Here is a 144,179-nt window from a genome sequence, read left to right as displayed (position 1 = left end):
CCATGATTCTATGAACTACTGAAGCCGCCTGGCCTGCAGTGGCAAAGATGTATCCAGGCCTTAGTGTAAGAGTGGCAGAGCATCAGTGCTGTCTGTGGACACCCAGAGACTCTGGCTGCTATTAAATGCAGCCTCTGTTTTACACAAAGCCAGTCCTCTCCTCTCTCCACCGGTCTCTCCTGAAAAGCAGCGAGTCAAGGAAACGCAGCTATGGGAGGCCCATGATTCCAGCGGCCGATTCATTTCCGATTCATAAAAAATAAACAGATAGCAAGACATATGTCTAAGCTGAGCTGCATTTACACTGTGGGAACACGGAGATGCAATAACACGCTTCAACAAGGTCAAACAACATTAGCCCCTTGATTTGTCATTATTAGTGTCACTAATTCTAGTTTCACGACGAGCAAAATATATGGAAAGAAAGGGAAAAAACAGGGGGAGAAGGGAATAAAAGTATCCAACTGGCATTATGTGAAAATGGCCATCTGTCTTTCCAGAAGTAAAAAAACAGCCTTTGCAAGAATTACTGGAGATCAGAGCACGCACACACACACAGGTTTTTTGTTTTTGTTTTTCATTTTTTCAAAAAACTTTTTATTCATTAAAAGCTGGTTATGGTTTGAAAATGGGCTTGGGAATAAATGACCGTTCATTAGAGTTGCACTTATCTGCTCCCATTTGTCTTCTACCAGGACACATCAGAGAATTACTGGCAATTACAATGATTTGATGATGCTCTTATTAATACATTTCCCTGCCGGCTGCAGTGCGGAGGAGATGTTGGCCCTGCACTTTAAGGGGAAGTGGAGCAACTGGGGGGGGGGGCAAAAAAGAGAAGGAGGTTGTGCCAGCTGGGAGACAGGAGGGCATCTTCTTTGAAGGCAGGCTACGAGCTGGTGCTAATGCCAGTTAAGTCTGCCACGAGTGTTGGAAAAGAAATGTTGGGCCACCATATTCCCAAAGCTTGGGGATTGCCCACTGACGGCAGTGATGCCTAATAGAAAATAGCTTGTGGGGAGATTTGTTTCTTTGTGAAAAGTATTGCTATCTTACTCTTCAGCCGGAAAGACTCCTAGAGTGACTAACATATCAATAATAATATCAATACTACTAATAAAAAGTAGCACAGTCCCTGCCCTCAAGCTTACAAGCAAAGACATAACACAAAAGGAAAAAAGGGATGAGGAGGGGAGAGCACAAAATTCTTAATGCTGCAAGGTTCTTGAAATAACCTGTTGACCTAGAAACAGGCTGCTTGTGTGTGTGTGTGTGTGTGTGTGTGTGTGTGTGTGTGTTATAAGCAGGCCTTGTTGGGCTCCTGAGAAATAGCTTGGCAACCAGACCTTCCTAGGATTTCCTAACCTTACAGTGTGCATCTTAGGACTTCTGGAGACTAGCTAGAATCTGCCAGCTTCTTGTCCATAGTGGCAGGCAGGTTCACCGGAAATAGTGAAAGCCACACTCGGCTCAGTTTCTATGAATTCTGATGTGAACAAGGTGGCCTTGCGTCATACCTCACAGAGGGAAGTCACCTATTTGAAAGGTCCCTCTATTTTGAGGTATGTCTCTAAATACCAGTAGCTGGGAATCACAAGTGAGAAGAGCGCTGTTGCACTCAGATATGGCTTTCTTGTTATGTACTGAAGTTCTCACCCTGGTCCAGCAGGGGGATACTGTAGATAGTTTTCACTCAGGTCCACATATGCAAATAAGGGATTGAAAGTGACATTCAGTGATTGAAAAGTTGCGGAAAGTTGTTACAGTTGCGTTGTAGTGGAGCTCTATATAAGCAGGCTGGCTGAACCCTTCAGTTCAGTTCTGTTCTGGCCTGTGAATAAACAAGAGCTGTTGAAGAATCGCTGTGTTGTCTGATATGTTCACCCACAACTTAGCATTTCTGGCTGGGGCCACTGTGAGAACCAAATGCTGGACTAAATGTTCCATCAGCCAGTTCTTCTTACATACATATGTATTTGTATGCAGATAGTAATCAGGCTAAGGCTGATGCCCCAAACAGAACTTGACTGCAACCAAGGACATACCCTCCAACATTTCTTTGGTGAAAATAGGGACATCTGATTCAACAATAAACAATAACAATTTTATTATTTATACCTGCACCCATATGACTGGGTTGCCCCCGCCACTCTGTGAGACTTCCAACATATATAAAAACATAATTAAACATTAAAACTTCCCCATACAGAGTTGCTTTCAGATGTCTTCTACAGCTTGCATAGTTTCTTATCTCCTTAGCTCGAGGGTTGCATAACTCCATACCCTCCAACATTTCTCCGATGAAAATAGGGACGCCCTAAGGAAAAGCTAGGGATGCGGGTGGCGCTGTGGGTTAAACCACAGAGCCTAGGACTTGCTGGTCGGCGGTTCGAATCCCCGTGACGGGGTGAGCTCCCATTGCTCAGTCCCTGCTCCTGCCAACCTAGCAGTTTGAAAGCACGCCAGTGCAAGTAGATAAACAGGTACTGCTCCGGCGGGAAGGTAAACGGCGTTTCCGTGCGCTACTCTAGTTCACCAGAAGCGGCTTAGTCATGCTGGCCACATGACCCGGAAGCTGTACGCCGGCTCCCTCGGCCAGTAAAGCGAGATGAGCGCCGCAACCCCAGAGTCGGCCACGACTGGACCTAATGGTCAGGGGTCCCTTTACCTTTACCTTTAAGGAAAAGCTTGCGCAGTCTGTGCCTTTACGGGATCAGATAAAAAACCAGGACAGCTTCTGTAAATCTGGGACTGTCCGTGGAAAACAGGGACACTTGGAGGTTCTGCAAGGATTGTAAGAATTTTAAGTTAAAAAAATTAGCACCAGCCACCATTTGAACAGATGCAAGTCCTCAGTAAATGACCCTCACAGACTGCCATGCTAGAAAAAGGTAGACTGGAGAAGACACTTAGAGATGCTCTTGTTAATGTTCCATGAAAAAAGGTATCAGCCAGGACACTTAAGATGCACAGAGACTATCTGTACAGCACATACATTTGCAGATTAGTGAAGAACAGTCTCTTCTGATTTCACAAGAACTAGGTTTTGCTTTTGTTTTTGTGGGTGGCGTGGGATGGAGTGCAAACCCTGGCCCCAAAGAGGAACTCACATTTATTTGTTAAACCTGTGCATCGACCCTTATGTTAATTCTTCTGCAGACTGGATTTAGGCTGGCTTTTCCTGTAACTCTTTGACTGTATTAGTAGGACAGTTTGTAGACACCATCTGCATCCCCTCCTGTTTTCTCAGATAAGATTTCACCTTTGGATGTCTGATTGGAGTCCAACCGGCTGTCTGGATACGCTTGGTGCTTATGGCTCTGTGCCTAGTGAAATCAAAGGGAGCTGATAGGAGATCTCAGTCTGAAATTCAGAATTCAAACAGATTCGGATGAGGGGCTGGGGGCGGGGTGGAATCAGCAAGAGTTGTGTGTCAATCAGTCAGTTTCCTGGATTGGTTTTGGGGATGGGGAAGAGAGAAAAGTTACCATAATTTGCATATGTGCAAGTTTTTATAAGTTTGTCAAGGAAGGAACTATAGAAGGGAAGGAAAGATAAGAGGGAAGGCCATAGAGAGCTTCTCTCAGTGGAAATCTGAAATGGCACTGGATATTTATTTCAGCCACACTATGACGTGGAAGCAATAGGACAATAAGGGACGTGGGTGGAGCTGTGGGCCTAGGGCTTGCTGATCAGAAGGTCGGTGGTTCAAATCCCCACGACAGGGTGAGCTCCTGTTGTTCGGTCCCTGCTCCTGCCAACCTAGCACTTCGAAAGCACATCACAGTGCAAGTAGATAAATAGGTACCGCTCCGGTGGGAAGGAAAACGGCATTTCCGTGCACTGCTCTGGTTCACCAGAAGCAGCTTATTCATGCTGGCCACATGACCTAGAAGCTGTCTGCGGACAAAACACCAGCTCCCTCAGCCAGTAAAGCGAGATGAGCGCCGCAACCCCAGAGTCGTCCACGACTGGATCTAATGGCCAGGGGTCCCTTTACCTTTTAGATCCACATGCCAGCCTAAGACTGCCCATGCTCTGTGCATAGACCTTAAAGGACACGGCAAAACACAAACCATGACCAGGTCAGCTCAGAGAGAAAAGAAGCTGAAAACAGAAAAAAGAAAAAAACTTGTTTATTGCAGCTGAATCCCATTTTCTCCAAAGAACTCATGAGGTTATATTATTATTATTATTATTATTATTATTATTATTATTATTATTAATACCCTACCCATCTGGCTGGGTTTCCCCAGCCACTCTGGGCCGCTCCCAACAGAACATTAAAAACACGATAAAAGATCAAACATTAAAAGCTTCCCTAAACAGGGCTGCTTTCAGATGTCTTCTAAAAGTCAGATAGTTGTTTATTTCCTTGACATCTGATGGGGGGGGGTGCGTTCCACAGGGCAGACACCACTTCCGAGAAGGCCCTTTACATTTGACGGGAGGGTGATCCCCAGGGCTGGCGCTACTACCAAGAAGGCCCTCCTGCCTGATTTCCTGTAACTTTGCTTCTCGCAGTGAGGGAACTGCCAGAAGGCCTTTGTAGCTGTACCTTAGTGTCTGGGCTGGATGATGGGGGTGGAGACGTTCCTTCAGGTATCCTTCAGAGGACTGAGGCTGTTTAGGGCTTTAAAGGTCAGCACCAACACTTTGAATTGTGCTCGGAAACATACTGGGAGCCAATGTCGGTCTTTCAGGAGCGGTGCTATATAGTCTCGGCGGCCATTCCCAGTCACCAGTTATATCCTATATCTTCCCAATTACCACTGGTTCGCAAGCTAGGTGATACACAGGAAGCCCACAAACAGGATCTCCTATGGGTTTAACTGTTAATGGCTAGCAATAAATTAAGACACTTAGGACTGCAGTGCAACTGGATGGTCGGCTGAAATCTACCTATAGGGTGAGGGAGGGTGTGAAACCAGCCTGCCCAGTCTGAACTGGGGTGTCTGTCAGGACTCAGGGCCCCTCCAGACTGGTGGGCTTTCCCTCCATGGTGTATCCTGCACCGTATCATTGATTCACTCATACTGCATTAGTGGTAGATTTATACTGATCTGTCCACACATCATTCTGTTTGTTGTTCTGTGATGTTTCCTCACCATTATCTTGGCTGTGAGTCCTGGAAGATCTGCTCCCTACCTTGCAGACCATTTTTCACCTGGCCTGGGTGGGTGGGGCCTGGACTGACTCCAGCTACAAAAGCTGCTGCTGCTGAACAGACTCTTAGGGTGAAGTATTGCTGCTGGGTTTTTTGTATCTTCATTTTAGATCTTCTTGTGATTTATGTGGAAATTGTTGAGATGGTTGCGTATCGTTTAATGTTTTCCTTATTACTACTTTTGTTATGTTGTAGTTGCATATGGTTTGAACTGCGAAAAAGGCACATGCAAGCTACATACAAATAAAATGACGTCTATTGTGTATGCAGGGATAACATGCATGCAACATTTCAGCAGGAGGTTATGAGACCTGCACTGATTAGAAATTGAATACAGTGGACGCTCAGGTTGAGAACGTGATCCATGCGGGATGCACGTTCGCAACCCACAGCATTCGCAACCCGCGTCTGCGCACATGCGGGTTGCGATTCGGCGCTTCTGCGCATGCACAAAGCGCGATTTAGCACTTCTGCGTATGCGCGGCCGCCAAAACCTGGAAGTAACTGTTGGGATACTGCCAGGGAGTCCAAGCCATCAGGCAGGCTTCCATGTCGTCTCCGGACGATCTCCCGGTCTCCCGTTGGAACAGTATCAGTCAATTAGCAACGCAAGCCTCAGACACATTCTAAGACTCATGCACACCCTTTTCGCAGAGTTTCCACAACGGAAGATTCACCCAGGAGAGCATATTTACAGCTTTATTTAACGTTGGTCAGAACAAAGGAAAAACATGACTGCTTGCATCCATGTCGAGGAAAACTGCCGGAACAAAAGCTATATACAAAACGGAAACTCCCAGTGAGCAGGAAGTACACAGACATGTGACACACAACAGCCTGTTCCCTTTTTAAGGAGGAACGGAAATATCCTAACAGTAACCCATTCCGGTACTTCCTGGTTTCGGGGGTCTGCAACCCGGAAAAATGCAACCTGAAGTGGCTGTAACCCGAGGTAGGACTGTAGTATGTAGCAGGGATGGCTGGGATAGCTCCGTTAGTAAAGCATAAGACTCTTAATCTCAAGGTTGTGGGTTTGAGCCCCACGCTGGCCAAAAGTTTCCTGCATTGCAGGGGATTGGACCCAATGACCTTCATGGTCCCTTCCAGCTCTCCTATGTTTCCATCTCCACCCCAAAGCCTTTGCAGGGACAAATGGTATTGTAAGTGGGATGGCGTGTAACTCCCCCAATATCATCATGAGCACAAACCATCATGAATGCGTGATAAAGAGGACATCTGAAGGGGCCACTAGAAAGTTCTGCATTTGAGGGCTGGCTGAAAAGTTGTCGAGAGGTTTCTGGCAGACAGAAGGCAGCTTTTGTGAATTCTGAGATGCTGATGTTGCTTCACGTTAAGCATTGTCTGCTGAGGGCCTGCTTCTATTCCCGTCAGTATTTGCTCAATTGTACTCGTGTGAATAAAAAGAATATTACAGAGCTCAACAAGACTCCAGTAGCAAAAAGAGATTTGACCCTGTGAGAGTACTCAAAACATCCCACTGCTCAGGGGACAGGAGAGCACAAAACAATACAGTCTGGAACTGCTGACTCATTCTTCTGAGATGACTGCATAGGAGTTTGGTGTGTTTTTTGCAGGAGATGGGCAATTTCTGCGGCGAAATAAGTAGAAAGTAAGCATCCCAAAGTTATGTTAAACATCGCTGTTGGTGGTGTTTAATCCCACCAGATTTACTTAGCTCTGCTGTTTTCTCAGTTTCTCTCCCACCTTTTGCCTCCTCGATGATTCGGCACCGTTGGCAGTTTCTGCTCAGGCAAGAGGGTCACGTCTATGCTAGTCAGCAGACTGTCTGAATCACAATTTCAGCCCTCAAAAGAATGGTCTTTCTAGGTCACAGCTAAATATACCAACCTTAAGGATGAGGATGGGAAACGGTGTGGTTTTTTCCCCCCTTCGAAAATTGCCCACAGGATGCTTGTCTTGAATTTTTAGAGAGAACAATGGTTCTCCCTCCCTTTTTTTAAAAGATGTATTAAGTGGATACTCCAGGTGCCCTGCTCTGCCAGCATGGAATATTGAAGAGATGGGGAGAGTTTCAAAAGTATATACTCATTATTTAACCAGAAGAAGGATGATCAAACTTCTGCCCAAGGTCTTGTGTCTGAAAATGGTCCCATATTCTTTAACTCAGCACTGCCTTTCATGGTTATGGCTGGATTAAAATATATATCAAAACTGAGCCCCCATACTGAGCGAGATCTCAGATCCCATGAGCAGAATAATTGATCACATGCCACGGGGCATGCACACCAGTTGAATGGCAATGCCCATCAAATATTTTATTGGGGGGCAATAACCCCACAGCCACTAGGAGTTGGCTCCTATGGATGAGACGGAGTGTGTTGGGTCAAGCCAGAAGATCAAAAGCTGAGACAGAGTGGGACTGCTAAACTGAAGAATAGGTCAGGGTCCATCCAAGTGCTAAGCAAACCAGGTGTAAAATTTGGACAACAATTTGCAGCATGGGCAGAGAGAAATTCCATTGAACAAACAGTGGGTAGTATTCAAGGTTTACTCCAAGTAAACACATTGAAATCAATAAACATGACTAAGTTAGGTCCACTGATTTCAATAGCTCCATTCTGACTAAAACTTGGTTGACTGCAACCCAATATCCCCAGGAGTCTGGTCAACGGGATCAAACGCTGGAGGTGGGGTTTGCTTGGGACCAGAAAGGATGTGAATCTGCAGAGCATCATGTTCCAGATCTCTACCACAGGGAAAACACTGAAACCCAGAGGCCAGCAATTAAGGTCTGCCACGGCCTCAACCCTACATAAATGTCTATCTCGTTGAGAATCCAGGAAAGGTTTAAAAAAAAAAAACAACCTTCTACCAGTTTTTCTTTAGTCCTTTGCAAATACAGTGGTACCTCGGGTTACATACGCTTCAGGTTACATACGCTTCAGGTTACAGATTCCGCTAACCCAGAAATAGTACCTTGGGTTAAGAACTTTGCTTCAAGATGAGAACAGAAATTGTGCTCTGGCGGCGCGGCAGCAGCAGGAGGCCCCATTAGCTAAAGTGGTGCTTCAAGTTAAGAACAGTTTCAGGTTAAGAACGGATCTCCGGAACGAATTAAGTACTTAACCCGAGGTACCACTGTACCCCAATGCTTTCTATGCTAGCTGACTATAACTCCTGACAACTACGGGCCATTCTCCACCCTGCAGTAGCAGTGTACAATATGTGTGTCAGGCTTCCCAGTATGTGTGCACCCTTTCAGGTTCCTTCTGAATGTGTGCCTACCAGGTGTGCAACCAGCAGACATGGTGCAAGGTATGATCCTGCACCTTCTCACCCATTCTCAGGACTAATCTGAGGTGAGTTGGGAGCCAGGAGGCAGGGACCATGGGAAGAGGCCAGTGGTCAGGACTGAAGAGAAGGTCAGAACCAAACGCCAAACCAGGAGGTGGGATCAACAAGCATGCCAAAGGTCACGTGACCAAGAACAACCAAGAATACAGCAACACACCAGTCCAGAATTCAGGAAGGCCTTATTGGTCCAACAAGACTTAAGTGGAACAGGAAGCCCTCTTATTGTCCTTCCTGTTCAGAAGGAGCCAACAAACATCCTAGGTGGGCCTGGTCATTCCAGAGATTGAGAACACAAACTTGTTCCAAAATGTAGTTCAGCGGTGCCCCACAAGGGGCAGGCACACCCAGGCCCCAAAGTGCCCACTTTCAGCCTCAGCACCTCTGCCCTGACCTGCATTCACTAAACCTGTAGAGAAGGTTGCCTGCGTACAAGTTCAGTCTAGGAATTCCGACAACCTCACTGATCAAATACAGTCCTCCACCAAGCTTCAGCTCCTGCATAGTGGAAGCGAATGATGAGAGGTTGGCCAGGGGAATTATTCAGCACTGGGTGGCCCCTGCCCTTACAGAAAATAAGTGTGGCCAAGTTAAGCGGGGCAGAAACAGGGAGCAACTGGGAAAGTGACATGGCTCCCTCCTGCCCTGCTACTAGCCACAATAGCCTCTGCTGGGGGAGGAAGAATGCTTCTGGAACCTACAGCAAGGACTGGGAACGTGTGGCCCTGTATGTGTTGTGGGACACCAGGTCCCATCAGCCCCATCCAGCATGGCCAATGGTCAGGGATGATGGGTCATGTAGTCCAACCACATCTGGGAAGCACTAGGTCCCTCGCCTCTGGTGTAGACGCTACTGAGTGTGATAATCTAATGATCTGACTCAGTGTAAAGCACTTTCCACTTCTGATGTTTGCTGAGCTAGTTTCTAGCATGGCTTCGCTTTTTTAAAAAATAAATAAATCACAAGGCTCTAGGTTCTGTTTAGAACATTCCCAAAGAAACGAAAGGCTGAGCCAAGCTAGAAGACAGGAGTTGCTTCTAATGGAGTCAGTCAACACAAGCAACGGGAGCAGAACAGCCTTACTTCCCTGACATTTCCCAGGGAAACAAACCTGTCGAGGAGAGAACAATTTTTAATTAAAGTCCATATATCTCATGTGTCAAGGAACGTGAGCAAACTTCTTGGTGGCTCCACGTCAGACTCCAAAGTACACACCGGTTTCACTCTCCACAAATAGACTGGAACCAGGAGGTGAGCGGCACAGACGGGTGGGTTGCTAAAAATGTGCCTGAAGTGGGAAAAAAAGTGGTTTTGCCAGTCCTCTATTGATATATGTCTCTTTCGGTGCCAAGCACAACAAACGCAGCAGAAGCAGCCGAACAGTGTGGCAAAAAACTCTTGGCATTGGCATGAGCATGTATGGAGCTTTTGAGAGTTGGGGTGGCCAGTGGCTAAGAGCACAAGGCATTCTGGGAAGTCATAGCACGGGGGGGGGGACTTATTTCAACCTGGGGCAACCTACCCAGGGGGCACACGCCATTGGTGGGCACAGCCAGAGACAAAACTGGGCAGAGCAGTGAATTCTACCTTTTTACAGCAGGCTAGTTTCTGTATGCATGCATGCAGCCAACTCTGTCTTCCATCCAAACAAGAGGCATTATCACGTTTTCTAGGAGATATTATTCCAGCCTGGTAAAAGCACCTGGGGAGGCTGCAAAGCTGAAGCAGTGAGGGGTGTGGCCTAGGGGGAGGGTAGTGGCTTGGGCAGCTGCGGAGCTAGCCGCTCACGCACCTGGAGCGGCGCACATGCTGTGCACCCGGGGGTGGGCCAATTCACCCATGGGGGTGGGGTGACCTGCCCAGGGGGGATTTTGTCACCCCCCTCTGGGATGACACCCAGGGCTGACCGCCCGAACCGCGCCCCCGCTTCCTCTGCCACTGGGCTTGGGGAGAGTGTCAAGGGCCACAGAGAGAGTGTCAAGGGCCACAGAGAAAGAGGCCTGGGTTTGAGGTTCCCCACCCCGGTGTAGTGGTAGCGCTCATCCAATTTGCAGATGACAAACTGGGAGGGGTAGCTAGCAGAATAGGGATTCAAGATGACCTTAACAGATTGGAGAACTGGGTCAAAACTAACAAAATGAATTTCAAAAGGGACAAATTTAAGAGTCTACACTTAGGCAGGAATAACCTACTGCATAAATATAAGATGGGGAACACCTGCCTTGTCCATAGCATGTGTGAACATGCTAGGGGTCTTGGTGGGCCATAAGCTTAACATGAATCAACTGTGTGGTACAGATGGGCAAGCTTGTTTTCTCCTGCTCTGGAAGGTAGGGCCCAAACCAATGGCTTCAAGTTACAAGCAATGAGATTCTGGCTACATATCCGGGAGAACTTTCTGACAGTAAGAGCTGTTCGACAGTGGAATGGAATTCCCATGGGAGATGGTGGATTCTCCTTCCCTGGATGGAGGTAAAGGTAAAGGACCCTTCAACGGTTAAGTCCAGTCAAAGGTGACCATCTGGCTTTCAGGCCGAGGGAGCCAGCATTTGTCCACAGACAGCTTTCTGGGTCACGTAGCCAGCATGACTAAACTGCTACTGGCACAACGGGACACTGTGACAGAAGCCAGAGTGCATGGAAACGCCGTTTACCTTCCCACCGCAGTGGTACCTATTTATCTCCTTGCAGTGGTGTGCTTTCAAACTACTACGTTGGCAGGAGCTGGGACAGAGCAATGGGAGCTCACCCCATTGTGCGGATTTGAACCACTGACCTTCTGATCAGCAAGCAGCGGCGGAGAGTGACTCCAACACGCCTGGGCGGGCACCCACCCTTGGAAGGGGGCAGGGCAAGCGGCATCACGCAGCCAACCCCCACCATTGCTGGAGCAACCCCAGCCCCTAGCGGAGGCTGCTGCACCCTTCTGGCAACCCCTCCCCAGATCTGAGCCTTGCAAGGCTGCTCGGTGTGGGGACACGGCGTAAACAAAAGTCACCTGGCTCGGTCGCTTTACTTGTGTTTTGAAAGACACTCGCCTGTTTGTGCATGTTGTGTTTTCCTGTGGCAGGTTCCGCTTCCAAGTTCGCCCCGCCCCACATCTCCAGTGGGATGGAGTCAGGCTTCGCGCCCCCCCTTCCCCCGGCTCCCCAAGCCGGTGCCAACCGCCCCCCAGTTCAGGATGGTAGTGCAAGGAGCACACAGCACACTCGGAGCCGAGTACTAGCACCGGGGAAGCAGCCCGCTCGCCTCCCAGCTGGTTGGCCATTTTGTCACCCCCCTCACTGATGACACCCGGGGCGGTCTGCACCCCCAGCACCCCGCTTCCTACACCACTGTCAGCAAGCCCAAGAGGCTCAGTGGTTTGGATGCTTTACTGGAGATTCCTGGAATGGACAAGATGATTCTCTGCGTCTCTTCCAACTCTACAGTTCTATGATTCTATGAATCTTCATTGGGGCCACACCAGGGGAGAAAAATGTTAAACCTCCCCTTCCTGGACACTGCAGACATGACAAAAACCCATGTCCATTATCCTCCCCACCACACTTTTAAGAGGTGTGTTTTGTGTCACTCCTGTCAGAGGGTGAATGTATACAGCAGATGGCCTTCTTTGCTTGTGGAGGTTCCTGGCATCTTGTTTGAACCCTGCAAAAGTACAGGAAGTCCTCCAGCTCATATCTGCAGCTCACGGAAAGCAATGCCCAAGGCGACAAGGGGAGAGGAGTGAGTATGCTCACCCACCAGCCCTTGCCTATTAAGCGAACTTGCGCTGAGAAAACCTGAAGAGTATTTAAGTCACGAGCGGAGAGCCTTTTACTTGGGTCACTTCCACTTATGGCGCTTCTATACCCATTTACAACACAGGCCTTCACCCAAAGAATCGTGGGAGCTGTAGTTTGTTAAGCCGGTGCGGCGAAACGGTGAGTGTTGGACTATAACCTGGGAGTCCAGGGTTTGAATCCTCACTCAAGCCGTGGAGCTCACTGGGTTACCTTGGGCCAGTCGCCGTCTCTTTGCCTAGCCTACCTCACAGGGTAGTGTGCAACACCACCTTGAGCTCCTTACAAGGAAAATGTTGTATATAAATATAATAAATAGTAAATAAATAAGAGTGCTGGGACTTGTAACTCTGTCAGGGGTAAACAGCAGTCTCCAGGTTTCTCTGGGAGGAAGCTGTGAGCTTCTAAAGTGCTTTAAATGTATTGTACAGATGGGAGACCTGCAACATTTGAAGGGCCACTGGATTGTAGCCTTTGCCTTTTGAGCTGAGCTTTTGTATCCCTCTTGAATCAAACAGTGCCATGTTTCAAGATCATATTCGTTCCTCCTTGCCCTTCCTCCTATTTAATTTTTTTTTAATTCCCAGTTGCTTGGCTGTTTGGTTAGAGATTTCCTCTCTCTCTCTCTCTCCACCCCCCCCCCCTTCATTTCTTTATGGCAGATGAAAGTTAAAGAGTCCCAATTACTAACATTTTATGATAGCCTAGATTATTATGAAAGCTCTTAAGAGGTTATTAACACCTTCTCTGAACCTCATTATTTAAAAGCCTGACATGCTTAATCATTTTAACACCATTAAATTGGCATTAACAACAACCCCACGACTTGCCTCCCCCCCACAAAAACCCCTGCCCAAAATGCCACACATTCGACAACAAGGTGGTGGTAATAAAATATCTCAGAGAAAACCTGCAGGCACCAGGTGAATTGTAAAGCTTCCCCTTGCTCTCAGAATGGCAATTTCTGACTGCCTTCCAATAGAGAACTTTATAAACAGGGTTAAAGAAAAACTCGTATGCCCTTTTAAAAATAATTCCCCCGTCACAGTTCTTTTTCAAGAGCTATGGGGCCCGAGTAAGCAGGCAGGTATCTGACTTCAAGGATGGAGGCACAGCTTAGTGGTGGAACATATGCTTGGACTGTAAAAGGTCCCTGGTTCTTCCCCAAACATATCCCACTGCAATCAGTGAGTGGGGTGATTCTAATTGGGACCACAGCATCCTTAAAGAGTAAAAGCCCACCCCCCTCTCCCCACAAACCATGGTTCTGATCTGAACCCCACCAGCACCATCCCATTCTTGATGGCTCTTTGTTGGGGTTGGGTCCACAGCTTCCTTGACCAACTACATTCTTTCTGCGGCACCCTTGTGGGGCTCAGGAGCCCAGTTATGTCGCCCCTTTGCCTGCTGAGCTGGCAGCCTCTCCCCCTTTTCTAAACACCCTCCCTTGTGGGGAGTTCCCGCAGTCTGTCACGGTCCAGTCTATGGGCGATCAAAGTCCCAGCTGATGATGTTATGACCGGGGGCAAGATGGTGGGGTGGGAGCAGGAGCGAGAGTCCAGAAGCCAGGGGTCCAAGGGTCAGGAAGCAGGGAGTCATGAAGTCAAGGGTCCGAGGGTCAAGAAGCAAGAAGACAAGGATCCGAGGTCCGAGGATCAGGAAGCAAGGAGCCAAAAGCAGCAAGGCAGGAAAAGTGTTGCTGTGGCAAGGAGGCGAAGGGAAATGCTGACCTTATATCCCTTCCTGGCTCTTGCCACCAGGTGCTGTGTGTTACCAGTCGGCATCACCTGTGCGGCCACGTCTCGCCTCTCCAGAACAAATTTAGGAAGGCCCCAGTCCTGCGAAGCCCTACTGGTCACAGGGCCTGGCTCCTGCATGCACTCCTGACACAGTCTCCTCTGCTCTTCTCTCTCCTTGGGAGTCCTCTAGGCACCCGCCACAGCCACCCCTGGTCTCCGAGTCACCTCAGCTCCTGTCAACCAGCACCCCCTGGGAATGGTCCCAGAGGCACCATTTGCTTGGGGAGCTTGTAGCCTGGGCTGCTGCGACAAACAGCTAGCCACGCAAGCCTTTGGGAGGCAGAGACGCAAGAGGGCATCAGAGGAGGAAGGGAAGGGAAGAGGGACAGAGGCCAGTGTTGCCCATGGCACCCCTGACCATCATTCAAGGCACCCCAGGGTGCTACGGCACACTGGTTGAAAACCACTGTCCTATACTTTTCCTGATGAAAATCCCCACCCCCTTCGGGAGGAAAGCTGCCTTTAGTTGTATTTTTACACACATGCCGTGGACCACTTGAACGAAATGCGTAGGCCACCACTGGTGTGCAGAACCACAGTGTGCTTGAAATGTATGCTATGGGTGTGGCCCATGCCACTGTGCAGAATTGTTCCAGTGTGCAATTTTTGTTTTGCCAAAATAAAGATGGCAGCCAGCAGCAACTAAGGATCGCCTATGAACATTACTCCACCCCCCCTACAAAAAGGACTCCCACCCCAAAAGGTAAAAATACACACACACACATACACAAAAACTGGGCCAAACCTTCAGCATAATCTGGGCTATGCAGCTATTAATCAAGCCTTCTTCCAGTAAATTTCATTCTTTTCTTGCTTGCAATGGCTCTCAATGTGCATGGCTTCCTTTTGGCTTACAGGAGTGCTCAGTTGGCAGGGGACGCTGTGAATCACTCGGGCTCCTACTTCAGGGTAGAACAAGACATTCCTCAAAACGCAGACTTTGCTACTGAAAAATAGCATTTGCATGTACCTTTTTTTCCTGGGACGCTTGCAAGTAGAATGTGACAAGGCGGTACCTTGTCCAGACCAGACATCAGCAGGTGGCATCCTTGGGCAGTTGCAAAGGGTCCCAGGACCCTGGCAGGGCCAGCTAGGATCAGCAGTGTGTGAGTGACGAACTCAGAGAACCTCGCTTAAAAGTCTGACACACGATTTCGCCAGGGAGATGACACGGTAATGGAAGCAGCTCCAGGACCCCCAGCTGGTAGCCACAAATAAATTGGCTGTTATATGTAAAGACAGAAGAGCTTGATTCCAAAAAACAGGTAATCAAACATGCCTGATTGGCCCTTCATCCCCACTTAATTCTGCATCATGTCACTTTTCGAAAGAGAAAGGCTTGGTAAAAAGCTCAGAGAGTTCACAAAGGAGGCGGCCAGATTGTTATGAAATATTCACAAGACATTTAGTTTAACTCAGTGCTAATTGAAGAACGCTGAGAGCATAAGTTACTCCCACCTGCAGCAATTGTCTATCATGTCTGGGCGAGTGCCAGTCCCCACCCCCCCATCCCGGCCATAAGTTTCCATACTTTCAAAGGAGTAGCTTGAAAACTAAATACTGCTAAGGATCTGGGCAGAGATTATGGAGAAATGGACACGGTTTTAGTGATGATAGATATTGTTACAAGCACTGCTCTTTGGGCCTCACTAGAATCTAGACCTATTCACACATTACTCATGTGTAGTGGATTCCTAGGGTGCAGCAGGAGTGGGGGCCATGTTACTGGATGAGGCCTGATGCCACATGCCAAGGCAAACACTACCTTCCATCACCCACACATTGAGTGTAAAGGTAAAGGTAAAGGGACCCCTGACCATTAGGTCCAGTCGTGACCGACTCTGGGGTTGCGGCGCTCATCTCGCTTTATTGGCCGAGGGAGCCGGCGTACAGCTTCCGGGTCATGTGGCCAGCATGACTAAGCCTCTTCTGGCGAACCAGAGCAGCGCACGGAAACGCCGTTTACCTTCCCGCCAGAGCGGTACCTATTTATCTACTTGCACTTTGACGTGCTTTCGAACTGCTAGGTTGGCAGGAGTAGGGACTGAGCGACGGGAGCTCACCCCGTCGCGGGGATTCGAACAGCCGACCCTCTGATCGGCAAATCCTAGGCTCTGTGGTTTAACCCACAGTGCCACCCATGTCCCTACATTGAGTGTAGTCGTCTGCAAAGAAACAAGAGCCATTGCTTGTACACCTGGGTTTCTTTATAGATGACTATGCCAACATGCTCACCGCCAGAGATGGGATGCTGAAGATCAAAAGCAGGCAGGAGGTTCCCAGCTTCAATTTCCAGGTAGGACTTGCAGAGGCACTCTGTCTGGAATCCAGAAGAGCTTCTGCCACTCACTGTAGACACTCCTGAGTGAGGGGGGCTCCGTACAAGGCAAGTCCCTGTGTTCCCATGAGTGCAGCTGCTATCTCCCAGTTTTTATGCAGTTCTGTAGCTGAAGGTGCGTGCAAAACGACATTAGAAAGCTAGGCAAGGTCAAACAGCATCCTTCTGTGTGAGCACCGTCTTTCCATGTCCCCCTGCCCTCTGCAATAAGATGGATGGTGGCCAGAGCAGGAGCCTTTTCAGTTGTGGCCCCTCCATCTCTCTCCAGCAATGTTCACCAGCTCTGATGTAATTTCACTGCCCAGCTGGAAAAAAAGTTATATATATGCCCAGCCATTTTTTTAATATGCCCAGACATTTCAATGGTTTTTATCCATTCTGTGGAATTGCCTGAGTGCCTTTAAGCTGCCACTGCTGCTGTTTTATTATTATGGTGTCTTATACATTTGCTGATTTTTATTGCTTTATTGTATGCCACTTAGAGCACTCAAAGGGTTGGGTGGGTCCAGGCTTAGTCATGCTCAAAGAAGAAATCAGTGGCATTTAAGTTAGTCATGTCCAATTTAAGTCCCCATTGATTTCAATGGTTCTTCTTTAAGCATGGCTAAGCCTGAGGACCAAGTTTTTTTAAACCGCTTTGAGGTGGCTGTTGTTCTTACAATCAAGCAGCATATACATTTTATGAAATACAAATAATAAATAAATGTCGTTAGCAGCTATGAGGACTCCTGTTGAAAAGCAGGATATAAATGTTATAAATTTAAAAAACTGCTCCTTTTCCCTTATGGGGTACCCAAGAGCCCATATAGAGTCCTTTTGTAGGTTCTCTGTCAGTAGGAGAAAATAACAGAGACCAACCAGAGAATATTGTGAAGCAAAGCAGCTAGTAAGCCTGATCTATATTAAAGCTGTTGCAACAGGGTGCTCCCCCACACACACAGGAGGGGGTGGAACCCAGAACAAAGGTGTGCCCGCCCTTATACAGACATTTTAAATTGCCCGCCCTGGAGTCCAAGACCACCCCCAGAAACATCATACATACATCACAGAAGGGGTATAGCCCAAGACCACCCCCCAGATACATCATACCTACATCACAGAAAAGGCGGTCTACAACAGAAATCTGAATGCATTGTTTATCTCCTGTCTGGCAAGTTACCTGATTGCATTATCTGGGTTTTGGCCACTCTTTTGTTAGTATAAGTACTTAATTCCTGAATCTAGGTCACAGGTCACAGGCTCACACCCTGTTCATATCTTGAATGTGCCCTTAAGCCAGGATTTGTGAGGACAGGGTTTGTGAGGAAAGAGACAATGGGGAGGTTTCCCACTTTGACCTTGCAGGGAAATATTTGAGGTCAATTTGTTCAGGACCTAATCTGTGGGGTTTTATATATACAGCTATGAACATTATATATATAGCACACGACTCTTAATCTCACGGTTGTGGGTTCAAGCCCCATGCCGGGCAAAAGTTTCCTGCATTGAAGGGGGTTGGACTAGATGGCCCTCGTGGTCCCTTCCGACTTTGTGATTCTATTATTCTACTCACGGGCCCAGCAATACTCTCCACATCATCACAAACCGTAGGAAAGAGACACTGAAATAAGGAGGATGGAAGAAAAGAGATCTCTGGAATTGTGGGAATCTCCTCCTTGTCAAGAAGGCGGGCTCCCAGAGGCTGTGGCGCTTGCAAGCATCCACCATTGTGCATGGGATTCACGCCACAGAAGCCACAATGGCCACGACTGTGCAGCAGAGCTAAGTATGCTGGATGAAAGCCAATGCCTTGAAGAGATTTATAAATATGCTTCTTAAACTGGGGTTTCAAGAACCAGCTATATAAATTGCCCTCTTAACAAAATTCCAGTTCAGCCGTATTCATCTGTGGAAGTTTCCTGGCTTCCTTACCACCTGTGATTACAGGATAGCGAGGAACAGAAATTTAACCTTGGACACGCCGCCCTGGATGCTCCTTAATGAGCCTCAGGAATTGTTCAGGTTCCTCTCTCTTTATTGGGCCTGGAGGCAAACAAAAAGAGGAATTAGAAGGGATTCCACTGGCAGAGTGGTCCCCCAGAGCCCAACAAAAGGAGAACGTACCAGAAGATAACACACTAGGAAATTGTGGCATATTTCAAAATCTTTGTAGCTAAACATTCTGCTTTGGGTATCTTGCCAGGTATCTTGTGGTGCCAATGCAAATGTGATACAGATGTTTGCTTGATGGGATGGCAGGCACGCTGTAATTCACGTCTGCAGCAAATTATAGGACACCTCGACTTGTGTGTATTCTCTCTCTCTCTCTCTCTCTCTCTCTCTCTCTCACACTCACCCCACCTCTAACATTTATCAGTAATAACAGCATTGAGCCTCACACTCTGCTTGAACAAGGTCAGAAATATGGGACGGCAAGGGAAAAACAGCCCTATCGTAGTTTAAAGTAGAGGCAGGAATTGAAACAGCGCTGGCTCCCTGATATAAGAGGCTAAGGTATAATAATAAAATCACAGAAACATAGAAGAATTGTAGAATTGGAAGGGATCCCAAGGGTCATCAAGTCCAACCTTCTGCAATGCAGGAATCTCAGCTACAGCATCCAGGACAGATGGCCGTCCAACCTCTGCTTAAACTTCCAAGAGAGACTGTTCCAGTGGAACAAATGTTTAATTGTTTTTTAATTGTTTTTTCCCCTATGTCTTTAGCTGTTCTTATTTTTATCTGTAAGCTGTCTTTAGTCCCTGTCGGGGGGAGTTGATAACAACCACCACCACCACCACCTTTGAGAAGAAGCCATAGTGGAAGATTCCCTAAACCAAATGGATGGGAGGCAGCCTGCTTTTGATGTGGTTATTCTCCCTCTGAAGGAGTGGATACGCAGATTGGGAAGACTTCTGGACCATTTGCTGCTGCTTGAAGCTCAGGTGGCCTCTGTGGCACGGTGTGTCTTCCATCAGTTTCAGCTGGTGGCCCAGCTGCATCGCTATCTGAAGAGGAATAGCCTAACATCTGCTGTCTATGCTCTGGTAACCTCTAGGTTAGATTACTCTCTGAAGACGGTTCAGAAACTTCAGCTGGTGCAGAATTCAGTGACCAGGTTGCTCACTGGGGAAATATGAAAAAAAAAATTTCTTTCCAGTAGCACCTTAAAGACCAACTAAGTTAGTTCTTGGTATGAGCTTTCGTGTGCATGCACACTTCGTCAGATACACACGGCTACCTATCTGTAACTGGGGAAATATGGTTTGAGCACATTACACTGATCCTGACCTGACTCCACTGGCTGTCAATTACGGTAGTTTCCAGATCCAATAGTGGAGGTAAAACACAGGCATCATCAGTAGCCATTGTCCATATCCTTTCATGGAGTGCAGTGTCCAGAACTGGACATAGTACTCCAGATGGAGTTTGATTGGGGCAGGAGAAGGTGGAACTGTCACTCCTGGAAGACCAGGATTCAAGACTCACTCAGTCATGAAGATCACTGGGTGAATTTAGGCTAATCACTGACTCTCAAACTAACCTACCTCATAGGGTTGTTGTTGTGAGGATAAACTGGGGAGAAGAACTCAGTTGAACTTCATTTCGTCATGCCTAGAAGCATTCTCTCTTCCCAGGGAAAACCATCAAAATTCTTTTAGTTTGGAGAATCTAGTAGGCACCTTGTCAAGCATGGTCATTCACCCCTTTGATATGCAAAGCTTCCTTAAACTGCTTTGCAAAATAGCCGCTTGAATCCAGAAGCAGAGCAGATCAGGATGTAACCATTAACAAGGTTTCTTCTGCACTCACTTTTGTATGTGCAGTTGTAACTATTGTGTCATTCATTTGCAAATTGATAGCAACAGGATACGCCAGCCAGACAAAAGAATATATTCTATATGATTAATAACCTTCAGAATGGCAAAGAGTGATTGTACAGACTAAATTTCTGTAACCATGAAGACTAATACAACCTGTTTAGGATCGCATAATCTAATCCATCAAATGCCACAATATACTCCACAGGTCTGCCTTCTTGCAAGCACTGCCAAGTTTGATGATCTGCTGGAACCTCTATACTTGGCCCAAGTTGCATTGCTCAATAGGATGCTCCGAAGCTGGTCCAGTCACCCATTTGTACAGTGAAACCACCTTCCTTTCCATCACAATGCATAATTGTAAATTTGCCATCTTGCTGAAGACATGAGCAAGACTTCACAGACACTGCACATCAACGATATATAGTGTGATAGAGCTTTCATGTGTTGTATTCTCAAGGCTACAGGAAGCATGACTGTTTTCGTTGTTGTTGTTAATAATACAAACAGCACTCGGTGATATAGGTGCAAAAAAGAATCTCTGTGAACTCTAAAGAACATCAAGAGAATAGATAATACTTGTAAAAGCTCCTGTTGGGAAAAGCAACCTGCTCCATTGAGTGTGGTTCATTGCCATCAAACAGGGAAAGGGAATCTCCAGTAATCCCTGGCCATTGGCCAAGGTGTGGGACTGATAAGAGCTGGAGCCCAGCAACATCTGAAGGGCCACAAATTCCCCATTCCTGCCAGAGTCTAGCAATGGCCAATGCCTTTTCAGACATGATTTAGACCTATAACAAGTCCAGGACCTGGAGGCAGGGATCCCACAGAGCTCTGGAACTGCAATCCACACTCCCTCCTGAGCACCAAACCAGGTTCAGGATTAGAATAACATGTACATGTTCATATAAAATATGACTGATACTTGTGTAAATATAGGTAAAAAGAAGATTGATGGAAGGGCTAACACAAAATCACAGCGAGAAGAAGTCAGAAGCCACAAAATAAGCAGAAGTGATGTTTGGCACATATTTAGAAGCAAACATACTTAGGTCAGACCATTAAATAAAGAAGTGATGGAGACAGGAGGTTGGGTTTTGTTTTTGTTTTTTTCAAACATCGCAGTCTGACAAATGTCTAAGTTAAAGTGCTGGGAATATGATGTCCTGTGTTCTTGCTGGGGAAATAAAGCAACAGCAAGGCAAGAGGTATCAACAGGAGAAGGCAAGATTTATAGAGTCAGTCAGAAAAGACACTCCAGTGGATAAAAGGTTGTGATCCAAATTGGGTAGGGTGGTATTTTTCAGCCTGAGCAACGGGGGGGGGGGGCACATGCAAATGAGGGGGGTGGAGCCAAAGGCAAACAATGCTCAGAGCAGCAGGTGTAATTCCAGTAGGCATGCAAAAGTCAGAGCTTTCTGCACAGTCACACCTACCTACCCCTGTGAAAATGCCTCTTGGGTACCTGGATGGAGGATGAACTTGTGACTTTTGCATGGCTGAAACATTTGATGTTTTACAGTGGTTTTATAATTCGTTGGAAGACGCCCAGAGTGTCTAGGGCAACCCAGGCAGATGGGCTGCATGTTGTTGTTGTTGTTGCTGCTGCTGCTGCTGCTGCTGTTGTTGTTGTTGTTGTTATGCCACTCTGCCTGCCTTCTACTGACAACCCGGAAGGCTGCTCTTAAGGGAATGCAGCTCCCAGAGTGAAAAAGTTCCCCCACATCTGGACAGAGTGCAGCTTTGAATTTCCCACCTCCCAGTTGCAATCAGTCATTTGCAGAGCACAAAGTGGCTAGAGGGAGCTGCTCTGTCTCCATATCTCTATGATGCTGTGCCCCATTTGCTTGGCATTCGTTAGGCTATGCACTCCATTTGCCGACATCCTCCAGCGCCAGAGCATCATTCGTACTTGACTCTTCAGCTGTTTCCCCGACTCAGATGGAAAAAGATGTCGCAGGAACTGTCCTCCAATAAAGTTGCAATTTTAAGTAGCATATTGAGGAAGTTTGTGGCCCCATAAGAAGAGTGTGTGGTTCAGAAAAGCCATCTGTTTATAGTGAGGGTGGGAAGCAGAACTCTGCATTCACCCCTCAGTTTCTCATGGGAAAAATGAGACCAGTAGTGAACCAATATTATGACGCTATTGCAAGAAAATAAAATGTTATACATTAAAAGCGCCACACAGGAGGACAAGCCAATATTGCAGAGATACAGATGAACACATGCTCAAATAAATCATAAACAGTTAATTAGGGTTAAAGTTAATTCAGTTGGGAAACTCAAGTAACTAGGAATGTTGTATCTTTGCGATTTAGGGCTGCACTGCATGCTTATGTTAAGTACAGTGGTACCTCAGGTTAAGTACTTAATTCGTTCTGGAGGTCTGTTCTTAACCTGAAAGTGTTCTTAACCTGAAGCACCACTTTAGCTAATGGGGCCTCCTGCTGCCGCGGCACCGCCAGAGCACGATTTCTGTTCTTATCTTGAAGCAAAGTTCTTAACCCGAGGTACTATTTCTGGGTTAGCGGAGTGTGTAACCTGAAACGTATGTAACCTGAAGTGTATGTAACCTGAGGTACCATTGTATGTTGTTTCAGTTTTACACGATTGATGTGATGAATTTAAATAGCAGCCATGAAGTTGCAGGGGGTAAGGATCAGGACCACAGCATGCAGGGAGGGGGTTTATAATCTCCCCCCCCTGCATTGTGGTCCTGACAAAATTGTCCGACCTCCCACCCCCACCTTGATGCTGCTGTTTGACGCAGGAAGAAAGCTGTCATTTGCACCAATAGTTGCTGGAGAGAGAGGCTTGAGTAAAACTGCCTAATCTCATGTGATTACAGCATTCTTTACAGCTGACTGTCCAGCCTCTCTTTCAAAGCCCCTAACCATCCTGGGCAGTCAGCTCCACTACCCAACAGCTCTGTCATGAAAATGTTCTTCCAAATATGTCAACAAAATCCCATTTTCTGGCAATTGCTCCCTGTGGGTCCTATCCCCAGAGCATTTTCTCCATCATCTGTGTCTGGGGTGGGGAACCTTTGACCCTCCAGATGTAGCTGAACTACAACTCCCATCATCCCTAGCCACTGGCCTGGGGCTAATAGGAGTCACTGTTCAGCAACATCTGGGCAGCCAAAGGTCCTCCACCCCTGGCCTATGTGATAAACCTTCTTTAGATCCTAGGAGGGCTTTTATATCACCTCTTAACTCTTCCTAACAGGCCATTCACCATCTTTGTCACCCTTGTCTGGACACATTTCCTACAAAGGCTGCCCTGGACTTTCGACTGCTTAGAAGAGGAAAAGTGAAGCACTCGTCTAAGTTGCAAATATGTCCACTCCACATTCAGAACTGGATCATCAGTGTGGGATGTAAATGCAACATTCCTTATTTCCCTGAGGTAACTTCTTGTTCCACTGGTCTGGAGCTTTCTCCCCCTGCACATGACCTGGGAGGTGGACTTGGCTCTGGCTGACTCCTTAAAAGAGCCGAGTCATGTGGTCATTTTCTCAGTTCAACTGTTTTGCCCTTCTATTGTCTTGTTCTATCTTTTGTTGCCATACTGCTCTCCTGCAGCCATTTTGTTCTATTAATGTAATTTTTCTGTTTGCTGGATCTCAGCCAGCAGCACATGAGTTCAATCTCCCTATGAGATAAACTCACTCTTTCTTTGTGTAACTATTAAGTAAAGCCTGCCTTTCAGGGATCATATCGTGAACTGAAATGTGAGTAAACTTTTTGTTGCTTTACTCAGAAAGACTCTCATGTCTTTATTCTTTTAAGAGGGATTAAAGGGGACACCAGGAAATAACCTTAACTAAGAGATTCAGACAAATCTGCAAACTAGCTTCCAGCTATATTAAGGGGAATCTGCTCTGCTACATCACTTACTAGTGTGAGTGAAGGAAGGATAATATTTATTCAATATATCCTTTCGTACTATCCTTAACATTCCCACAATCAGGACCGGCCCACCCACTAGACATGGTGAAACCTTGGCCTCAGGCGGTGGATAAGAAGAAATGGAACCCCCAGGCTTGTCCACTGCTGCCTCTCACCTGCAGAGCTGCCCGTTGCCATTTTTCTGGATGGATGAGTGGCTGCTACCGGCCAACTAGCCACCACGCCCAGCCTCGCAGCAGCTCCCCAGGCCTCCGGGAGCATCATGGCTCCTTTGCTAGAGCAGCAAAGTGGCAGCTGTGCTCCTAAAGAGCTGTCTTCTGCACTTAACTCTAGTCTCAAGAAGAGCACTTCCTCAGAGGGGACTTGCTTAAAACTTTGCAGCGAAACTTTAAACGGCATTTGCCACTGCAAAAGGGTGGGTGTGAGGTCTTGCCGGCGTTCTGCAAGGCCACCTTGCCTTGCAGCGAAGAAGGGTCTCTTGTTGCTCAGAGCAAAATGGCCCCAAAGGCAGCAGGTGGCAGAAGAGGCCAGGAGGAAGAAGAGGAGGAAGGAAGAGGAAGTCAAGGAAGATGCTGCACAGATGGTGAGATGTCTTCTGCCAGCCCTGCGGGTCACATATGCATGGGCAGAACTTCATGTGTCCCTGTTTAGTGTACCCTTGATGACTGGCAGCTGAATGCATGAGCTGAATCTGCTGGCGGGGGGGGGGGGGAGAGAAACCGCTAGTCGAACGCTTTGTGAGTGCTAAGCCTGCAATGGTCCACTCCCACGTGCAAGTCATCACTTGAGATGGCAAGTGAAGAGGCTGAAAGGTCTTGTCACACTTCAGACTTATTTTAGGGAAAAGACTGACAGTTTTCGGAGGGGGAGAGAGGTTGAGTTCTTCCTTGTCAATGAAGAAGGATTTGGGTTTTTTTTTAAGTATTCAAGGTTTGCGGCTGCTGATCAGCACAGAATAAATGCATAAAATACTGACAACGTGATAGAATACCACGGTGTTCTTTGAGGAACAGATTTAGCTAATACTGACAGGCTGCGACTGCCCCACATATGTTACATTTTCCATATTCTCCTCCTTTTACCCCCCCTCCACCTCCTCTCCTCCCCCTTCCCGCTGTCCTACACACACACACACACACACACACCAGTCATGCTCACTGCTGGGATGAAGCTGCGTGTTTTTATGAAAACAGTCTCCATTGCAGATGTGTTTTTGCAGTAGTCTTGGATGATCAAGTAGTCTTGTGACAGCATAATAGCACTGGCGAAATGTCAGGCATGCTTGCTATGGGCCAATATGAAAGTCACGTTACATACACAAATATAAATGGAAAGTGGATACGATTCTTACATTCAGCGTTCATAGAATTGTAGAGTTGGAAGGGACCCCTAGAGTCATCTAGTCCAGCCCCCTGCAGTACATGACTTTATTGTCACAGGAACACAGGAATTGGACGGCTTGTTAATCTCAACTCTTATTACATTTGCTTGTTTGCATTTATATCCCACCTGTTTCTCCAAGGACCTCAGGGCAGTGGGCATGGTTCTCCCCCTCCTCATTTAACCCCAGCAAAAACAACCCTGTGAGGTAGGTTAGACTGAGACGCAGTGACCTGCCCAAGGTCACCAAATTGTGCTTCATGACCCAGTGGGGATTTGAACCCTGGTCTCCCAGGTCCTCGTCCCTCTCTTTAACCACTACACCACGCTGGCTCTCTGACTGGCAGCAGTTTTCTGGAGTCTCAAGCAGAGGACTTTCCCCTCACCTGATCATTTTAACTGTAGATTTCAGGGATTGGAACTGGGAGCTTTGACGTGAGCTGTGGTCTCTCACAGCACCACTCAGAACTCTACTGATTTGGACATCTCTGAAGATATTGTCACCCAAATTGGTGTGGTGGTCCCTGAGATCGAGGGAACTAAGAATCCCTTCCTAGGAATGGCGGTGCTCCCAATTAAGGGTTCCACCCACTTCCTTCTCAGTCACCCATGTCACTATTGTGTTTTGTAACCTGAGCTCATATTCTGTGTGCTTTCTGTTCCGCCACCTTATCAGCTCTTCTTGTCCTTGGGCTGGGCAGAGGAATGCTTTCCATAGACAGTGAATTTGTTAACTCTCTCTCCCTCCGTGCTTCTTCTCCTAGCTGTTTCCCCATCCAGTATTTCCCAGCTTCTGCCTTCTGAACTGTGTCCCTCTGCAAACCACTGTTCCAAATCTATACTGTCCTCCTGCTCCTGGGAAGATTCAGGATCCTAATCAGGAGCAGGGGGAGGGGCTGGCTCCCACCATTCCTCCTCATTTCAGCCCTCCTCAGCACGGTCCCTGACACAAGATTGTGGACTGAACCTTTCAAATCAGAGCTGGCTGTGTACCAGATTCAGCCAAAGTCCGAATCCCAAACTGAATCACAGCAATTCAGGTTTATCCAGGCTTCCGTTGAGTTGGGTTGAGACAACCCTGGTTGGGTCACCTGTAGCCCTTCTACAAAGACTAGAAAGCTCAGAATGTGGGGCTTTCTGCTGATCCTGGACTTATCTGAAGTAGAGTCCTTATGGCTGCTGGACGGCACCTTGTACACCTCCTTCCAACAACTCCTGCAGCCAAGCTGGTGCTAAACGCATAGCTTTGCTTTCATTTGGACCACATCAGCAAGTCTTGTCATCTGGGCAGCCCAGGACCTCCATACACACTGCCCAGGCTTGCTCCTGGGTGAGGTCACCTCAGTGCTGCAAACACAGCAAAAACAAAGGCAAGAGGCAGCAGTTAGGATCTCCTCTACCTGCTCCCTTAGAAGGCTTGACTGCAACCACCTGCCCGTGTGTTTGCCCTGTGTTTGCCCACTGTTGTCTGTTCTGACTTGTAGCAGCTTTTTATTTAAGTTGGCTCCCCTCACCTCCCTGACTCCAACCTGGGATTTATTGTTCATGGAGATGCCATGGGATTGGACCTGGGACTTTGTGCCCGGGGTCTTCCCAGTGCATTTCCCTCCACAGACCCCACCCCGATACCAAAGTTCATACAATTCTGCTCTTTGTTGGAATTCCAAATAAGACTACCTTGGTTAATTCCACAAGTGCTCTCTCTGAAGTCGGGCCTACGATGGAAAACACCTCGTTCTTTTTGCCTACATCCATCATCCCACTGCTCCAGGCAATACAGTAGTTGGACAGCATTTGTTGTTCATTAGAGAGATTTTCTCCTTCTTGTCTGATGCAGGCCCACTGCTGCACGTTCATTAGGGGACTGGAATGTATTCCAAATATTTTGCCGCACTGGTGAGGCAGATGGTTGAAAAGAATTTTGCAAACTGCATTCCCAAAAGGAGAAGGGGGAGAAACGCCAGGTACCTTCAGTATGATGTATTTCATTCCTTTAATATCCCTTTTGGAGTTTTAACTTCACAGCTGGAGCAGATGTAACAATGATGTCCCCGAATGGGGGAGGGGAGAAGGCAGCTGTTAGACATCATCCCATCACAGCCTGGCTTGCACTACCAAAAAGAGAAACAAGGTCCTCAAGACGACGTTCTCTCCTGTAGTAGCTCTCCCAGGTAAAGCAAAATCAGGGCTTCCAGACTACCTGTTTGTTGAGCATTAATCCTGAAATGTTTGCAACAAAGTTCACTGGGAGGTTATATAGCACCAGCTGTTTACTGAAAAGCCATTCTGATCTGTTTGCATGGAGGTTATATGATGTCACATCAAATAATGGTTATCCCACACTTTCAGGTACATTTCCCCCATCACTTTCCTTCCCACAAATAGTCTAAAGCAGGCATGGCCAAACTTGGCCCTCCAGCTGTTTTGGGACTACAATTCCCATCATCCCTGACCACTGGTCCTGTTAGCTGGGGATGATGGGAGTTGTAGTCCCAAAACAGCTGGAGGGCCAAGTTTGGCCATACCCGGTCTAAAGGGAGGTAGGAGCAGGTTTGCTCTGCAAGAGCCCAAATCCACTTTAATTGTGCCACCTGAATTTGCCAACATGTATTGAATCGCACCCAGTCCGGAAGCACCTTGCATTACTACAAATCTGTCCTGTACTAACTTCATCTTGCTGGAACATGATCAAACGTTTTATACAAGAGACCTCAGGAAACTTGTAGCTTCAGCACAGTGGCTTTTCAGAATGGAGACACTCCTGCACACTGTGTATCCAGCAGTCCCTGTGGACCAGTGATTTCACTGTATACTGTTGACTTGCACGCAACCACCTGCCTACATCATAAACAGGTACAGGTGCAACTGGTGCAGTGCAGTTGGAGTCCCTTCCGATACATACAAGAAAACAGGTTGAATTAAGATTGCTGCTTTTCGCCACATCTTGCCCTTCTATTTTTGTGCTAATTGCGTGAAACCGCACCACAGGCTTGCACACCCACAAACCCCAAAAGCCAGAGGTGGGAGACTTAGGCCTGGAACCAAATGCTGCCTTCCTGCCTTCTCCCTCTGGACCTCAGAACTCTTCCCAGTCCACATCCCTCACTGGGCTGAGTCTTCTTGCCTGACTGGAGTATGTCCTTTGAACTGTGATGGATAGTAAATAGAGAGGGGTGAGAGACTGTGTGTAGAAATTAGCCTCATGCAGAAAAGGGAGGGGGTGTCATTTTTTGCTCTACTCACTTTTGCCCCTGCACACCAATGGCATGTGGTCCTTAGAAGGCTGCCCGAAATTAAATGTGGCCCTCTGGATGAAAATAGTTCTCCATCCCTGCCAGAAGCACTTCCCTGCCCATTTGTAAAGGCCTGCCAGCTCCTACATCACTTTGCCATTTTTGCATTCTCCTGCAAGCACCAAAAACAGGTATATTCAGTCCCAAATGGGCTACAGTACATGGGTGCTAGGCTGGGCTTAGTAAGGATGTTTGGAAGTTGAGTCAGACCAATCTATGTGTGCACCAAACTTCTCAGTAATATTTCTGCTGTGAATAATTTAGACCAGTGGTTTTAAACCCCTTTTTGTCATGGATCCCTTTGAGAATCTTTAAAGATAGACAGACAGGGTGCTTTTTTCTGGGGGGGTACAGGGGTACGCATACCCCTAAACATTTTGTGAATCTTTGTACTTTTGTCCATTTACTGTATTTATTTTTCCTGGTTTGAACTATAAAATGGTGATTTTCTTAAGTCAAAATAAGAGTACCCCTAAACATTTTTTTAGAAAAAAAAGCACTGGATAGATACTTATTCATAGCTATAGAAAAATACAAATCCATTACAAAGTATCTTTTTAATAATAAGCTAAGATAAAACAGCTCCTTAGTCTTAAAAACAAACAAACAACGAAGTCAGAAAGAAGAAAAAACCAGAAAAAGAGAGACCGAAAAAGAGAGAGGGAGAGATGAAGGAAAGAAGAACTAAAGAAAAATTGAAAGGAGTAAAAAGACTTCCAGTTCTCTGTTCTGCAGCTACATATAATATTCATTCCTTAAAACCCAACCATTCTATCATCTATAAACCAGTATCATTTCAATCTTCAAAAATTGATATTACCAGTTCATTTTCTTTCATGCAAAAAGTCCATATAAAAAATTTCAATCCTTAACAAATGTCAGTAATGATTTTTCTCTAATTAAACATGTTGGGAAAATCCTTTGAGAATCTGATGAAAGCTATGGACCCCCTTACCAGATTTTTTTTGTCACAATTTTCAAAGTAACAGGATGATGTGAGTGTGTGTTTGTGTCCACAGTTCACAGACCCCCTGAAGCCTGTCCATGGTTAAGAACCACCAGTTTAAGATATATTTTACCCACATCACTAGAGCAGGAGACTCTTCATCTCAGAGTTGTGAGTTTGAGCCCCATGTTGGCAAAAAGATTCTTGCATTGCAGAGGGTTGGACTAGATGACCCTCAGGGTCCCTTCCAACTCTACAGTTCTACCATTCGATGATTTAGTCATCCATTTAAATCTCAGTGTGAGCAAATGGCTGAGTAATATGAGCAAATGAATAATAGATATAACAGATTTATCGCAATTATTTCATATCGAGACTATCCCACCCAACCCAATTGCTTGGAAAATAGAATTACATTTTAACTAGCAAGTGCTGGCCTTAGGTTTACCCTGTGAGGTGAATGGTGCAATTCTAGCATGTGTTTATAAATGAACAATAAACAAATTGTCAGAATTGTTATGTTAATTACGTGTATGGTGAAACACACACCCCCCCAAAAAACCCCCACAGAACTTGGGATTAAGTTCTGAATTGTTTTAACATTGGCTCTGAGAGAGTGTAGGAGCATATTCGTTTCCTTGTAAACATTGGCAATGTATTAGCTGTATCAAATATACAAAAAGAGATTTCCAGAAGTAAAGCCTTCTGGCCTCAGACAATGCTATATTTTTTTTTATATTTTTTTTTAAAAAAACCAGATGAATGTTTGCCTTCTGAAACTATCCCCCACCGCTCTGCGAGCTCTCCTCATCCTTGAAAAACAATCACTTGTTATTTGAAGATGATTTAAACGAAACAAAAGCCAGGAAGGAAAAAAAACACACATTCTAAAAAATGTTGGGGTGGGGCCTTCAAACCAAGTCCTTGATTCAAAAACTCTACATATATTAAGTAAAATAGAAACATTGCCACCTGACCCCCCCATCTTCCCCCCCTCCACCTCTTTCCCCCTTTTCTTCCTAATGTCTCAACAAATAAAACTGATTTGTAAAAATGTTGCATGGGGGGGTGGGGAATACGAGAGAGAGAGAGACATTGCACACACTTTTGTAAATCAAGAAAATCTTTAATCAAAATGCATTTTTTTAAAAAAGTTTATTGCAATGTGACTTTGAAAAGATTTGAGAATGCTCAAGGTATATTGCTGCCCGAGAGAAGACAGTGCTCCCCACCTGCACCCCAATTCCACATACAGATGTTCACCAGACTGACTAGTAGAGTCTTACTTCCAACACTGGTGATGGGACAGTGTTTTCTCCCACCATCCCAGAGAGCAGCAGATTAAGCTAGGGTGTGCAGGGCACCCACAGATGGTACCCACAGCTCTTTGCTGCAATTCCTTGCCCTCCAGCATCCACCATGCAAGGTGATCACCTCTACTCTATGACAGTGCCGTCTCTGAAAAGATGACTTTTGTACCATTGCTGTAGAATTCCGACAATCCAGCCTGAGGTTGCCGTTAAAATTACCTGTGATTTTATTCAAGTCCATAAGACATTGCCTCTTTTATTATATCCTAAAAGCACCCGTTTTGGAATGCATTATTTACAATAAGGATTTGCTGATATCCTGAAACCACTTTGATTCGGTAGAGCTATCTGTATTTTTAAATACATATGCTTATATACAATGCAATGCTTGCTCCCCACTCCCCAAGCTTGACATTTCGGTCAATTCATCCTACACAACCAGTAAAATTAAAGACAAAGTTATTTATCTCTGGATGTTTCTGAGAAAATGGCAAAGCACATTAACCAAATGTTCCCAATGAAATATTAGGCTCCCCCCCCCCCCCGTCTCCCAAACCAGCAGGATGAGATTTATGGCAGCAGCTTAGCCTGATGTTTACTGGGGGAATCATATGCCGCTAATTTTACTGCTCTTCATAGAAAAATATTTAAATATTGGATTTAAATATTGGAAAGCGCATGCCAAAGAACAGCAGACAAGGTTGCCAGGGCAAGCATTCTTATCCAATACACATGGCGTACGCTGGCAGGATATGTGCAGGTGCAAGCAAGGGCGAAGGAAGGAAGGCTAGATGATTTAAAGGACAAGGGGGAAGCAACAGAAAATATGGGAAGGTGGCCACTGGGCGAGGGATTTGGGGCGTAGTGGCACTGTGGGTTAAACCACAGAGCCTAGGACTTGCCGATCAGAAGGTCGGCGGTTCAAATCCCCGCGACGGGGTGAGCTCCCGTTGCTCGGTCCCTGCTCCTACCAACCTAGCAGTTCAAAAGCACGTCAAAGTGCAAGTAGATAAATAGGTACCACTCTGGCGGGAAGGTAAACGGCGTTTCTGTGCGCTGCTCTGGTTTGCCAGAAGTGGCTTAGTCATGCTGGCCACATGACCCGGAAGCTGAACGCTGGCTCCCTCGGCCAAGAAAGCGAGATGAGCGCCGCAACCCCAGAGTAGGCCACGACTGGACCTAATGGTCAGGGGTCCCTTTACCTTTACCTTTATTCAGCTTTCAGACTGGGAAAGGTATAAAATGTATAAAACAAGTACAAATACCTGCTGGAAATGTAAAGAAAAAGAAGGTACCTTTTATCATATGTGGTGGTTGTGTAAGGTAATAAAAGGCTTCTGGGAAATGATATATATGCATTGAAAAAGATGTTTAAAATAACTTTTGTAAAAACAAAAACCAGAAGCCTTTTTATTAGGAATTGTTGGTACCGACATCCCAAAGGAGCAGAAAAGACTTTTTATGTATGCAACAACAGCCGCACGGATGCTACTAGCCCTGAGATGGAAAGAAGGAAGAGTCCCTACCAGAGAGGAATAGCAAACCAAGCTGTTCGACTACACCAGAAAGCTCAGGAACCAAGAAGACAAAAACCATAAGAAAGGATGGGGGGAATATTATTTATTTAGGAGACCACTGTAAGCAGATGAAAACGTTGTTGTTTAGTCATGTCCGACTCTTCGTGACCCCATGGACCAGAGCACACCAGGCACTCCTGTCTTCCACTGCCTCCCGCAACATGAGTCAAACTCATGTTGGTAGCTTCGAGAACACTGTCCAACCATCTCATCCTCTGTCGTCCCCTTCTCCTTGTGCCCTCCATCTTTCCCAGCATCAGGGTCTTTTCCAGGGAATCTTCTCTTCTCATGAGGTGGCCATAGTATTGGAGCCTCAGCTTCACGATCTGTCCTTCCAGTGAGCACTCAGGGCTGATTTCCTTCAGAATGGATAGGTTTGATCTTCTTGCAGTCCATGGGACTCTCAAGAGCCTCCTCCAGCACCATAATTCAAAAGCATCAATTCTTTGGCGATCAGCCTTCTTTATGGTCCAGCTCTCACTTCCATACATCACTACTGGGAAAACATTAGCAGGATTCTAATAACACTTGTAATGTAACAAACACTGTGGACAATATGGACACATACAAAATATAGATTATGAAATAATATGCAGTTGAAAATGTTGACAATAGGACCCAGGAAGGGGATGGTAGGAAGTCCTGAGATTCATAGAAATCTCTTTAAACGGATACGTATCTGGTATTGTTATAACTCAGGCTTCCTCAAACTCGGCCCTCCAGATGTTTTTGGCCTACAACTCCCATGATCCCTAGCTAGCAGGACCAGTGGTGAGAGATGATGGGAACTGTAGTCTCAAAACATCTGGAGGGCTGAGTACTTTACACTTGTAAAATAAAATAAAAACGATTTCAAAAAAAGAATGATGGGAAGGTGGCCATCAGAGAATGGCTGCGTTCACATGTCACACCAAGCCAAATCAAGGCTTAGCACAACACACTGGCTTCCAGATTTCAGCTGCTTTGCTCCTTCCTCAGGCTTCTTAGGCCAGCGTGGCAGCCAGGGCCGGCCCACCCATGCGGCCATGTGAGGCAGCGGCCTCAGGGCAGCAGGCTCCGGACATCTGGGAGGGGCAGCAGATCCAGCCTCCAAGGAGTGCGCTGCTTGCCGCTTCCTGTGCTTGTCGGACGCCTCCTCCTTGTCTGCTGTGCATTTGCCCACCACTGTGTACCCACCACCACCACTGGGTGGCAAATGCACATGCAGCAGGTACATGGGCACGCAATGGAGAAGGTGGTGGCATTTTCTGTTTTGCCTCCAGCAGCAAAACATCCTGGGCTGGTCCGTGGTAGCAGCCTGTCGTCCATAACCCAGGGACACGGTTCAGGTCTTAACCATGCTCTGCAGCCAAGGCTTGTCCTGTGGTTATAGGTCATGGTTAAGCAGCAGAGGATCCTGGGTTCAGATGACACTCCAAGGCAACTTTTGGCTTGGCTATCTTCTCTTGTCAACTCCAGTCCATCCAGCTTCCACTTGGTGGATTTCAATACCCGTCTGTTGATGTCAGGCTTAAGTGAGGGTGGAGAAGGATGGTGGTGGTGGAACAGCGACTATCACTGTGAGCCTGGCGTGGTGGATCCAAGGGAAGAATGTTGCACAGTGGCAGAGAAGCTGCTTCGCCTGTGCAGGGTCCCCGGTTCCATCCCTGGCACCTCTAGATACAAGGCAGAATGCCAATGAAATAAAAATATACCCCCCGTGGGGCTTCAGAGAGAGAAAGCAGTGGTTTCTTCTTTACCAACTGCACTATCTAGAACATTCAAGCCCAAGTGTGTGCATGTATTAATATCTATTAAATATCACCAGGAACATAGATCTCAAATACCAGCAGTTGAATCTACTAATTTGCAAGGAGCGGCTTTTGTTAACAAATTAAGCTACCTGCCTCCTGGTTGCCCTGCTTGAGAAGCTGCTTAGGCCAGCCTCAGGCTAGTTATGGAATCCTAGAATTGTAGAGTTGGAAGGGAACTTGAGGGTCATCTAGTCCAACCCCCTGGAATGCAGGAATCTCAGCTAAAGCATCCATGACAGATGGCCATTCAGCTTCTGCTTAAAAACCTCCAAGGTGTGTCCATGTAACCCATTTGTCCATCTAACTTAGTCCCTGACTAGAAGCAGCTCTCCAGGGTCTCCAGCAGGGTTCCCCCCACCCCACCCCCGCCATCTCCAGCTATTCTTCTCACTGGAGATGCCCGAAATTGAATCTACGCCCTTCTGCCTGCAGAGCAAATGCCTCAGCAGTAACAGTCCCTTCCCTTTCATACCACATCACCTCCTCACACAATGTTTTTCAACAAAGGGGGGGTGGGTTTCCACACACACAATGAATTGAAAGAACTTGAGGATATCCAACGGAAGCTGAATTTTGGAGAGGATTCAAGACAGACCAGAGATAGAGATAGAGAATTTAGTTAAACTAGACTCCCACAGGAGGCAGCGAAGGCCATCAATTTGGGAAGAGGCAAATTTATGGGGGAATAGGCTATGCTCTGCCTCCAACATCAAAGCGCAGAAGGGCAAAGTGATCTTCAGCTTTCACAGGAAAGTTGGCTACTGTGAGAACAGGATGCTGGGCTAGAGGGTTAGATTGGCCTGATCCTGCTGCAGGCTCTTCTTATGTTAAAACAAACGCCTTGCCTCTCACATGGAAACCTATGAGATGAAAGGCTCAGGATGAACTATTTTTTTCAAATACATACATAAAACGGAAATGTCATACATTTTGAATGGGGAGGACCCTTAGACCATCAGTATGGTAGGTGGGCTGGTGCAATTGCATTCCTGGTGTCACCTGCACTACTGGGGTGTATGTTTGTGATTCTCTCCTTCACTCTCTCTGACACACACACACACACACACACACACACACACACACACACCAGAGAGAGGGGGGGGCAAGGTGGCCAAATGCAAAAAGAGAGCGATGCTCCTGAACCTTGAGCAGTTAGTTCTGCAGAAGAAGGGATTCCGCCAGGTCTAGCTTGCCATGCAAACGACACCTGCTGCAAAGGCCCCCTTGCTACACAGACCATTAAAGGCGCAGCAGCCCCGACTTCTTTTGTGTCTGGTGGTGCACCTTAAAGATAGAAAAGAGACCGACGTATTAAAAGAAGGCCAACGGTGTTCCCTTTCGAATTAAATAAAGGCAAGGCGAGAAGATCCAGCCGTGCGTTGAACTTCACGCGCCAGCTGGGAAACCGTCGTAGCTTTGGGGAGGGGGGAATCATTGCCGCCCCCTTCTCACTCTCTTGCTGAGCAAACAAAAGCGAGAATGCAGCTTCTGCATGCACGTAAAAGCAAATCGCTGCGGCCTGGCCCTTTAACGTGCCTGGCTGTCGTGGGGCAGGGAAAGAGAGAGAGAGAAAGAAAGGGAAGCTGTTTGTTCCTTTGTGATAGCATCGGGTCAACCTGAGGTTAGCAGACCCCCCCCCCTCCTCTTTTTACAACCGTTGTGATTGCCTGGGTAATGAATTGTGTCTGCCTCTATAGACGCCCCCACCCTCCGCTGTCTCCCTCCTCGACCACGTGGCTTGCAAAATCCCCGCATCCAGGCAGCTGAGTCCTTCCATTCTCCGGCGGTGCTGATTAGTTCCCTTTGCTGCTCGTGCGGGGGGGGGGCGGCGGTGCGGGGGAGAGAACCTTCCACCTGAAAGATCTGAACTTTCGATTGGCGGAGGGGTGGGCAGAGAAGGTGTTATTTGCATGTCCAGACGGAAAAGCCCCGTCTGCGATATCTAAACCACGTCTGGAATCCACCGCTGCGCCGTCTCTGGAGACGCCTTAAAGTGACAGACGACATTATGGTCCGCTTCCTCCTCCTCCTTCTCCCGCCGCCAGTCCCCCCCCCCCTTGGATACGGAGAGAGCCCTAATTATATGGTGCAAAGTGGAGCCATCTCACTGTTTACCTTGCGCTATTTCCTCTCCAGGTATTTAGGAGGAGACAGCAGGAAACTGCGCGCTAAGCACCCACAGATAAGACTTGTTTTGTTTGGAGTTCGCTTGCTTTTGTTTGGGGCGGGATATGTGTCTTTGCTACCCCCCCCCCTCGAGAGCAGCGTGAACTCCGAATAGCCCCTGGGGCTGCAAATCGAGGGCCGGTGCAAAAGCAACGAGGAGTTGCAGGAGGCCGTTTGCAGCCGTGCAAGCTGAACTTAACGCTCGCACCTTCCCGGCGCTTAAATTAATAACTCCCAGAGGAGGAGGAGGAGGAGCGCGGTGCTCCGAGAGCTGCCCTCTGAAAAGCTGCCCCAGACAATTGCAAAGAGAAGAGAGCCCCGCAGTTTCCCCCCGCCACCCTTTCTCTTTGGCGCTTGGGTTGCAAAGCCGAGGCTGTTAATTAAAGCAGGAGGGAAAGGTGTGCACGACAAGTACCTGTTGCCAATTTGGGACCTTGTTTTCCTCTCTCCTCTTTTACAAAGAGAATTTCACAGCTGAATGGGGGAAGAGCAGCCTACCTACAGCGATAATGGATCCCTGTTGAAAATAGCTGTAGCGGCGTGTATTTTAATATGTTAGCAAATGGGAGTGACTCAGAAGTGCCACCGTTTTTCATTTTCTGAGTGTGCTGCAAGGTTGGGACAAGAAGGCTTTCCATAGATGCACGTTCGCCCTCCCTGCAGCTGCCCCTGTTTAATATGATGCAGTCGGGTTATTTGTCCACTTACCGCAGAACTGTTTGCACGGGCAGCAGCTTTCCAGGGTCTCCTATCTTTCCCACCTCCTTAAGATGCTGCCTTATATCAACACGGAGACCAATGCTTCATCTAGCTTAGTATTGTCAACACTGACTGGCAGCCACTCTCCAGGGTTTCAGACAGGGGGTCTCCCAGTCCTACCAGGAGATGTCAGGATTTGAACCTGGGGCCTAGTGCGGGCAAAGCGGATGCCCTACCACTGAGCTGAGTCTACATCTGCCCTGTACATTTGAAGCACTATCATGCCATTTTAAGCAGCCATGGTCTGTCATCCCCGCCACGCCAAAGAATCCTGGGAACTATAGTTTAAGGGTGCCGAGGATCATTAGGAGACAAAAACCTTGGATCTGCCAAGGATGGTCTCCATTGTGGTAGCAGGGCGGTCTTCTCCATCACCTCCTATCTGATCAGCAAGCTAAATCCCATCCCCACACTTCCAGCCAGATAAAGGCAAGCTGCAGTTAATGAGGAAAAGCGGTTCAGATTGCCAGACCAAACTAGGAAGAACAGGGTTTATAGCAGGGATGTGGGGAAACTTACGGCTCTCCAGCTGGTGTTGGACTACAACTCCCAACACCAGCATGGACAGTAATCTGACTGACAGCACTCAGGCCAGCACTGCAGCCTTGAGGACACCCTTGCCCTCTAGGGCTTTATCTGATTGGCTGGTGGAAGATCTAGAGTTCTGGTTTGAGCCACACTCCCCTCAGCACCATAGTCAGACAATTTATCTCTCCCAGTTTGCCATTCTTTCTGGCCTCCACCTAAATTCTCTTAGATTAGTCCCTCTTCCGTTTTTCCTTTTCTAGGGTCCCTCTGCTCAGACTTCTTCTACTCCCTCTTCTGTTTCCTCTGCCCAACTCTGACACCAAAGTAGCTTACCCAATCCCTTCCAGAGACTTCACTGTTTGCACAAAAAACATTCTCGGCCCAGTATACCTGAAGGAGCGTCTCCACCCCCATCGTTCTGCCCGGACACTGAGGTCCAGCGACGAGGGCCTTCTGGCAGTTCCCTCACTGTGAGAAGCTAAGCTACAGGGAACCAGGCAGAGGGCCTTCTCGGTAGTGGCACCCGTCCTGTGGAACGCCCTCCCATCAGATGTCAAAGAGATAAACAACTACCTGACATTTAGAAGACATCTGAAGGCAGCCCTGTTCAGGGAAGTTTTTAATGTGTGACATTTTAATGTATTTTTAATCTTTGTTGGAAGCCGCCCAGAGTAGCTGGGGAAACCCAGCCACATGGGCGGGGTACAAATAATAAATTACTATTATTATTAGTGCATTGCACTACAGATACCAGTGGGCTATTAGAAAGGGCTGCTGTATGTCCGGGTTTTCTCAGACATATCTGTCAGAAATAGCAACCATGTGGAATTTCTAAAAATGTCCGGGTCCGCAAAAATGTCCAGAAAAACATAGGTGTATGGCAACCCATGTCTGAAGTGTTGATTTTTTGGTCAATTTCCTTAAAAATAAGTCAAAATCTTCTGTTTTTGTTGTGGAAAGGTTAGCACTATTTTTTTGAAATGCTTGTTCCTGTGTTTAAAATAACCAGACCTAGGGCAGCAGATCAGAACAGAAGCCAGAGTGATGCACTGTGGACTCAGTATCTAATAGTATCTAATTTTTGGTGGGGGGGGGGATCTCTCCCTGCCCCTTCTAATAGCAGCTCCACACGCTGCAGCATAAGCTGCTCCTGAACCTTGGGGAATTGTCAAAAGCAATGAGGAGGAATTAAAGAACCTTTTAATGAGGGTGAAAGAGGACAGCGCAAAATATGGTCTAAAGCTCAACATCAAAAAAACTAAGATCATGGCCACTGGGCCCATCACCTCCTGGCAAATAGAAGGGGAAGAAATGGAGGCAGTGAGAGATTTTACTTTCTTGGGCTCCATGATCACTGCAGATGGTGACAGCAGTCACGAAATTAAAAGACGCCTGCTTCTTGGGAGAAAAGCAATGACAAACCTAGACAGCATCCTAAAAAGCAGAGACATCACCTTGCCAACAAAGGTCCGTATAGTTAAAGCTATGGTTTTCCCAGTAGTGATGTATGGAAGTGAGAGCTGGACCATAAAGAAGGCTGATCGTCGAAGAATTGATGCTTTTGAATTATGGTGCTGGAGGAGACTCTTGAGAATCCCATGGACTGCAAGAAGATCAAACCTCTTCTTAAGGAAATCAGCCCTGAGTGCTCACTGGAAGGACAGATCCTGAAGCTGAGGCTCCAATGCTTTGGCCACCTCATGAGAAGAGAAGACTCCCTGGAAAAGACCCTGATGCTGGGAAAGATTGAGGGCACTAGTAGAAGGGGACGACAGAGGACAAGATGGTTGGATGGTGTTCTCAAAGCTACCAGCATGAGTTTGACCAAACTGTGGGAGGCAGTGGAAGACAGGAGTGCCTGGCGTGCTCTGGTCCATGGGGTCACGAAGGGTCAGACACAACTAAACGACTAAACAACAACAAGCAGTACCAACAAGTAACAGAAATAAAAAGTCAGAAACCCCACTGCGTACACAAACCTTTCTCCACACATAACTGGGGGGCTAAGTTCAATATGTATTAGAATAAGACACACAGAATTTTTCCTGTTGTGGTGCATAGGGGGAACTAATGTTTTTTTAACAGTGCAATACAATTCAGACTTTTGACTTCAAGTAGAAAAAACTGTGTACTTAGGACGGGGTTACTGGCGTGACTGCAGTTGTGTATTTGGAGGGCAAGAGATTAGAAATATGACAAGGATAGTAATGAATCATTCACGATCCTCTGATGGCCTTTATGGTTTCACAGGAAGCATCTAGAGTGGCTTTTTAAATATTCATTCTTAATTTGTGGTGCAGATGTGTCGGTAGATCTAAAGCCTAGATCTGGCAGTTCCATTTTAAACGGAGATAGAATTAAAACCCTGAATTTTGTAGACACGGCAGCAGGGTAAGAAGGCATCCGCTTTCAGTTGACAACCGTATTTCGTGAGAGATGGTTACCCGTGTGATGAAATAGTACAGGGGTCAGCATTCCTTACCACTCACTGGTCATTAGATGGGTGAAATTGGTTACTTTTCTCTCTCTCTGGAGAACTAGATAGGACTGAAGGAGGAAGTTGAGGAAAAGTGACCCTCTTTCCCTATTCCCTCAACCTCTGGGCTTTTCAAGGCTCGGTTGAATTCTGCATCTGGCTTTTACCCAGAACCCTTGGAAAAGCAAAGTCTGCAGACACACTTTCTCTCTTCCTGCCTCTTAGGAAGGGGAGGGAGTTAATTGGATGGGGGGGGGGAAATGGCCAGAAGGGGCAGTGTGCATGGCATCCCTCCCAAAATCCATATATGCCCCTGGGCCTAAAAATGTTGGCGAACCTTGGAATACTGTAATGTTCTCCATGTGGGGCTACGTAGCCCTGAAGACTGTTCAGAAACTGCACTGTAATAGAAAGCTATTGCCTAGCTATTGGTGAATGCCAGAAAGTCCACGGGCAGGTAGGGTCTCAGCCTGTATTCCAGGTAGAGCTGGTAGACAGCTGCCCTGGACACAGAACTGACCTGCGCCTCCATGGACAGCTGTGAGTCCAAAATGACTCCCAGGCTGCGCACCTGGTCCTTCAGAAGCACAGTTACCCCATTCAGGACCAGGGAGTCCTCCACACCCGCCCGCCCCCTGTCCCCCAGAAACAGTACTTCTGTCTTGTCAGGATTCAACCTCCATCTGTTAGCCGCCATCCATCCATTATGTAGATGGATTTGAGATTTTTGGTGATTAAGTGGTCTATAAATCCTGATAAATAAATATATACAGTGGCCCTGGTCATAGCTCAGTGGTAGAGCACATGTTCACTCTGTGTCAGCCCGCTGACATTCAACTAGGTCAGTGGTGTAGCAGCTGCTCTGCATGCCAAAGATCCCAGGTTCAATCCACAGCATTCGGTCCACTATATCTAAAGGAGCGTCTCCACCCCCATCGTTCTACCCGGACACTGAGGTCCAGCACCAAGGGCCTTCTGGCGGTTCCCTCACTGCGAGAAGCCAAGTTACAGGGAACCAGGCAGAGGGACTTCTCCGTAGTGGCACCCTCCCACCAGATGTCAAAGAGAACAACAACTACCAGACTTTTAGAAGACATCTGAAGGCAGCCCTGTTTAGGGAAGCTTTTAATGTTTGATGCATTACTGTATTTTAATAATTTGTTGGAAGCTGCCCAGGGTGGCTGGGGAAGCCCAGCAAGATGGGTGGGGTATAAATAATAACTTCTTCTTCTTCTTCTTCTTCTTCTTCTTCTTCTTCTTCTTCTTCTTCTTCTTCTTCTTTCCACATGTCTTCTCCCTGAAATCCTAGAGAGCTGATGTCAGAAAATAATGGTAGAAAATAATGAGCTTGATGGACCAATGGTCTTAGTATAAGGCAGCTTCCTATGTTCCTATGAAAGATACTGACATGTACATACTGTAGACTTTATCAGACGGTAACTAAGACATAAGATCAAACCGATCCATTCTTAAGGAAATCAGCCCTGAGTGCTCACTGGAAGGACAGATCGTGAAGCTGAGGCTCCAATACTTTGGCCACCTCATGAGAAGAGAAGACTCCCTGGAAAAGACCCTGATGCTGGGAAAGATGGAGGGCACAAGGAGAAGGGGACGACAGAAGATGAGATGGTTGGACAGTGTTCTCGAAGCTACCAGAATGAGTTTGACCAAACTGTGGGAGGCAGTGGAAGACAGGAGTGCCTGGCGTGCTCTGGTCCATGGGGTCACGAAGAGTCGGACACGACTAAACAACAACAACAACTAAGACATATGACATCTGCCTCTTCCACTCCTGGCAAGAAAAGGGAGGGAAAGCACAGAGGAGTAGCAGATTCTGAAATATGGTACTTTCACACCACCAGTCTGTTCAACTATTCTGTGTTTGGACACGTGAACTGTCTGAGATTGCTGCCTGCCAGTATCTGCTACCCAATGATTGTCCCACCACACCTGACAGAAGCACAGGAAATGTGGGTTTATCTTTCTCTGATGTCATAAAACAGCCCCTTCTTGAAATATTTCATCATCTTCCCAAGTCCAAACGTAGCAAAATTAGTCAAGAAGCGTTTTTGAACAGACCGGCTGTCTGAAATCGCTTATTGTCTAGATTTGTTACCCACAGACCAGTTGAAAATTGCTGAGGGTCTTGCCTGACCACTTAATGGCTTTTCTGCTTGTTGCAGCAACTGTAATGCGCTGGTGTAGATGCGGTATGACTTACAATAATGATGCAAACATTAAAACCAATATTAAAAAAATCAAAAGAAACTGAAAACCTAAAACCACATTCATAACGCACAAACACATATAAAGGTAATACAACACAAACCACTAAAAGACAAGCAAGCAAGAGGTCTGAATTAAGGGCCAAAAATCTGGGTAAAAAGAAACATAATATTTTTTTTTGTCTTGTGCCTAAAAATAGATAGATAGTGCCAGACATGCCTCCCTGTTGACAGCATTCCAGAAGTGAGGAGCTACCACTAAAAAGACCCATTTGGATCTTGTCACCTTCTGCACCTCCCTTGGTGGAAGATCACAGAGAAGGGCCTCAGATGGTGAATGCTGGGTCCAGGTTGGTTCATGTGGAAGAAATATGGTCCTTAAAAGAAAAGGAAAAGAAAACACTTCCCTGCTGCCACCTGAAAATTGAGGGATCAGGGCAATGTGGGAAGGGGAGAAAGTGGGGCGGGCGAAGAAGGTGTGAGGCAGGCATGGGCAGTGCCAGATTTGCGTATAAGCTAAACAAGCTATAGCTTAGGGCCCCACTCTCTTGGGGGCCCCCAAAAAAATTAAAGGAAGAAAACCCTGGATGTACATTTCCAAAATATGAGATAAAAATGAATAAAACAAAATCTACATACAGCAACAGCTGCAAATGGCTTTAGATATATATTAGGTCCATAAATTACCATATAGCATATATTCAACACAAAAAACAGCGACAATTTGTTGTTGACAAAAGACAGCTGGACATATAAAGGGCCCCATTCCCTTCAGTAGCTTAGGGCCTCATCAAACCTAAATCTGGCTCTGGCCATGGGCAAAAGGAAGCATAGTAACAGTGGTGGGGTGACCAGGGTGGGGCACGAGCTCCTCTCAAACATGGCAGTGCTCCTATTATTCTATTTTTCTTCTGCAGAGGTTGATGAAGCAGGAAGAAGGCTATATCTCAGTGGAAGTGCATCTGGGTTCAATCCCCAGAATCTCCAAATAAGACTGGGAAATGCTGCTGCCTGAACCTTTGGATTGCCACTGATTTAGGAGCAAGAGAGAGTCTGTAGCATGACCCGGACCTGTTTCACACGTAATAGCAACAAGGCCCTGCACAGAAGACGGAGAGGCCTTCTCGATGGTTAATGGCAAGGTTAGTGTAAGTAGGTCACCGTTTAATGGTTTCCGATGAAACGTGAGCAAATGTGTCTTGTTAACACAGTGACTTATTTATGACTCAGCCCCATACTGTAAGTGTGAAGACATGTGCTGGCGGTATATGAATTAATATGGTTTGGATTTCGCTCAGAACACGATTGCTCTAAGGTTCTAGCCTCGGGCTCTCTGGGCAGCCAATTGCTTTAAATTGCAAGCATAGCCGAGAGGTGAGGTGTCGGGTCAAAGCCAAGGACGAAGGCCAGGGAGGGGGGAAGGACAGGGTGCAGAGGGGGGAGAGAGTTTTGCATACAACGGAGCAGTGTGCTATAGCTCAGAGGAAAAGCAGCTGCTTTGAACACAGAAGGTCATGGGTTCAATTTGCCCCTACAGAGCTACTACCAGTCAGTGTCTAGACCAGGTACCCCAAACTTGGCCCTCCAGGTGTTTTGGGACTACAATTCCCATCATCCCTGACCACTGGTCCTGTTAGCTAGGGATGATGGGAGTTGTAGTCCCAAAACAGCTGGAGGGCCAAGTTTGGGGATGCCTGGTGTAGACAGTACTGAATGAAATAGACCAATGGTACAATTCAGTATAATTGGTGGCAATGGTCACAGAGGACAAGCCTGAAGAAACCATTTTGGGGAGCTGGCCCCAAACTGAAACAAATCCCTGTTCCCATTGTTCTTGGTAGATTTTCAACATGGCTTCCAAGAATTAGTAGTCCTGGGAAGTGGAGAACCAATGCAGAAAGAGAACACCAGCTTCCGTCTCTTGTCATGGGGATGTTTTTGGGGTGCCATAGATACAAGGGGACTAGCTGGATTTTTTGGCCCGGGTGACGCCACAGAAGGGTATCACTGAGGCTCCCAGCCTCTATGTGTGTGTACGCAAAGGTGTGTGGGCAGGATTTATTTTAGGAGGGCAGGCTTTATGCTGGGGGGGGGGGCAGAACCAAGCTATCTGCGACACAATTGGTCAGTTCAGTATTTTTATTTAGTTACTTGATTTGGGGAGGGCAGCTGCCCCCTCTGCCCATGGTGGTGTGTGCCAAACTGGGTACCTGACCCAGGTGAAATAAAGCCTAGTTTTTCCCCTGGGGGGGACCCTGCTACTTCAAGCACCTGAGGTTCTGGCATGCTGCAGGACTGACCCTGCCATTAGGCAGGGTGCAGCAACCACCTCAGACAGCAGATACTGAGGAGTGGTGAGAAGCTGTTGGGAGGACAGAGTTGTGCGCTCCTGTTTACAATGCTCTGTTCTCTGCCTGAAATGAATATGTCCAGTTAACCAGAGACGTTCCAAGACCTTTCATTGCCTGAGCCAGAGGATCCAAATATACCCCAACCGTTTTAATGACGAATCTTTCCACATTCGCTGGATGGCTCCAAGTTTTAGTTATTGTGTATTGTACACACTTTCTCTGCATTGTGCGTAATTTTGGTCACCTCTATCTGGTCTCCTCTTTCTCAGCCTTTTCTCTAAGTGAAAAAGCTCCAATACGTTGCAGGCTTTCAAGTCTCTCCAGCCCTGTGATCAGTTTGGTTGCCATTTTTCTGAACTCTGTTCACGGATTGGTTTTTTTTCTAGAAACATGGATGGAATTTGCCTAATGAACCCCATCAAGCGGAAGCCCTGTGCAAGGGCTTCTGCTTGTGCAAAAGGGCTTTCCCCCCTCTCTCCTCCCCCTGTGCCAACCACAGTTGGCTTGCCTGGGGGGGGGTCAGGAAAACCCCTAAAACTGAGCAGGTGGAGGGGGGGCATCATTCAGTCTGGAAAGCCGATATGCTTACACAGAGTATTTGTAATAGTGTGGCACTTAAGTCCACCCATAAACGGCAATTTTAAAAATAATAAATTTCAAATTCAAACATTTCCCATTTAAAAAAATCCAAACCTAGATTTCAAATTGGCATACTTGCATTGACAAATTTATGTCCCATTAATTCTCACTGTCCATAAGCTGGGAATGAGTTGGCATAGCATTGGTGGATGTGAGTGCCAACATTTTGCCTTAACTGCAAACAGTTGCTTTCGATTCCGTCGGTGTTCAGCTTTGCCGCAGAGGGATGGTGGAGGAACATCACCTGAGAGCCCGTTAAGAGTCACCTAGTAAGTTTCCCTCTTCGCTCTCTAGCCCTAAGATAATTCACAACCTTTCAGCTGCTAAGCTTCTTAAATCACATTTGTTCTCTGTGATACAAGACTTTTCGTCTCATCCCCACCGGATTATCAAGTATTGTTGAAGCTGGGCATAGACTGTCAGGTGGCAAAAGTGTGAAGATTAAACAATCTTCTGGGAGTCTGTTCATGTTCAAAAAAGCCTTTTCATCAGCGAGAGCCAGTTTCCAAACAAACTTGGGAGACTGTTAGAAACTTGTTTAATACTATTTTTAAATCCCATTTTCCACGGAAGGCAATGAAAGTTCACACTTAACATTAAGAAAGCTTGGTGCTTCATAATTTCCGTAGGCTTGCAAGTAATTTTGGGGTTTTTTTCATGCCATTTCATTATGAGCCCTTTAAAAAAAAAATCACCTTGTACTTTTGCACATTTGGCATTGTTGGTTCTCTAGGGGGAGAAGGAGCAAGATAAAGACCCTTTAACTATTTGCAAGCAGCAAATCATAGCTATGAAGAATTATGGAGGAGCCATTCCCTTCTTTTTACAAGAGAACCCAAAGCTGTCTTTATCTCTGAGTAACAGGATTTGCCAAGTATTTTAGCAGCTTGTTCGCACTTCTATGGCTGAGCTTGCATCAGCAATTTTTTTTATAATTATACATGCCTTTCTTCAGACAGGTTTATTTCTCAGCTAAGGGTGGACAGAAATAATTTTGGACTAAATCTTAGCGCAAAGATAGGCATCATTTCCAGGGTGATTTTATCCCGGGTGCACTTGTCTGCTAAGAGCAAGGTAACTGTGGTTTGCTTCTGTTGTTGTTTTTGTTTATTTTTTAAACTTACAAGAAGAGACTGGGTCTCTCTACAGTCTTTCTCTCCCCATGTCTCCAGCCAGCGATCTGTGGCTGTCACCAGGCTGTCACACAGCTCTACCACACATACACACCCAGAAAAAGCATTTTGGGACCCCATGCCAGTACTGGTCCCGGTAGTTTTCTGCCCCTAGCTTCCCTGACCAACCTGCACATTACACAGAACGAGCTGGTAGCCTGAGGCAGTAGAATTCTGGACTGCACCACCTAAAAAAACTGTAGGTGGGAGTTTGCATTTTTTTAAAAACGCACACCTATTTACACTACCATGTTATATATGTCTGCACGGAAGTAAGCCTTATTGAGACCAATGGTGGCTCATTTTCAGGTGAGTATGGGACTGCGCCCTTAAAAAAAACATCCTCACCTTAGCTGTCAACTTACAGATTTGAAAATAAGGGACCAGCAGCCTTGAAAATAAGGGACCAGCAGCCAAAATAAGGGACCTGCAGCCTCACCTGTTCCAGGCACTCCAGTCTTCCTGTCCTCCTGCAGTCTGGTCAAACTCATGCTGGTAGCTTCGAGAACACTGTCCAACCAACTTTGTAACCAGAGGTTCAACTGAATAGAATCTGAATCACATGCACCACAAGGCCTATGCAGCCTCAACTTAAGATGGCTCCCCAGCCTGGCTTTGCACTGCAAAGTTTGCAGCAGCATGTGCAACAAAATGGTGTCCAGCATTTAAAAAACCCCTCAGCTTGCATTAACTAGCCACACACACACAGCCTCCCCCCCTCCCACGAGATCTCCTTTCCTTTTCCCCCACCATGTGCCCCCGCTCCAGACAGAACTTTTCGCCGGCAAGGGTGAGTGGGCCGTCGACATATCCATCCGATTCTGATCCGAGCACTCAGCACAGGTATGTTCAACTTCTGAGCCCCTCTGAGCCAAAGGCAGAAAGCCCAGCCAGCAGCCAAACGAAGCCTCAAGAAAAACCACTGTCACCTCTCCGCTGGGAAGCGCTGAGCAAAGGTGAGTCCCCAGGGAACGCAGCCGATTTGATCAGCACAAGGCATGCAAGCTCCACCCCCCCAGTCATTCTTAGACTTCTTATTGGGTGAGCAACACAGCCAAGCAACACAGTTGGAGCCTCCCTCCTCCCTGGCCGGCAGGGAGGGAGGGAGAGGAGCTGCTTCCTTTGAAATTTAAGGGACATCATTTAAGGGACATGTAAGGGACATCCATCAATAAGGGACAGCAGCGGGACATGGCGCTGGAATAAGGGACTGTCCCTTCAGATAAGGGACAGTTGACAGCTATGATCCTCACATATAGTAAATATCAGGGGAAATGTTATGAATACTAAATTAAAAATACTATTAATAATTGTTTTTTTATTTGTACCTCATCCATCTGACTGGATTGCCCCAGCCACTCTGGGTGGCTTCCAAAAGGTGTTGGTGGTGGTGGTTGTTACTTATACCGCTTTTCCCAGGGCATCCAACCGTTATCTACTATATATTTTGCAAGTTTGTTTGTCTGTTCCCTATGCATTTAGGCAACTCTTAAGATAATTGTCACCAAATTTTGCATAATGGTTCCTGAGATCAAGAGCAGGTTGCTATCTTAAGTTTGGATACAAATGGACCCCATTTTGAATGAAGATGACAGGCTGAACCTTTCAAAACAGTACCGATTTGGGGGGGTTGGGGGGTTCTTAGTTTTCCAAGCAATGCTGAGCATGTGGCTGCTAGTTATAAATAAAACGATATAATCACACCATTATAAACTTTCAGACCACTCAAAACAATTCAGAACACACACGCAGGGAGATTCAAAAATATGACATCTCATCTGTTCATCCCAGAATTCTACCACTCCAGTCTATCCGCTCATTCTACTTCAGGCATAGATTGGCTCTCACATATTACCCAAAGTGCTGTAGGGTGACCCAATGCTGTTGACAACAGCTGGACTTTAGCCCATCACTTGTAACTGTTGTGCTAGATAGGAGTTTCCGGTGTGCTACAAAGTGTGCTAGCTGGCCACTGTGAATTAAATTTACAATCCTTCTGATATTTGCCAGCCAGGCATACCTACATAGTTGGCCCATTGCTAACTGTCTTAGAAAACGGATCTCTCAATGTTCCATGCTGTTGGAACTCTGAACATTTGACTTGCATGTTGCTTGTGAGTTGTTGTATGACAAAAAAAAAAAATATGCACACATTTATGGCATCCAAATATGAAAATGTGATTCCTAGGCTACAGAGAAATGCATACTTTATAATTTGAAGAGCTCAAAATTCTTTTTGAAAGATGAGACATTTTAAGAGGTCCTCTTGCCCTCATTACAAGGGATGCGGGTGGCACTGTGGGTTAAACCACAGAGCCTAGGACTTGCCGATCAGAAAGTCGGCGGTTTGAATCCCCACGACGGGGTGAGCTCCCGTTGCTCGGTCCCTGCTCCTGCCAACCTAGCAGTTCGAAAGTACGTCAAAGTGCAAGTAGATAAATAGGTACCGCTCCAGCAGGAAGGTAAACGGCATTTCCGTGCGCTTCTCTGGTTCGCCAGAAGCGGCTTAGTCATGCTGGCCATATGACCCGGAAGCTGTGGACAAACGCCTGCTCCCTCGGCCAATAAAGCGAGATGAGCGCCGCAACCCAAGTCGGTCACGACTGGACGTAAAGGTCAGGGGTCCCTTTACCTTTACTTGCCCTCATTAATCATACTCCGATGTCTTGTAAGGGGCATGATGCAAGTTTTTACAGCAAAGAGTCATGCAGCAGCATAAAACGAATGCACATACCATGACATGCGCTTTCATTCAGCTTTTCACTCACTCAGTCTTGATGCCAAACATAGGAAGCTGCCTGACACCAAGTCAGATTAATGATCCCTCTGTCCTCACTGACTGGCAGTAGCTCTACGGAGTTTCAGGCAGAGGTCTCTCTCAGCCCTACCAGTGACGGAATACCAAGGATTGAACCTGAGACCTTCTGCATGCAAAGCCAGTACTTTGAATTGGCAGCCAGGGCAGTCTGGCCAGGATTAGTGTAATATGCTCATCTAGACTGTCTTGCCCGAGTGAGCAACCTGGCTGCTGAATTCTGCACCAGCTGAAGTTTCCTAACCATCTTCAGAGGCAGCGTTGCATTAATTTAACACACATGGCTTCCCCCAAAGAACCCTGGGAATTGTAGTTTCCCCATAACAAAGCACTACAGCCCCCAGCACCTTTAGCAAACTGAAGTTCCCAGGATCCTTTGGAGGAAGGCTTGTGCTTTAAAGGTGTGTTGAGTATGTACTTTAAATGTATGCTGGGGGGGGGGTTCTTTTGTGGGGGAAGAAAGATACAGGACCTGCAGTCAGTTAAAGGGTGCCTTTCCAAGGAGCAAAAGGAACAGCTAGAGTTGAGCGGGATCAAGGCTTTTATAAGGACAAGTGCAACTGGATCCGCAGGGGGACAGGTCGCTAGTGCAATATTTATCTACCCCCCTTTCTTCTGCACCCGTCCTTTTTTTATTACTGAAAGGGCCATGATGCCCGTTGACTCATCACAACTGAACCTATTTCGGGATTCTTTTCCCCTCCCCTCCCTTGCAAATGAAACCCAGCCGACGGAGGTTGCCCATCCGAAGAGCCTCGCTTGCTACTGCTGCAATAGCCCTAGCCCCATACCCATTTTCCAGAAGGTAGGGACGCAGGTGGCACTGTGGGTTGAACCACAGAGTCTAGGACTTGCCGATCAGAAGGTCGGCGGTTTGAATCCCCGCGACGGGATGAGCTCCCGGTGCTTGGTCCCTGCTCCTGCCAACCTAGCATTTCGAAAGCACATCAAAGTGCAAGTAGATAAATAGGTACCACTCCGGCGGGAAGGTAAATGGCGTTTCCATGCGCTGCTCTGGTTCGCCAGAAGCGGCTTAGTCATGCTGGCCACATGACCTGGAAGCTGTACGCCGGCTCCCTCGGCCAATAAAGCGAGATGAGCGCCCGACCCCAGAGTCAGCCACGACTGGACCTAATGGTCAGGGGTCCCTTTACCTTAGCTCAATGGAACTGATTTCTGAGAAGACAAGGATAGGATGTATAGGGGCCATGTCGCTCTAAGACACGCACAGGCTCGCTCGCTCCAGCTCAGTCCGGATGGAAACCAGCTTCATTAACATAAACTAAGAAGAGGTGCAAAAAAACCCCCCAAAAATCACTTTGCAGAGGATCCCCAATTTCCGGGCATGGTCAGCTCTTGCAAACCGCTCACATCACTTAGCAATATATTAACTGTGCCTCCTTGACGCCGGGGGTGAGCACTTGGAGCACCTTAAGAAAGCCTCGTCCGCCGCTCACAAATAAGGACCTTATCGCTGCTCTACCAGCGAGGAGCCCATCTCCCTCTGTCGGTTCCTCGGAGAAGCACCTTCCGAAGGGGAAAAGCTCGGCGCACGTTTGCCTTTAAGAGGCGGAGCGCCGAGCCTTGGAGGAGGGCGGGGCTGAAAGGCAAACGCCGCCTGCGATTGGGTAGCAGGCCCTGTCGCTCCCGCGCCTCCTCCCTCCCTCCGCCCACCTCCCCCGCCCGCCCTCGCCTCTTCCCTTACGGCTCCCTCCGCCCTCTCCCCTCGCTCTGCGCCGCTCGCGCCCCGCCCGCTGGAAAGGGCAGCACCAGTCTAGCGCTGACGTCACCCCGTCTGTCTGCTCTCCCCCCTCCTCTTTCCCCTATGAAACTGGATCTCCTTGGACTTGAATGAGGAGCAAAGGGCGGGGGCGGGGGGGTTGGAGGAGGAGGAGCAGCAGGAGGAGGAGGAGGAGTGCGGGGGGGGGAGAAGAGGAGGAGGAGGAGGGAGTTACTAAGATCTTGCCTGGGCAGGCGAGAGAAAGAGGGAGGCACACACCGAGAGAAACAAAGTAGCAAGTCCCTTTCCCACCCGGCTCTGTCCGCGAACTTCTGGGGCTGGGGGGCAATGGAGGGGAGGGGGCCAGCCGCAGAGCTGAGAGCTGAGATCTCCTCTCTCTAGTGCTCCCCATTTCCCCCCCTAAACTTGAATCCCTCCCCCCCGCACCCTGTGAAATTTATTTTTGGAGGGTGCGTGTCCCCCACCCCCATTCCTTCCTTCCTTCCTCTCCAAAGGTTTTTTTTTAAATCAATTATATTTGCCCCCCTCCCATTCCCTCCCCCCCACTACTACTCTTCTTCCGCCGCCGAACCCCTCGAAGGAAGATCCCGTCTTTATGTTGTGCTGCCCGGAGAGACCCCTGAAGTCTTCCCGTCCTTTGTTTCTCCGCTTCTTTTTTAAATGTATAACTTGATGGGTCTCAACAGCACAACCGGAGCCAGCCAGCCCAATGTCTCCTGTACATGCAACTGCAAACGGTCTTTGTTTCAGAGTATGGAGATCAGTAAGTACTTCTTTCCCATTCTGTATCTCTCTTTCTGTATTTGCATGTGTGCAAAAACTCTCCTCCTGTCGCCTTGTTTGGGGCCGGAGAGAGAAGCGGCGTCTCGGACTCCTCGCTCGCCTTTGCTGGGTTCCCAAACGCGGCGCCTTCTCTGGGCTTTGGGCGATTATTTCATTTCGCGCTGCAAAAAAATCGAAGGATTGGGTTGTTGTTGTTGTGTTTTTTGAAAACAAGATATTTTAAGACTTGCGGGTATGTTCTGTTTCCCCACTTAGTGTGTGTGTTCGGGTCCCCCAAAGTTTTATTTTCCTTTATTCAATTGCAAAAAAAAAAAAAAAAAGAAATCCCCCCCCCCGTAACGTGCCTCACTGCACAATTTTCCAGCTTCCCAAAAATGCGATTTGGAGACCCTCTCCCGGGGACCTCAAAAGAGTTGCTTTCTCGCGTCCCGGAGTTGGCTGGCTTTTGGCTTCTTTTCTCCCGGATCTGAACTTCAACTCGACATCTTTTCCTCCCGTCTTAACGTTGCCCTTCTCCTTTGGCCGGCGGCGGGGCGGGACGGTGCGAGGCTCCCGGGGAGGGGAAGGGGACGCCGGCTGGATGGGGTGAGGGGGGTGGGCGGCGAGAGACCCGAAAGGAGACCCGGGGTGGGGAGTCGTTGCAATATTGATCCGCGCGTTCCGCGTGCGTAAAGCCCACCTCCGGAGTGGTGCGGACGGCGGAGCAGCCTCTTCTCCGGCTTTGGCGAGGGCGGCGCGGCCGGGTCTCCCCTTCGGAGAGAGGCGAAGGGGGCCGGGGAGGAGCGAAGTGGCCGCGCGATCCCAGCCAGTGAGCTCCATCGCCCCTAGGAGCTTTTGTCTGCTTCCTAAGCCAGACGGTGAAACAGCCTGTTCAGGCTATTTAAAGCACATGCTCGGCTGGAGAATCCAGCAAGCAACCCCGGGAGCCCTTTCCTCCCAGAACAACACACCGACGCGCTCCGCTTTCTTATGACCGCCGTGGCTGCCCTGCGGTTTATTGCCCTGCTGCAATCCGCTGCAGATCGGGACCCCTTTTCTCTCCCCCTCGCCCCAATCACACACACACGGTCCTCACATCCCCGTTTCTCTTCTCCAAACCCCCCTAAGCTTTGAGCCCGTTTCCTTCCTCCGGTTGCATTTGTGCATTTGGCACCCGCCTTTTGCAACGATTCGGAAGGCTCTTTCGGGAGACCCTTTGAAAAGGAAGGAAGGAAAAACAAGATTAGACCGTATCATAATGGAGGGCCGGTCAAAGCGGCTGAGCATTGTAGCTAAATAGAGCTCCCGTGTCGAGTAGCAGTCTACCTCAGGCTACCAGGTGCTTGTGTTCTGCATGCGACTTTGCCAGTGAGAGGGTAACTGTACGTGGTTTGGAAACAGAATACTGGGGGGGGGGTTAAGATGGACCTTTTTGGTCTGATCCAGCAGGACGCAGAACTCTCATATACCGGTTCCGGCTCCAAAATGTTTAATCTGCTGCTGTGATGCCTTTTGAACCACAGCAGAGGACGGTGGTGAATTAGCAACGTTAGTGGAACGGTGCAGCGGCACACCCCGCCATGAAATTACAGGATAATAGTTCAGCAATTAAGTTGTCTCATCACCTAGTCCTGTGTGTGTGTGTGTGTGTGTGTGTGTGTGTGTGTGTGTGGTAAGAATGCAAATATTATGTCCAGCGAACTAGAATTTGTGCCTATAAATAGTAATCGCTAGGTCTGAGAAGTAGATTACATCTCTGTCTAGCCTTTAGAAAGGGTAAGTCAGACAAAGTTGCCTCCCCCCCCACCACTCCCTGAGTGTCTCTGTCTATAAAGTGCCTATAAAGCTGGCTAACTAAATGTGTTGTCTAAGAGCCAGTGATACCAAATGAAATAGCATGATTTCTGCCCCTGTATTTATGGACTAGGTACCTTAAAGTATCTCAGAGAGAGGTGGCAGTTTTCAAAAGAATCTTTTTATAATGTTCCTGGGTGGGAGAAGCGAACTAAATCACTAAGCAGTAAAATACAGTCTGGGATTGTCCTTACCACTCTGCAATGTTACACTCAAGAGCTAAACTCTCTAATGTTAGGAGACGCCCAGGTCCGGAATATTTTTGACAGTTCCACTTTTGTGATGATTACCACCTCCCCCTCTGTTGTTGTTGTTTTTTTGGCAAGTGTTTGGTTTTTTAAAAAAGAAAAAATCACAGAACTTGTTCAAAAGATCCAAGCAGCACATGATCCTGATATCCTCATTACTGGTGAATGTGCCTGTGCCCTTGGTGGTAAGCTAGCTAGACTCCCAGACAGCGCAGGTCATTTTCCTAATAATGATTGTGGGAGGGGTCTTTCTCCTCCTATTGGAGGTGTAGGCTGAAACGGTTTCCGTAAATTAAAAAGATCAATGTCCATAGAAAATTTGATTATCTCTCTTAATACCGCAGCAATTAAGATGGATTCTCCACCGCCCACCTCCCAAATCTCATTCCTGATCTTTAAACTGGGGGTTTGGACTATTCACCTGCTGGAAAATTCCCAGCTCATAAAAAAATATGTGTGGGACTTAAGTCTACTGTGTAACAGGATGCCAGATCCCCATGTCCCTCAATGCATGGTTTCTTCTTCTTTCTGTCTCAAATTCATCACTTTTATTTTCAGTCCCTTACTCTCTCAGCTAATCAGCCATAATGATGTTTTGGCTGACATGGAGGCAGTCTTGTTAATTTACTTGTCTGCTGATCCAAATAGAGTTCATTTCTCACCTCTGAAGTAGTGATACCCAGGGCAATTTGACCTGCAAGGGTTAGCATCAGTACTAACTGCATTCAAAATACAAAATATATATACATTCTTTAGTTCTTTAGAGGCCAAAGTGAAATGAGGAAGGGAATATCCCAGGAAACTTATTTTGATGGGCAGTTTCTTTAAAAACATTTGTGTAGGAATTAAATCACCTGTGACATTTTCTCCTTTTTGTTGTTTGTTAGTAACCCTAGACTGGCTCAAAAGGAAAAGTCTTATTTTAAAAACTTAACATGTTCTGTCTAGATATTCAGACTGTTCAGAAACCTGACAGTTATATGGACAATAAATCCATATGTGTTATGGATTTATTTATTTTTTAGGGCTAGAATCTGCTTTCATTTTAAACTGTATGGGACTTTGCCTCTGGGAGTTATTGGCAAAATATAAGTGGGCTGCAATTTGCACATACTGTATTCCATGCTTGCTTGGGAGTAAGCCCCATCAAAATCATTTGGACCTACTTCCAAATATCTTGCATCAATCTTAAAATCTTGTAAAGCATGTTACAGTAGTCAGGCTATGGTGTTCCTAAAAAAGCGAATTTCCATTTTTATAACAAAACATACAGCTGTATGGAAGGTAATGGGACGACTACCTATTAATGCCAATATATTAGAACACCTAGCTTTTTCTGCTATTTCTGGGCTCCTAACAGCAGCATATACTACTTGAGAGTTTAACTGATTAGGTCTGAAAATTCTTAAGCTATATTTTGCTATTTTGAGAAACCTGGCATGCTTCTCTGCACTTGGAACTCAAACAGGACTTAATCATTGATTCCATATAAAACCAAACATTCATATATTTTAGTACAAAGCTGATTTGCCTGGTTATCTTAACATTATTACTGAATCTAATCTATCTTGATTTGAGCAAACTCCATACTGCAGATAATATGGGTAGTTTTTTTGTGATTCTCTCATTTGACACAAAAAATGAATGGACTTCCAAACCCATCTTCCCCACCCTACATCTGAGAAAGTAAAACTTTTTATTTTAATTGATAGTCACTGGAAAAAGTATAGAAATTGGTATAACAAAAAAAGGGGGGAGATAAGTATCTGCTCTCAACATTCTGCTGGAAGAGAAAGTCTCATATGACACACAGGAAAAGTTTCCTGTTTGGAACAATTTGTTCTCTTTCAAATGATTCCTTGGCACTTTGAAGATAGAGCTCAGTTTACAATGTTATTCAATATATGAATTTTCAATATTCCTTTTGCTTTTTGTCTTGGTGAATTAGTCTGTGGGTAAAAAGCTATGAATAACGAGGTAGGGATCCGTTAAGGAGTGTCTGCTTTACTCAACAGTACTATGCACTTATATGAGAGTAAGCCCTGTGAATAACTAGTGGGACCTCTGGGGAATAAAAGTTCATAGAGTTGAGCTGCACATTGGCTCTCTTAAGAAGAGTGCAACCACTTACTCAGAAGTGAGCCTCATTGACTTCAATGGGGGACTTACTCCCAGGTAAGTATGAACAAGAAGCACTGCCTGCTTCTAACACAGCTTGCTGAATCACAATGACAATATCATCTGATATTGTGGAACCCAAACTATTAAAAGCTTTTAACTCTTCTTGAACTAGTGATTAATGTGAGGTGTCTCTTTAGGGACTTAAATACCTACCCCAGGAGAGGATTTTTTTCACCTGTTCAATGATTGAATGCATGTAGTCATTGGTACCATTTTTTTTTACCCCAGATCCATTAATCTAAAATACTCCTACACCCAGGTTTCTTATCCCACCTCAAAGAAGAATTAAAACCCCTTCCCCACTCTTAGGCATTCATTGGAAAGAGTAGTGAAAAGGCTATTTGATTCCTTGTAAAGCTAAGAGCCCAAGTGTGTTAAGAGGTAACTGAGCCACGCTGAATAATCCTGGGCATGAATTATCTAGCTGCAAGCACCTTTCGATGAGATGCTGACTTGTAGTTCTGCAAACTGATGGAAGGTGGAGGATTCCACAGTGGGGAATGAAATATTCTTTTTAAAATGCTCATCTTTACTGTATATGCATGTTAATCCACACTTAGGTTAATTTTGAAGATTTGGGGGGATCTTTGCCTACAAGATCTGATTTGAAATAGAGGAGGAACTTGGTTCCTGCACTTCAGCCCTGGATTAGGATTACAGCGTGTCTGTTTTCTGCCTTCCTCTCTCTCTCCCCCCCCCTCTCCCCCTCTTCCAAGTTCAAAGTCTTGACTACTCTGACCCACCGTAGCAACCATTCACCGTGACACTCTATGAGACAGCCAGACATCCCCGATGTGGTCCTAATCAGTCAGACGGAGTGAAATGAGGTCAAGGGAGATCGCACTGTTGGCTGCGTTTTGTAAATAACAAATCATTCGGATCGGCAGAGTAACGTCGCACTCTTCATTCATCTGCTGCGATCATTTCTATAAAACAGTTAATTCTGCTCGGTGTTGTCAATGGGTTTGTTTTCCCGGGGGTTAAAGAAGCGTGTGTGTTGTTGAAAGGTAGTTTGTGAGGCCTGGGTAAAGCAGAGCTGCAAATCCGTAACAATTTAGCCTTCCTGCATTCTGCCTCGGTTTCTCTGGGCGGTATTGGAGACTTCTGACCTTTTTAAGTTCATCAGGTTTTGGTAACAGGTGGTCCTGTCTGTCTGGGTACCCCAATGTGATGTTGTCTAAGGGTACTGGGGGATGGGGAGGCATCCTATACTCTTTATGTGCTGCTGTAATGTTTGCAGGCACAAATTCAGAAGAATTAAATGACTGCTCATGGTATAAAGCAGGGATGAAGGAACCTGTGGCTCTGCAGGTACTGGACTCCATCTCCCATCAGTCCCTGCCAGCTTGGCCAATTGCCAGGGGTGATGGGAGTTGTAGTTGAGCAACATCCAAAGGACCACAGCTTCCCCACCCCTGGCATAAATGAACTAACCGTATCCCCAACTGTTGTCTCCATTCATACTTTTCCCATTTCATTATAGCTGCTTGCCTTTAGTAACTTAGGGATATTACACTAGAAGCATACAGCCAAATAACTGGATGACTGGTCCAAAACAGAAGTGAAATTCAGTTTTGCCCTTTGCCTTCCGCATCCCAAAAGTACTTGCGCTCCCTTGCGTTTTGGCCTCATCAGGGTTGCCGGGACACCATGCCACAGTGATAGGAGAAGCTCAAATGGTACAATTTCCTTCTCAGGTCTAGACAGGAGACTTGCTATGTTCCCCACAGTCCTCGGCCCCTTTTTGCCTACTCACATCCTTCATATCAGTAATATACACAGCTCCAATTCTATTTTCATCTGAGCTCTTCCTTTTTTAAGTTCCATGTTACCACCACTCCTTGCTTTCTCTGGTTCCTGCTTTTCAAAGCGTTCTTTCCATTGTCCAATTTCCTTTAGCTGCTCTGTCTCTTACCCAGCCTCCCTAACACTCCTCTTCCTCTCTTGCTCACAATATAAGGCCCCTCCTGACTGTAAGCATTCTGACATCCCTTCAGAGCTCCCTCTCTGCCTCCCCCTTTAAAAGTCCCGTTTCTCCTCTATTCTTTTCTGCAGACTTCCTTCTTCACTAACCCTCCTTTCTCATCTCTGACCTCTATCTCCCTTGGCTTTTCTGTGTCCTGGGACCTCTTCCTGGTCTTCTACCCCACGAGGTTTTAACCTAAAATGACAATGTTCCCTTCTCTCACAGAAGCTGGAGTACAACTGGTTCAGTTTCAAGAGCAACCGAACACACCACGCAGCTTCACCAGCTCAGCCTTTTGGTGCTGGAAGCTTCACCACCACAAACACAATAGAATATCAATTGGTTCTCTTAATAGAGTAGGGAGAATACAGTCTCTATCATTGTTGTTTTGTTTACTCTTTCCAAAATCTCAGGAAGCAAGCCATATATATATATAGCAGATAGCAACTCTATTCTGACAACCATTCTGCATTTAGTGAATGCATGTGGGTCAATCCCAATAGCTTGATTTAATTAAAGAGGAGGATCTAGGGCTCAGTTCCCTGACATGTGGACATGGGTGATGATGCATGTTTAGAAGCAATACATGAATAAGCCACCTTCTCCTGATATGGCCATGAGAGGGAGATCAGAAACTTCCGTTTTAACTAACTGCAGTTTAGTGTTACGACTGAACCTAGGCAAACTGTGGTTAGTCTTGGCTTTGGTTTACTCAGACAATCAAACTTCAAACCGTGGTTTATGAAGCTGGCTTGTTTCAATAAACAGGGTGTGGTTAATATATGCCTTTCCAAAAGCTATTGGACCACAGCTCTCATAATCCCTGACCATCGGTCACGCCTAACAATAGTTTAGGCCATATTGGATCACAGCCTCAGATGCAATGCTAAAGTTTGGCCAATTGAAAGTGGAAGCGAAAGCTTCCTATCTCTGTCTCTGTAGCCACACAGACGGAAAGAAGTGGGGAGTGCCCTGTGTTCATTCAGTAAGGCTAAACCATAGTTTAGCATTATGTCGTAACAAGGCCAGTGACATTACTGGGTTACGTGAACTGCTTCGGCATTTAGCGGTGTGTCCAAATTAGGCTATTGTGTTTCAGAGCAAAGCCTTACAGCTTCTCAAGGTCTTTTCTGAGCCCTGATTACATACATAGAGTTGTGCTTAGGGTATTCTGTGTTGCTTGTAAGATCCTGAGATAGCTGTTCTGGAGCAGATGCACATCAGCAGTTTTTCTGTGGTCAAATATTAATTTCTTCCTCAAGACCTCAAGCAATGTCTTTATACCTTTGCACTCTCTCTCTTCAACTGTGCTTGCTGTTTTGATTAGCAGGAAGCAGGAAGTTGAAGGGTTGCTAACCTGAGGGACCTGTCTAGGTGAATAGGCCCAGGGTGCTTTTTAGAGAGAGCACCGTACATTAAATTCCCCTTGATACACATGTGCCTATAGTGGTAGATCTTCAGTGGGTTCCTGAACATATATGTAGTATATATTGAAGAGACTCATGAATTGCTAGCTAGTTGATAGCAGTTCAGGCTCCACTGAAATCTGTGGGGATCTGCTATGGGCTACAATGGGGTCAGAAACAAATCCCATACCAGATATCAGCAGTGTGGAAGTAAAAAACAAGTCAATATTGCTGAAAATAACTGTATCAAAGAACAGCCTGTGCCACAAATACTCATTCAGGCAAAAAGAAGAAGAAATCCTTATTACAGATTTTCAACTTCTAGGATGAGATTGATCTGCAGCAGACCGATAGTACAACTTTCAGTCTTCGATTTGTCTCCTAACTTGCTTAAAGCGTTCCAAATTTAAATCCTGCTCATTGGACCTGGACTAAGTCATTTCTGGAAATGAGACACTGGGCCAGAGACACTGGGATTGATTCCGATGGGCTTTTGTGGGACAGCTCAGAACAACCAAAGAGGAATACAGACAGCCATTTGCATATACATGGGGGAACTGGTGCTGCCATGCTCTGTACGCATCAGAGATTAGGAATAGCACATAGCAGGGACGTGTCAAAATGCTTTTCACTGCAGTCGACAGCACATCTGACCAGCATCACGCATGGTCACGAGTACAGCCTGGTAGGTTATCAGTTGTCGGGCAAATGGTAAGCTATACTTCTTACCCAAGTTGTGGTTTTAGATAGGGATAGGGTTGTCTCAAAAGATTAACCCAACAGTGAAATAGTTGTGCTTTGGAATAACCCACTGATTTAGAGCTGGAAATGAAGCCGAGTTAGTTTATCAGACTGAGGCTGAGCTTAGTAACCAACCACCACCATCAAAGTTCTTGGTTTTCTTTCTATCTCTTTGTTCAGTGTTCTGTCCCTATTTTGTTCTAGTTGTGCTTCTCTGACGCACATGTACCTCTGGCCTTCAGAATGGAACATAGCCTGACTTGGTATATATCTATCCATTTAGCCTATTATTGTCTATCTTGACCAGCAACAGCTCCAGCTCCTTCCTTTCATGCTACCTGATCCTTTTATCTGGTGTACCTGTTACCGGGTTTCTTCCCGTTCCAAGAATCTTCTGAGTTCCTTCTGACCTGCTTGACCATTGCATAGTTTTTCACCTACATCAGGAGGACAACTCCCTTTTGGCTCACCTGCATCAGAATTCAGGGTCGGTTCCCACTTCTGGCATAAAAAGGAATCCCATTCCCTTGCAGTATTGCCTTGTGCTTTATTTCTATGGCTTCTCAAGGGCAATAGTTTGTATGTTGCTGTTACTGATGTTACATAGTGCAGCACTCACATATTTTGGCATGCAACCTCGTCGCTTGATTGCAACAAGTAGGGACGGCTTACATGTGTAGACATCTGTCAGTGACAAAACATGACAAGCTGAGCATCCGTACATCACCTCGGGCCAAATGCCTTTCTAATAGAGGCATCTCGCATAGTTAACTGCAGTGTATAGCGCTGAGTAATCAAAAGGCATCAGGAAGCATGCACTTCTGTCAACCAATCAACTTTTATCACACAGTTAAGAGACCTTCTAGGTACATGTATGTGTGAGTCAAGCCTAAGGCTACTTTGGTTGAAAGTGGTTTGGATAGCTCTTTGATTAGTACTTTGGTTCTAAACACCTTTATATGCATTTCCCATGACACACTGTAAAGTTAAGGTGTTAGTATGAGTGTGCCTGCAGATTTGCAGAATGTATGATCGATAAAGAATGGTAAATGCAGGTTTTGTAAATACCCCAGTCTTTCTTCTAGGTTGATACTCTTTTGAACATTGTGATGTTGACATAAGAACAGGACCTGGGACCTGGGCACAAGATCATTCTCCCCTCCTAGGGTTTCCAGCAACTGGTACAGGCAGCGACTGTTTTAGGCGTGTCCAATGTGTGTACGACTGCTCACACGCTCAATACGCCAAACTCAGAAGTGACCCAGAAAATCCCAAAAATGAGCGGAGCAGGGTAGGGTGGAATGGGGTGTTTACAGGCTTTTTCAGTGGTGTTTCAAATGTACACAAATATATATTTGTATAATGGCATTACGGTATCCGCAGTTTAATTCATTGGTAGCGTTCTATGGGGGGAGGAGAGGGGGAGTGTATTCAGCCCTGTGCCCCTGTCACTATCACCCTCTATGAATGTCTGGACTGGGGTGGGGAGTGAAAGTCTGAAGCAAGGAACATCTTGTACTCCTGGAGGCTCCCTGCACGTTTTGGATTTGGATCTCTGGAAGATCCGTTTTCAAAATCACACGGGAGCCTCCACGTAAATGAGGCTCCCTGTTTCAGAAATTTCTTCAACTTGCGGAGGTTCACGGAAACAGAAGTTTAGCAAAGTCATCCCCGCTTTCCTCTATATGACTCATGTAGGGAATGGATGCCTGAAGAGGGCTACTGTCTGCTATGAACATTAAGTGTAATGGTTGCTTGTCATTATAATTTAGTTTCTTGCACAATGTTATTGGTTGGAATAAGCCTTCTGGGTGTGAATACTGTTAACATTTAGAAGCTAAGACAGCAGTTTACAGGGCAAGTTTACAGGTTACAGGTTAAAATTTAGAAGCTAAGACAGCAGCTTACAGGGCAAGTTTCCCCCCCTTTTCTTTTAAAGGGTTGGTTTCCCCCCAGTAATTGCACTTATTTGTGAAACATTCCTTAATAGCACAAGGGCAGAAGTTTTAGGATCCTGCTCCATGGAGTCATCTTGACATTATGCTTTGTGAGCTAAATTGCCTCTGGCCAGGTTGCAGAATTGGTTAACAAGGATTTCTTTTCAGTGGAAAAAGAACCATCGGACTATGTGTGTGCTCATATGAGTTGTGTGTATATTGGGTTTTTCTTTTATGTTCTGTTTAAAAACAACACTGTGATTTTAACTGGCTTACAGCACAATCTAAACCCAAGATCCACCAGGAAGACAGAGTTTGAATTTGGAAGTTCTTGGGTTATCATGGCTGAGCCAGGACTAGGTGGGTATAAGTCCCTCAGCTGGGGCTCAGCTGGCAGAACTTTGCTGGCATAAGTTCCCCAAAAGGGGGCATGGCAGGGGTTAGGGAAGGAGAGACTTGTGTCTATTGCAAACCCAGTTCAACTTGGCCTCAAAACTTGAACCTACAATCACTTGCCATTTCAGCCAGCTGTAGCCTCTCCCAGAGGTTCCTGAACAGAGTTTGGAACAGGGCAAGTTACACCAGTGTAAACCATGCTGGCCTAAGTTACTTTGGCATCTTAATACTCAGGATCCCTGTGTTAGTTGCTTACATGGCTCTAAGTCACTCTTGCTTTCCACAGAGATAACCACAGCTGTGGGGCAAGAGAAAACTAGTTCACAGGCGTGAGACAAGGAAGGAGCACGCTCAAGACATGTTTCCGGAAACAACAGCACTTGAATGTTCTATACGGTCTAGGAAGAAATATGTACATGGCCAATATAAGAAGTGTGAAGCATTCCCAGAACAACAGCTAACAGTCGCATTGGTGCGATCTTCTCTGGTCCAACTTATTTCCTCTGTGTCATTTTATTTGTGATGGCCAGTTCACAGAGGAAAGTGGTCACTTCATGCTGCAGTCAGTAGGTGATGTGCAAGGTGCAACAGGAGTGTTACCTTGCTGAAAGGTATCTAGATCTCCTGCAACAACCAAGGGAGCATTTACTGCATGCAGAAAAGTCCCCATCAAGTTGTGCTAAGACTTTGGAACAAGACCCGGTGCGAGGCCTCATATGTATTTAGCGTATGGGCAATCGAAAGCCCGCTATTAGGGGGCTTTCGATTGCAATACCCACTCTTCTCCCTGCTGTTCTCTGGACATGGAAGTTTTGCATTGTTGTCATGAGGAATAAGCAATTGTTTGCCTATCTCTTTATAGAGCCATCCAGGCAAATGGCTGTCCCATCACATCTTGTGGCAGTGAATCCTGCAAGTTAATCACACATTGCACAAAAGCACTTCGTCTCTTTTGCCTTTGGTCATCCATTTCACTGCATGGCCCTTATGCTCTGGTATTGTGAAGGAAGGAAGGAAGGAAGGAAGGAAGGAAGGAAGGAAGGAGGGAGGGAGGGAGGGAGGGAGGGAAGGAAGGAAGGAAGGAAGGAAGGAAGGAAGGAAGGAAGGAAACCATAAACCCTCTTCCCACTTTCGCTACAATCTACACCATGCCTGATTTTATAAACCTATATAATGCATCTCTGCGCAGGTGGCACTATGGTCTAAACCACAGAGCCTAGGATTTGCCAATCAGAAGGTCGGCGGTTTGAATCCCTGCAACGGAGTGAGCTTCCATTGCTCGGTCCCAGCTCCTGCCCACCTAGCAGTTCAAAAGCACGCCAGTGCAAGGAGATGAATAGGTACCGCTCTGGCGGGAAGGTAAATGGCTCTGGTTTGCCAGATGCGGCTTAGTCATGCCTGCTACATGACCCGGAAAAACTGCCTGCAGACAAACGCCGGCTCCCTCGGCCTATAGAGCGAGATGAGCGTGCAACCCCAGAGTCGTCCACGACTGGACCTAACGGACAGGGGTACCTTTACCTTTATAACGCATCTCTAACCAAACACTCAAAATGCTTAAGCCTTTCTTTGCATAGGGAAGATGCTCCCGCCCCCCTTGATTATCTTGGTTGCCCTCCTCTGCATCCCAGCTGTTTGAGATGGGGCAACCAGAACTGTGTGCCCCTGAATCACTCCAGCAACCCTAGTCAACAGATTTGCTCTGCTATCTCCTGCCCCAACACACACATGATTTCTAGTAATAAATCTGCAGCTCATGAATCAACTGTGATTAGCATTGTGCAAAGAGCATGAGTAATTTCTTTGTTCTCTCCCCCCCCCCTTTTCTTTTATAAAACTTTGTGATTGCTGTCTGCAGAAGGCCAAAGGTATGGCCTTATGGAAAGCATGATTCATTTATTGGTTTGTCTGTCGACTAGTTATCTTTCAGTAATTCCAGAAAGCTGCTACTAGCCAAGAATGAATCATACATGGCTAAGTGCACTAACAAACGGGGTCATGATCATCTGCAGAAACTTTTGAAATCTATTTATGGTGCCGGGGAAAGAGGTGGGCGTATGAATGATGATGGAAGAGGTGCCAATTACCCTTACGAATAAACCAGTTAGGTAATGCCAACCGTTACATAAATCTCTTTTTATGCATGTTGGTAGTGATCTCTGGAAGGATAACTTTCAAACGTGATTGTATCTCCTTGATGTATCTTTCCAAAGTGCTTTTGATTAATTTCCTTTGTTGGAAAATAGCTAAATTTCTAGCTTCATTGTGCCCACAGGGCCTGAGTCTGCTAACTGAGACCTTCGGTTTATATTCCATACAAAAGACACACGTTGACTGTTGGGAACCAGTGATAGAAACTCAGATAGATAAGCTAGTCACCAAATGTCAACTTAAACCTAGCTTACGGTCACCACAACGGAATGTCCAGGAGCCATTTTTCCCAGCGAATTTTATTTTTCTTCGTTTCATGTATATGCCAATTTATATCCAGAATAGAACAAATTTGAGCTTCAAGGAAAATATTTCAGATTCTTCTCTAAATGATACTTTGCTTTCCCCATATTTATTTACCTACTTAATTTATATAGCTGCCCGATAGCAGAAGTATGTTAGGTAGCCAGTGTGGTGCAGTGGTTAGAGTGTTGGGCTAGGGCCTGGGAGAGCAGGCTTCAAATGCCCATCCAGTTACGAAGGTCACAGGGTGATCTTGGGCCAGTCGCAGCTTCTAACCTACCTCACAAGGTTATTTGTAGGGATTACCTGAGGGGTGTGTGTGTGTGTGTGAACCATGTACCCCTTGGGGAAAGGGTGTGATATAAATATAATAAATAGGCCCTTCTACTTACCTGCATAAGAAGGCTGGAGGGGCTAGCAAGATGGAGATGTCAGTCGCCACCTTGGCATCCAGAGATCTCCATGTGGTCACAGTTGGACCCTTGTCAGTCACATGACTCGCCTGGCTAATTTGGACCCGTATCAGGGGCAAAAAGAACTGTGAAAGTGTAATGTTCATACAACAATATGCATCTCTGTCTTGAAGACCAAAGACTCATTTATACAGGGCCCAAAGTGCACAAAAACGTCTGCCCATGCTATGCAGCATTTTACTTAAAAGTGCCATAATCAATAGGCCTGTTCCCATGGCTGGAATCCAACTAAGTTTTACTCAGAGTAGACATACTGAAATTAATGGACCTAAGTTAGTCATGTTTTTTTTTTATTTTAATGGGCTTGTTCTGTGGAGGAGGAGTACTTGGTACAACCATAAGAGTTCCCAGCCAACATTTCTCTGATGAAAATGGGAACGCCCTATTATTATTATTATTATTATTATTATTATTATTATTATTATTCCCTGCCCATCTGACTGGGTTGCCCCAGCCACTCTGGGTGGCTTCCAACATAATTAAACATTAAAAAATGGTCCCTATACAGGACTGCCTTCAGGTGTCTTCTGAGGGTTGTGTATTGTATATACATTGGAATACACATTGTTTGGAGTTGCTGCCCGAGTTGGATTTTTCATTTGGTTTCTCTCCAAAGGAATATGTATGCCCTGCTGGGTTTTAATGGGCTTTTAGGCTAGCCTACAATTCCAAAGAAGGCAGCCGTGCCTTAGAAATGTTATCATGTTAAGCAAACCCAAACAAGATTTTGCCTTGTCATGCCTGGTCCTACTTCCACAATGGCCTATGTGGCAACAGCTCTGTCTAGACGCTGTAATTACTTTCTGTTTCTCTTTGTTTTTCTCTTGCTTACTGGAAACAGCTAGCTCATATACCCTTTGTAGATCACACCTGCCTCACCGGACTGATGTGACAAAGAAAACTTGCCCTTTGCTACTGTTGCTGTGCCAAAACTATATACTGTAGTGCCCTCCCAGATGCTGTAAGCCCATAATTAAAACTAGTGGTTCCAGCTTGTGCAAGCTCTACTGCCATTATTGGCTGGCTGTCAGTATCAACCATGAGTAATTTTGGACTCACAGCTGTCCATGGAGGCACAGGTCAATTCTGTGTCCAGGGCAGCTGTCTACCAGCTTCATCTGGTACGCTGGCTAAGACCCTACCTTGCTCCCACGCTGTCTCTCAAAAGTGGTCCATGCTCTGGTTATTTCCTTCTTGGACTATTGCAATGTGCTCTGTGCAGGGCTACCCTTGAAGGTGACTTGGAAACTGCAACCAATCCCGAATGCAGCAGGTGGACGGGTGACTAGGAGCAGCCGCCAGGACCATATAACACCGGTCCTGAAAGACCTACATTGACTTCCAGTACATTTCTAAGCACAATTCAAAGAGTTGGTGTGGACCTTTAAAGCCCTAAACGGCCTTGGCCCTGTATACCTGAAGGAGCATCTCCACCCCCATCGTTCAGCCCAGATGCTGAGGTCCAGCTCCAAAGGCCTTCTGGCAGTTCCCTCATTACGAGACGTGAAGCTACAGGGAACCAGGCAGAGGGCCTTCTCGGTAGTGGCACCCACCCTGTGAAACGCCCTCCCATCAGATGTCAAGGAAACAGACAACGATCTGATTTTTAGAAGACATCTGAAGGTAGCCCTGTATAGGGAAGATTTTAATGTTTGATGTTTTATTGTATTTCTAGTATTCTGTAGGGCTAGGTAGAGCGACCCCTCCCCTCCGTCCAAATATCCTTCAGAATGGTGGAGCAGGGCTTTGTTGACCACTATGCCACACGGTGGACTTATTTGCTATTAGTTGGGGAATGCAACGTACGACGCAGGGAGTGGAACTAACTAATACTCCAGAGTGCTTGCTCCTCTTCCATTCCTGCCACACCTGTTCCACATTCCACGCTCCCTTGCAGAGACTAGATGCCTGTGAATGTCCACTAACAGTTAGTCATGGGCCTTTGGGTTTTCTTCCAAACATTCCTTTGGTCTGGGCTGACAGAGGCGAGGCCCTAAGCTGTGGGTGGGTTTTGCTTGAATTTGCAGGGAAACCCTCAATGCAGTTGGTTGTGATGTCTTCAGCAGAGGCAGTTCTGCTATGTTATCTCTCCCCGCTCAGAATATGATGTGGTCTTGGTTAGACTGAGCCTCCTGGAAATCAGTGGAATGAAGAGACACCCTTTTGAAATACCCACCAGCACCTTCTATGGTGCCCCAAAGTGGTCCCAGTAAATATCTCCCCCCCAAAAAAATCCACAATACATGAGACACCGTTGGCTCCTCCCTTGGGTATTGGGGTGGGGGGAAGACCTGCCGCTTCCCCTGGAAGAACCATCACCCCACCTTCCTTTCTTTTTTAAAAATTGTATGTTTCTGGCAGTTGAAAAAATTGAGGTAGGAGACAAAATGCGCAGACCCTTTTCTTCTCTGTTTTGTGAGAGACTTGCTTTGTCCCAGTTGTTTGTGCAGAGTATTGAACACCCATCCTTCTGTTCTGAGGTACAAGGAGCTTCACTCTCTCCCGCTTCCTCCCTCTGTATATGCAACCATACAGAGGTAGGTCCCTTCCCATCGATGGAGGGGCCCTGCTTGCAACCATTTTATGGCCCTTCCTCTCCCCCCCCGCTCTTCTTAGATGTGAAAGCTGTTTTGTGTGGGGAAAAGATGCCCTGGATTTGGGTGAGAAGATGCTGGAGGGAATGCAGAGGTAAAACTCACATACATCACTCCACCCACATTGCCTCTGGTCCCATCCACCACCAGCATGTGGGCCCAGAAGAGAGTGTGGCCCTCAGACTGAAAAAGTCCCGTATGGCAGACAGATGGCACATTGGGAGGAACAGATCTCCTCTCTTTGGTACTTGTGATTCCTTCCTTTCAAGCCGACTTCTACGTTCTGTAAAATTTAACATGCAGCTTGAACCCTGGCTGATGCTGAATGCTTATGGTAGCAACCGTCGTGACTAGTGAAAGCCCATTCTTTTCTTCCGTGCTGTGAGACTTTACTGCTTGGCAAGGCGCATGTGCTTTATTCTGAAAAGCCTTTTGAAGGAAGTGTGTGTCATCTCCTATTTTGCTGTAGGCCGAGTCAGAATCTGAGTGTGCTTTTTGACTACCCGTCTAGGAATTTTTACTGAAGTCTCCTGCATAGTTTAACCTTGTGCAAACAGAATTCTCATTTGAAGTCTTTAAACACACACACACACATATATAATCTCTCCCCCCCCCCCCCGCCGCCCTGATTTGTTCAATTCTGTCCCTACTTCCATCCCTTCGGACTGTGAATAAAACCCTTTTCTTTGGAAGAAGGGAAACACAGCAAGGCAGACCTTCTGTGTCCCATTGATACTATGAGTAAGCACACAGTCATCAACTTCAAAACCTCTTACTGAACCATATGTGAAGAAGTTTGGACAACTTCTGAAATAGTTGAAGGTGAGGCCCACAAAGCTTGTTGCAGCTGGTGTGCCTCCGGGGATCCTTGTAAGATCTAGCAAAAGAAGCGTTGATTTGTATTCAAGTGGTTTTGGAGTAAGGCTGTGCACAAAGTTCGTGGCTTTATTGAAATTGCTTACGAAATAGCATTTTATTAGCCATTTCGTTCCCTCATCAAAGCATGCAAGATTTTCTGCATGCAAAGCAGATGGATACTCTACCACTTCCTGATGAACTTGATCTACTGTCCATACATTTTCTTTTTTAAAAATAAGTCAAACTTCCTCTACGCAACGTTTTGTTTCCTCGCTGTGGTTTCTTTCAACCAGAATCTTGCTCGCAAGGATGAGCTTTGCCAGAACTGAGATGTCAAAAGCGCACTGCAAATTTAATTTAGATAAGCAGAATAAGTTTACTGGAAAGCATGTTGGTCAAAAGAAGCAGAGCTCTTCAAAAGGCCTGCAATCTCAGCAGGAAATGCTTTGGCAAAAACCCACATGCGTTTTCAGCTTCTGTGCAGGTCTTGTGTGATCTGGAAGATATGCTTTGCAAGAGGTTAACTACATATTAAGATTAGAACTGGCAAACTGAGCAGAACACAAAGCTGAAGAACTGATTTGTCTTATAATATTACGCTATGAAGAATTCTATTCCTGTTGCTTTTCACAGATATCTGTTTTTAGAAATAAGAGTTATACAAGTAGATATATTAAAATGTGAGCAATTCGTTAAAAGAAGAGACTCTGTTCTAAGTGGGAACTTCAAATTTAGGGAACAAGGTCTGAATCAGGGATGGAGAGCCTGTCGTCCTCCAGGTGTTGCTGAACGACAGCTCCCATTCACTGTTCGAAATTAGCCAGGTGCCAGGCACATTTTGCACCTGGCTATCGGCCCCCTGCAACCAAGTGAAGATGCCTGGGCGCCAGGATGGCATCTGACATCTTCACCATCTGGAGGTGCATATCTGGGGTTCACTGGATCTTGACTGTTTCCACACACTGATACCGCATCCTGTTATCAGTTATGTTTTATTTGCACAATCAGTGTTATGTACTGAAGTTCTCACCCTGGGCCAGCAGGGGGAAACTGTAGATAGTTTTCACTCAGGTCCACATATGCAAATAAGGGACTGAAAGTGACATTCAGTGATTGGATAGTTACAGAAAATGGTTACTGTTGCATTCTAGTGGAGCTCTATATAAGCAGGCCGGCTGAACCCTTCAGTTCAGTTCTGTTCTGGCCTGTGAATAAACAAGAGCTGTTTGAAGAATCGCTGTGTCGTCTGATATGTTCACCCACAACTTAACAATCAGAATGAATTTTAGGAATCAAAATACCTTTTCTGTGCAGCCTGAGCAGGAGCAGTGAACAGCCTTGTAGTTACCGGTAATTGTTGTGGCTTGTCTTCATTTACCCCACCCCACTGCCCTGCTCACAGTTGTGAAGTATATTCTTACGTTATGAATAATCGGTGTCACTATTAAGGAAAAGAGGTAGGAATGGGCCAATATATATGTGGGCTGTCCCTCGATCAAGTGACTTTTCTTCTTTAAGTTCTCAAAGTTCTCAAGATTGTCATCTGAAATAGCCAAATGTTGTCAGTCCATCATTTGAAAAATAAGACTTTGAGCCATCTTGCCCCCAAATGGCGACTAGACGTTCTGTTTTGGCGACTGTAACCTTGGTTTAAGGAGCCGTTTGGTGCCTAACTTATATATCTGAGTTTCTCACACTGCTCCCATGATCCCTGACCATTGGCCTAACTGACTCGGGCTAATGGGGATTGGCATTCAGCAACATTTGGAAGGCCAGAAGTTCCCAATTCTTAGTCTCAGTTATGGTTTCTGCAAGTGGTGGAAGCATAGCTGTCAAGCGTCCCTTGTTTGGTGGGACAGTCCCTTATCCCAGTGCCATGTCCCGCTGCTGTCCCTTATTGATGAAGCTTCGTTTGGCTGCTGGCTGGGCTTTCTGCCTTTGGCTTGGAGGGGCTCAGAAGTTGAACATACCTGTGCCCGGAAAATCCCTTATTTTGGCTGCTGATCCCTTATTTTCGAGGCTGCTGGTCCCTTATTTTCAAATCTGTAAGTTGACAGCTATGGGTGGAAGGGCCTTGCCTCAACATAGTCCAATCTATGCTCTTTTTCTTCCTCTTTCTTCCTCTTTCACCAAGAACAGGCATTTTGCTCTCATTTTCTTTATCCTTTAATGGTCAGCCGCTTTGATCAAATCATAATTTCCCCACCATTTTGAAGCTGGAGTTGCTCCATTAAAAACCCCACAACGAATTCAGTAAGATCTGTGCTATGACTTTCTAAACCGAATAGATGTGCTAAGAATTGCTTTGATATCCTGTTCTGGGTTTGGAGTTATGCAGGAAAGTGGAGAAACCGCTTGCAGATGCTGATGAGCATATTTTGACCGTTTTGTCATGCATTTTATTGCTCCAGTGGAATATCTTGCAAGGGTGGCCCCACCTTTTTTGTCATCTTTTCCCATACAGATTCATGTGGAAAACATAAATTCCCAGCCATTTTTTTGCGGGGTGGGGCTCTGCGCAGCTTAGAAACTAGGATACTTCTCCAGTGTCATAATGAAGCACTTGCTGATCCAGATTCCATGCATCACCATGGGAAAGTAGACTCCCTGCATTGCAGTAACACTCACTGAATCTTGGTCTGCTCTCCAGGTACTGCTTTGAACTGGGTTTCCAATTTTGCCTATGGCAAATTAAGAGGTGAACTTGGACTTGAAAATGCAGGTTGGGTCTCTCCTTGGCCATGAAGCTGATTGGATGGCTTTGAGCAAGTCCCTTTCTCACAGCATTGCAGAGTTGTTCTGCCCTGAACTCCTTGAAGGAAGAGCGAGGTATTTTGGGTGGCATTGGTTTCCTCACAATTGTATAACACACACGCAGGCACTAGGGATATGGCTTTCTCAGTGGTGGCCCCACACCTTTGGAACTCTCAGGGAGATGTATATGGAAGTTGGATCAGTTAATGTTTTCAGGAAAGCTTTCCTGCCACTGCTGGTCTTCCTGGGCCATAGCTTTGTGTCAGAGCACATGTTTTGCATGTAAATGATTCCAGGTTCAACCCCTAGTGTCTCCAGGTAGGCCAGGTAAAGGTTTCCACCTGAAGATCCAGGAGATCTGCTGCTGCCACTGACTGGCCCAATACTGAGCTGGATGGACCAACAGCCTGACACTAAAAGGCAGCTTGCCATGTTCCAATTCAGCAACATAACCAAGTACTGAGAGGGGTGGTTGGCTGCTGTTTGCTTGAAGACATCTGTTGGGGATGTCTTAGATTTGGATCTCTGTCAACATGAAGTGAGTTGGACTGGATGTGGCCTTCAAGGCTCCCTTCAACTCTACAATTGATTCCACTGATTCTGTGCTCGTTTCCAGGGAAGTAAATTCAAGATGTTGTAGCTTTGCATGACGTATTTTGCTTAGATTACAATGGTTGTGTGCTGTGAACATGCTCTAGGTATTCTTTTGCATGAGTTCAGTTGTGTATGTCGTGATCCCCTTTGGGTTGGAATGTTTGGTAGCAGAAATGTGACGGAGAACAGAAACAGAAATAAAAATACTTGCTAGAAATAACAATACTGGGATGCTACCACTGATGCTAAAACTGAGAACAGGAAATGCTTCTGCATGTGCAACTGATGGCGACGACAAATTAGCTCTTGGAAATCTTAGGCCGTAGTTAACCCCATTAACCTGGAAAATCATAGGAGTCCTGCACTGTGATGTTCATATGGTTTTCATGGATCATACCACTGCCGCTCACGTGATGAAATTTGGGGCAGTATTCTGGCACACAGGTTTGCCCCACTCTTTCCATGGGTGAATTGTGGGGGGACAGAAGTGCCTATGCACGTAAAAGGTGTCCGATGACCTCTGCTATTGTGTCGCACCACACTCAATGGTGTGAATGAAATTTAGCATGACCTGGTGGAATATTACTTTAAAAATGTACTGTTCCATAGTGCAAGAGGAAGTGCAGTGTGAAAGGAATGTTAGAAAACAGGACAGAAGCACTAGCATGATAAGCAGGAAGTTTTACACAACGATCTCCTTGCCTTAGTGCACCCTAAGTCTCTGCCCCTGCCCCTCTCTCTGCATCCCAGTTCAGGCCCAATGCGTAGAACAGCCAAGGAACTCTGTGCATTTTTCTTATTGTAAGGAAAGGATTTTGGAATTGGCTGAATCAAAGTTTCCGGTATTAATCCATTCCTCAGACTTCAGCTGCAAAGACCGCTTAACTATACTATCAGGATCATACCTACTTTGCATTGAGTCTTACTGAAGTAAAAGGCCATTCTCTGAGTTACCAAGTTTTGAATTAGGCTCTGTTTGTCCTGGTCGTACTTTGCAAAGCGCTTGATGAAAGGCAAAAGCAGCACCCCATTCTAATAGCGCTGGATCTTTTCCTTTCCCCCCAGGAACATTTATCTATTTAATATCTACTTAATTACCCAATTCTCTAAGCAGTGCACATAAAAATTACAGAAAGTACATAGTGGATAAAATTAAGATTAATCACAAAAATATAAAACTTCCTTAAAATGCCTGCTGAAATAGAGAAGTCTTTGTCAAACTCCTGAAGTTCAACAGAGACGAGGTCTGTCTGGTCTCAGCTTCCCTCCTGCTGTGCCGCAAAAGTCCCACACAAGTTATCTCACCATCTTCTAAGAAATGGGATCATGTTGTCCATGAATTTAGAACTTGCTGATTTCAAAAGTCACTGTGCATCTGATGAAATAGGCTGTGGCCCACACAAACGGACACCCTTTATAAACGAAGAGCGTAGATGCGTTTTGCTGCTTGCCCTTCGCGGCTCAGGTTGCAACGGAATATCTATGGGTGGATTTCTGTTCCCGTTGTTGGCATTAGAAAGTTTAAACAAATTGACTGTCTCCCCCCACCCTCTGATTAGTAGGTTACCAAGGGCAAGGGACGGTAATAAACTTGTTGGCATTGATCTTAGTGGTATTTTTCACTTCTGTCGTGGCATTCGTGATAAATGGTCCAAGGTCCTGCATTTAAATAAAGATTTATCGGAGGCACGCAGTCTAGTGTTAACACGCTATTCAGTGGAAGTTCACGTGCTTTGTTTTTGTGCATCCCAGAAGATAATGTTCTAATGCGTGCTCTGCATGTTCGCTTTATTCGCAACCTGTCTCAAAAGCGTTCCTGTACATCAGTGTTACTTTTTTTAAAAAACTGGCAGCTCATCTGAAACAAGACTTTGAGGGTGCCAGGCTGATAATTCACAGGAAGTCTGTGGAGTATTGTCATTTTTTCCTGAAAAAGAGAAAAGGTTGTGTTTTTGTTTTTGGGTGTCCGAGCCTTGTTCATCTATTTAAATCCTTCTGGTTAAATTGTATTTATTTATTTTTATTTACTTCTGAGATTTCTTACCAGCTTTTCACCATAAGACCCCAGGGCAGGTTACAAGCAATACAATATAGAATTATAAAAACAACTGAAAACAGTGAACAGTGTTCCAAATGGAGCAGAACAGTATATATTCAGCAAAAGGGGTGGGTTCCACATAATAAAATGCCTTAACTATCTATTGTCAGAATAAAGAGATGCATTCTCAGCATATATGCCAGGTTTACCTCCATGGGGAGGGAGTCCCACATTTTGGGGACTGATTTTTGAGTATGCAAAGCACTTGAGAACCCCTCACCTAGGGGAAGAAGGTTCAGCCTCTTTTTGTTTGCCTAACAGCCAAATTGGGCTCTTGTTTCCCTTCCTTGCAACTCCCAGTCCTTCCTCCACTGGGCTAGAAGCCTATCACTCTCTGACTGCCACCTGCCAGGTTCTTCACTGATCTCAGCCCAGCCAAACTGGAGGCCACGATTATTCCAGCATAGGGAGATGAGGTATGGACAACACAGGGTTTTACCCACTCCAACATACAATGGTCAATTGCAGTTAACGGTGGCAAAGAGAGCTTGCCAGAGAAAAACACCCGCAGCTGGCATGGAGACATACTTAACCAGAAGATCAGAAAAGTTGTGAGCTGGTCTTCTGAATGCTTGCCTCCAAACTCCACTGCTTTTAATGGACTTACCTTCACCAGGAAATGGTTTTGAGGGGCAAGGCTGCAAGTTGACTGCGAGACATTTATTTACTCACGGGAAATCCCGGTGTCATCTTCCAGAACCTTCCCAGGAGGAACTTGCTTGACAATTGCCTCTCTTCTTCCTTAAACCCTAGGTTTCTAAGATCGTTATCATGGGTGTTGTGAATTTAAGCTTGGAAATAGCTGTCAAATAGTGAGATTTAAGGATAAACCTCTGGGAGTTAGCAAACCTGAAGAGTTTGCTTTCTATCCCACACTTGGCAGGCTGGTGCCCACTGCTTGCCATAATTCACATTTTGTGAGTTACAGTATCTTCACAGGGCTGTTAATTTACTAGGCTGGGTTCCTTACGTCTTATGCTGGCTTGTAAATAACCCCTTCTCGAGAGACAGCGGATGAGGCAGTTTTGGTAAAGTAGAAGAGAGTTGGTTCTTCCGGTGTCCCACAAATGATATTCAATAGGTCAAGAAATGTTGAGGACTAGGAACGTCTGTGCACTTGTCTGCAAGGCCAATATTGTTCACATGCGGATAACAACAAGAAAATAATTAACCTCTGTCTTTATTATGACTCATTAGCTTAGAGTTCTGTCTACACTGGCTTCTGCTAAATGAAAGAGGAATTGCCCTCTAAAGTTAGCTTAGTTTTGTGACCCTTTTATATTGAGCAAAGGAATTCTTTCTCAGCTAATTCCACTGTTGTGCATACAGAAAACCAGCAGTATTCTCACAGGAAGGAGCACACGAGCTGTTGGAAAGCAAAAGTTAGTTTCAGAAGTTTTGCTGTTGGGGTGTGTGGGAGCTCTTGCTTCTGCCCCACAGAGAGGGCTTGTAGATGCAATTTCAATTTTTGGATTTTTAAAAAATGTTCATTGAAAAAAGGCAATGACTGTAGAAGAAGATGCCAGTTTCAACTCTTTGCATTCTTAAGTATGGCTGTATCTGAAGTATTAGCGAATGAGAAGTTTGATAAGACCCTGTTCACCTAACTGTTCAGGAAGGTATGGGTAGGAAGCGATAAGTTCCTTGCCTGTGTGTATATGCAACCTTTCCCTAATATTAGCAAATGAGATATCTCTTCCATGGGCTTCTCTATCTTACCCACCCACTCCCAGTCCAGAACAGAACAGGATGTCCTACAACACACGAGGTATTTATTTGGCAACCACATTATAAAGAAGTTGTTGCATGTGCTGCTGAGACAGAAATAATGGGCGTGCTGACAGACGAGCTTGTTTTGTGGTGTTTTTGTTTTTCGTTCAAATGTCTTCAGGCGCTGAATGTCTGGCCACACAACTTTCCCACCAGGTAAACTGGTTCGGCTAAGTATTTCGGGAGCTGCCAGAACCTAATTGTGTTTCATGTTGTCCTGTATGAAGAGCTGCTATCGTCGGGACTCATAAAATGGTTTGAAATTACCTTGGATGTGCTGCTTACAGTTGCATGCCTGCCGCTTTTCAAGAAGACTGCTAGATGCTTGAGGCAAATCCTGGGCAATAAGTGCAATTAAGGCTTTATATGCAGCATTTTCGAGATTTCGCTAGTTGTGCATCGCCCCTTCAGTAGTGTGGCCTTCTTCAGTTTGGAACCTTGCAGATGTTTTGGTCCACAGACCCCACCATTCCTAGCCCACAGGGGCATGCTAGCAGGGACTGATGGGAGTTCTGGTCCAAAATATCAGGAGGACACCAGGTTGGGAAAGTTTGTACCGAGAACATGGGCTTCCCTTTGAACATCCACCGAGAGGATGTTGGATTCATTGACCAGTTTCTCGTTTCTGGACAACAAAGAACCCCATGCATTGTGATCTTCAATATTAGGTGTTAAAAACATGGCAGTAGACGAGGGGTCTGCAAGGAAATGTGAGATTCCAAGGAGCGCTTTGCAACAAAAGGCCCTCACAGTGACATCTTCCCGAGCCAAATTATTCTTGAGACTTCCTATAGCATAAATCTGGCCTTCCTGTCTTTTCCTTACTCTGTCCGAGGGGTTTGGGGGTGTTTTGTTTTTTTGCTTTGCTTCCCCACCTCCCAATCCCCCCCCATTAAATGTAAGACAAAAAGGGGAGCAAGTGTACAGCATAGCAAAATAAGAAGCTCCTGAGGATTTTTTTTTTTTTTAACAAAAAGCTGGTTTAAGGCAGACCTCCCTGTATCAGATAGTTATTCTTGGAGCCTTTGTTGTCTGGGTCTTGTCTGCAGCTTCAGCCTGTACATTGGTAGGAGAAAAAGTGCTTTCTTTTTTTATTCACAAGCTTTGTTAGTATTATTGTGAGGTTTCAAGCTTCCTCCCGGGAGACTGCTCTACACATTTTCAAAAGATAACAGCATACCCTTGCAGCATTATTAGGCATTTCTTGCTTTATTTCCTAGGAACAAGGGAAGAATTACAGCCCTTACAGAGACTACAGCTGTTAAGATGCCATGGCAAGGCGGGCACCAGGGGTCAGCATCATCGGGCACCTGCCTGAGGCTTAAGACACCAGTGCCCTGGTCTTCCCCCAGTTCCCTGTTCACCTGCGTACTGTAGTTTCATTGCAGTAACTGAACTTTAGGAGACATGACTTTGAATACCACCCTTCTACATGCCAGGAGGGCGTGGACCTTAGAGCAAAGCTTTGGGAAAAGGTTCAGTGGAATAACACAATGTGATGCATGCAGAAGGTTACGTGTTCAGTGTCTGGGACCTCCAGTATCCCTGCTTGCAGGTTAAGATACAGTGGTACCTCAGTTTAAGAACAGCCCTGTTTGCAAACTATTCGGCTTACGAACCCTTCAAAACCAGAAGTAGTGTCCTGGTTTGCGAACTTTACCTCGGTCTAAGAACGGAAGCCGAATGGTGGAAGGGCACCAGCGGCGGGAGGCCTTATTAGGGAAAGTGCACCTCGGTTTAAGAACAGACTTAAGTTCGTAAACCGAGGTACCACTGTATATGCTTGAGATCCTGAACAGCTCCCATCACCCAGTTGAGCTAAATGAACCAATGGTCTTGGCTAGATATAAGGCAGCTTCACAGCTGTCTATATCTTCACTAGAACCTTGTGTTCTAGGTTATGCAAAGGGCTGTACTGAGAACTCCCTCACATAAGGAGATGGAAGAGTTTACCCGATGGTTTCCATTTTAGCAGGTGGATAAAATCCTTACTGACCAGGGATAGGCCTAATAATCCTAATACTTACTGTAAATTCCTACCTCAGTTTAGATGACTTTAAGAGAGATTTTAGGGATGCCTTGCTAAAATGCTGTAAGTGTGAGTTTGCTCAATTCACAGATGGGTAGCCATGTTAGTTTTTTGCAGCAAAAACAACAAAAAGCCTGGTGACAATGAAAAAAAAATATTATGCTATTCAGCTTTCATGGGCACAAACCAAATCAGATGCAAGACTCTTTGCTTTTTGTTAGTTGCTCCTTAGGGTACAGCTACTCCCCCCCCCCCCCGCAGGCTCACAAAGTTAAGGCCACAATCCTTAACAACATCCCTGGCCATAAGTCTTAGTGAGATCAATGACACTTTCTTCTGACTAGATATGTATGGAATTGTGCTGTAAATCCCTAACTAATGAGAGCCAGTGTGGTGTAGTGGTTAAGAGCGGTGGACTCATAATCTGGTGAACCAGGTTCAATTCCCCGCTCCTCCACATGCAGCTGCTGGGTGACCTTGCCTAGTCACACTTCTCTGAAGTCTCTCAGCCCCACTCACCTCACAGAGTGTTTGTTGTGGGGGAGGAAGGGAAAAGAGAATGTTAGCCGCTTTGAGACTCCTGAAGGGGAGTGAAAGGCGGGGTATCAAATCCAAACTCCTCCTCCTCCTCCTCCTCTTCTTCTTCTTCTTCTTCTTCTTCTTCTAACTAGGAGAGGAAAGAAGCATCTTGTGTCAACTGTGCATGCACATTAATGCACACACACACATGACCGCTAAGGCACTATGGTGTGCATAACTTGCCATTTCTCACACACTGCTGAGACTTATGTGGAAGTGTAAATAATGTAGACCAGTGAGTGTTTCTTTCCCCCCATGTGTCTTTTTAACCAAAAGAACTAATATTCCCATTGCTTTTAAACTAGAGGCAGCTGCAAAGTAAACGCAACGCACAACAGGCAGAGCACAGCTTCCAGCTTCCACCTCTTCTTAGGAGAGGAGGCTCCTCAGGTTGCCGTGCAATCCAAAATAGGTTTTCTTGGAAGTAAATCCTGTTGAACTCAATGGGACTTACACACTGATGTGTGGCCATTGTCTGCGGATACAAGCACAATAAACATTAGTAGCAGCACCTACTAAATCCCATGAAAGGAGCAGCTCATTCTCCAAAGGAGATGGGCAACATGTGGCCTTTTCTTCTTCTTCTCATCCTCCTCATCTTTGGCAGCAGCGGCACATCTTAACATCGCTCCAGTTCAGGAATTTGCTGCCCAAGTATAACAACAACAACAGCAACAACAATTCCCAAAGGAAACCTCCACATGGAGGAAGAACATCTGAGAAAACCCAGTCTCCATTTCCAGCTGCTGCTTCTTAGTGGTGGTTCTGCCTCTGTGACTGCAGAAAAAAATGGCTCTCTGCACTCACGCAAATTGCCACTGGAAAGCAGTAGAGCACCTTGTAACTGGGTTTATATCGGGTCAGGGAGTTCTTCATTCAGCTACATCCCTAACAGTTGCTTCACGCAGCGGAAGATGCTGCAGACATCTTGACATTAGACCTCCATCGTGGGTCTTCCATTGCAGTCAATTATTTGTTCATTTCTTCCACTGTGGCTACTCTGGTCTTCTCTATGGGAGTCTGATGGGCCTGAGGTGCATCAAATTCCTGTGAGTTCATTGGAGGTCTGTGGACAGAAGCTGTAGCTTGGTGGTAGACCACACCCGCTTTGCACGCAATTCTTGGCATCTCCAATTAATAAAACGCTGGCAATGCTGATGTAGCTGGACAAATGGTCTGACCTGGTATAATGAAGTTTCCTATACAAAACTCTGCCACCCAAATTGGGTGACGGGTGGCCAGTCTGCCACAAGTGGCACAGGCAGCAAGAGTTTGTGGTATCCCGGTTGGACAGAGGGGTTTGAGGCACATGCACACAACTCTTTTGTGCCCTGCACAACCAAGGCACTTACACCTCCCTAAGCTTTGCAAGGACAAAGCTTCATCAAATTTTGACAAAGCCCAAGCATCTGTCTCCTGCCTGCAACTTCCAGTGTGTGTTCCTTGGAGGTTTTTGAGCAGAAGCTGGATGGTCATCTGTCATGGATGCTTTAGCTGAGATTCCTGCAATGATGAACCTTGGATTCCCTTCCAACTCTATGATTCCAGGACTAGGCCGTTTGCACATTTAACAATTTTTAATGCGTGAGATTGCAAAATAGGATCTGATACTTTTAATAGTGAGCAACTGTTTGCTGCATCCTGTCTTAGTTTTATAGCATTTGTTTATTGAAAGTAAACTCCTGTTATCTCAACAGGGTATACCGATTGGCTGCAGTCTTCCTAGGCTCACGATTCCAGGGGAGGATGTGAAATACACCTCTTGTCTTGTAACAACCTGCTCTGAAAGAAACCCAAATTGCTCATTAGGAAAGTTCCCAAAAGTATTACAATTCAGCGCCCAGGGTGCATTATGGAAGCAGGCAGGTTCAAATTCCTTTCAGCTGGATGAATTGTGGCACAAAGCATGTTCAGATGATGCTTATGCAGCCTGATTCTATCTTTGTCTGTTTACTGGCGAGGAGGGTCCACTAAAATCAGTGGGACACCTTCCCTCTGCAAAAAGAGAGAAAGGGAACATGCATAGACTTTTGCCTTCAAACAGTTGGATTGAAGTATATGGCAAAAATGGCGAGAATAATCTGAAAATCATACAGCCCTCCTTTCAGAACAACAACAAAAAGAGAGCAGCAATTCTTGAAGATGTTTTGTCTGGTGTGCTGCAGTCTCCATAGTGAAGGCCAGTATTGTCTCTGCACACTCCGGGCTCTCAGAATGGTTTTAAGTTCAAAAGTCAGCACAGTTTGGTTCTCTCGTTACACTGTGTCCTGCAAAATTGCATTCTAAAATGATGAAACTGGATCGGGCATAGTCTTTTAACTTTCCCCAATCTCCATGCAGACTATTTTCCAAGTTGTTTTCCCTCCTGTTCCACCCCCACCCCAGAAAAGTATATGCCAGCCTCTGTTCTCTGAAGCAAGCCATGTATCTCGATAATACAATACTTGCCTTCTCCTGCATTCAGACTGGAGGTCTAGACACTTTTTCTACCTTTTGTTCGGAGGGGTCACGGGGTTAGGATAGTGTTCTCAGCCAATTTTCTCTCTCCCGAACAGTGGATGTTTTCCCACAATAGGGGGTTGTGCTTGGGAAATAAAGCCAGGGCTCGTCCGCAGAGAGCAGGCCCCTCTTTTTAAGCACGCTCAATTTTTATAATTACCAAGGCAGCTCCCGAAGAGAAACGTGCTTTTGAAACGCAGTCAAGATTACTCCCACTCCAGTTCTTACATGCACAGATTCTCAGCTGACACAGTCTAAATAAAAACCTTTTACCCTATGCCAATAAGTCTCGAGCAAGCTGCCAAATAGCGTTGAGGACCAAGATACCAAAAAAAAAAAAAACACCACCCCTCCACTGCTAAAACACTGCAGTCAGGTCTCAACAGCGTATGCCTCATGGAAAGGGTACAATTGACGTCCCTCTTTCCACCGCGTTCCACACACAAGATGTTCGGTCTTTTGGGAAGGGGGTGTTGTTGCAACACATTAACAGAATTTTAAATATCTTTGTTGGATTCTAGGCAAATACAACTCCCTTAGCAACAAAGCAGAGCCAATACTTTTGCTGGTACATATTCTCTCTCCCCCCAACCCTCTCTCTCTCTTTTTTTAATAGTAAGGCATTTATCTTATTTTTAAAAGTCACACACACACACACACACACACACACACACCATGCAAAACAGTGTTCCAGTTATTCAAACAATGCTCCAACTTTGCAATTGTTGTGGTGAGGCCATCTGTTCCCCTTGTTAATCGAGGTCCATGCTGACTCCATTGCTTCATCCACCAGGCTGTCACAAGGAGTAAGTCTGCAAGCCTAAGCATGCTCGCTTGGAAGTATCGGTTTTAGAGTTTGCACCTTTCAAGCTGGCCCTGTAAATAAATACTCAGGCCCCAAATGGCTATAGCGATGGCTCTTTGGATGTGAACTCCATTTCAGATGTTGCTAGACTACATTTCCGCTCATTCCTGCCCATTGGCCATGATGGCTGGGACTGATGGGAGCTGGAGCCTACCAATGACATCTGCAGATTCCCCGCCTCTTTTATTACCAGATGCTTTTTTGGGCAAGCAACACCGGCTGACACCCTCCATCTTGTTTTGCCCATCCTGGGGCCAGTGGTTGGCCACTGTTGGGGACAAAATGACAGATTCCATGGACCTTTGATCTGATCCAGTGCAGATGGTTCTTATGTTCTTACAATGGTGCCATAAAGCCCTTCTGCCTCTTTTTATGAGGAAGGGTTCGCTGGGATTTAAAATGGCTACATATGTTAAGGAAAATCCCACGTGTAGACTTCAGGACTTGCTGTTTGTAGAACGTAAAAGTGTTTTTTTTGGAAGTCGGACAGTGCGATAATGCAAACCCTTCCAAAGGGCAGGGAAAGAAAAGAATCTGGTTCTATCCTTCATGGCTCCTTTTAGCAATTTCTTTCAGATCACCTACGCCTCTGTGTCAGTGCAATTAAAAGAGAAATTCTGTCTAATGAACAGTTGTAGCCCTTGGGCTATTGTGGAATGAGCAGTGAAGTTGGGAGCAGTCTTATTAAAATAATAATTAAGGAACAAGGGAGGTGGGGAAGAAAAAGAGAGGAATTATTGATGCTCGTACAGCCCAATAAATGTTGATAAACAGTAGCAAGCCCAATTTGGAATTTCAGAGACAAACTTTCAGGCCTCCCACATCACTCATAACAACAGTTGCATGATGCAGTTTAAGGCTAGAGGGTTGGAAGTTACTGATCCCATTTTTCCATCTCAGAAATAAGAGTAGTGCAATGTTATGCATGTCTACTTGGAAGTAATTCCAATGGTATTCAATTGGGCTTACTCCCAGGCAGGTCGGTAAGTGTAGCTCTGCACACTTACCAATGAAACTTAAACCTGAGAAAACATGCACAGGATTGAGCCGCATGAGTGGTCTAGCATGTACAACTGGGGCTAGATGTGGATGATTGTGCCATGGACTCATTGGGTAGTCTTGGTGGTTTGGTCTTGGCTTGTTTGGTAAGAAATAAATCACAAGCTGTTTCACAGGTAATGCTAAGCCAACACTCTGGTTTGTTTCCTCTTGGCATGGCCATGGGAATAGGCCATAGGCTTAGCACAACATAGGCTTAACAGGCCACAGTATCAGCCTAACGTCCTAAGCATTTATGTCCAACGGCTATTTCTTAAGTGTACTTTGCACATTGATATGTGTTTTGTGAATATTTTCTTGTTGTGGTATAGCAGCCCCTTAAGAGGCTTGATAGGCTGCTGTGTCTGCTTCCTGCCTGGGATGGATGGATGGAAGGAAGGAAGGAAGGAAGGAAGGAAGGAAAAGAAACTTTTAAGTATCTTGACAGCCCACAATACAAGGAATGGGGACAGTTGGGTTTGGTGAGATACAAGATGTCTAAGTCATACTCATTCTGAATAGTTGTTTTGCTTTGACCAGCCTTTCCTGAAGACAACTCTTGTTCACAGCAAGAGCTAATGGTCAAAGGTGGCCGTGAGTCCTTGGGAAGACACGGTTTTGGCAACCACATGGGCATTTTGTGGCCCGCTGTCTTGGCCCCAATATTCTAGCTAAACTTCTTTTTCACCAGTTCTCTTTCTCCTCCCTGCCCCCAAGTCCCTTGTTCTTCATAGCCTTAAAAAGAAAAGGAAAAAAACCCCAACACAATACACTAAGAGACTAAACCTATCAAAAAAATGAAGAAAAGACCCTGTGTTGTACCCAATCCAGAGAGAGAAGCAGAAATGGTGGTGAAGAGAGAAAATAGCAGTAGCACTGACTGAGACTTGTCAGGTCAACTGCCACTTGTGGAAATCCACATGTATGAAAGACAGAGAGAGTTTGGAGCATGCTCTTCCATTCTGAACTGTCCGGTATATCATCAGACTGAATGATGGCTGGAGCTCTTCAGCATAAGAGACATAGGGGTGCTGGCTTATTATACGTTCCTTCTCGGTCAGCATTTGTTGGTAATGACTGGCAGCAGCCGTCCTGCGTTTCAGGCAGGGGTCCTTCCCAGCTGGGGATTGAACCCAAGACCTTCTGCATACAGATCAAGATGCTCTGCTGCTGAACCGCAGCCCTTCATCAGGTTTGGTCACCTCTGCTACTGTAGCTCCATTGCTCTGACACAACAGAGCAAGGGCTGTATTGCGAAATACCAATATACATCCACATGTAAATTTCCCACAGTGCCTCAAGAAGGGTAGTCACATGGTGCTGGACTACAGCTCCCATCAACCTCAGTCAACTTTGCCAGGGAAGCGCTGTAGACTCAAGAAATCTGAGGACCACCACATTAGCTACATTTGCCCCCAGAGCATTGCGGGGACTTAAACGGCAGCTCCTAAACCAATTGCCTAGGGATGCTGAGAGCAGATCCCGGGTGAACATGCCATGAAATTGATCACAGAGACTTTACCCCTCAAAAACTCATTCCCGCTCCCCAAAACCAAGGACCCTTTGCTGTCTCTTTTAAGCACGATAAGCCTAAATCTTGTTAAGCCAGATTTTGTGTGTGGTTCAAGATATTTTTTTTTTTTTTTTTTTTTTTTTCAGTTGTGGTTCCATTTGCTTTTGCTGATAATTTTTTTTTTTTTTTTAAATAATTTTTATTACGTTTCTTTTCATAATTTTGACAATTCAATACAATACAGAAAAACCCAAATACAAGAAACAATTTTTGATTTTTTTAACAAAAAAGAAAACCATTGGACTTCCCCACACCTTCCAGATCTGCGTTCTTTGTAGTAGCAATATCAGCAATTTGTTACCTTATTTCAAACCTTGTTGGAACTTTCCATTATTATGTACCCATATTCAGTATATTGTATCTTAACTTTGTTACCTTTTAAAATAAACATAAAATGTTTGATTCACATTAACTTCTTTTCTCATTTGTCATTAATTTTACCATTTGCTTAATCATATTTGCTAAAGCGTAACCTTTCCAAAAACATGCACTGTCTTAAAGTTCATACAGCTTATAGTATTTTTGCAAATAGTCTTTAAATTTTTTCCAATCCGCCTCGACTGATTCTTCATCCAAATCTCGGATTCTGCCGGTCATTTCAGCTAGTTCCATATAGTCCATCAACTGCGTCTGCCATTCCTCCAACGTGGGTAAATCTTGTGTCTTCCAATTCTTTGCGATGAGTATTCTTGCTGCTGTGGTAGCATACATAAACAAAGTTCTATCTTTCTTTGACACTTTCTGGTCTACCATGCCCAGCAGGAAGGCCTCTGGTTTATTTTAAGATATTTTAAGTCTTCCGCAGCTCATTAACCCTAGGAGGAGGAAGGATGTTTCCTGTACTGGCCCAGCTTTTCAAGAGTTTTTTTCCATCACCCACAATTTGCCCTTTTGTTTATAAAGCTGGTGTAGTTGCTAAGATCAGTTTGCTGCCTACCATTTAGAAAGTTGGCTGCTTTTTAAGTAGGCAGCTTGGAAGGCAACATGGTGTTTCTAAGAGAGCTGAGGCACCGCTTAACTCTTTGTGTGTGTGTTTTAATTGCTGAGCAAATAGAAGGCGAAAGGTTCGAAGCTGCGCTGAGCAATGTCATCTGTTGCTCCTCCACCCTGATACTTTTTTATGTTGAGTCATCTCGGTATGAGTCTTGGGCACACTTGGCATGACATCATGGAAGTGCTCTGACAACACTGCACCAGGCAAAACGAGCAGGGATTCATGCTGGAAAACACACAGTGCAAACAGCACAGAAAACACACAACACAAACAGCACAGGAAGCGGCCTGGTTTGCCACTAGATCTGTGCATACAACACAATTGGGTTTTGTGTTTTTTTTTGGTGTTTTCCCCCCATCACTATTAAGAATCTGAACGTTGCACAGTAGCCTGCAATATGTAATGCAAGAAGGTAAGCTAGGCACATTAATCATTCCCAATCTAGGATCATATATCAAATAATAGAATTGGATTAAAGTATTTTTCTCTTCCTTAATCAGCTAGCAAATGGGGTAAGGTTAGGGTGTCAAGAGAGAGCTATTTCTGACCCAGTTAAAATACACTGTACTTGGTCCTGTAAACTCAGAATGAGCATGTCGTGCGCACACACTCTCACATCCTTTCTCCTCCCACAAATCTTGGTTTGCAGTCAGAGATCAAACCACTGTTGTTGTTGTTTTCATTCGGACATAATGGGAAACTGTGGTTTGGCAAACCCTGGACATTTTGCATTATGGTGCACGATAAGAGGGAGCATGCATGCAGAGAGCACTTGCTCTTGGTTCTGTAAAACATGGTTTATATGGCTGAGATATTATGTCTGAACTGGGTCTTTCTCTAAAGCATGTGGATGGGCTCACTTGCACTATCTTTCGGGAGACACATTTATACAATGCCGATCACTTCTCTCGCTGTAGGACGCCAGTGTTTTAATTTATTGGGTTTATCTATGAATCGCTGCCATGTGGTCCATCTGTTATATGAGCAGAATCCTTTGCTTTTGCAGAATTTTGCACAGTACTTGATTCGCAACAGTTCTGGACAATTGCCATACCCTCCTGGAAGTGCAGATAAGTGAAAATGTAGCTGTGCTGCAGCGCTCATCATGCGCAACATTCATGCTGCTATTTTTTTAAAAAAAAAACCATTAATAAGCATTAATGTAAGGCTATCAGTATAAATGAAACTTTATATTGTCCACAATTCTTTATTTGCTTGTCCATGAGTGTCACGGAACTAACGACGGAGTAGACATACACAGGACCGCACAGTTGCAGAATGACTTTGGCCACAGAGATGGCTTCCTTGACCGCTGGGGAAAGGCGTTAACAAGTAACTGCACATTATTTCTGGTGGGGATGTGAGAACTAAAGAGTTAAGTTGAAGGACTTGGGGGGGGGGGAGAGATGGCCGTCATGTAGGTGTCCTGAGCAGTTTAATTCATTTAAGAAACCATTTAGGTTAGGAGACCTTGAGGGTAGTTGAACGGACTGCCAACTTGTTTAACAGGCCCAGCTCCTGTGCTTTGTAACTGCTGCTGTAGACATTGGCAGTTGATGATAATATGCACTCTCTCTACTGAGGCAGGAGGGGCCTGCAGAGGCTCCAGATTTCTGCATATCAAGCTGCTGTTAAAGTTACAAGAGCAGGTCAGAGGCCCCCCCACCCCAAACCCATCATTTCGCAATCCCAGCTACCCAGGATTCTGGAGGGAGCAAAGGTCATGGGAAGGGACATAAGAGCAATTCAGTGCTAAAAGCTAAGGAGGGGCAACCCTACAGAGTACAGTACATAACCACAAACGATATAATATTATCAAATTGTAAATTAAGGAGCACATTTGCGAGTCTTAAAAATTTTTACAGCATCTTTTTTATTTTCTGTAATGAATTGCAAGCAGTCCTGTCTTCACTGTGGGAGCAGAATAATAATAATAATAATAATAATAATAATAATAATAATCACAACAGCAAATTATTATTAGTTTAAAAATATACAAGTTAGAATATTTGTTGTTTTTGAAAGCACAGGGCTGTTTCAGGTATCTTTTTTTGCATTGTGAACCATGGGCTTTAGAAAGGAAGGTGGCCTCAGGACCCCAGAATGGCTTATTTTCTTGTGAAGGCCACCTGACAAATGGTAGTCATCAGAGAAAGGCAATGCTGCCTCTTTAAATGGCCACTCTCTCTGTCAGCGCATCTTGTGGGGCTGAAATGCCCTTTGTTATCACAGTCTAGACAGGACGCAGGCGGAATATTTGATTGTGTGTGTGTGTGTGTGTGTGTGTGTGTTAAGGTGCAGGCAGAGGGAGGGTGGAGTAGACAACTAGACAAGGGTTAGGTGAATTTGACTGGCTTCATCTACGAACGGATTGCAATGATTTTTCCCTCCTCCCCACTTCTTATCTGGCAAACTCTGCCTGCCCTCTTTTGCTTATTTTAAAGGTAGAAGGGATGAAAAGCCAATCCTGTGTGTGTTTATAAAATTGTTCCATTTCTCAGAAGGAGACATTAGCGCACTGCAGCCTGCCTCCCTTTAATTGCCCTTTTTATGACTGTCTAGACATCATCCAGATACGTGTTTGCAGTGAAAAGACGTATCCCCTCCTTCTGGTTATATGATATAGTCCGAACCCTTTTCACCCATTCTCTTCTAACCCACTCCCTGGTTGTTCTTTTAAGAATGGATTTTTATCCCTGTATTCCCTCCCGAGCAATCGTATGATTAGTACTGTGCACCAATTGACTGGTTCTGTTGTATTTTGGGTGCCCCCACCCCGCTGTGTTTTCCTGGTGTCATGAGGGGCTTTCTCCTCCCCAACCCCCAAGCTTTTTGGAGGGGATATAAGGGCTTGGAAAAAGGGCTCTCATTTGGAGTTACTTAAGCAGATCACATTTCTAAAGCTGTGTTTATATTCAAACATAGCCACTTCTTTGTAAACCCCCCTCTCTCCTCCTTTACTTTCATTTTTGTGTGGCTGGTAAGAAGACCAGGTTTTAAGAATGGAGACAACAAGGAACTGTGAATGGGCTTGGGAGGGTTTTAGTTATGCAAATGAGCTGCATTAATTAGCTCTGTTGCCATAGCTGCTACTTTATTGTTTAAGAAGGGGGGGAGGGGGGACAGGCTGTGCTATGCCCAATTCTCCACCCCCCAAAAAAGGGGGGGGTATCACCCTTATGCCATCCCTGTTCAGGACAAAATTGCCTAGGTCGTGAATGTTGTGGTTTTCCTCTGCCGCGACTGAATGCATGAAATTAAGAGGTTTATAAGGGAAAGGAGAAGGGGGAGTTAATTCATACCACAGTCATCTTAAAAGAGAGAGAGAGAGAGAATATTAAGATATCCTGGAAGCTTGTTCGCAGCAAAGCTAAGGTTACATTTGTGAAGGCTGAAGGGGTGAAGAGAGGGGATGGATCCAGCTTTCTTAGTCTGCCATAAAAGAGGGAGCCCCCTCTGCTTTCTTTTCTTTCCCTTCTTGTGGGCGACTGGGGAGGGAGAGCTATTGTTGGTGTTGACCTTGCTGAAAAGCCATAAATATTTGCCTCCGCCCCCTCACCCCAACCCATCCATCCGCCTTCTGGTTTATGGTGAAAGAGGACTCCGAGGCAATGGAAATAAGAGCAACAAGAAAGCCAAATTCATGGGCGTGCATGTAAAAGAAGTGCCCCGTTTCTGCCTTAACAGGCATTCAATGCTACACAAGTATTGACAACTGAATTTTGGTATAATATTTCTGCTTCGAAGAGAAACCTTTGGGGTTGAGGGTGGGACGACGCTTTACCTTACAGAACTCTTTTTAAAAAAGCAACAACAACATTTGTGTTCTTGCCTTCCTGTTGCAGCCAGAAAGCACCCAAGGTGGTTTAATTTCACCTTGGCAAAGCGAGTTAGCTTCTTCAGAGAGACTTGGGAGGCAGTGAAAGCGTTAAGCATCTTCTCCCAGTTCTGATTATTTGATCCCTGGCACCTCCAGTATAAAAAGAAAGAAAAGAAATCAGGTAGCAAATGAAATGAAGCACTTCTGCCCGAAACCCTGCAGATTCGCTGCCAGTCAGAGTAGACAGTATTGGCCCAGATGGACAAATATCATGGCCTGGAATAAGGCAGATTCCTCATCATGTTCACAGTTTGGCTGTGGAAAATTACGTTTCTTTCATTTTGATGCTGGATAAGGTCCCCGCCACCCTTCCACACACACACTCCACATCAAAATGGCTGCTGTTTGGGGAAAGGCTGTGGCTCATCTGCCTTGCATGCAGCTGGTCCCAGGTTCAAATCCTGGTGTGTCTAGGTAGGCCTGGGAATATTCCCTGTCCAAAATCCTGGAGAGTTGCTGCTGGTCAGTGTAGTAGATCAATACCAAGCAAGATTGCTTACAGTTCTGTGATTCTAACTCTGTGATCTGTAGATCTGTGTGAGGAATAAGGGTGTCCTAACTGGGTTAAACCATAGAGCCTAGGACTTGCCGATCGGAAGGTTGGCGGTTCAAATCCCCACAACGGGGTAAGCTCCCGTTGCTCGGTCCCTGCTCCTGCCAACCTAGCAGTTTGAAAGCACGTCAGAGTGCAAGTAGATAAATAGGTACCGCTCCAGGGGGAAGGTAAACGGCGTTTCCATGCGCTGCTCTGGTTCGCCAGAAGCGGCTTAGTCATGCTGGCCACATGACCCGGAAGCTGTACGCCGGCTCCCTCGGCCAATAAAGTGAGATGAGTGCCGCAACCCCAGAGTCGGCCACGACTGGACCTAATGGTCAGGGGTCCCTTTACCTTTAACAACTCTCAGCGCCCTTTAACAAACTACATTTCCCAGGATTCTTTGCAGTGCGGGAGCCATTACTGTTTCAAAGAGGTATGATACTGCTTTAAATGCATAGTGCAGATGGGGCCTGGGCAGAACACTTGCCCTTGATACCTGGATTTCTTTATGGAGGGAGGTTTTCATATGGAGGAACATTCAGTTCTATGAGCACGATGTTCCCCACCTCAATGGGAACTTGGTCTTTGATCTGCAGCCATGATGTGAGCTGTGTGCCACGCCAGAAAGACCAAGAAAATGCAGGCCTGAAGGTTCCCAGAGCTAACCTTGAATTATTCCCCCCCCCAACTTCATAGAATATGCTCAGAGGGACATTCATGGGTCTTCTCCCTCACCTTTTATCTACCTGGTTGAGTGTGATGGCATGCTAGTACCAGATTGCACCAGATGGCAGGAGGCAAGTTTCCCTCCTTGGGCTCTCCTGGCTCAGTGCATCCTTGTTGGATATACAACAGCAGAGATCATTCAGGGTTAATTCTGTTTTTTTGGTCTGCATGTCAACGAGGAAGACAGTTGAGACTTGACAGTCGATGGAGCAAGAGAGAAAAGTTGTTCTGAAGGTGGTTTACCTTGGGATGTGTAGTCAAATATATCTCCCTGTTCTCAACTGGGCCTTAGACTCATAGAATCATATAACTCTTGGGAAAGGGCCACGAGGGTCATCTAGTCCAACCCCCTTCAGTGCAGGAATCTTAAATATCATTCTTCTCAAGTTATACCTTGCCCTTGTTCAATCTGTCATCAGTATTGTTAGTTTCTTTCTCCCCATAACTACTTTATTCTCTGCTCATATTCCTCACCACAACTGTGCTGTTCCTTGCCTTTCTCTCTGGCAACACTTCCAGAGGGCGAGGCCAAGCGAGGAGCAAGTTGCTGATGCTTTTCATTGGTCCTCTTCCTGCTTCTTTGAAGGTGAAGAGGCAGAAACAGTGAGGTCCAGAGTCATGAGCCGGCTCAGAAGGCTCCAGGGATTGACAGTGGGGCCCTTCCTGAGGCATGGGCCTTGACAGGTGCCCATGGAAGCACATCCCTCATGCCCACCTTGTAGACGCCACCCTACTGGAGGCAAGGGGGCTGATCAGTGCAAAAATGTGGCTTGGTTTCTGATGGGTTTTCTGGCAATGAAATATAAAGTTACTGCATCAGCCATCAAAGAGAAGTGCTTTCAGAAGTGCATTTTAAAAATGTATATAAAAGCGTATAAACTTGGGACAAGGTGTTTAAAAGAAAGAAAGAAAAGAAGTGGGAATTCTACCCAACTGATAGCTCTGATGTTCTGCAGCAGTAGCAAGCTCTCCATGGAATGGGGCTTGCTTTCCTTTCTCTCTCTCTTTATTATTTGGGGAGCCCAGAGCAGACAGTTTGCCGGCGAGACAGATGTGGTTGGGCAACAACAAACATCTATTTCTATAACTAGAAACAAATTTAGTAATTGCCTCTTTCAGTAGGACTTGATCAAGCAGGAAATGAAATTCCTAAATGGCAGTTAGCAGAAGTATCCTATAGCTAAACTAAAAAGAGAGAGACAGTGAAGCACGCTTTGTGGTCTCACGAGTTTTGGGCGGCTTGGGGGCTGGGGAAGAAGACTGCCTTCTGCAAACCATGCAAGCATAGCACCAGCCACTTATGGCATTTTATTTTATTGCTATTTAATTGAAAGCAAAAAAATAAAAAAACGTCCTTGACTTTGGAGAATGGATTCTGATGCCTCGCTTACGGATTCCACGCACTGTTGAAGAGCTTCTGCCGGGGCTGTTATTCCTTATTTATTTTAAGAAGTTACTCTACTGCAACATGTTGGCAAATTACATCTGTGTTTCCTCTACTTAGCTGACCTCACCCTAATATTCTGATCCTGCTTGGGGTATTCCCTTTGTGCGTGAAGAGCTATTAGGTGATAGAGTTACCTAGAACAGTTCTCGATGGCACACTTTGGGAGTAGAACGTTTCAGAAGTCTAACGGACTTCTGGAACGGATTCTGTTTGACTTCCGAGGTACAACACTACTATCCTGGGTAATGTGAAAAGTAAATTAAGTGCTCCAGGCTCCCTTAGAACCCACATGCCCCTTGGCCAAGAACAGACCTCCATTGCTTCACTCTGCAGAGTATTCACCAGTATTTCTCAAGGAAACGTAACACTCTCTTCAAGACATGAAGGATGTCAAATGCCCAGTTCGGAAATTTTTCTCCCACTCTTATAGGCTTCTGAATGCCTTGGGATATGAAAGCGCACGTGAAGAAAATGTACAGATGTCCTGTAGCAGGCTGTTTGAAAGTTTCCATTTTTTATTTTTATTTTTAAAACCCTGCCAGCACCTGGCTTTGGACATAGGAGCGAACTTCAGGGAGGCAGCCAAGCAAGTCTCCTTGCACCTATAAACTGAAGACTGTAACTTGATGCTTCCTCCCTGACCCCTACAATGCCTTCCAGGTAGGGCATATTTGCAGGAAATGTAACTAGGAGACTTGCTCTTGTTGAATGCAGACTTTCTGTGTCTTGTTCTGCCTTTAGTTGAAAAGGAGCCACGTCTGAGAGCAGGATCTGTACTAAACTGACCACAGGCCTCCAGCCCAAGGATTGGCAGTCCAGCTTGGGTGAAAGATTCCTGCATTGCAGGGGGTTGGGCTAGATCAGGGGTCACCAACCTAAGGCCCATGGGCCACAAGCGGCCCATAGGGGTCGTTTAACCTGCCCATGGACCCCTGCTCCCATCCACCGTGCTAAACCGGCGCGGAGCAAAGCGTGGACCGCCTTCCGCGACGCTGGCCGGCTTCCCATTGGCTGCCGGAAGCTCCTGAAGCCAATGGGAAGCTGTGCACGCCTCCTCCGCACCAGAAGGAGCGCCGGAAGTAGCGTTTGTGCATGCTTGCCTGTGCACAAACACACACTCCGGCCTACTGAGGCATCTGCAAGACCGTGAACCAGCCCATGCCACAAAAACTTTGCCACCCCCTGGGCTAGATGATCCTCACTGCCCCTTCCAATTCTACAATTCTATGGTTCTAGCTCTTTCTGATGTCCCAGGCAGGCAGGAAGAAGTGGCTGAGCCTGTGGTGGGCTACCATACATGGCTGGTGGACGGCATTGTGCATGGTTTTGTGTGTGTGTGTGTGTGTGTGTGTGTGTGTGTGTGTGTGTGGTAAAGGACTACTGGACAGTTAAGTCCAGTCGAAGGTGACATTGGGGTTGTGGCGCTCATCTTGCTTTCAGGCCGAGGGAGCCGGCATTTGTCCACAGACAGCTTTCCAGGTCATGTGGCCAGCATGACTAAACCGCTTCTGGTGCAACGGAACACCGTGACGGAAACCAGAGCGCCCGGAAACACCGTTTACCTTCCCGTTGCAATGGTACCTATTTATCTACTTGCACTGGCGTGCTTTCGAACTGCTAGGTTGGCAAGAGCTGGGACAGAGCAACGGGAGCTCAGACCACCATTGCAGGGATTCGAACCGCCGACCTTCTGATCGGCAAGCCCAAGAAGCTCAGGGGTTTAGACCACAGCACCACCTGTGTCTCCATGTTATGGAGGGCTGGGCTACGTATAAGGAACTTTTGAAGGTGCTCCTTGACCCATCCCTACCAATCCCTGAATTTTAGGTCAGTCTTAATGCTTCATGTCTTGGCATCTTTGCCTTGAGCTTCTGGCTTCTGGAATCTTTCTTTGGTTTCGGCTTTGCATTTCCTTTCTCTTCAATGAAAATTTTGCATGAAGGGAGGGCTGGGGAAAAAACCCAACCATTGTCATTTACAAATGACTGAACATTCTTCCCCACCCAGCCCCTAACCGAAGCACTCCTGTTTTTATAATGGAAGTATTTGCAAAAGCGAATACCATAGCCTGACCTTTTGTCATAGTAAAATTTATCACTGTTGTGGAGAGTCCAACCAGATGTATGTACGTGTGTGTCAGTGTGTAAACATTATGGAAATGCGAAAGGTGGTGAGCCACAGACCTTGCAAACAGAACACTGAAGCTTTTTGCAGTCATTTGATCCAGATAAAATTGATTGTTATGCTATGCACTGCTGCTTCTTGGTGGATGAATGAGTTGTGCTTATGATGGATCAACAGAGTTGTTTGCATTTTTGGACTTTTCCTCAAGGGTATCTATTTTTATTTTGTTAAATTTGTAAGATGACCTCCTGACCTGCACCACTGCTGCTGACCTTGATGGCTGGGTGCATGAAAAGCAGCGCTTAGAAATTAGCCCGGCGCCAGGCACTTTGCACAACCATTTTGCAGGAAAGCAAAATGTCACTTGGGAAAGGATTTGAAATATTTTCCTTGAAGCTTCAATTTGTTTTATTCTAGATTGTTTTATTTGATGTTTTAATGTGTTGGAAATCACTTTGAGATTTGTTCTTTAAAATATAAATTGATATAGAAATAATAATAATAATAATAATAATAATAATAATAATAATAATAATTTAATTAATTCCACTTGCGGGGAGGATAGCACCTAGACATTCCATTGTGGTTGCTACGTTTAAGGTGCCATTTGATGATTTGATTATATACCTGAGTTTCTAACAGTGCTGAAAAGTCTGGCAGTGTGTGTGTGTGAGAGAGAGAGAGAGATCCCCCAAAGCAGGTTACTCCTCTAGACACCTTAAAGTATTTTGGGTTGAACTGAAAGAACTGCGAGCAGAAGGAAAATCGCCACCAATGCTGTTCCACAAACACCTGCACATGCAAGGTGTCTATAATAGCTAGTTCTCATTGTCTGGTTGCACCACAAGCTGTGTGGGCACTTGTGCAAGTTCTCGCCAGAGCAGAGTAACGTTGGTGGATTTAACTTTACTTTTCTTGGGCAACGTCGCAGTGAGAGACGTGAAAACAGCTCTTGCGCCAATACAAGACTTTTTGCCTGCTTGCAAAAGGGTGTCCTTGGATCTGACCCATTTTGATACTGCTTTGTGCTACTTAGCATTGAAGCTGAGGATAAAGGTGAAATACGTGGCAGGCTAACGTTGACATACAGTAGATGTTGACTGCAAGATCCAGAGGTTAGGAGACGGGATCCCTGCCTGTCGTTCATTCCTACAAAAAGCCACATAGATTTGATTTCTGATGTTGCGACGGTTGACTCTGCCACAGATATTCTTCCATGGAAGAAAACCATTACAGAAGGGACTGGCCTCCATAGATTTGGTTCATTCAATCTTCGAATGCTCTAAGGAGTTACAGTTACTTGCAGTGTGTGTGTGTGTTTCTGTTTCCTACTGCTGTTTAACATTTCAGAACCATCTGTGAACATCATAATCCTCAAAGCACCCTATACTTTGAAGTCACCCTATTGATGTAGCTGTGCTACCATTAAATAAGGACTTCCAAGAGTTGTGACCTAAGGGACTTGACCTCAAGTCAACTGTGAGGCAGGTAGCGAAAATGAAGCAGGACCTTGGAAAAGGAAGAGAAGGTGCATAGGACAGAACAGGAGAAGAGGCCAAGCAATTATGGGTTCCTAATTGCACAGAGCTAACTTTTAAATATATTTTGAGGCATGTTGCTTCTCCTCATTCCCAGTACAGTGGTACCTCGGGTTACAGGCGCTTCAGGTTACGTGATTTTGGGTTGCACACCGCGCCGAACCCGGAAGTACCGGAACAGGTTACTTCCGGGTTTCGGCACATGCACAGAAGCACCAAATCGCGATCCGTGCATGCGCAGACGTGGCGCTGCGGGTTGCGAACGTGCCTCCCGCAAGGATCACGTTTGCAACCCGAGGTTCCACTGTACTGGTCCTTTAAGGGCCTTTACATTTCTGCTGCCTCTTTCAGTTTATGTAATAAAGAAAGCTGCTCATTACATTTTTAAACTTCATCTTTTGCCTCTTCCTTTTTGCACATGTGATGGGATCGCATGATCAGCACTGCTAGCAGAAACTCTTAAGAGCTTGTTTGATGTTCCACCACCACCAAAGAAAAAAGAGAAAAAAGGAGGGGGGGAGAGGAGAGAAACACCTGGGGTTGCAGCAGAGAAGGGAGCGAGATCCGGTGCCACACAAGTGGAAAACTGAGATTGAAATAGAATTGGGGACAGTTCTCGCCAGTGTTCACGTCCTCTTTTGTGAGTCACGCTACAAGTGCAGCTCTAAGGATATCAGAGGTGTTGATTTTTGGGGGGTGCGGGTGGTGCTAAGCAACATTCTAAAAAAGAAAATACAGTGGTACCTCAGGTTAAGTACTTAATCCGTTCCAGAGGTCCATTCTTAACCTGAAACTGTTCTTAACCTGAAGCACCACTTTAGCTAATGGGGCCTCCTGCTGCCACCGCGCTGCCGGAGCCTGATTTCTGTTCTTACCCTGAAGCAAAGTTCTTAACCTGAAGCACTATTTCTGGGTTAGCGGAGTCTGTAACCTGAATCGTATGTAACCTGAGGTACCACTGTAAGGCAATTTGAACTATGAGGGCACTCACTGTGGATTTCTGAATTCTTTAATTCCAAGACCTGGAAAAAACAGATTGCAGCTGGGGATGTGTTTGTGTGTGTCTCACTGAAAACAGAAAGATAGCAAAGTTAGGGGAAAAGGTTCTAGTTTACTTCCTGCTTTGCTAGTTTTCTACTTGCAGGAAGCATGGGGAGGGGAAGAGCATTGAAAACATGAAAAACAACAACAACAGCCTTAAACTACAACCCAAACAAACCTTGCCTGCCCACCTGCACCAGCGTTCTTGGTGGTAATGGCCCCTTGTACCGTCTCAGAACTTCACACACACACACACACACACACACACAAAACACAGTCAAGGACACTTTCTTCCCAGTACGTTTCCGAGCACAATTCAAAGTGTTGGTGCTGACCTTTAAAGCCCTAAACGGCCTCGGTCCAGTATACCTGAAGGAGCGTCTCCACCCCCATCGTTCAGCCCAGACACTGAGGTCCAGCGCCGAGGGCCTTCTGGCGGTTCCCTCATTGCGAGAAGCAAAGCTACAGGGAACCAGGCAGAGGGCCTTCTCGGTAGTGGCGCCCGCCCTGTGGAACGCCCTCCCATCAGATGTCAAAGCGATAAACAACTACCTGACATTCAGAAGACATCTTAAGGCAGCCCTGTTCAGGGAAGTTTTTAACGTGTGATATTTTACTGTATTTTTGGTTTCTATGGAAGCCGCCCAGAGTGGCTGGGGAGGCCCAGCCAGATGGGCGGGGTATAAATAATAAATTATTATTATTATCATCATCATCATCATCATCATCATCATCATCATCACTAGGATTAGGACCATGCATCTAAAACAAGGCCACAGCAAGCCCTGGCTTTTAGTTTTAGGCTTTGCTGCCCATGACTAATGCAACAGCAAATGGTTGACCAATAATGTTTTCCGTCCGGCTTGCTTGAGAGGTTGTTACAACACAGAAACTTCTTCAGCCTAAGCCCTCTCTTATGGTGGGTGGAGGCTGTGAGATCTTTGGAAACAGCACAATGTTTCATTGCTCTGATAAAAAAAAAAAAAATTGAACCGTGTTTGAGGACACCCTGAAATTCTGCAGAAGCCTATCAGGGATTTCTTGATGGCAAAACTGGCAGTAGTAGACCAATGTTCCTGAAAGACAGCTAGCCTGCAATCACCAATATAACCCCTGAAATGTGAAGTTGCAAGTGACTGTTAGCTGTGTTCTAAGCAATGTTCTCTGTATAAGTGGAATAACAGAGGCCCTAGCCTGTCCCCCAGAAAAACCCTGCACCTTAGAACATACATACATACATACATAATTTTATTTGTATGCCACCTTTCCACAGTTCAGACCATGCTCAAGGCAGCTTGCAACATGGGAAAAGACCACATAGCTACAACATAACGAAAGTAGCAATAAGCAACAAATAAAATATTTTGAAAAGGCACAAACAGACCAAACAATTTCCACGTAAGTCAAAACAAGGTCTAAAATTAAGATACAAAACAAAAGCCAACAGCAACAACCCCACCCAACAAAACCCACTGAACTACTCAGCCCAGGAGCCTCTGCAGTTTGCAGTGCTAGAGTTCTGCGGCGAGCATTGAGCAGAGTCAGTGGCGGATATAGAAGAGTTAGAATTGGTGTAGTAAAGGTTCCCCGGGTGTGGAAAGTTTGAAAACCAATGTCTCCGAGAGTTCAAGGTTTTGTTGTTATCAGAGCAGCGCCACCAGTTCTGCTGCCACACTGGGTGCTGAGCCTAGGGGACATCACAGGGCAATGCAACTATGACCTAGTGAATTGAACCTAACAGAAGGCGGGGGGGGGCTGAATTTTGGCTTCACACAGGGCACTGCTGAAATCGGAAAGACCAAGGTCGTCCCTGTTGTTATTTATCTATATCTATCTATCTATCTATCTATCTATCTATCTATCTAATCTGTTGCAAAATTCTATGCTGAGTAACCATTCACTGAGCAACTTCCTAATGTTGTCCCCACAGAGTTCCAACTCTCAGCGTGGTAGGTAGATGCCAATGTGACTAATTTACATGGCTTATTCCAGTTGTGAAATTGGCACCCGCTCTCGCCCTTCACTAACCTAGTGCTCTCGGTTAGGGCTGGTGGAAGCTGCAGTTTACTGATGGACAACCGAAGGGCGCTTTCCCAAGAGAGCCAGTGTGGTGTAGTCGGTCAGAGTTCCCGGGCTAGGAACTGGGAAACCAGGGTTCAAATTCCCACTCGGTCATGAAAATCACTGGGTGACCATGGGCCAATCGCTCACTCTCAGCCAAACCTAGCTTTGTTGTGAGGATGGCATGGGGATGAGAACTATGCAACTCACCTTGAGATCCTGGGAGGAAAGGTGGGATATAAATGCAAAAAAAAAAAAAAAAGTTTGCCTAGAGCAGTTTTCTCCAAATCTGGTGCCCTCAAGATCAATGGTCTCCAAAGTATCTGGAAGACACCAAGTTGGACTCAGCTTGACTCACAAATGTTCCTGACCGAGCTTTTTGCTGCCATGTAGTTTGTATCTCTCCCACCCTGCAACTCATGTATATTTTGTGAATCTTCCTTTAATCCTTTTATCCCTCTGCTTTTCTCCCCTCTCTGCTAACTATCCAGCATAATCTTTGGAATTCAACACAGGTGTTTGTGCTTAGCTGAGAAGCTCTAGCATTCAAGCTTACCCCCACCCCGGATAGCTTCCAGCAATGCAGTCAGCAAAGGGGGGGAAATCATACTGATGCTGATTTAGGATTACATTCTGCAGATACCTTTTGGAAAGAAACATCCTCTGAGGGTGCACCATTGGGAGGGGGAAGCAGGACACTGCAGGTTTCTTCCTGGTTTTCTGTTTTGTCTCATGGGATGCTCTACAAGTCTGTGCAAAGTGCCGTTTGCATCTGTGTTCCCAGAGAGACCAGGTTTTTCCCCCTGTTCTGCACAAACACACACATGTATGCATGGATCTCAGCCAGTGTTGCCAGTTAGGGAAACTGCATAGCTCATGCAGAACAGTATCATGGCATTGTTAGATGGTGAATTGCCTTTTGAATGGTTGTGTGGAAATGCCTGGCAGTGTGTGAAAGCCGAAAGCCCAGTTGAAAACATATCCCAGTGGTCTGGAGTTATGCTAAATAATATTTAGAGCCCTGTGAAAAGTACCATATTTTTTGCTCTATAGGACTCACCCGACCATGGGACACACCTTGTTTTAGAGGGGGAGAACTAGAAAAAAAATTATCCCCCTCTCTGCTCAGCGCCCCTTCAGCGAAGTGGCAGGAGAAACGGAGCCCCTTCCATTTCTCCTCCCGCTTCACTGAAGGGGCGCTGCGCAGCTCTCCCTCTCTGCTGAAGCCAGGAGAGTTTTGCTCTCCCGGCTACAGCAAAAGGAACCCGAAGCCTCCGGAGCACAGCGATAGGTCCCGCAGCGCTCTGGAGGCTTCAGGCGGCTATCCCTGAAGCCTGGAGAGCGAGAGGGGTCGGTGCGCACCGACCCCTCTCGCTCTCCAGGCTTCAGCAAAAGCAACGCGAAGCCTCTGGAGCACAGCGGGAGTGCTCCCTCTGCGCTTCGGAGGCTTCACGTTGCTATTGCTGAAGCCAAGGAGCCTGCATTCGCTCCATAGGACGCACACACATTTCCCCTTAATTTTTGGAGGGGAAAAAGTGTGTCCTGTAGAGCGAAAAATATGGGACATAGGCCTGAAGGAGGAAGTTGGAAGAGTGATATTCTTTCTCACTTCCTCTTTCACCTCTGTTGTGTTTTTCAAGGCTCATATTAATTATCATGTCCACACCCCTTGGAAAGGTGTGAAGAACGAACTTTGCATGCAATTTCTCTCTGCCTCTCCCTCTGCAGGGCAGAGGGCTTATTCACATAAGGGAGAAAAGAAGACCATGGGGTTGGAGCTCGCGGAACTCACTCAAAAATCCAAATGTGCCTACAGGCCTAAAATGTTGGAGGCTCCTGTGCCAAGCCCTGAAAACCCAACTCTGTCCTTATCATCTCTATATGGCCTGATCCTCTGTTTTTGCTGCTCCTTCCTACTAACTTCATTGGCGTCCTGGACCCTGATTGCTTTTTCTCCCTGCTCTTTCCCAAGCCAGTTAGATCTGGTCTGCTGATGATATAATAATTGGAGAAATAGTTGCAGTTCCATAACACCGCTACCCAGTTTCCATTTCCTATGCCCAGTTTTGCCCCCACCTTGCTAAAATTTGGCCGTAGGAACACTGGGAAGTTGCTACAAATTTCCATATTTATTAGGCAAACCTCGTTCCTTGTAAAAAGTGACTCATTTCCTGGTTTTTCAAACCCTTTCCTCAGATGAAAATAGGCCGTGCTCAGTTTGTGTTAGGCAGGAAGACTCCTGGAGAGAGCAGAGCAATGAGCCACAAGGTGCTTCAGGGGCCTGTGCGGTTGGCTGCAAAAACCAACTGAAAATATAAGGAAGGTGCAGACATGTCTTCAGAGGATGCCAGCATGGTTAATGGGCAGAGTCAGTGAAGCTACAGAAGGCAAGAAGCCTTGCTTTAAAAGGTGGGCATCTTGCACAAATGAGAACAGAAAGAAACTCTGGCAAAACAACTGTGAATTCACAATAAGGCAAGCAATTTTTGGAAGAGGATTTAATCAATCAATAAAAGCAATCAATTAAAATGCCTTTACGTATGTCAAACTGGGGACAGAGGCCATCGGGCCATGAGACAAGAAAGATGTTTGAAGGAACAGAGGGTGGCAGTGAAGAAGCTTAATGAATTTGTTGCATCACTTTTCGCTGTGGGAGATGTTGAACAGATGCTCACTCCTGAACAACTTATTTTGGAGAAGGCGCCTGAAGAACTAAGTCCAATTGCAGTCACATGGAGTGAAGTATTAGGACTGACAAACTAACTCACAAGTTTCTGATATGGGTGACGCATACCCAAGAGTTCTCAAAAGAACGCCAACATGAGATTATCAATTTGTTTGCTTGTTTCTTTAAAAACGCAGCTTGTCACTGACTTTACCACAAGGACTGGGAGGTAAAACAGTACAGTGTTACCTCTGGTTAAGAACTTAATTCGTTCCGGAGGTCCGTTCTTAACCTGAAACTGTTCTTAACCTGAAGCACCACTTTAGCTAATGGGGCCTTCTGCTGCTGCTGCGTGATTTCTGTTCTCATCCTGAAGCAAAGTTCTTAACCTGAAGTACTATTTCTGGGTTAGCAGAGTCTGTAACCTGAAGCACCTGTAACCTGAAGTGTCTGTAACCCAAGGTACCACTGGACATGCAAGCCCGATCCCATTATTGTGTACTCTTGCAGGTGCGATAAAATAGCAAAAAACTTATATGTGCATGCTCCCTTCTCGGTTGGTGTGCTATGACTGACAGCCTGCGTGGTGTGGAGATTTTTTCAGTTTGTTCATTTGCAGGGAATGAAAGGAGTGACAGGATCTGCTCCTGAGCTAGCTGTGTCCATCAGGATGGCTGTAGGCTGCCCTGATATCTGAAATATTATAATGGATGTGTATAAGTTGGTGGTGAGACTGCTGCTGAAATCCTCCCCTAACCACAGACACACATATGTACTAATTCTTCCTGAACAGCCTGAAAATGGCTGAAGTTCTTGGATCAGGGAGACTTGGGCTGGGTTCTGATCCATATTCCCATGGTTCTGTAGAGAGAACTGTAGCTCAGACTTAAAGCAGCTGCTGTAGATGGTCCCAGATTCAATTCCTGGCATTTCTTGAGTAGGGCTGTGGAACTCCCCTTCCCAAGTTCCTTAGACGAAGGGCGAGTAATATTTGAGTAATATTTGAGAGTGAGAGGAACATATTTTGTCCATTCTTTATGTCTACGAACGCTCGATGGCTACAGCATTTGAAAGCGCCTGGCTCCCCCTTGCAAAGTTATTCCTTTAAATGTCTGCTTCAATTTGGCTTGCGATTCTAAAGAAGCAGGTCTTCATTCAAATCAGGAGGAAACCTTGGCTAGGCTTGTGCTTGGAGCAGAGATAAATGAAATTGCATGCCCGGTGCAAGTCAGCCGCATGGGGATTGCTGGTGAGAATGACAATGAGTTTCGCTCTGCCTTGTCACACAGATTGCATTGACTAACAAGATTAGATTTTCATAAATTTGAGACACTCCCCCCTCCCTCATATCTTTGTGGGCAGCCAGGAGTCCAGACATGGATGTGTCTTGCACATATTTGGTTGTTAGCCAGTAAGGGTGTGTGTCTGAGAGAAGAGGGAGGAGAGAGATTTAGTAGGGCAGAGCTTTTTTTTTGCTTGCTTTTTTTAAAAAAAAAAGGGGGGGGAAAGATGGTTCATGGAAGAGTGCACAGGCTCTGGGTTTCCAGAAATCCCCTGGTTATTTATTTATTTTTGAAGTATTTAAGGGAGCTAGCATTGAAACAAACCATTCCTTTCCAGTATGTAGCTCGAATATCGAAACATGGTGGTGATCTTCAGAATTTGAAATGTCGCTACTCTTGCTTCTCTTCCAAAGGACCATGAAATGGTCCACAAAACTTCTTATGTGCAAGAATACCAAAGTTTCCAAAGATTCTAGAATAACAAAAAACAGATTATATTTTAAGACATTTTTTTAATAATAAAAATCAAATTCTCAAAATGTGAAATATAGGTTTCGTTTCCTAATCTTTGCCAAAATTCGCCAAAATTAGAACTTGATAACATGGGGGGGGGGGCATTTTCCGTGCTATTGTGCTGATTCAGTGAAAGTTCCCTGGTTTGTCAAACTGAGTTAGAGTAACTATGTGCTTTTTGCACGTCCTCTTATAAGATACTGTACAGTTAAACAGCGGTTGTGACGTTACAAATATACGATGAAAAATTCTGTCTGCTGCAGCATATCCACTGTTCGATACTGTCAATACTGTTGAGATGTTAAATACCGTCAAATGTTGGCTCCTTCTGCATGTCAGCTCTCAGAATCTTATCAAATGTGGACTGCCCTCAAAACAAAAGTTTGTTTCAGTTCTGGGATATTTTGTGTGCCAAGTGCTAATGTTAAGTGGCAGTACCTAACTGGTACCCATAAACCAAGGGCCACATTCCCTTATGGGCTGCCTTTCAGGGGGCCACATAGTGGGCAGGCCAGAAGCAACAACGAGCAGAGCAACTAAAGGGAATCTTTTAACCTTTATAGGGTGAGCTAGTCCCCTATGCACATGTCTATCCAGGCAAGTAAAGAAGTATCTCTGGAGTTCAAGGACAGGCGCTCAAGGAAGGTGCCAAGCACGGGGTGCAGCCTGGGAAGAGTCTTAAGGATCAGACAGAGTCATCTGGAGAGGTGTATTAATCGGCAGGGCCTGAGGTTTCCCATCCCTGCCATAAAACTAAGAGTATATCCAGGTAACATTTGCTGCCAGAAACCACAAAGGGGGTTTTTGGAGAGCAAATCCATTTCAGTCCCATTCAGTTTGCACTGCATCCCCTACACACAAATGCAGAGACACACAGACAGATAGAGCTGTCAGGCCCTGCCCTCTTGCATACATCCCCATTGCCTTTCCAACTGACCTTCTGCAGCGCAAAGCCCTATTCTACTTGAGGAGACTCCCTGCATGATTTTAAAGCCTGGAGGTTCTTTAATCATGCAGAGATCCTACTTGGGTTCAGCAGGCTTCCTTCCACAGCCACCAGTAAATGGAGGGCTGTGGGACTGCAGAAGAGGCTCCTAGGATGGAGAGGGTCCAATGAGTTCGTCTCCATTCTCCCCCTTGTTCAACCATCACTGCATGGGGTTGAGAATGCAGAACAACTGAATAGGGCTAGGGCTAGTTATTGTTTTTTTTCTTCCATTAATAATTTTTGTAAACTTGGGTCATGCACACCTGCGGTGTTTCGTTTGTGCATTGGCTGTTTCGTCATTCTACCCAACACACCACTGGAGTTGTGATCGGTATGCTCTGCTGGTAGGTAAGAACCACATTTTCCGCAAAAGGCTGCATCAAGTCCCACTAGAATAAGGTTTGGAGCCATAATTGAGAAAACTGGCTATTGCAAAAAAACAAAACACAAAACCAACTCCTGAGACAATTTGTAGGCATTCTGACAACCCTCAGTGACCTGTCACTAAGTTTTCACTCAGTCCTTGAAACTGATAGTGCTTATGGGAATGTGTGTGTGTGTGTGTGTTTAGTGGGGATATTTATCTGTAAAAGCAATCTATGCATTGCTCCCTATTCACGCTGCCCGGATTCCCAAAGCGTCTGTGTTTGTCTAGACAGAAAATACAAAGACGCAGGTTGTGTCACTCCAACACAGTGTCTGAACCTGCCTCTGAAATGTATGCAGGAGTAAAAAAAATTATGCTAAATTAAATTAGTGTGACCTTACTTTGCATTTCGAAGCCACATTTGCCCGTCGCGTAAAGCTTGGTGCATCCATCACTCTTCCCTGGGGAGAATTACAAAGGGGGAAAAATGGAATGAGGTCTCCTCTAATTGAAAAGTGACAATGATTAGGAAGCCAAATACAAAATGCATATATACGAAAAATACATAAATAGGCATGAGCAGAATGATAAATCTGTGTAGTTTGTTTCCATTCCTCAAATTATTTTTGGGGGGGAGGCACTGTTATTGGGTTACTAGCCCTACTATAGTAGTAATATATTGATCAGAGATTAGATTTTGAGGGGTTCCTCTCCCCAAACAGGTCTGACTAGCGGACTGAATTGACCCAGTGAATTCAACTCCTCTTTACGCCCTCTCAAAAAGAATACTTCGTGAACGTGAAATGCAAGAAAATATATCCATGAGCTCCTTAAGCTTTCATGTACCACTCTATCCAAGTGAGAGGGGCCTCTTGTATAGCAAAGGCATCAATATGCCTGCTCTGTATTTGCACTGATTCTAAATTATAGAGGTGGAGCCAGAGGATCACTTTGGGGGGGCGGGAAGGTGCCTGGCCTCCTGCGAGTTCTCAGCTTCTGATGAAGCTCACCTGTGCGTGTGAGTTAAAAGCTATTGATGCATAAGATGTTGATTGGTTATAGAAAATGAACCCCTTCTCCCTGGTTGCATGATAATTGCATAACCCCAGTCAAATGGAAGGAAGAAGTGAAGGGGACAGATACCCAATGATAACTCAGGGATAGAAACTTGATCACCCAAGGTTATGGGTATGATGCTTATCAGTGCTCCCAAGCCACCTGGATCTTCAAGGTGCCTCCTTGTATGATAGGGCTGGGCGAGCGACATCTTTCTGTACCAGTAAGATGATTTAATGACCTTTTAATAAACTGATTGATTAGCTGGTAGTATGTTTGTTTTCCCGTCTGATTTAATGGCTTTTGCATTACGTGCTCCTGTATAAAATCACAGCAATTATCTGACTATGTGACTTTATTAATTCATTTGCCAACATTTCTACTCTGATCTTTTAACTCTAAAGGAGTTTCTAGGGCAGCTAAATATTAAAACCAACAATTCCAAAACAATAACCAATAACCACCTCAGTAAAACAAAAGAACACTCTTTCAAACACACACACACACACACCCAACATACTAGTCAGATTGGACAATATCAAAATACCAAAAATTTCTTGACCAAAAAACAAAACAAAACCCCCCAAACAATAAGTTGGTGCTAGGTGAAACTTTCTGAGGATGGGGCACCATCACCGAAAAGTCCCTGTCTGGGAATCAGATGGAAATGGGACCTTAAGAAGGGATTCAGAAGACTTTTGGGGGGTCCTAGCAGAAAAAAATAGAAACAAACCAATATTTGTGTATTCCCACCTCATTTCCAGATTCTAGGGAAATGTATATTCAAGCTGTGGGACTTGCCAGCTGCTGGGTCCCAATAATCAACTTATATTGACATTGCTTATTCTCTTTCATGAGGCCCATATTGCTCTTACTGTTACTAACGCTGACAAATGTTTTGTGGGGGGAATACCTGGGAATATGCATCTGAAATTAGATTAGTTCTCCTCTCCTCTCTTTTCTTTCCCTTGACTTTCTTTTTGACATTAAAAAGAGAGAGAGAGACACTCAAGGTAATGTACAAATCACATGTACGGCGTTGCAAATGTCATCAAACGAATTAACAAAACAGGCGCTTTTGTGGGAGCGGGGCAGAAAGACTGCCTGGCCCTGCTTTTGGAGGGGCATTTTCTGCCCTGCGGTAAATCTTAAAACACAGACTCCCCCCTCACTCACACACACACACACACTGGCCCCACATCCACACATGCGCTGCGCAAAATTGCATCGGTGGGAACCCTTTTCTGCTCTGGAAAAGGAGCGCTCCTAAAACAGGGCTGGTGCAGGGAGGAAGATTGCGGGGCAGGGGTTGTGCGGGACGGGGCTTGGGGTGGGCGGGGGGAGGCGAGCAATTCCACGGGCTCCTCTGTGAACTTCTCCTGGGCCCCCTGCGACTCTCCCACCGCAGAGCGGCCTCTTCTGGGGCTCGTGATGTGACTGTCAAAAGCTGCCTGCTTGAACTCCACCCTTGAGGCTCCCTTGTCTGTCTGCCAGAGTGCTTAAAGCTGTCTAGGATTCAGCCAACCGTACCCAGGGTGAAAGCAGTTAACACAAGGACAAGAGGATTGCGGGTCCCCCCCCAAGCTGGGCTGCTCTTACCTTTAACCCCTTATGGCTGCAGCCAAACAAAAAGGGCCCAGCGCCTCCTGCTTCCCCACCCCCCACCTCCTGGTTGTGTGGGGAAGGCTTTCTTTACAAAGGGAGCCCTTGAATGCCCCCTTTCTCGCCCCCCCCCAAACATTCAAATGAGGTGGAGGGCCTTGCGTCTGACGGTCCTTTGTCGCTACCCTTCTCCCCTCGCCCCCGCTGCCCCAACCTCCTCAGAGCCACATTTTTTCTGGACATGTATCTCATTACAATACAAAGAAAAGCCCCCCTGCTCCTCTCCTCCACCCCTCATTTTTTTTGGGGGGGGTTTTAAAGGCCTCTGTTTATTTACAGGCTCTCTAGACAATTCCCTGTGGTGAGGATTGAGATGGTTGGGACAATATGCACGCCATATATATATGTGTGTGTGTATATTTATATATACATACATATATATATGCACGCTCTGCGCTCGCTGAATGGAGATTGGCGCTTTTTTCTCTCCCTTTCTGCTTCAAGCACCAAAAGCCAGCAAGAGTGGGAAGCAGCAGGGAGCAAGAGAGGAGAGTTTGGATACTGTTGCTGGGTAAATTTCTATCCTCCAGCCCCCACTATAATTTTTTGGTTCCAATGAAACTCTCGCTGGCAGCGATTGCTCTCATAGATGTTGAAGGCATTGTGGAAAACGGTAAATAAGGCTGAGTTGATGCGTGTGGTGCGTTAAGGTTGAGCTTATTTATCTTTTTTTGTTTAGTGGGGGGGGGTATGCGGGAAAGGGCAAGCCACCCTGCAAAATTTGGAAAAGATGGGTGCAGAGGAATGATGGGGAGCATGGCACGGTACCCAGTTGCTGGCCATTTTTCTTACTGATTTTCTTCTTTAAGTAAAGTGCCTCTCGGGTTTGTTGTAGGTTTTCTGAGTTCAAGGGTTTTGGCGAAGGACGAGTTTTGTCGGTTGCGTTTGACGTATTGACTAGCAACCTTCCCTTGCAGAGAACAAGGACACTGTCATCAAGAACCTTGGTTGAGTAATCCCCAGGGTTGATTGCTGCAGTGCTTTCTACGTGGGGCTGCCCTTGAAGACTGGCGTCATATTTAGGGGGCTGGCTGCTGGCAGAAGTGGGTTGGCAGAAGGTGGCAGAAGTAGCACACACAAACACACACAGACACACACACACCCTTTTTTTTATTATTCAGTGGCTGTGCTAGCCTCCTAATGATTCCCAAATGCAGTTCAAGGTGTGTCTGAGACCTGCTCAGGCCCCCATAGCCAGGCCAAAACCTGAGGATGCCCAGCCCATTCAATACTTGTTGTGGCCCAACCACTGGGCAAGTAGGAAGGTATCACTACCACAGTGAACGAACCACAATGAGATGGGTGGGAATTCTGCACCACCACCACCTCCATCGGCTTCCTTTCACAGTGGGAATACATCAGAGGTCCGTAAAAATAGTGCAACTAGTTTATTTTAGACTTGGGAAGGGGGAGCAGAGCCCTTTAACTTGCCACAGATCACCTGGTGGTACCTGGGCAACAGATGGAGCTACCTGAAATGCTCACAGTCTTTCCTCACTGTGGCGAGATAGATTGTGCTGCATATACATACAAATTAGCAAATGCACATTTTGCTCAAATCTGCCCCCTTTTTTGTAAGTCTCATATAAGCCACCCCCCGTTCCTTGTTTCTGGTAGCCAGGCTTGCTTGTTTATCACATCTATATCCTGCTTTTCCTCCTTGGAGCTTAAGGCAGTGTACATGATTCTCCCGCTAAACATGGTTTTATCCTCACAACAACCATAAGAGGTAGGAATCTAGCTCCAAGCACCTTCCAGAGGTTCCCCTCACTGCGAGAAGCAAAGTTACAGGGAGCCAGGCAGAGGGCCTTCTCAGTAGTGGCGCCCGCCCTGTGGAATGCACTCCCAGCAGATGTCAAGGAGATAAAGAACTATACAGTGGTACCTCAGGTTAAGTACTTAATTCGTTCCGGAGGTCCGTACTTAACCTGAAACTGTTCTTAACCTGGAGCCCCACTTTAGCTAATGGGGCCTTCTGCTGCCGCCGCACCGCCAGAGCATGATTTCTGTTCTCATCCTGAAGCAAAGTTCTTAACCTGAAGCACTATTTCTGGGTTAGTGGAGTCTGTAACCTGAAGCGTATGTAACCTGAAGCGTATGTAACCTGAGGTACCACTGTACAGCCTTTAGAAGACACCTGTAGAGAGAAGTTTACAATGTTTTAATGTTTTATTATGTTTTCCTATATGCTGGAAGTTGCCCAGAGTAGCTGGGGCAACCCAGACAGATGGGCAGGGTACTATTAGTATTAGTACTAGTATTAGTCAGACAGCAACTGGCCCCAGATCACCCAATGGGCTTTAAGGCTGGTTTGAAACTGGGTCTCCGCAGTCCTATGTAGCTTGACACTTTAACCAAGGACCACATTCCTCTGTGGGTAATCTGTGGAGGGCCATATGTTAATAGTTGTAGGGCCAAAGCCAGTGGTAGATGAGTCCACCAGTCCCCAGAGGCTGCTGGAGGTTCAAGAAATTAGGTTGAGGGGTGCAGGTGGTAGTCTTACCACTACACCACACAGCTGGGTGGCCTAAATCTCACAAACTGAGCACATCGCTGCAGCTTGAGGCTTTATTCTTTCATTCCTTTTTATTTGGCCAATCGCGTTGTGTATTTTTTAAAAAGTTGTTTTATTGCTGAAACTGGTTATGGGAGATCATGGTTTTTATACAGTTGCTGTTTTATTGTTCTAATTTGTAAGCTGATTTGAGGTGTATGCTATGATACGGAAAGCAGGTTGTAAATAAATAATTTCATATCATAAAATAATATCATATCCTCCCCCTCCACTTCTCTCTCTCCCCATATACACAGACACACACACAGAGACACACACACACACATTTAGCTGACAAGGCCAGATCAGGGAATATTGTTGAACCCGAACTAATTAATTCAAAGTTAAGCAAGCAAATAAAAGTTTTTACAAGGGTCTGGTTCGTGGTTATAGAAGTTCTTTGGGGCACCCTTGGGAAGAAATGCAGGAAATGTAATACTGTGGGGAATATCTAGTGGTTGGCAGAGCAGCTGCGACTCTGCAGACTCTGCTCCAAGGTAACTGGCAGGACTGGGTGGTTTGCCTCACATTTTGTTTGCTTATGCTGGCGCTGAACCACGTGTGGAAGCCAGAAGGAACTCTCACCAATCATCTTATCCCTTCCCTCCCACCCACCCCACTAAATTCAGCACTTAGCAACTAATTGCATAAAAGAAATTATAGAATCATAGAACTATAGAGTTGCAAGGGACCCTTAGAGTCATCTAGTCTCCCTCCCAACTACCCAATCCAAGGCATTGCTCCTTTCTTGGCTAAAACCACCGTTGGAACTCAGAGTAGATTTGGGAGAGAAGAACCCCCATCTCCCCCCCCCCTTCTTTTTAAAGAATTGTTTCCATGGCTGCTTGTCTGTGAACATAGTTTCAGATGAAAACAGTCTGCAATGGTGTTCGATGCCTTCTCGAAAAGTGCTCCTCGCCACCCGATGCTGATTTCTCCTTACCTGTTTAAGACACACCCAGCCTCCAGGTTTCAAATCTTCTAAACACCTGGCTCTCTAAATCCCCAATGCATGGCAACTGGCTGCAGTGACTCAGCGACTTGAAGAGGAAGTGTGCTCTCTGGGCATGCTTATATAGGGTTGCCATATTTCAAGAAGAAAAAAATCCGGAAACAAAAGTTATTCGGCTTTTTTGGGGGGGGGAATCAGCATCATAGTTTTGAGCTTTTGGGGGGGGAATTACTCCCCGCCCCAAAGGAGAGCAAAGAGTGATATTCTAACACACACTTCCTTGTTCACTGGGCAAAACCCCTGGACATTTTGCCGATATCCCAAAAAAATCCCCCAGAAGCTAATTGCGCCATTGAAATCCCGGGAAATTCCTGGCATATGGCAACCCTAGCTTATGTGTGCCAGAACATGCATGACACAATCTCACCTAATAATGAGATGGAGTGGAGGTAGAGCATAGCCATCATGCTTAGTAGCCATGGATAGCCTTATGCCCTGTAAATGTGTCTGATCCTCTTTTAAAAGCCACCCAGGGAGCCCACGAATTCATTCCACAAACCCCTTTCATCATTTTTTAGCCAGATCCCAGAAAAAGGACCAGGCCATTTCTTCCTCTTGCATCCTGTGATTTAAGCACTGCAACTCACAAGCCACCCCACCCTCCTAGTTTCCCAAGCAAGAAAATGGTAAAGTTCAGCACTATTATTCTCTTACACCTGAGCTCGCATAAGTGTAGGTAGAAGGCACTTGATGTTCCCCTGGATAAAAATACACCAAGTGGGACGAAATTTATCCATTACTCTGTTCCTGTGACTGCAGTTTGTTTTAACTGTTTTTAATACTGATTTTTGGATTGCTTTAACCCACCCTGGGACTTGATGAAGGGTCGGCTATTATACATCAGTAGATGATAGATGATAGATAGATAGATAGATAGATAGATAGATAGAGAGATAGATAGATAGATAGATAGATAGATAGATAGATAGATGATAGATAGATGATAGATGAATTCTTTTACATGCCTTAGTCTCATCTGGCCGCCACCTTCAAGCTGCCCTGAGTCTCTGGGATAAGCTGTGATGTTCACAGGGATGGCCAAGGCAGAGGGGTGAAGTATCAGTCAGTAGCCCTTTATAACAGAGGAGGAAAGCTCACCCAAAGTCCAGGGACAGGAGAAGCCGTCCGTTCTGTTTGTTGGTGAGAGAGACAAGTCAGACGGGGAGATCTGAATTTCACTCATAGAATTATTATTATTATTATTATTATTATTATTATTATTATTATTATTCATCCCCCACCTGCAACTTCTGTCCAAATAGAACTTTGGGGTGGGAGAGGTGATTTGCAGTGGGCATGCAAGGGAAATTTACCTGTTTAATTTAATAAGGGGTCTCCCTAAGTATCTGTTTTCTGAGCCCTGGCCCTGATGAATTTTTGGCTCCATTTCTTTCCAAGAAAGTTCCTAAGTCTGGCAAATGTAGCTCATGAGGGAAAGGCTGGCTCCTTCTTTCTGCCCAAAGCACAGGTGAGCATTTTTCTCTTGTGGCTCTCCGCCCCCTCCAACCTTAATCTCTTGGCCGGCAGACAGAAAAGCGAGCTATGCAGGAGTGGCACTGTGCTGTCTGCCTGGGATCGTACATCCCTCCCTGGGCTAAGCTGTTTGGGAATAATAGTCTCTATCAAATGACTGTGTTGTGTCTCTGGGATCAAATTCTATCCCTTCCAAAACCACGCCACCCTCCAAGCAAAGTGTGGGGAACTGTATCCTCAAGCTCGTGGAGCTATTCCTGCCGAAAGCTCCCTTCTCTCTCTCTTTCTCAAATGAAGTTTTAACTAGTAGCCTGTTGTTGCTTGCTCTTGTTTATTTGGTGGCTTGGATTGCATTTCTTCCTCTTCTCAACCCCCAGCCACCCCCCCTTTTTGTGTGCAATACACTTTTGTGCCAACTCAAGCCATTCAAGCTGCCACTGCCAGCTGGCTGAACTGAGCACTGAATTAAATTACGTCTGGAAGTCTGGTATGCGGATGCCACTGGGAATGGTTTGGAATCAGCGTAGGTTAAGAAAAGCCTGCACGCTTTGTGTGTCTGTGTGTGTTTCTATCAGCTGTGCGTCAGTCAATGGGTTTGCTCAGCGTCAATGGGAAGTTTGTGTCTGAGAAATGCCATGCGGGGTGGGGGGAGTTGGAGGGGGGGATCAGAAGGGGGTGCAAGGTATGTTTCTCGAAACTTTATTGCGGTTGCCCAATGTTTCCCTGAGAGGTATTTTAGAAACCTTACTGCAGACTGACTTTTTGGTAAGGCAGCAAGGTTGAAGCAGTTCAAAGCACACCTGTTTTCCTTTTCTTTTTTTAAGGACTATTTTTGTTCTGGTGTGTTACAGTAATAGCGGATAGCAGAGCAAAGATTAAAGGTGGGCTTTCCCTTCTGGCAGCAAATATGGCGCCCTTTGCTGATTGCATTCCAACTTGTCTTGCAAAAGCACCTATAATCAAGTTTCTGGCAATATGCAATTTCCTTTAACTTGCCAAGGATCATTGCCAGCTCCAGGTTTTGGAGAGCTCTCATATTAGATGTCCTCAGTGGACTCTCCTTCCTGACTAGGTCTGTCTCCTCAGTGTTGTCTCCAAAAATCCCCAAGGTGGGGCACCTTTTGACAACAGTCTTGGAGATGCCCAATTAATTTTAAAAACTCTTTACCTGATGCCCTGACGGTGCTTGGAAATGAACTCATAAGTGCTCTCAACTGGTTCAGGTGAGGCAAAGGATGGTTGCCAGAGGACACCTGACCTCCTTCTTCACCTGCCTTGTTTCCTGGCTGTTTCAGAAGACAGAGTGACACCCGCCTGTCATTGCAATCTAGTGGTGCTTTCTCTTGCACTGGAGTACCCATGACGCAGTGTGAGACCTCCACATACCTTCCATACAAATAACACTCTCCAGCAGAGCTCTTTAGAGTCCTCGCTTATGATGCGAATCCATGCATTTCCTTTGACAGAAATTAATTACACGTTGGCAGGCAGGAGCCTATGCAAGACCAGTTTGGCTGAATGATTGCTACTGCCCCATTGAGCCCAGGGCAAGTCTCTGTAGGGCTCTAAAAAGCCATGTACTATGCCGACACTGCTTTCTGCAGCCTAGATTGTTGCAGCTTATGAAGAAAAGTTAGGGGCCACAGAACACAGTGTGCATCTTACTAGATGCCCATTGCTTAGTCACAGTGGTTATGGTGTGTTGTAGAGAAACTGGCTTATAAGTCTGCTGACTTTTGAGATGGCATGGAGTGTGCAGCTAACCAGTTTGGGGCAATTTTTGTTTGTGGCATATTTAGTTTTAAGTGTTCAGTTTTCTTTTGCCTGGCTACGGAATAACTGTACCAAAACTGAACTGACTGGATCTTCTTGGAGCCAGGTTGTAACATGGTTAGTATTAACCACCACCACCCACCCCAGTCTTGATTTGCAACCTGCTCTTATTTTTAAGCTCCACTTCAGTTTTAGCCCATGTTTTAAATGAATGAGCAAATGGGTAACGATGCGCACACCCGTTTTTGGGTTGGGAAAGATGGATGCTCCATCTCTCTCTTACTTTTGGACTGTTCTGCTCACTCATGGGACTTCTTGGCTGGTGTTTGTATCCCTTTTGCATTGCATCTCTTTTGCTTTAAGCGGATGCCTAGGCGTTGACAAATGCCAAATCCACCATTAGAACCATAGGCTGCTTCCTTGTGCCAAGTCCAGACACTGGTCCACGTAGCTCATTTCCATCTTGCAGTAACTGGCAGTGGCTCATCGGAGTTTTGCACAGGGGTGTTCCCCAGCCGTGCCTAGAGAAGGCAGAGATCGAACATGAGACCTTGTGTGTGCAAAAGCATTTGCTCTACCACAGAGCTATGGCTCTGCTGCAAATGTTGGCAGCACCTGCACTTCTCCTCTTGCTTTGTGACACAGCATCACTTAGTACCTTTTTCTTGATTTGGTGCCTTTTCCTCCCAGGATCTCAAAATAAGCATTTTTTTTCCCTCCTTCTTGTCTCCTTTTTCCTGTAGCGGAGTTGGAGTTTGTACAGATAATCATAATTGTGGTGGTGATGATGGTCATGGTGGTCGTCATCACGTGTCTGCTGAATCACTACAAACTCTCTGCACGGTCCTTCATCAATCGGCACAGTCAAGGACGGAGGAGAGAGGAGAACCTATCATCAGTAAGTAGCCTGTGTCTGCCTCCCCGAACTCTTTCCTGCTTCTCTGCCTGGTTCATGTTGTTTGCTGTGCTCACCAGCTGACCCTGGGTGCTTTCGGAACAGCCATGGTGGGAGGACTTTGACCTGGTTTTTACATCCCTCACAATCTCACTTGGAGTGGTCCATATATAAATATATGTGGGCTGATAGTCTTGCAAACTTTTCTAATGTCCACCAGTGTGGCCAATCTATCTGGCAATGGTGTCAGGTGCAGCAGGGACCTGTGATAATCTTAGAAAGTTTTAGGATCCATGGGCTTGTCTGTGGCCTAAGATCAGGCCTGTGGCCCTCCCCAGCTCTCCCACGATGCTTTGCTGTCTGTTCCCCAGCTTAGTAGATTAGAGGCAAAACTGTACTATAGTGTACACTGGGGAAGTTGCGGCACTTCCCCCTACCCCACTCCTGTTGTATAATAATAATAAATAAATAATAATAATAATAATAATAATAATAATAATAATAATAATAATGTATTTTTATCCCACTGTTCTATAGGAAAGCCCCCCAAGTTAGATAGGTAACAAAACCCAAAGCAACAATGCATTGTTTAAGATAACAGCTGAAAATCATACTCCGCAGTATAATTCTTTTTAAACGATAAATATACAGGTAGCAGCAGCAGCACATAAGGTCAGCGGTTCCCAAATGTTCTCTGCCCCAGACCGGTTGAAAATTGCTGAGGGTTTTGGCCGTCTGCTTAATGATTTTTCGACCTGTGGTAGCAATTGCAAGTCTACGGAATTCAAACTGCAATAGGAGACTATATGGTGGACATAAGAAACAAAAGAAGCCATAAAAATACAATTAAAAACCAATATGAATATTCAGAGCAATGGATGTGTCATCTCAAGAGGCTCCCCACCCCTGCTCTGGGCAAACCTGGTGCTGAAATTTGCCTGCAAAGCTGTGCATTCCTGGCTAAGGCAATATTTTGTTACTTTACAGCAGGCTAGACTAGGTGAAACCACCTAATCTAGCCTGTGCAATGGGTCGGAGGTGGTGCTGTGGTCTAAACCACTGAGCCTCTTGGGCTTGCCAATCGGAAGGTCATTGGTTTGAATCCCCGTGACAGGCTGAGCTCCCGTTGCTCTGTCCCAGCTTCTGCCAACCTAGCAGTTCGAAAGCACACCAGTGCAAATAGATAAATAAGTACCACTGTGGCGGGAAGGTAAACGACGTTTCCATGCGCTCTGGTTTCTCTCATGGTGTCCCAGAAAGCTTTCTCTTTCGACAAACACCGACTCCCTCTGCCTGAAAGTGAGATGAGTGCCACAATCCCATAGTCGCCTTTGACAGGACTTAACCGTCCAGGGGTCCTTTACCTTTTACCTGACCTTGCTGCAAATGGAGGCTGTAGACTGGGGCGATACTGTGGCCTGCTGCATTCCAAACAGCAAACAGGGATTACCATTTTTGAAAGCTCACCGACAATTACTCTGCAAGATCAAACCAAGCACACCAGGGAACAAAAATACTAGTCTACTCTGCACCCAGCTGTGTGGGAATGCTTCCCCCTGACACACACATGGTTTTTCAGCATACGCAGATCTAGCCACAGAATATGAAACTGAAGGAGCTTATTTGTCATGTGTCCAAAGTGCAAAATCTGAAAGTAATGAAGGAGTTGTGACTTGGTTTCAGTCTCTCTCCGTTAAATAAAGGCAGTGCCTTCTTATGTTGGGTGCAGTCCTATAAGGGGCAGCAAAGCTCCCCCTAGTGGGTAAAACCAAGAGCACATATGGCTTTGCAGCTCACATTATTTTATTTAGGTGGACGTATATAAACCTAATAGGACGCGGGTGGTGCTGTGGGTTAAACCACAGCGCCTAGGACTTGCTGATCAGAAGGTCGGCGGTTTGAATCCCCGTGATGGGGTGAGCTCCCGTTGCTCGGTCCCTGCTCCTACCAACCTAGCAGTTCGAAAGCCCGTCAGAGTGCAAGTAGATAAATAGGTACCGCTCCAGCAGGAAGGTAAATGGCGTTTCCGTATGCTGCTCTGGTTTGCCAGAAGCGACTTAGTCATGCTGGCCACATGACCCGGAAGCTGTACGCCAGCTCCCTCGGCCAATAAAGCGAGATGAGCGCCGCAACCCCAGAGTCGGTCACAACTGGACCTAATGGTCAGGGGTCCCTTTACTTTTATATAAACCTAAAGTGTGAAAGAGCTGTGAAGTGTGAATGCACCATTCAAACACGCTTGTCAGGGAGACATGACCAGCTGCAACTCCCTCCCGAGCATATGTTTGCCTCTGTGTAATGTGTGATGTGCCCCTCTGAACAAATGTTTCAGCAGGGAGCTGTGTCCCTCTAGCTGTTATTGGACTCCAAGTCCCATCAGCTCCTGTTGGCATGGCCAGTAAGTTTGGGATGATGGGAGTTGTAGTCCAGTAGCATCTAGAGGTCCAAAGGTTATCTGCTGCTGCCGTATTGCATTTAGGAGCCTCACATCCTTATCTCTTCTCAAGTGTGGGGTATTTAACAGTAAAAATGAGCATGGCATCCAGATGGACTACCAGGGTCTTAGGAGTCTAGCACCATAGCTGACTGGGAAGTGGAGCAGCAGGGCCGGCCCTCCCATTAGTCAAGAGAGGTAGATGCTGAGGGACAGGGCTGTGTGTGGCACCCACTGAGTTTATCCTGGTATTCTCAGTTGCCTTGTTGCCATTGCTGAAGAAATCTTCACCTGCAAGTTGGCTTGCCTTTTGTACATGGAAGGTGGAGGAGACCGCCTTGCATTGCAGCAGTGTATCTTAGGCTGGTCCTGGGGGCGATGGCAGCTGAGATCTGCAACCAGTAGCAGGGGCACAAATGCCCTGGAAGTATGATTTTAGGCAGCCTTCAAATATCGTCTGCAGGGCACCATGTTGGCTAAAGAAAGAAAACGAGGCAAGCAGTAGCTTTGAGCACCGATGGGCCTAGGAGGGCCATTTTTTCCCCAACCCCCAATCTTGATTTCTGGGCGTAATTTTATTTGATAGACGAGACTAAAAATCCATTAATAAATGAAGAGGCATTCTCTTGACCTTTTGCTTTTCAGCTGTGAAGAGTTTAAGGCTGGCTCTGGACATTTTAATCTGGATCCGTTTGTCCAGAATAAAAACAATGTAAGGTTGTTGTATGCAGTAGAAGGCATATGATTATCTTAAGAGTGATGGGAGTAGATGTTTCAAAGCATCGGCTTTGGGGTTGCAGGACAGCTTGGCTCCATCCACCTCTTTCCCCGCAGTAGTGTTCAGACATCAGCCTGAAGACTTTGGAGCGGCAGATGGCATAATGCAATGACATTGCCCACTGCTAAATTAAATATAAACCAGTGAGCATAAGGTGATGATACACTCACCACTTAGTAAATATGCCCTATGGGATGATGAAAAAATAAGCATTTGTATGTCTCGGAGTGATTCGCTCCTCTGCCCAGTGTTGTAAACTGTTATCAAGCAGACCTCTAAGCCAAGTGGAATCCCATGTGTGCAGCGCTGCCCTTGCGCATAGCACACAGATGCTGCTCTAACGCATTTGTCCTCAACTGGTGGTTTGGGATCTGCTGCTGGGACACAGCCTGACCTAAGGTGGGTCACCACAGCAGCTCGACCACCATACAAATATAGGGTCAATAAATAAATTAGTGGGTTCCCGCAACGGCATATGCGGATGAAATCTGTTTGCAAAGATTAAGGACGACTGCTCCAAATGGCTGTTTGCAGCAGTTCCTTGCCCCCTTCTGAGCAACGGGTCTCATCCTCCCATCTTGTATGAAAATTAGGTGTTGCCGTTTGGGACCAGTTGCCAACCCTGGTGCAAGCCCAAAGTCCAGGGCTTGTGGCCACTTCTTAGGGCAAGCTAATCCTTGAGCATTAAAAGATGCAACCATAAAACCACAGTTGTTAGCATCGGTTTATCTCGAGAGACAACAAAGTGCACCTCCCGGGGGACAAGTCAAATGCGCCTGCCGTGGTTGCAAAGACCAGAAACTTGCTCCTCCCTCGTTCCTTTTGCTGTGCTAGCAGCACCAAAGTGACCTCTCTGGGGGCACAAGCCTGGACAGTGTGTATGGAGGTCCTGGGCTGCCCAGACAAGACTCCTCTCTTGGCCTCGTTGATGTGGTCCAACGGAAAGCAGAGCAAGATGTTTGGCACCAGCTTGGCTGCAGGAGTTGTTGGAAGGAGGCGTACAAGGCACCATCCAACCGTCTTAGGGGCTGCACTCCAGATTAGTGCAGGGTCTGCTCATTAACCTTTTCTTCTCCCGAAGATGTCCTGCAGTTACTACTACTATATAAGAGTGGGGAACCTCTGGCCTCCCAAAATGTTGCTGGCCTCAGCTCCCATCTAACCCAAAGACCCCAGCCAGGGACTGTAGTCAACAGGTTCCCCATCTCCAACCTAACCATTCTATGCAAATTTCATGGAGTGTGGTTAATTACTCAGAAGCAAGCCCCCACTGGCTTAAACCACAGAGCCTAGGGCTTGCCGATCAGAAGGCTGGCGGTTCGAATCCCCACGACGGGGTGAGCTCCCGTTGCTCAGTCCCTGCTTCTGCCAACCTAGCAGTTCGAAAGCACGTCAAGGTGCAAGTAGATAAATAGGTACTGCTCCGGCGGGAAGGTAAACGGCGTTTCCGTGCGATGCTCTGGTTTGCCAGAAGTGGCTTAGTCATGCTGGCCACATGACCTGGAAGCTGTACGCCAGCTCCTCAGCCAATAAAGCAAGATGAGCACCACAACCCCAGAGTCAGTCACGACTGGACTTAATGGTCAGGGGCACCTTTACCTTTTTAAGGGTGCAATAGACCTGCAACTTTAGAGACCAAGTGAGGAACCAGGAAGTCCCCATTTCAGCTCTTGTCTCTGCTATGGAACTCACTGTGGAGATAACAGCACTAACCTGTCTTCGGAAGCGCTGCTGGAAATGCATATTAAGTGCTTTGTAAAGCCTTTTCTTAATTCCAAGTTTCCTTATGCAACTGCTGCCCCTGGCAAGGGAAGTTGCAATCTAGGTGGCTTGAGGTTTGCACCATCTTTTTTTAAAAAACAACAACTGGGAAATCTCACCACAAGGTTTTTTTAAAAAATGTGGATCTATAATTCTGCCATGGTTGTTTGTTCTTTAAATGAAACCTTACCAAGGAAGCGAGCGAGAGAGAAAGAACACAACAGAATAACATTTCCCTGGAAGCTTAACAATGCCCTTTTGATTTTATCTCTGTTGCTACCATCTGGAGATGCATTTATACGTGTGCCTCTAATTTTTCTTTCGTGTGGTTTTTGTGCTTTCTGACTTAAAAGTAGACCTTAAGATCCAGGGGTACTCGACAAGTTCCCTAACTACACACAGCAGCCTCCTGAAATATGGCCGGTTTATTAGTTACATCACCCAAATGGTGCAAGTCAATTAATATTCCATATGAAACCGGCATTGGTTATCTTTCACTCCAGAGTAGCCTCGTATCTTGTGTGTGACATTTTTGAGACAAGATTTCCTATGAAAACAGAAGGAAGGGGGAAGCATCTGGAGCAACATCTCATTGCCCTATAAATCACTTCTGGCCTCCTCTTCTGGTTGCAGCATGCCTTGTCTGCAGAGCTGGGAACGAAAACACAACGATGCAGAGTGGATTTGTTAACCCCGCGGGTTGAGGAGCCCCTTTTCAGCTCAAGGGCTGCAACCCCTGGGCCGGCAATCCCTTGCAGACTGCATAGTAATGGTTGGTGCAGCCAGAAGCAAACGTGTGCAGAGCGATGGATCTGACTATAGTATGCCACGCTCCGGTCACATTAAAGCCTGAAGGTTCTTGAGCCACCTCCTGTGAATTTCACTTCTTCTATTTAACCCATGCTTGCATCCCCCTCTGCCCCCTGCCAAAAAGGATTTTTGTGAAAATAAATATTGTATTGGGCTTTCTGGGCAACTTTCCCATCACCTTTAAGCTGAATTTGATAGTATTCCATGGCCTCTGCTTCCAAGCAGGCATCCCTCCCCAGTCTGATTTCTTTTTGGCTGCTGGCATTCCAAGGGGCAGCAAGCCAAAGCAAGACGAAATTGGAATAGATGGCTCAGCCAATAATTTAGAGGTGTCACCAGGCAAGCTATGGTTCTCTCAACTTCTCTCTCCCATGCAAACTCCTGCTACTTAAGATACTGCCTGATGCTGGTTCATGTAGTTCTGTAATGCCTATCTGCTTGCAGCAGATTTTCATGTTTTAATCATGATCCTTTTGCAGCCCTATCTGGCGATGCTAAGGATGGATGGAACTTGGTACTACTCACATGCAAAATAGTGTGCTCTTCCAGTGAAATACAGTACTTTCCCCAATACGAGGACCATCTTATTTAAAAGGAGGTTATCATAGTGCTCTTGCCTCCCAAGGCTGTTGTAAACATCACTGACATAATGTGTTGTAGTTGTTTAGTCATTTAGTCATGTCCGACTCTTCGTGACCCCATGGACCAGAGCACGCCAGGCACTCCTGTCTTCCACTGCCTCCTGCAGTTTGGTCAAACTCATGCTGGTAGCTTCGACAACACTGTCCAACCATCTCGTCCTCTGTCGTCCCCTTCTCCTTGTGCCCTCCATCTTTCCCAACATCAGGGTCTTTTCCAGGGAGTCTTCTCTTCTCATGAGGTGGCCAAAGTATTGGAGCCTCAGCTTCCAGTGAGCACTCAGGGCTGATTTCCTTCAGAATGGATAGGTTTGATCTTCTTGCAGTCCATGGGACTCTCAAGAGTCTCCTCCAGCATCATAATTCAAAAGCATCAATTCTTTGGCGATCAGCCTTCTTTATGGTCCAGCTCTCACTTCCATACATCACTACTGGGAAAACCATAGCTTTAACTATACGGACCTTTGTTGGCAAGGTGATGTCTAAACTCTTGACATTTGCACCCTGGCTTTGCCGCCTGACTCTGGAAAGGCTGTGCCTCCTGTCTTTCAAGAAGAACACCCACTCTCAGCCTAACCTGCCTCACAGGGATGTTGTGAGAATGAAATAGGGGAGGAGAAGCATACGGCAAAGGGGAGACCAACCTTGCCCTGTCAACTGACCACTGAAGAAGCAGCTGTTTTCTTCTTCCCTCCTCAGCCTTTTTCCTTTTGTATCATGCCTGTTAGATTGCGAAGAGGTTGTGAGCCAGCAGGTAGCAATTCTGCTAATTTTTTTGTAAGAATAATGATTTTTTTCCTTATTCTTATTATTAAGTGTTTACATAATACAACCTTAAGTACATCATAAGTTTTCATTCTTCTATTTCTCTGACTTCCCATAACCCTTGATAATAATTTATTTCTTATACCCCGCCCATCCAAGCTTCCTGAAACAGGCTGCCTTCAGATGTCTGTGAGAAGTTATTTAGTTGTTTAACTCTTTGACATCTGCCGGGAGGGCGTTCCACAGGGCGGGTGCAGCTACCGAAAAGGCCTTCTGCCTGGTTCCCTGTAGTTTCACTTTTCCAGGCCTTATAACCTGGATAGCTCAGTTGGGTAGAGGGTGGTGCTGATAAGGTTGCAGGTTTGATCCCCGTACGGGACAGCTGCATATTCCTATTTTGCAGGGGGTTGGACTGGATGATCCTCAGGGTCCATTCCAACTCCACGATTCTGTGATTCTAATGAGGGATCCTCCAGAAGGCCCTCGGAGCTGGGCCCCAGTGTTCAGGCTGAACGATGGGGGTGGAGATGCTCCTTCAGATCGTACGTGTGCAGCTCTTCGAAACTGTTAGGCTCTTTGGAGGTTGCCGTCGTTACTAGCAATCGTTAATAAGTTTGAGCAGGGTGGGGGAGCAGCATTTCTCAGTAGGAATTATCCAACCTTTTCCTGTTCTTTCCCATTTTAGGAAGGAAGCTTGTGGCCTTCAGAAAGCACAGTGTCGGGAAATGGAGTAACAGAGGTAAGTAGCATGGTGTCAGGGCTGGAGTCAGAGGCAAGTCAGCACAGTTGCCACTGAAGTTTGCTCTTTATGCAAGGAAATTGCATACAGTGGTACCTCGGGTTAAGAACTTAATTCGTTCTGGAGGTCCGTTCTTAACCTGAAACTGTTCTTAACCTGAGCTACCACTTTAGCTAATGGGGCCTCCTGCTGCCGCCGCCACGCAATTTCTGTTCTCACCCTGAGGTAAAGTTCTTAACCCGAGGTACTATTTCTGGGTTAGCGGAGGCTGTAACCTGAAGCATCTGTAACCCGGGGTACCACTGTATTTCTCCGGGTAGTTCTGGGGAAATCTTGCTGGACCTCCCATCGTCCCTGATGGCTGCCTATGCTGGCTGGGGCCAAGGGGAAGTAAAATCCATGACGTTTTTCGGTACAGTCGTACCTTGGAAGTCAAACAGAATCCGTTCTGGAACGTTCAACTTCCAAAGTGCGGCTTCTGATTGGCTGCAGGAAGCTCCTACAGCCAATTGGAAGCTGTGGAAGCCCCGTCGGATGTTCGGCTTCTAAAAGAACGTTAAAAAACCGGAACACTCACTTCCGGTTTTCAATTGTTCAGGAGCTGGAACGTTCGACTCCCGAGGCATTTGGGAGCCGAGGTACGACTGTATAGGCATAGATGAACCAACAACCTGGTTCCCTATGAATCAGCACCCTCTGTTCCTATTGCAGAGTCTGTAACCTGAAGCGTCTGTAACCTGAGGTACCACTGTACAGCTAGCTCAGCAACCCTTCACAGTTCCCAACACCACTTTCTTCCAGCTGCCAAGACTGAAGGTTCCCCCCTTCTACCCTTTCTAAGGCTCCACATTTCCCAGATGTTTTCCAAGAAGCCTTAAACTGTGTCTGTGCACCTCTGGTCTCTGTTCTGCCCTTCTTGTTCCCCATGATGTTCTTTGAGACCAGTAGGAGAGGGAGTCCTTGGGTTCTGCAGCAGCCTCTTTATCTGTCTCCTCTGCTTCAGCCTCTGAGTCTGAACTGCTGCCTGTCACTGGCTCTCCCTGCTCACTAAACCCTGTAGCCCCTTCAGCACCCAGCCCCTCCTCCCAATCTTCTCCCTCTGATCTCTCCTCATTGTCCTACCACCAACCCCTTGGCCCTGAGCCTTCCCCCTCTGGGGGTTCCCGTGGGGCTTCCCACCACTCCCCTTCACCCAGCCTGTGCACGACACACAGTCGAAACTTAGCAGAGGCCAGATTTCGTGGGTTCACACATGGAACGCGACGCTTACGCCCGTCTCCCTTCTTGTCTCCAGCAGCAAGTCTACACGCCGAGGCCTACGGACCGGCTTGCCGTCCCGTCCTTCTTGCAAAGGGACCGCTTCAACAGATTCCAGCCGACGTACCCTTACATGCAGCACGAGATCGACTTGCCGCCCACCATTTCTCTGTCGGACGGGGAGGAGCCCCCGCCTTACCAGGGGCCGTGCACACTGCAGCTCCGAGACCCGGAGCAGCAAATGGAACTCAACAGGGAGTCTGTCCGGGCGCCTCCCAACCGAACCATCTTTGACAGCGACCTGATAGACAGCTCGGTTTACGGGGGGCCCCGGCCCCCCAGCAGCAACTCTGGCATCAGCGCCACCTGCTACGGGAGCAGCGGCCGGATGGAAGGGCCGCCCCCCACGTACAGCGAGGTGATCGGTCACTTCCCCGGCTCGACCTTTTACCAGCACCAACAGAACAGCGGCGGGGTGACCGCCATACTGGAGGGGGGCAGGCTCCACCCTTCGTCGCAGTTCGGCAGCCTTGAGAGCACAACAGTGTGGAACAAAGAGAAAGAGAAGCAGAAAGGGCACCCCTTTTAAAAAAGAGCGAGAGAAAGAGAATGATATTAAACACTCTGCACTTGTTAACCGGGGTGGGGTGGGGGGTCGGGGGGGGAAGATATCGAGAGGCGGAGGCGCTGTGTATGAAACGCAACGCCCGTCTCCATATAAATATTTACATGTTTATGTTTGGTCTCAATGCACAAGCCAACCAAGCTTGCAAAACATTTCTTTGTTGAGTTCTGTCTAGAAAGGTTGTTTTTTGGGGGGGGGTATGTGTTCTGTTTTGTTTTTTTTAAGAGAAAAATACCCAATCCTTTTTCTCTGCACCCCCCCCACACACCCCACCTGCCACCTTTTGCGCCTCCCCCGGCCCCCATTTTGTTTCTAGTTGAGCTGCGTGTTTCGGCGCTACAATATTTTTGTTGTTGTTGTTTATTTCACTTAACTTTAAAAGACAAAAATATTTGCACAAAAACATTTGTTTAAAGATCTGCAATATATATATATATATAAATATAAATATAAATATATATTAAAAAATAAGAGAAACTGTATGTGTGTTGGGGAAGCAGGTATTTTTATATTAGAAGAGACTATTGATGAGGGGGGAAAGAAGAAGAAAAGTTTTTGTTGTGTTTTTTTCTGAACTAGAATTAAAAAAAATGGCAATTTTTGTGAGGCAACTCAAAAGAGCATGTATTACATTGTAAAAAAAAGTGAAACAAAAAAACAAACAAAAAAAGCAGGGGTTTAGAGTTATTTATATAAATGTTGAAATTTTGCACTATTTTTTAATATAAATGTGTCAGTGCTTGTGTTGGTCAAAAGCCTCTTATCACATCTACCACAAAACTGTTAAGGGAAACATGTTTATAACAGGGCAGTTCTATATGCTTCTACTCAGAAGTAAGCTCCACTGAGTTGAATGGGACTTACTCCCAGGTAAATGTGTATAGGGTTGCAGCGGAAGTAAGGACTAAAAAAGAGAAATTGAGGGAGGGAATGCCTGTAAAACTAAAGCCACAGACCAGTAAGGAACATCATGTGAAGACTGCATCTTGTACATTTTCCTACTTTCCTATTTTTGCTCTCCATAGTCACTCGACCATGTCTCAAACCTGATCATCACATCTATGGCACCTGACTACAGGTGTCCTCAAGATACCTGACTGCAGAATGTACACGGAACTGTATCTGTTCTGAAGGGTGTTTAATGCACGCGTATAAACTACCCTTTCTTTTCTGGTATGGTATGATTTCGACTTAAAGAGGAAAGAGGTCATTTATACATTCGTGCATACACCTTTCGAAATTGGACACTGTTTCCCTTCTTTTTGCACTCAGGTGTCTGTTCCCAGGGATGTTAAGTCACCGCAAGATTCCACTCTTGTACATTCCCTTGGAAATAAAGACTTTTTTAAAGAAAAAAAATCAACAAATAAAATATTGACTGTGCATTTGTTTGGCCACTTATGGTTATTGGAAGCATGAAAAAAAAAATTTAAAAAAGCAAAGTTTGGAGCTTGCCCCAACAAAGAGCATTACTGCATGATTTCACAGTTGCCCTGGTACAAGATTTGTCTGGCTCTCATTGATATGGAGATAGCTATGCATATTGTACAGACCCTGCCGGCAAAATGCAGAACTATGGCTGAAATTTAAATGGGTGGGGAACCGCTGCTTTGAGCAAAGCTAAGAAGAGCACAGACATCGTGTTCTTTAAACAGAGTTTTGCAAAGCCAAGACCTTGAGAGAGCAATTTAAACGGCCCCTTCTGCTGCTACCGTCTCACTAACTTCAAGATGACTATAAAAGCATAAGTGGTCGTTAAAATGCCTTCTTTTTAATGATCAGGTGATGACTTCTAATTGTTGGGGTTATTTCCCCCGCCCCCCAAACCAATCTGGCTCTCTTCTGTCAGTTAAGGCAATAAAAGCAGGGAGATCCCACAAACCTGCCTTATGGATGTTTCTGTAGAAACCTGGTTTGGGACAGCTCCATTTTCCATAAAGTTTTTGAATAAACTCTTAAAAGAAGGTTGACCAGAAGGGGAAGGATAAGGTCCCTGTGCACTTAATACTTGTGTAAATGAAGAGAAGGGCCGAACAGGCGCAGTTTGGTCTGTCGGGGCAAGAATATGGGTCCATTGATACCCCTTCTGTTTACACAAGTATTAACGTTGCAAGAGTCTTGTCTTCCTTTGCTCCCAGTTTTTTGGGCCTGCAGAACAACCCACTCGCCCAGCTATGTGGTGAGCCAAGTGTATAAAAACTCTCAGCTGGTTTCCTCAACCATGGGTAGGCAAACGAAGGCCCGGGGGCCAGATCCGGCCCAATTGCCTTCTAAATTCAGGCCGCGGACGGTCCAGGAATCAGCGTGTTTTCACATGAGTAGAATGTGTGCTTTTATTTAAAAGGCATCTCTGAGTTATTTGTGGGTCATTGGAATTCGTTCATTCCACACATACCCAAAAAATATAGTCCGGCCCCCCACAAGGTCTGAGGGACAGTGGACTGGCCCCCTGCTGGAAAAGTTTGCTGACCCCTGGTCTTGGGATTCAATCCATCCATGTGCCCCACCTGCAGATTGGAAGATGAGAGCAGCCATTTTGGCAGGACTCGCTCAGCTTCCTCTGATCATTACCTGTGTTTTATTTATTCTAGATAAATTGGTTCTGATTTAGGGCGGGGCTGGGAGTGGGTCGTGGACAAATGTAGATGGAAACATGTTGACTCCTGTGATGTATTAAAGGCTAAAGAGTTGTGCTTAATGCTTGAGAAGCAAAACCTTTACCTCTTCCGAAAGTTGGCCTTTGCGCAAAACCTAACCATTGCAACATCCTTCTGTGTCGAGGTTCTGCTCGCTAATCCTCCTTCAAAACAGCTCATGTCATCGTTATCTTTTCTTTTCGAGTGTTGTCTCGTTCTCTTGTTTCATAAAGCATTTTGTCTTACAACGCTATTGTTTACATTTTTTTATATTGTATATAAAAAAAGACCTGATCAGTTGCTTTAACCTTCATGGTGAATTTGTACGTTGACTGTGCGAGAGAGTGAGAGTGAGAGACGTAAATTATGGAGAGAAAGAGGAAGAAATAGATGCATGTATAAGGGAACGGAACGCTTTTTTCCTATCTTGTGCGTAGATTTTAATCTGTTGCTGCAAAGGTTGCCAACTCTATGGAAACAAACCAGCCTGGCCTGTTCTTCTGTCTTTAACAGTAGCACGATGGTGAGAAATTAGCAAGTGGAGATTTCCTCCCCGCCCCCAAACTCTGCGGAGACACAAACATGATCGCCTGCTGGTGTGTGCATGTCATGTCTGCACAGACCATGGAGGACAGGTTTAGCAGTGGCTATTAGGCACGACATGCAGTACACTACTAAATATCAGTTGATGCCTTCACATCCTACTTGTGGGATTCTTGGAGGCATCTAATTTGGTCACTTTGGGAAGCTGGACGAGGTGGAACAGGTTCTGCTCTTTTGGTCTCGTGTTCTTAGCTGCTGATAAAGGCACAGCTGCAATGGCCAGTTGAAAAGTTGGCAACCTTCACGCCTACACAGTTCCACCAAGCTGGGGGGATGCAAGAGCTCCGTGTTGGAGTAATAGGGAATGGTTAGAAGAGGGAACTGTACCAAGTGACCATTTTTTTATTTTATTTTTTACAAAGAGGTGTAATTTTGCTTTCTGCCAGATGCTAACTAGTAAGGTAACATAAATGAAAGATATAAAGGCAATAACTCTTGTTTTTATGCGACTTTTCTATTACTTGAAGAAGAAGAAAAAAGAAGGGGGGGAGGAAACAGCAATCCTGCAGCCAACCAGAGAACAGTTTTTAAAGTTCTGACCATTTGCAACATTATTTATATATATTTTAAAAAGGACACTAGAGACAACTAAGAGATGAACTTGAAGTTTTCACCATTTTTAAGGAATTTTTGTGCTTTTTTTTTGTTTTCGCCTAGCGATAGGTTCCTGGACCTTTATTATTATTATTATTATTATTATTATTATTATTTACAGCATCGTAACCTGCCTTTCCCACCCATAGCTCCTTGACGATAGCTTTACGACACCTGCGATTTACCTTCTTTTTTTAAAAAGTGAACTAAAAGGAATAAATATCGCTTCCTACGAAAGGTACAAAGTATATGAATTTATAGAAGTTCTTTTTTAAAAAAGAAAAAAAAGTATCTTTCCTTTATGTAACATGTCTATTTAGTGCCTTATTAAAAAGAAACAGTAAACCTCCCTTTCTGAAGAAATAAATTAGAAAAGGGGGGGGGAGGGAGGAATCCAATCATTGCTAGTGATAGGAAACTTCCAGGGTTTGGTCACTTTTCCCTTTTTTAGATCCCTGGTTTCCCTAGTTACTTGTTTTTTTCTGAAAGGGGGGGGGGTACCACTTCTTTGAACTTGTACCCGTGACGCCCCCTCTATACCCAGTCTGATGTGCCTAGCTGCTTAAGGTGCTCCCTTCCTGTCATCTTCTGCCGCCTCTTTTCTTGGGACTGTTTGTGAGGTAACTTGAAATACATTGTATGCACATATCCTACTCCAGTAGGTATTAAAACTGTGGTGGATATTGCAAACCGAGAATACCAACCAAAAGACGAAACCGAAATATATATATATCTGCCGCCCTCTTGAGCCAAAACGAGTGACTAGTAACATTCTCTGTCTTTTAATTGTTTGTTGGTCGTTGTCATTATTTTCCTTCTCCGTTCTATGGTCTTAACTAGTGTGTTTGCTACAGAAAGAAAGGAAAAAAAGAGAGAGATAACAAAACAAAACAAAAACGCTTACCTCAATAGCTTTTGGGTGAATGTGCATCACATATCTGGAAACTCTTTGCTGTCGTTGCAAAACCATGACCGGGGTTGGTGGTTGTTAAATGTCCTCCGAGTGCCTTGTATAAATTGGGAGGAGTCTGCTATCAGAGGGGGTGTGATGGTGGGTAGGGGGGCAGGAGGCCCACTGCTGACCCCCACCTTCAGCTGCTTGGCTCTTGCTGCTGTTACTCCTTGCCGTGTAACTGTCCTACACCTGGCCATTTCCATGTAGGAGCAGTAGGGATGAGTTGCAACTGCCCCACTAGCCTTGCCCCTTTCCCTCCGAGCGGCCGGGTGGTCCGGTCCCAAAGGAAGAAGACAAACAGGGTCAGCAGTGACATTGGTGAGGAGGAGACCCCTGTTGGGGGAGGCCCGCTGCCCCCAATCCTCTGTTCCGCCCCACCAAAACAAACCAACAAAAACGCTAGAGCTGGCACTGGGCTGCCAACTTTGTTCCTGGCTTTGCTCCTCTGCTTTTAACAAAAGGCTGGCGTGCATCCACAAACAGAGAGGCTTTCCCACAATGCTCCACCCTCTTCCCTGCCTTTCTTAACTCACAGCATAACACTTCTGTTGTCCACTCCCATCCCTCTTTCCACCAGAGTCTCTGCCTGACCAAAATAGCCGTGTTTGTGTGTGTGTGTGTGTGTGTGTGTGTGTGTGTGTGTTTAATGCCATCATCCTTCTTAAGCTTTGCTAATCAACTTGTTGAATGGCCAGTTGTAGTTATCAAAGATAGTATTGGTCTAAGCAGGAGCCACTGGGAGAACTCCCTTATCCCAAACCTCCAGGCATTCAGATACATAGCGGACATCAATGATGTTGACAACTCATCAACTTTGATCTAATGTTGCCACCTTTTACTTACCAGGGCTCCTGTGCCTTTTCAGCCTGGGTGGAAGGCAGAAAGACCCGCAAGCAAACGTTTTTTCCCTGATAGCACTTCCATCCCAGGAGAAAGGTGTGCTTGTTGAGCTTCTGCCAGACGCGAAGTTGTTACAGACCCAGGAGCCCCTCCAGGAGGAAAAAGTGGCAACCTTAAGTGAATTGTGCCAAGAGGAACTCAGATGCTAACCTGGACTCATCAAGGAGTCATTCCGCCGTTGGGGTTTCTCAGGTAGTTTGTTCACACTTGCTTAAGTGTTTGCAGTGAGAAATATGTCGTCCCCCTGATAATAATTACCCCCCAGTAATAGTTTTGCAATCAGATCTGCAACATGTGTACGCTGTCACGCTGGCTGTTTAAACGAGCCAAGTTCTTAGATGGTTTCTGAATGGCAAACCTGGCTTTACCATTTGCCAGTTTTACAGAAATTCTGCTAGGAATCTTGCTTGCATTGATGACACACTTGTGCACAGCGGATTGTATGTAGTCAGTATTAATCATAATTCCATTCTTGCCCCCATAACTCAAAGGGAGATCTGTGGGCCTTCATAAAAACAGAGTGACGGACCTTCATTGATAAAAAAATAGATGGAAGGACAGACCTTCATTGATGAAAGCTGCGTTTTTGTGCCTGACTAAATGAGTGAAGATACAAGCCCCAGAAAAGACCTTAAAAAAACAAAAATTATGGGGAGAAAACAAGGCAACACTTATAGTTGACGAACTCCTTTCTAACTGCTAGAAGTGTGAAGAGCCAGTAGATCTGGAGGGGGTTTTTTTGTGCTGTACTTTTACAGTAGAACAAAGAGAATTCTTAAAAACCAGTTCCACCAAAATATTATGTACTGAGGTATGAATTCGTATTTGAAAATAAGAATGGCAGGTTACAAGTGGTTCTTAGGTAGTCCAGTTTCTTTTTCATGATTCTTGCTTTCAACTCTTGTAAGCGTTGGGTTTAGAAATCTGATCCACAATTCACTTAAGACTAAGGATGGTCATAGGTAAGAATATATATTTAAAAAAATCAATATTGTTCTGAGAACATTGTTCTTTCTTTTTAGTACATCTGAATCTCTCTTCAAAATTGCACTAAATGCTATGTTTAACAGAAAGAAAAAAACAAACACCCTTTTTTCTCTCTTGAATTAAAGAAGCCAGAATTGTAGCATAAACATACTAGCCAAGAACAGACTTAATTTGTATTCTCTTGTATGACCTGTGTGGCACTCAGATATATATATAGACCTATACTTCTCCCGTGTACTACACAAAACAAAAGGGGTTGGAGAGGAAAAAACAAAAATTTCCATAAACTGCTTTTTTCAATTTTTTGCTGTAATATAGAAGCTCATGAAGGACTACATTAAAAGTCCTAATTTGCCTGCCTTATAGTCACATTTCATTGTATTTTAATATTTTCTTCAATTTCCAGTTGGATTGCTTTTGGCTTTGGAGTTTGTTATAGGCAGTCCTGTATCCTGAATTTTTTTTTTCTTCAGATAAAAAAAAAAACTTATGTAAACTATAGACAGCACATGCAATGCAGTACTTATCTATATTTTGCTGTTTTAGTATGAATATGTACTCTGATGCCAATTTCCACAACTCCGTTGTAAAACGCTTCTTGTGTAACAGTAACAGATGGTGGCAATGATATGTCATTCTATTCTTTAAAAGCTGCAATACTTAAAACAATAAATTTTACAATACTTTGGATTGCTTGCTTTCACCTTCTTGCTTTGTTTAACACGAATATATTATGTCTTGGAGACGCAACACTCAGATTTTGAAAAAGGAAGGGGAAAACCCTCTATTTGGGTCTTTGCATTCATTTTTTTAAAAAGCGAGGCCTTCTCAAAAATTAACAATTTATGACAAAGTGTGTGGATTTCTTCTTCAAGTAAATTGATCTCATTCCTGGAATATTTGTGTGTGTGTGTGTGTGTGCTTTTGCACACACATGCAGATGAAGTATTTATTTTCTTTTGAACAAAAGAAATATTCCTGATTTGCGTTATTGCATCAAATGTATACATGTCACAGCCCTGCCTCAAATAACGGTTTCAGATTGACTGAAGTCCTAAGCACAGATCTCCCGAGACTTTCTTTTCCTCTCTGAAGCTGTGGTCGAATTGCAGTGATCACATTAAAGTTATGATTGAAAAACTCAGCTGTTTGCAGGGTTTTCTTGAAATGTCTTTTTGGATTTTCTCATACCACCTGGACATGCCTCCCGCTCTATATGCATACTGTTCACAGTGAGTAGTTCTAGGGTCGGTGCTGAAATACCTAAGACTGGCCTCAGAGACCTGCCTTGTGCATCTGCAGCAGGTATGACTGGGCCGGCGGGAACAAGGGCCTTTTTAGTGGTGGCTCCCTTCTTATTAAGCTTCATTTGGTTCCCTTTCACTTAGATTTCTTTCTGCAATCTTTCTTTGGTGGTTGGTATGGTCTTAAACTTCTTTCACTGTTAGCGTAATGGTAGCGGATGATGCATAGCTTGAATGTAATTACGATATAGGTTGTTTTTGTTTTTGTACTGCTTTCAAACACGTATAATGTGCTCGTGGTTTTAATGACTGGATTGGTAATGTTTAATTTTATTGCTGTTTTTGAGCCACTGATGGTTGTCACCAATGTTAGTTCTACTCAGGAGCAGAACCATTTAAAATTAATGGGCATGACTTGCTTGGGTACATTAATTTGAGTGGATCTACTCTCAGTTGAACTTGCTTGGATACAGCCCTTAGGAAGTATTTTGGTCCCGAAAAGCAGCATGAAAAATTACTGTACTTGCATTGGGTGAGAGGGCATTGGAGACTTGTGGGAGTACATCCGTTCTTAGAGTAGATCTGTGGCTTCCTGTAGGTCTCCTCTAAATGTAGATCCAATCCATGGTGTCTCTGATTTGTTTACAAGTATATAAGCAGAGCACAGTGCATTCCTCAAGAGCTCCACATTCCCCAAGTGTCTCTGTTTTGGCTATTAGCTTTTTAGCTACATTAGTTCAAACTGCAAAACTTTTTCCAAGCTGAGGCTGCATTTAAATAATAATAATAATAATAATTTAGTTTTATCAGTAGAAATTTACAATCGAACAATTTGTGTAATCATTTTGTGAAATTCTTTGAATCTCGTGACTTCCCCCCTATCCCCTACATGGGTTCTTATTACCATAATTAAGACTACGTATCAATACGTTCTCCACTATTTTCATTTTTCCAAATTATCCATAATCTCCGTTACTTTACAAGTGATTCTTATAGTCCAGCTAAAGTTTTGATTTGCTTACAATGGTCTCCTAAGTAAATTATAATTTTTCACCATTCCAAGTCCTTGTCTTCTTGGTTCCTGAGTCTCCCCATTAGTTTTGCCATTTCGGCATAGTCCAGCAGTTTGGATTGCCATTCTTCCCTCGTCGGAGTTATTGCTCCTTTACATTTTGGGGCTAGTAGCATCCATGCAGCTGTTGTCGCATACATGAAAAGTCTTTTCTGGTCTTTTGGAATCTCAGTACCTGTAATTCCCAATTTTAAAAGCTTCTGGGTTTTTTTTAGCAAAAGTTATTTTAATTTTTTTTTCAAAAGTTTATTTATTTATACCATTTCACAAAATGATTTTGTTATTTTACAAGTCCACCACATATGAAAGAAGTACCTTCTTTTTCTTTACCTGTAATTCCCAATTTAAAAAGCTTCTGGGTTTTTTTAAACAAAAGTTATTTTAAACATTTTTCAAAAGTTTATTATATACCATTTCCCAAAATGATTTTGTTATCTTACATGTCCACCACATGTGAAAAAGTACCTTCCTTTTCTTTACACTTCCAACAAATATTTGAACTATACATTTTAGATAGTTTAGTAGGATTCAAGTACCACCGATACATCGTTTTCATATCATTTTCTTTCAGCGTACAACATGCTATAAGTTTTAAATCTATTTTCCAGAGCCTCTCCCAATCTCCCATATGTCTGCATTATGCCATAGGCCTCAGATTCCTCCTCCTCCTGTCTTGGTGTCAACATGGGGCTCAATCTGGCAGCTGCGTAGCGTGGGTTGTCAGCACCCGGGGCAAGGCAAGTAATTTGCGCCCCCTAACCTGGGGCAAGGCAAGTAATTTGTGCCCCCTAACCCCTAACCTGCCGCCGCTGCCAGCTTCTTCTTGCTGCTGCCTGGGCTGGGGTATTTATGGTAAGGTAGCCACGGCGGTGGCGGCGGGTCCGTGTCAGGTGATCTGAGGCGAGTTGCCGCTGGCGCTGCCGCCCAAATGACGCCGCTTGCCCGGAAGAGGAGGAGGGCAGAGAGGCGAGGAAAATGCAACATGGCCCAGCAGCTGCAGCAGCGGCGGCGGCGGCTGGGCTGTGAGGAGGGGCTGCCTGGCGCGCCCTCCGCGGCCCTGACGCGCGGGGACCGCGGCGAGCGCTGAGAGCCGCTGCCTGCCGGACGCCTTCAGCCCGGACGCGCGCACAGTTTGTCGGTTCCACGAGACATGGGGCTCTGCTACAGCCTGCGCCCGAGGCTCTTCGGCGACTCCGGAAGCGGCGAGCGCGCCCTCCCCAGATGTTGCGCCCGGTGCGGCCGGCCCCCCCTGCACCCCCCACGCTACGCCACTGCAATCTGGCACCCTCCTTTGGACTAAAACTTCCACAATCCACAGGAAGTATGTTGTGTCAAAGCAAGTGTTCTTACTCCACAATTTCCCAGTGCATTTCCCCATGAAAAGGTATGAACTTTTGGGGCAGCAGGTTTGTTGCACAAGACCACCAAAGCAACCCTAAAGCAGGCAACCTCAAATTGCCAGGATGTGATGGAATCCCACCCCAAAGTAGTGGCAGTCTGGAAGAGACTCCTTGTCTGGAAAACAGGAGAGCCACTGCCAGCCCGTGTAAACAGTATTGAGATTGATGGACCCAATCGCCTGAAGCAACTTAGCAATACAAATGCCAGCAGTTGAAACGAAACACTTCCAAGCAGTTTCATATATGAAAGCAATTAAAAGAATATCCTACATGATTTCAAGAGGGTGTGCGGGTGAAAGAAATAAACGCAAACAAACATTATGGTTGGTTTTCTTCTGCTTTTTGGTTACCAGCACCATCGCAGCATTATTTTATACGCCGTTTCCCTACCACTTAGGGGGCCCTCAAAGCAGGTTACAATAAGCAAGAAATGCAAGAAATATACAGTGGTACCTCAGGTTAAGAACTTAATTCGCCCTGGAGGTCCGTTCTTAACCTGAAACTGTTCTTAACCTGAGGTACCACTTTAGCTAATGGGGCCTCCCGCTGCCGCTGCACGATTTCTGTTCTCATCCTGAAGCAAAGTTCTTAACCCAAGGTACTATATCTGGGTTAGCAGAGTCTGTAACCTGAAGCGTCTGTAACCCGAGGTACCACTGTAAATCAATTTAGTAAAAGCACGATGAAACGGAAAACCAGAGGTTCTACAAATCAAAGAGAGGATTGTTATTAAACTGTATCTGATAAATAATTCAAATTCTGGTTCTGGGGTCCCCAACATGGCACCATGGACACCCCAGTGCCCTCAGTGCTGCCCCTACCCATTTTTGAGCAACCACTGAGAGACCTAAGCTTTCAAACAGCCAGGCACAAAACTCCTGCCTCTGGTTGTTTAAAATAGTAATCAACCGCTGATTATACACACACACACACAGTAGACCCTCGGGTTATGTTACTCTCAAGTAACGTAGACTTTGGGTTGTGAAAGCAGCAAACCCAGAAGTATTTTTCTGGGTTTCGCCCCACCGCATGTGCAGAAGCGCGCCTCTGGATACCGATTTTTCAGGGTGTGCATGGACCCCCGGAATGAATTAAATTCGTATCCAGAGGGTCCACTGTAAACACACACACACACAATTATTATATACTCTATTTATGCTGCTCCAAATCCCTTAAATAATAACTTCTCAAGCCTTGACTCCGATTCCACAGTCTGAACCCCATCAAGAGCTATTTTGAGGAACACAAACCATATCTGGGTGCCTATAAGACTCTCGTATTTTGAGCCCGAGTGTTTCTCTGGGTCACAGTGACTTAACAGCTGAGTATGTGGGTCAGGCTAACACTGACATTATTTACGGGGCACCCAGCGTTTGCTGAGTGTGCCACATGCAACAAGAACACAGAGGAGGTGCAACTGTTCATGCACTCTCCCAACGCACTCAGCATTGGGAGAGGCAAGCGGAGCATCAAAGTGTTGCAGTGTTGAGGTGGATAACATATGGAGAATTTACAGTTAAAGAAGGGGGGAATGGAAAATGAAACCCTATGAAGAAGTAAAAGAATTTGTCTATGATTGGTTGCACTACTATCAGGTCTGTGAAATGTTTTAAAAAGATTGTAAAATGTATGGATATGGAGAAAAAGAATCAAAATTTCAACTAGAGATATTGAATAATGAGTATAAAAATTTGTCTAAAACGTATAAAATGTTGCTGGAGTGGTATACAAAAGATGAAGAGGTCAAATCGGTAATGATACATTGGGCCAGAGATTTTGGTTATAATATACAATATGACGAATGGTCAAAATTATGGAATGAAAGATTAAAATTTATGGCATGTACTGCGTTAAAGGAAAATGTGATGAAAATGGTATATAGATGGTATATAACGCCAGTAAAACTAGCTAAAATGTACAAAACATGTAATAAGTGTTGGAAATGTAAAGAAAAAGAAGGGACATTCTATCATATGTGGTGGGAGTGTAAAAAGGTGAGAGGCTTCTGGGAAATGGTATATAATGAATTGAAAAAGATGTTGAAATATACGTTTATTAAGAAACCGGAGGCCTTCTTATTGGGATTGGTAGGAAATGAGATAAGTAAGAAAGACTGTAAACTTTTCCAATACGCGGTTACAGCAGCGAGAATACTTCTGGCCCAAAAATGGAAACAAGAAGAGTTACCGACGGTGGAAGAATGGAGACTGAAATTGACTGATTATGCAGAACTGGACAAACTAACAGGGAAGATTCGGTATCAACGAGACCAAAAGTTCATCGAGGACTGGGGAAGATTTACAGATTATCTGAAAGGCATATGTGATGAACAGATAACGTTTGTTGGTTTTCAAGAGACTCTGTGAAAAACAGAGGAACATTGTTAAAAAGAAAATAAGAGGAGGGAAGGAGATATCTAAAGGCAATACTAAGTTAAGAAATGCGTTAATAATATTGATGCAAACGAAAGATCGGCAGAGGAGCTGAGGGAAGTCCAAAAAAGAGATGAATGTGTGATAAAATGTGAATTGATTGTATAAAAAATGGTTGTTTTTTTCTTTTGTGGAAAACGAATAAAAATATTTAACAAAGTGTTGCAGCACAAAGTGTTCCAGGCACCAGCCTATGACACCATCCTCTCTCACCACCATAGTTTTAAAAAATATTTCCCCTCAACAGTGGTAGTGTCATTCCCTGTTTCCTGATATCTATCCCTTGTAATATCTTTTAAGGAGATAACTAGGAATTCAGATTGGGGTAGTATCAGGATCAGTTGGGCCTTTAGGGGATGAGATGATCTTTGATAACACAATAATGGGTGCTACTCTTGAGGAATCCCCACATGCCTGGGATTGGCTTGCAGGCCAAAAAGGCAAAAGGTTGAGAAACGAAGCAACTGAGTGACTGAGATCCATTTTTTATTCTATAATATAAAACTATAAAAGTTTATAGAGGGAAGTAGGGATGGTATGTCCTGCTATAGTCTTGTGTCCTTTAGATTTACAGCACTAATAAAGAAGCAAAAGAACTTCCCTTGGGCTGCATTAAATCAGGAAAGATGGGAGGTGCTAAAATTCTCATATTTGGGTATATGCTTTTCTGTCTCACATTCAGAGCACATCCAATTAGCCCACGAGAACAAGTTGTTGTTGTTTTTAGGGAAGGAGGGAATGTAGGAATTGCAGGGTCCCCTAGTTATACTTTTTAGGTTTCCCATTATAATTATTTTTTTACGCATCATAATTATCCCTATGGTGTTTATTTACCTAACCCTGTGGGTTTTCAGAACACTTTATAGACATGTACCGTATTGGCCCGAATATAAGCTGCACTCCCCCCAAAAAAATTCTGATTGCGAAAAGTTAAAGTGTGGCTTATATTCGCGACCTTACGGTATAACTGCTGAAACAGCTGCCCACGAGAGCCGTTGGGGGTGCAGGACAACGGCGTCTGTCCCAACCATGTCTCCCAAGGCTCCCCTATGCTGCTGTAAGGAAGGGAGAGGAGGCCACTAGCAAAGTGGTGGGGCTCCCCCCCCCCGGAAGCAGCCCGGGAGCGCGGGGCAACAGCGCACAGCCCACCAGCCACTCCCAAGCCTCCCCCAGTGCCGGCCTCCCCCCCCATTTAGGGTGGTAGAGCTGGGAGGCAGGCCGCACCCGCAAATAAGCCTTGAATTTTGAAGGTGCGGCTCATTTGCGGGTGCGTCTTATATTCGGACCGATAGTTTCATTTTGCACACATACATGCACAGAGAGAAAGGGAGAGACAAAATGAAGCATTGTGGCAAAGTTTGTTTTGATATTGTGGAAAGGTGGTGAAAGGCTAGATTTTGTGATGAGGCATAAGTCAAGATGCAGCTGCCATTCACAATGACCCAGTTCAAAATACAAACTCATAATGCTCGGATGAATTATGAACTGAGCACCCTTTCCCCCAGAAATTCTTCTCCGGCTCAGACTGTAAAAAGAGTTTCTGCTTCTGCATTGCCTCTTTGTTCCGGCTGATCGTTTATCCTGCTTTTTTAGGTGCATTGTACGTACAGTGGTACCTCAGGTTAAGTACTTAATTCGTTCCGGAGGTCCGTTCTTAACCTGAAACTGTTCTTAACCTGAAGCACCACTTTAGCTAATGGGGCCTCCCGCTGCTGCCACCGCGCGATTTCTGTTCTCATCCTGAAGCAAAGTTCTTAACCCAAGGTACTATATCTGGGTTAGCGGAGTCTGTAACCTGAAGCGTCTGTAACCTGAAGCATATGTAACCCGAGGTACCACTGTACTTCAGTTCTTCCATGTTAGCCCCTTATTCCCAACAAAGCTCTTGTTGATGGCAGTGAACTGTGTGATCAGATCGCCCAGCCAGGTAGTATTTTGTTTGGAGAGTTCCTTCTTTATTCTGGTCAATTGTTGCATTTTCTGCCTTCAAAAATTCCTGTTTTTCCCTTCACACATTCCAGTTGCTCCCTTCCTGTGCTGTTCTGCAATGCTAGAAATATAACTTCAGAACACTATCATGACACAGAGAGTGCAGTTCCTCAAAGTGATGTAGCTATGAGTATTTGTGAAATCCCCAATTCAAGTCTCGTATCATCTCTATAAAGTCGCTAGTCTTCACTCTCTGTCAACCCCTGCATCTCAAAGATGGGAATAATTATTCTGTCTTACAGAGCTGCGAGGATAATTGAGATGATTATCTTTACTACTCACTCTGTGCAGAGCTACTCTTGATGAGGGTCCAGACTCTGCAGCTAGTGCAGAATGCAACTTCTAGAATGCTGACTGTCAGTTGTGAAGCCATATTACAACAGTCCTGTAGGACCCGAACTCGCTACTTATATATTACTGGGCCCAATTTAAGGTGTTAATGACTTGGAACTTATGTGTCTGATGTAACGCCTCTACCCATACCAGCAGAGAGGGCTTATCGTCCTGAGTGGTGTTGGCCGTGTGGGGACCTTATTGGTGGTTGTGCATGCACCAAACACAAAGCTATGGAACATTTCCCCCCCCCCCCCTGGCTCTCTCTTTGATGAGTTTCTGTGAGCAACTCAAGACAAATGTCACCCAGACTTCTGGTGGATTTTCTTAGTCTGCTCTGGATCAGAGGGTTGCATTCTTGCTGCAGTGCGGTGCCTATTTATTGAACTGTGGCTCAGTGCTAGGATATCTGCTTTGCAAACACAAGGTCCCTGACTCAATCCCCAGCATCTCCAGATAGGTCTGGGAGAGAACCCTGCCAGTGAATGTTGACAATACTTGGCAAGATGGACCAAAGTATAAGGCAGATTCCTATGTTTTCATCTTATCTTTTTGTTAAGTTGTGGGTGAACATATCAGACGACACAGCGATTCTTCAAACAGCTCTTGTTTATTCACAGGCCAGAATAGAACTGAGCTGAAGGGCTCAGTCAGCCTGCTTATATAGAGCTCCAGTACAACATCACTGTAACAACTTTATAAAACTATCCAATCACTGAACGTCACTTTCGATCCTTCATTTGCATAACTATCTACAGTATCCCCCTGCTGGCCCAGGGTGAGAACTTCAGTACATAACAGTTTTTACCTGTGCTGTTGTTGTTTTTAAATGCATTTTGATTGCTAGATTAATTATTTTGTTGATTGTTGTGTGAACCACTTTGTGACCACATATGGGAAAACTGATCCATCCGTACTGGAAATCAGTAGATGTGACATGCTTTATTTGAACGATGGAATGAGGATTTGCTGAATGACACGAACACAACTGTTCCCAGTTTGCAGCTCTTGTGTAACAGCTGCTTGATATGCAAGAATTTACAGGCGGAGCTTTTCAGAACATGAAAATAAACAACGTGTGGACAATGTAACATTTGCTTTTTTTAAAGGGGGATGGAGATTCGAGACGGGAGGAGGCCCAGGAAATTAATAGCCCATTGAGTTCAACACCTCTTTCCAGATACTTTGATGGAAAGCATTGTTATAGGATTATGAGTCATATGGAAGAACAAGCCTTGCTGAAGAAGAATCACATTCCGGGTTGGCAAAAGGAAGCACCGCTTTGCACAGCACAGCACTTATGGCATTTGTTGCCAGAAGAGATGGTGATGTCTGCTAGCTTAGATGGCTTTAAAGGGGGATTAGACAAATTTAGGAAGGATGAAATCATCGGTGCCTTCTAGTCATGACAAACAGTGCCTGTTCCAGTATGGAGTGCTCCTGCTTAGGAGACTTCATTCCATTACTCGCTCCTGTTTTCTATTTCCCATCAGCCAACAGTTAGTCAGAATTATGTGGCCAATGAGTACAGTGGTACCTCAGGTTACATACGCTTCAGGTTAAAGACTCCGCTAACCCAGAAAGAGTGCTTCAGGTTAAGAACTTTGCTTCAGGATGAGAACAGAAATCGGGCTCCGGCAGCGTGGCAGCAGCAGGAGGCCCCATTAACTTAAGTGGTGCTTCAGGATAACAACAGTTTCAGGTTAAGTACAGACCTCCAGAACGAAGTAAGTACTTAAACTGAGGTACCACTGTATACTCAGCCACTGGGCCATTATGGGGGTCCTCCTCCATTTAAGCACTTTTTCTAAAGATTATTTTTCTGCAGACCCTGAGGGCACATGACCACCCTAACTCCATGGAGCCACTGCTACAGAGGCTGGCTGAAAAGTTGGCCATCACCCAGGACTCCACTGGTAGCAGACGAAGAGCCAATTGAAGAGAACAATTGCATCTGCTGCTGCTTGTGTTGGCTGCTTTCTTTCCTGAAAAAAAAAATGTGAGAGACGCATATGAAATATAAACACCGAGGTTTAGTATGACTGACAACTGCCTGGTGTGGATAATTACCATTTAATGAAGGAGGAGGAGGAGATTTCTGAAAGGCTTGACAGTTGCAGGAAATAATGAAGTTGGTGCTTTCCAACAAAAGCTCAGGCCAAGATAAAGTTGTGCAAGTCTTTAAGGTGCCACAGGACTCTTTATAGTTTAATGAGTTTCTCCTCTCTTCCCCACCAGTTGGCACTTGCTGGAAGGTGCATACTTTGACTTGAAAGCAGCTACACTTCAGTCTCTTGACTCTTACTTAGAATTTCCTTTTGGTCTTTTCAAAGTGTGTGTTTTCCTTTCTCTCCTTCTCACAAACCCAAACTTTTTTCTGCTGCCGCTGCTGCTGTTGTTGGGCAGAGTTTCCAATTCTGTAGCTTTCTCCTCAGGCCTGGGCTTAATCCTCGTTCCCACAGCTTCTTGACAGATCTCTTTATGATTCACTTTCTCTCTGCACAGCTGTCTTCGCCTGCATTTAATCACCTCTGGTTCCTGGAGGCTTCCTGGCTTCAGGCAAGGGGGAAAGAAGTTTCTGCTATCCGGATTTAAGAAGCTCTTTGCTGACTCCTCTGGTCGCATGGCCTACTTCATGAGGTTTTCAGCTCAAAGTTGATCTAACTCCCCCCTCCCTCCCCAGGAATCACTTTCTTCCCCCTTTAATTTAACTGAAACCAGACAGAATGTTTAAAGAGATGCATACCTCTCAATCCACCAGTGCACAGGAAGGTAGGAATCTGCCTTATACCGCGTCCAACCATTGGCTAGTCCAAGACATTTTGCCACCTGTGGCAAAGGACAAGGTGTTCTCCCTCTCCATCCCACATATAGAAGCCACCCTGAGACTGTGAACCGCCCTGAGACCTCTGGGTATAGGGCGGTATATCAATTCCAGGTGAGGCCATAGAGCGAAATGGCTGAGGGGGCGCAGGAGGAACTGGGGTGCTGTTGCTGTTCCCAATTATCTGCACCTGAGGTGGCTGCTCCACTCTGCCTAATGATAGGACCGTGCTGCTAATCACTGACCTGTTGCCCCACCTTTCTTCACCTGCTTTGCAGGTTTGCTGATGAGCGATAACATTGATTGTGATAGGATGAGAGAGGAAAGGGCTGTGAGTCTTCCTCTGCATTCTTTTGGGATGTGACTAGATGCCAAGAGACAATATATTTATAGATATTATCTTTCCTTCCTCACGTTTGTGGGATCAGCAGGGTGCCACTCCTTTGTAGCTTAAAAGGGAACCTTAGATAGGCTAGTGTTAGCCTTTTAGTTTTAGTAATCTAGAATGCTTTAAGACAGACTGGATTTTCCTGGAATTACTCTATTTTATCCTCATTAAAATAACAGTCACACACAAACAGTCTTGAAAAGGCTAAAAATAACATTTACTCACTCAGTATACTTCTTGTATACTGCAAATACAGCAGTTTTGTCCAAGCAGGCTTAAAATAGTAATTCGGTTACTTAGTCTAGGGGTGGTCTCACATTGTATGCATGGTGGCGAAAAGAGAAGTGTGTCCAGGCAGGCATATATAACTATGCCATCTTCCTGTCAGGGCACAAAGGGAAGTGATCTCACAGAGTTCTCTCTAGCAAGTTTACAGGAAAGCTCCGTGAGCCTC

General features: G+C 45.7%; 1 protein-coding gene and 1 long non-coding RNA gene across 7 annotated transcripts; one reads left to right on the top strand and one right to left on the bottom strand.

The window, feature by feature from the left end:
* The first annotated feature begins 43,491 nt into the window (after window positions 1-43,491).
* On the top strand, window positions 43,492-132,733 carry PMEPA1 (prostate transmembrane protein, androgen induced 1). Of its 5 annotated transcripts, none has more exons than XM_083619137.1 (4): window positions 43,492-43,726; window positions 115,410-115,564; window positions 123,433-123,486; window positions 124,781-132,733. In XM_083619137.1, exons 2-4 carry the CDS (start codon window positions 115,451-115,453, stop codon window positions 125,330-125,332), a joined length of 720 nt encoding a protein of 239 aa, XP_083475263.1. In that variant the 5' UTR covers window positions 43,492-43,726; window positions 115,410-115,450; the 3' UTR covers window positions 125,333-132,733. The 5 variants fall into 5 exon arrangements, with proteins under 5 accessions (XP_083475263.1, XP_083475261.1, XP_083475260.1 ...); XM_083619135.1 differs by lacking the exon at window positions 43,492-43,726 and adding an exon at window positions 51,467-52,065 and having other exon boundaries at window positions 124,784-132,733; XM_083619134.1 differs by lacking the exon at window positions 43,492-43,726 and adding an exon at window positions 51,469-52,065.
* Window positions 100,866-108,332, bottom strand: LOC310764856. Of its 2 annotated transcripts, none has more exons than XR_014549281.1 (3): window positions 108,229-108,332; window positions 105,538-105,597; window positions 100,866-103,740 (listed from the first exon to the last, which is right to left on the bottom strand). It is a non-coding gene; the product is annotated as an uncharacterized lncRNA (long non-coding RNA). The 2 variants fall into 2 exon arrangements; XR_014549282.1 differs by lacking the exon at window positions 100,866-103,740 and adding an exon at window positions 103,775-104,145.
* Window positions 132,734-144,179: the final 11,446 nt, after the last annotated feature.

Source organism: Podarcis filfolensis (genome assembly GCF_964270895.1).
Source record: "Podarcis filfolensis genome assembly, chromosome: 6".
Lineage (NCBI taxonomy): Eukaryota > Metazoa > Chordata > Lepidosauria > Squamata > Lacertidae > Podarcis > Podarcis filfolensis.
The sequence above is the reverse complement of the archived record's forward strand: the minus strand, read 5'-3'. Positions and strand labels throughout refer to the sequence as shown.

Bases quoted from the DNA above. Each gene is read 5' to 3' on its own strand.
- PMEPA1 (XM_083619134.1), top strand. From the start codon at position 51,963: ATGTATAACTTGATGGGTCTCAACAGCACAACCGGAGCCAGCCAGCCC. The intron at 115,565-123,432 runs GTAAGTAGCCTG...TTCCCATTTTAG, and splicing joins GAGAGGAGAACCTATCATCA to GAAGGAAGCTTGTGGCCTTC. The intron at 123,487-124,780 runs GTAAGTAGCATG...TCTTGTCTCCAG, and splicing joins CGGGAAATGGAGTAACAGAG to CAGCAAGTCTACACGCCGAG.